The sequence below is a fragment of the Monocercomonoides exilis genome, assembly GCF_001643675.1.
Source record: "Monocercomonoides exilis strain PA203 chromosome Unknown scaffold9-1957334, whole genome shotgun sequence".
NCBI classification, from domain to species: domain Eukaryota; phylum Preaxostyla; order Oxymonadida; family Polymastigidae; genus Monocercomonoides; species Monocercomonoides exilis.
Window position 1 is genome coordinate 12640 of NW_027150554.1, and position 111666 is coordinate 124305.

Below are 111666 nucleotides of genomic sequence, written 5' to 3' on the forward strand. Positions count from 1 at the left end.
GACAGACGATTTGACAGAAGAATGTGTGTTTCCGGTGTGCGAATGTTTATGAGATAGAAACAGACAAATGAAACAGAACAGGCATGGTCATAGAAATAATCATTATCATTGACATCAATACAGAAATCATCATCATCATCACATTTTTCTTCATCTTCCTCTTCATCCGAACAGTCAGAAGTGAATTCATCACAAGAAAGAGCAGAAAAAGCAGAAATTGATGAAATCATTGAACACTTCAAAAGAAAACATGCGCCGCGTCTGCTACTTCCTATGTTCGTTCCTCCACAAGAAGTAACCCTACAGAATCCGTCTTATGTGTCACGAAGACAAAGACAGAGAAAAAGCAATCAAAATTCTATACAAACATTTTTGACTTATTCGACTGCTGGCAAAAGTACAGTAACAGGAACATCTCCTTCTTCATTGCCGAATAAATCTTTTCTTTCTCTTCCTCAGTCATCTCCTTCACCCTCTCCTTCATCTTCATCTTCCTCATCTTCATCTTCATCTTCTTCATCTTCTCCAGCAGTAACTGACCTCTCTATCCATCCAAAACCACCTCATCGCTCTGAAATTGCTATGGCGCGATGCATAAGAGCAACGCATCCTCTCTTCCTCAGATGCTATTTCAACCGCTGTGCACAAGTGGCTGCTGCTTCTGGTGCTTCGCGTTCTTCTTCCTCCTCTTCTTCTGTCAACCAATCAGAGCCAATTTCATTCAGAATCCATTCTTCTGCTTATTCCTCCATTCCACCTGCCATTTCAGCCACTTCTTCATTCAATTCCCCCACCTCCTCCATCACAAAGACACAAACTTCAACCTCTTCTTCTTCCTCTTCTTCTTTCTCTTCTTATTCTTATTCTTCTTCGTTGCTGCGCTTTTCTTGAAACAGATTTCCGACAGGCAAAGAGCAGCAGATTAGGAGGATGAAGCAATCGTTCGGAAGTGGAAGGAAAAGGCAACACTTTTTTCTCGCACAAGATGTGTTTGAAGCGCTGCAGCTGTTTGCAGAGTTTCGGATGGTGGAGCGGTATTCGGAGAATCTGGAGAAAAGGATGAGAGAAAGAGAAAGAGAGAGAGAGCGAAGGAAAGAAAGAGAGGAGCAAGGAACGAGAGAAGAGAGGAGAGAATAATTAGAGAACTGATTAAGATGAGGAAGGCATTGAAATCTACAAATGATGAAAATAACAATGATGATGAAAAAGAAAATAAAGTGAAAGCAGAAGAAAATGAGAATTTATCATTGATTAGAAGAGATTCTTTGAATGAAACCAAGAAAAATGAAGAAAGTGAATGCTTTTCCGACAGCTCCATCATCAGTGATGAAGAAGAGCGAAGAGAGAAGAGACACAAACAGAGAGAGAAACAGAGGTTGATGCGAAGGTATTACTAGGTGCTTGAGCTTCAACGTGTTTCTGTTGTGAATGAAGTGCTTTTGATGGTCAGGCCAAACCTGCTGCTTTCTCCTGCACCGATTAACGAGTCGATAAAAAGACCAGGAATTACTGTGAACGCTGTAAAAAATGAGGGGGATGGCGAAAAGTATGAGAAAGAAGAGAAAGAATGGAATAATTCTTTGAATGAAAATGGAAACAAGGAAGAATTTGAAGGAGATGAAGATGGAAAAGATGAGGAAAAGAAGTGATTTTGGAGGATTTAATGAACAACCCCAAAGCAGTATTTTCAAAAGCAAATATAATCAAACAGAAGCAGAAAAGAATGAAAACACGAAAGAATCAATTCAAAACGGTAAAAAAAGACGAAACGCGTTCAGATGAGCCAAAGCCAGAGCCTCTTTCATCGCTAGCTCAGCAAAAACAGCAGCAACAGAACATAACAACAATTTCCCCCACCTTCATCTTCTCCTTCTCCTCAACATATACAATCCTCTTCAGAACGAGGCACCTTTGGAACAATACACTTTACGCGAGGGAAGCGAATGGACGGTGGATGAAGAGGATTCGGAGGGAGAGCTTTGATTGCGTACAGCCAAGAGATGGAGATGGGGAGAGGGGCTGTTGGTACACCTACAACTCCGCTGTCACCTGCTGTTGGAGGAGGAGGAATTGGAGGAGGAGGAGGATGGGTGACGTTGAGTGTGATGGGAATGAAGGATTTGAACAAAGAAGTGACAAGGGCGATGCAAGATGAGCTTCAGAATGAGAAAGGGAAAGTGGACGATGAAGAGGCGAAGATCATGTTCAGTTCATTGGAATCTAATGATCAGAGAGAAAAACTGCTTCGGCTGATGAAACAACAGGAAATACAGAAGAAGAAAAAGGAGAAAAAAGAAAAGCGGGAGCGCAGGAAAATTGAGAAAGAAGAAAAAGACAAGAATCTGTTTAGCAGCATCCAAGGAATACTGCAACCTTAAATTGAGATAGGCACACCAATTAACCAGAAGGAGAACAAAATGGCAAGCGAGGCGCAACAAGAGTCAAAAGAAACCCAGACGCCGGTTTTGACAAGAGAGCTGAAATTGGACTGCATGCTGAATGATTTAGCTAATTCTGACCTGGAAGATTTGAGCGATGAACTGGATTTGCCTTGCCGCTATGCGCGAATCAAAAGCGAGGAAAACGGTCAATTTGTGTGGAAGATGCGGAAGGTTACTGTGTATGATGTACTTGATGCGAGGCAGATGAGAACGCGGTTGGATCTGATGAGGCTCTGAAGAGCGGGCTGAGGCAGAGCAGGGCGGAGTTGAGAAGAGGAAGGGGGATGAAGTGGAGGGGCTTGTGGCCATACAAAGAGGAAACAGAAATTACACACAGAAAGGAAAGAAAAGGAACAGGGAAAGGATCGCTTCTGCTGTTTCAGAAGGAGAAATGGACAAGAACATTCAGTCAGAGCAGCGTGCCTGGAAGAAGAGATGCACTGTCGAAGCTGTTTTCTTTGCTGTCGTTATCAAAATTTGAGTCTTTCTTCACGTTGAAGAAGAATTCAATGGCAATGGATCTGATGCAGAAATAACCTGCCCTCAATTCGGTTGCGCCTTTTGATTCAGCTGCTGATCTTGCTGTAAATACAAACATTGCTCTTCATCCTCTTTCTCATTGCGCCTCTTCACTTGTCGATTCATCCTTTTTAATGAACATCCAACTTCAATCTTCTCCTTCTCTCAGAACATCTTTATCTCCTTCACTGCAGTCCCAAGCTAAACTTCCATCTTCTACTAGTCTTGCTGATCCTGGCTCTCTTTCTCTACTCTCACGTCCTGCTCTATTTTCGTCTCCTTCTCTTTCATTCAGCTCCCGTCAAATTCATCATCAGGCCTCATCTTTTATTTTCTTTTCCGAAACGCAAAAGGATTATATATTCTATAACGAAATATCAGCTGAAATTATATGTCAATGGAAGTGATTCAATATCAAACCAAGAATAGCCGATCATTGGGTGCACAATCTTTAAAGATCGAATCTGACATTTTTCATTTGGAAGTTGAAAGAATTCTCAGAAAACAGAAAGATCAAGGCAGAAGACAATATTTGGAATTAATGATTATATGGATGATCTTCGAGAGATCGCATTATAACATGCACCTTCAGTGAGCAATTGAAGATGAAACAGAGAAAGAAAGCAATTTTGAAGAAAAGGCATATTTGAAGGATAATTCTATGAGATGAGAGCTTCGAAAGCCAACAGGCAAGTTGGAATCAGTGAAACAAAAGAAACAGATATTTTTGAAGAGCTTGTTGATATGCTTGAAGAAATGCATGTTGAAGAGAAAAAATAGTGATTCCTTAGGAAACAAGTGGAATTTGCATTTGATGAAAAGGAGAAAATAGAAGAGGAAATATCGAAGAAATATTTATATTTGAGCTGACGTTAAGTATTTTGGTAAAATTAAGTGATATGTTCTTCAGTTGAAGAAGCGATGAAGTCTCATGTATTTTTCTATGACATGGAAAATGGCGAAAATGAGAAAATGAAGGAAAGGAAAGAACGTAAGAAAAAGTTTATCATTTCCAGTGATTATGGTGTCAACTGCGCTGAAAGTGAGAGGTTGAGTTGGAACAAATGTTGAGGAAAGGAGGGTGAGGGAGGCGTCTTGGAGGAGGGAATGAAGCCGTTGAGGGCAAACTCGATGGATGCGCATGGGGTCTGTTGGGGTCTGCCACAGGCATCAGCATCGACATAACTTCCACCATTTGCAACGACTTTATTCTGGTCGATGAGGGGGAGCAAGCTATTGAACTCAGCTTTTCTAATTATCCACGATTTCGTTGAACGGTTGATGAAGCAATTGAACCGAATTAAAGGAAAGGACATTTGTTAGCTGTTCAAAGACGAAAAGAAAAAAGAGAAATAACTATTATTAGTAAATTGGTTTCAATAATTTTGTTTTCTTATCGTTTTTTCGTTCTTATTTTAAATTTTTTCTTTTCAATGTTTTGTTTTTTCAGTTTAGAAATATCTATTTTCCTTTTAAAGATTGATTTTTCTTTTTTTTTTTGAAACTTGATCAAAAAACTCTTTTTAATGAAAAAAAGGTATGTTTTTTTGTTCTTATAAATTTTACAAATATATATGACAGAAATAAATGCTAAATACTTGCAAAAAAACAAATTAACTCTTTGATCAATAAATACCACTATAGATTTATTTTTTCAATTTTTGATCTTTTTTTATGATATCAAAAAAAATCACCCATATGACCTGACTTTAATTTGTGTACCATGTCTTTTGAAAGTTTCATTAAAGAAAGGTGAAGGCGTGGAAATTCAATTGGAAGTGGAAGTGGCTTTACTGGCTTTGAGCAATATTTTTTTAAGTGTATGTTAATTTTTATTTCATTTTTGAAGTTATTGATTTTTTCCGATTTTTATTAGGAAGTGCCAAAAGAACTGTATTTGAATGAAATCAAAGAGATAATCCAATATCATCAAGAGCATCACAACCTCACTCGACTTGCCTATCAATCTTCTTGGAATTTTTTGATTTTCAGATTGGTCAATGATGAAAGCTTGGATGAAGTGATTGTGAATGAACTGCATTTCGCAAGAGAAGCATCAAGAGAATTGGAAGAATTGTCGAAATGTGTGGATTGGAAGAGAAAAGAAGAAGAAATGTGCAAATAAGAAGCGAATGGAGTGCAAGTTATTAAGGGATGGATGAAAACATTGGTGTGCTTCTATGAAAACTGTCTGTTGTGGAATGAAGAATATGTTGGACTTTTAAGCAGCATTGTTCGGATATATCGAACAGCGAAGGATAAATTCAGAGAAATTAGCTGCTGGTGTGTTTTTTCCTTGAGAAATGCAGCGAGTGACGGAGCTGTACCAGTTGATGACTTGCTGAAAAGTGGAGCAGTTGATGCTGTTTTGGAGAAGATTCTGCAACAAACATTAAATAAAGATTTTATGCGTGATTATTTGGATTTCTTTTTGAAGATTTCAGAAAGACAAAAAGACGAGGAGAAAGACAAACTGAAGGAAGCGAAAAGAAAAGAGTTGAAAAGAAAGATATTTGAAGAGCTTGAAGAAGAAGGATACGAGGATATCATCACAAGTTTTCATGGAACTTTTTGTTTTCTGAGCAGAATACACTATCTTTTTTTGTCGTTGGATGTTTCAGTTTATTTTGTAAACGTTTAGCCAAATTCTTTTCATTTGGCTTTGTTTCTCTAATTTTCAATTTTTCTTTTTTTTTTTCATCATTTCACTGACGCCAAAGATTATACAAAATGAAAGGCTTTCTTTCAAATTATTAATTTTGCAAGCATAATTTTGTTATCAAACAAATAAATAAAGCAAAAAATCATCAATTTGTTGGGAAATCTTTCATAAAGAACCAAATAAAAATTGTTTCTTTTCAAAAATTCTCGTTCAGAATAATGTTTTGTGGGTAAGATGTAACATATTGGGTCCCGATTTTTATTGTGAAATAAAACCAATATTTCACCAAATTTGACACACGAAAATATTATCATTTTCCTTATGATGTTTTTGGTTTTGGAAAATTGTGATTTTTATAGAAAAATCCTATCAGTTAATTATTTGTAAATCATAATCACTCAATTGGTGTGACAAATCTTTTCAAAAATTTTTATGGATAATGAAAAGAAAACTTCAAAGATGACGAAATATCTACAGATTCTGTTAATAACGACAATTTTTTTTGTGGATTTTTTGATAAAAGGATAATTTAGAAGAAAATCCGTTGGTTTTTGTATAAAATATTTTATGTTTTTATAAATATTTGTAAATACTGGTTTAATTTTTGGTAACGAAACTGAAATTCACAACTTATTTGTTAATCGTTGAAACTTAATTACACATTTATTAATCGAATTTTCAACAATGAAGTATTTTTTTTAATAATTCAAGATGATTTCTATGAAAATTTTCGGACCCAATAAGTTACACTTTACCGTTTTGTGTGTGATTATTAAAGTGAATATCACGCGAAGACATCAAATAAAAATCAGATTTTTTTATCTTGTTCAATTTTGATGAAATGAAGAAATAAAAAAGAGAATTAAATTGATTTTCATTTCTCTCTTTTCTTTTTTGGAAATCTTCATCTAATCATTTGTTTGCTCGAATTTTTCATTAAAAAATCGTTATTCACTTATTCATTCATCTGCTTCTAAGCCTCTTCTCTTCTCTTTTGAAATGTCTCTAGCAGCTCCAGTGTCTTTCATGATATTTCCACATTCAAGCTGATCTTAGTAAAGCTGAAGAAGAGAAATTTAAAATCTTTTTTTAAAAGGAGTTATAGACACAAACGCAAACGGAAAGAAAATAATGATTTTTTGTATGTATGGTAGAGAATGAAAAGATTGAAGAAAATAGAAGTTGAAAAAGAAGAAATTATGTGATAATTGATTGAAGAAGAAAGAGGAAGAAGAAGAAGAGGAAGAAGAAAAGGAAGAGGAAGAAGGAGGAGAATGAGGAGAAGGAGGAAGCGGATTCTTCGATTCCAACGTTTTCTTCGAAGTTTCTGGTATTTTCAAATTTTTGTTTTTGATAAGCGAAATGTGAATGAGAAGTGTGGCCGATGGATAACTTCATGGGATGCTCAAAATTAAGAAAAGCTGAGAAGATATATAAATTAAAACGTATAAATAATATTGAAGCCAATAAGAAACATGAGAACCAGAAAACAGAAAATGATGAATTTTGAAATTGAATAAATATCGATTTTAATAAGAAAAACAAAAAGAATAAAAAAATAATGAAAAAAAAAACATTTCAATAATATTCACTTTTTCTTCTCCCTTTAATTTTTTATCCCCTTCCATCTTCATCCACACCTTGAAGCATCAACGGAACATCCTTCCTTCAGCCTAGTTGGAATCACATTCGACGACAAAACCAAAACGGCATCAGAAACTCTTCTTTCACCTCTTTTTGGATCGATTTCAATGTTTCTGTTGAAAGAGCTGCTAAAACACAAACAGCATTTCTTCAGTTGGTTTTGTATCTTCCTTTGTTCTTTTGACAAGTTAAATTGCAACTCGCTCGCAAAATGTGTCAAGTCAAAAACAAAAAATTCCAAACGAGTTCAGAGTCTTTTCAGACTGATTATTTCTCCGATAGCTTTCTTGATAAGCGATTTTTTTCCTCTGAATACTCGTTTTATTGCTTCAGAAGTCTTAATGCGAAGAAAGTCGAAGGCAGAAAAGTCGAAACAGAAGAGCAATGAGACAAAAGAATGGGAAATGGAGGAATGATTTTGAGAAGAGAGAAAGGAGAAGAAGCAGTGCGCGAAGGGATATATGTGCTTAACTGCAGGAGAGAAAGAGAGGGCTAAGTCGGCTGTTACAAATGCTCTGGAGGCGGAATTGAAGGTTTTGAGTTCATTTTGTTCAAAATAATAAAAGGAAAAATGAAAATAATTAATTTTAAATAATAATAAAAAACATGTAAATTGGAAGTATTAATGAAAAGAAATTATTGTGATTGAAAATAAATGCATAAATAATACATAAAGCCACATATAAACCATTAACAAACCTTGTACGCAAGTGTGCCTTCTTGAACAGCTTTCCTTCCCTCCACCGTCCTTCACAACACGTCTCTTTCTTCCTCTTCTCCTCCTCCTTCTGCCCTTTCAGCAACCTCTTCGCCTTCTCCCTCTTCCACTCTCTCATCACATCCACCAGCTCCATCTGGTTCACCAGCACAAATGCTGCTTCTGTTTCGACTTCTCTTTCTTTCCTAAATCAGCCTGTTAAAATGTACAAGTTCATTCGCATAGCCCAACTGCTCTTGTATTTCCCAGCTGTACTGTGAACAGAACCAGCCGCCAAAGACAGCCGACCACCCGTTCCTTGTACATTAGTAGCGTTTGTCTGTCACTTACTGCTTTTCTCGTGTTTCTCAGGCAAAGCATAAGTTTTTTCATGAAAGACAAAACGCATTCGAGTTCGGTTGATATAATTTCGCGTTGTTTGGTGGAAAATGAATCGTCAATTCGAAATTCTTCTTCTTATTCTTATTCTTATTCATCACCTTCTTCACCTTCTTCACCTTTTTCTTCTTCCTCTTCCTCTTCTTCACTCTCCTTCCTCCATTTCCTTCACCTCCTTCTTTTCCCTCCACAACAGCTCCGTTTGCATCAGTTCTGTTGCCTGCGCCAGTGCCCAACCCGCTGCCAAGCCCTGCATCTATCGCATTCCCTGTTCCAACCAAAGCCCCAGCTCTAGTCAAGACTTCCTTCCTTTGTTTGTTTCTCGGCTTCTTCTTTCCACAAGAATGATCTTCTTCGCACAGCACATCGCCCACGTGGAAGCCCTTCCGCCGGCAGAGTGATTGGAGCAGGTGGGGAGCCCTTGCAGAGTGCAAGGGAATACTCGCACTGCTTATGTTGGATGTACGGCGCACAGAGAAAGGCAAAGACACAATGGGCGAAGGCTTTGGCTACACGAAGGCATGTCATATTCTTCGGTGAAAGGGAGGAGGTGTGAAGTGGCGGAAGCGTTGTGTGAAGATTAAGATGGAAATTCTGCGGAACGATGTTGTGAGGAAGTCGTAGATGAATGAGGTTTCAAAGAATGGAGCTTCAGTACAAGATGTGTTGCATCATCCATTACAGCTGAGGATGGCAATCGGAAAGATATCGAATCACGCTCGGCTTCTTCATGAATAGAATTTTCATGCATAAGGCCCAATCTCTTGGAGAAGCACTCGCTTTAAGGAAATTTTCACTTTACACCTTTATTTACGTTTCAATGAGAAAAATGTGCCAATGATAATGGTTCAGAGCCAATGGCTTAAACTACATTTAAAACTCCTCTTTCAAGCATTCCATCAACTTGCCTTTAAACGTATTCTTCTTTGGCGCATCTTTAGGCATCTGTATGTCATTTTTTAATGAAGAAGAACCAAAATATTCAGAAAAATGCTAATACCAGTTTGATTATCGAGCAAGAGGTTTGCTTATTTGTAAATGCATCTAAATGAGAAAAGTCGTCCTCCTTAAACGATTCAATGAATGATTCAATTATTTCTTGAAACAGCTTGACAGCAATTCGAATATCCAATACTTTATCTGTGAAATTGGTAAATCCGTCATTTTTTCAAAAATTCAAATTACCATTGTTCTGTAGATTTCTTAAATTCATTGTCACAATTATCACTGCTGCAAAATTGTATTATCAATGAACAGGTTGAATATTATTCGAAATTTGCAAATTTCACCTAAAATATGAAGATTACAATTCTATAAAACCCTTTAGAAATATTTTCAACTCATGTCGCTGTGGCTACTGTTATAATTAGCAAGGAGAAGCTCCATACACCTCAAACTTCTCTTTTTTATCTAAAAAACTTATGATCAATAAATAATAATATTTGAGGTTTTTTTCCTTAACATTGTCAGAATACTAAGGCTTGGTTAGAATATTATAAAATCTTGTTGTTTATCATATTATATATTGTTCATAAGTCACATGAGTATGACAAATTGCAAAAATGGTTTAAAGAGGAATAAAAAAAAACATTTTTTGATCAATATAGTCATTTTCGAATTTTCATTAAAAAAGTAACTTATTTGTATAAAAAAGCCGAGAAAAAAAGAAATATATTTTTGAATATTATTAATAAAAAAAATAACAATAATAATAAAATTTAAGGTTTGTATTCATACACCATTTATTATTTATATTTGGTAAACTAATTATTCGAAAGTGTTTAACCAATCATTTAAAATTGTAAAACTTTTTATTCGAAATTGGAAAACTTCTTATTCAAAATCAATAAATTTAAGTATTTTTAAAAAAACTATTTGTGAAAAAATGATTTTTTGCTGAGTATCGGAAAGTGAAAATAATATTAAATTTTTTCATTATCAATAAAAAGGATAAAAAAATAGAACCTCTAAAATTATTATTTGTGAATAAACATGGAAATTTCTGATTTTTCAGAAAAAAATCGTCATCCATGAAATCGAATAATTTTCAAATAAATAAATCTCACATTATTTGATTACACATCATTCAATCAAAATACATTATTTATTTACATAAATATTCAGAAGATCAATAAAAACAATAGAAGAATTCCGAATATGCATTTATGGATTGATTCACTAATAAAACATTCTTGTTTCCAGTTTGTAAAATTGATGCAAATAATTTTGTTTATTGAATAATTCATTTACTTACAATGTGAGATTTATTTATTTGAAAATTATTCGATTTCATGGATGACGATTTTTTTCTGAAAAATCAGAAATTTCCATGTTTATTCACAAATAATAATTTTAGAGGTTCTATTTTTTTATCCTTTTTATTGATAATGAAAAAATTTAATATTATTTTCACTTTCCGATACTCAGCAAAAAATCATTTTTTCACAAATAGTTTTTTTAAAAATACTCAAATTTATTGATTTTGAATAAGAAGTTTTCTAATTTCGAATTAAAAGTTTAACAATTTTGAATGATAAATGATAAATTTAATTGTCTTATCTTTTGCTCCGAAATCTTCATAAGATTCAACATTGCAATTTTCGTTGAAAATATTTTCTATGTCTGTAATTTCATCAATTTCTTCTGTAATTTCTTCTTCTTCTACTTTTAAAGAAACAGGAACAATATCCTTTTCAAAGCACAGATTTTTTTTTACTGCATGAACGTCAAATCAAACGTTGATTTCACAAAAATTGTGAAAGATATACATGCGTTAATCTGATCCTTGTGCTAAATAAAGGGAAAGTGCATAGCAAATGTTGTTATTATCCTTCAATTGTGTTTGTTTATGCACCAGTTTCTGGGTTTCGGAAATGTCTTTTTTCACACACATTGATGTTTATATCCAAGTGTTTCCAGTCAAGAATAATCGCGCTATTGATCGGATATAATTAATATTCCAGCTTTGATGTCTTATTTGATAATTGGAATTAAAGTATCCTTTTTTCCGTTTGGAGCGACAACCATAAACCATTTTTTTTCTCTCCACCTCCCTCTGATATTTCCACACTTCAAAAAATCCACACTTGCTTTTTCTTTCTTCCTATCCTGTTCTCCCGTTTTTTCCAGATTGCTTCATCAATTTCAACTGTTGTTCACTCGCCTCCAATCACTTGCTGTCTTTCGTTCCACATTTATGAGCAAGCGCACCGAATCACACTTCCCCAGTATCCGACTGTGTCTATTTAAACAAAAAGAAGCAAAGAAATTGTTTTGTTTTGAATACCTAGCCAGTAATATAAACAATTCAGAAAAGTCATTCTTAGTCCAATCTTTATTCTGCTAAAAGATGTTCCTGAAAGAATGCTTTTTTTGATCTTGTATTTTGGACAAGTGTAATAGTGATAATTCTTATCATGATAAATTCGTTGATAACATTTGGAAATTGGGTTCATTGAAAGGTTCATGCAATCATTTCTCTTTTGAAAAATTTCTGCAAACTATTTTCATCCGAAAAGAGTTTTTTTTTTAGGAAAAAAATATTTCTCTCTTCAAAAAAATTTCGATCGAGAACAATGAGATCAACAAAAAATTCGTTGCTTTTATTTGGTTTTTGTGAAATTTTTATTGTGTTTAGTTATTAATTTGAAATTTTATATTCAATAAAAGAATTTCTAAGGGTTTAATTTTTTTGAATGTTCTTTTATGCTATTGATAAACTTATCGAAATATAATTATTAAAATGTTTTTTGGCTGGGATGATATAAACGGATCATACCAAAAAAGAAGGAAAGATAGATAGATTGATAGAAAAAAGATAAAGAAAAAAAGAAAAACATAAAAACAAAAAGATCGAAAAAGAACGATTTTTGAGTTCAAAAATTGAATGAGTTTCATTTTATAAAACATTAACATAAAAATCTGAAATATTCAATGATATTTTAAAATAATATCGTCTGTTAAGAAAATTCAGTGTTTCATGAAGGCTTGTGATGACATCTTCATACCCCTCTTCTTCCATCTTTTCGAATATCTCTATTTTTGTTTACTTTCTTCCCTTTTCATCAGCTTCACCATCTGTTTTTTCTTTCAATCTTACTGAAATGGCCAAAAAGAAACTCAAACAATCCCAAGAAACTTCACCTTCCAAAGTTGATTGCTTCATTTCCTCCAAAACAACTCCAATGTTTCCACATTTCAACAAAGTGCAAACCCTTGCATGTTTCATTTGTGATTCAATTCTTAATGAATCGAAGCATTCATTGCAAATTTCTTTGTAATTATCTCTTGACGCTCGAAATAATTGAACGACTCTGCCGACAAGGCCAGCAAATACTTCATTTCTTAAATTGCACGATAATATGTTTTCTTCCATCACAAAGAACCATCTCTTAATAATTAGCACTTCTTTCATTTCTTTTTCTCCATTTTTCTCTTCTTTTTTCAACCAATTAACATATTTTGAAAGTTCATCCAATTCCTTTGTTGCCTCTCTTATAAAATGCAGCCCATTCATAATTAAGCTTATCAAACTTTCGTCACACAAATGTCGATCAATCAAAAACTGCCAAGCAGATTGATAGGAAAGGCGAGTGAGGTTTCGATGCTCTTGATGATATTGGATTATATCTTTGATCTCATTTAGGAAAAGTTCTTGTTCGACAAACTAATAAGAAATAAGAAAAATATCAATAAATGAAGCAAAAACAATTTAATAAATTTATCAATTTAAAAATCACACATTCCACTTGGAAATATTACTCAATGCCAAAAGTGCCTTTTTCACTTCCTTTTGGGCTTCATCGCTTTCTTCTTAATTCGATGCAACTTTCAGAAGGCAGGACACACAAACCGAAAGCAAATGGGATGTGAAGTTGCCGCTCAGAGAAAGATAGCATTCGCAAAGATCAACAAGAAGCTTATCATCCTTTTCTTCTTTTTTCTTTTCTTTCTCAAAAATCATCTCTTTTAATCTTCCTCTGAATTAAGAGAGATAAAAGCCAATACCACATTCATTTCTCAGCACAATGCGGTATCCCGCATGCTTCAGCAGCACGAGAGCGTTATCCATCGATAGTTTCTTTTCTTCAATCTTTTGGTGTATTTTATTGACAGTTCTTCTGTAAACACAGATGTGAATTTTTCTTCATCCATCTCTTCCATCAATGCATTCATTTCAAGAATTTTTTCTCTGTTCACCTTCATCGAAATGCTCCAGCTCAGAAAACAATGCTTCAAAATTACAAAGAAAGAAAGAAATTCAATAAATATGAATTCAACTGTAACAACGATTGCAAACCAGTGAAATTTTCGGTGACGCTCATTTCCTTCGACTTTTTGCAAAATGCATCATTCGGAAGACATCAACATTCTTATCAATCCAAATGAAAAGAATAATCGAGACAGAGAAACAATGACAAATATTAAATTTTCAAAACTATCTGGAAAATGTCTTTCCTCATACCATTCTTTTTGTGCAAGTACTTTTGGCAAGGTATTGCAGAGAAAAAGAACACTTTATCCTTGTTGGTTTGTTGTTATGTATTCTTTGATCTGACACTTATCTTTGAACACGAATGGAAATTTTTTTTAAACAAGATGAGAGTTTGTTTTTTAATATATCTTTTGGAATGTGGGATATAATTTTGTGTGGTGGAACGAGACAGCGACGGCTGGGAATTGATTTTGGAATTGAGAGAGATGATCTTAAAAAAAACATCTTGGAAGGAAATTCAAAATCCAAAAAAAAACATTTGAAAAATTTGATGTTTGCATTTTTTATAGTTATTGTTCGTTGAGAAGATATTTTTATTCATCACTTCTCAGAGTGCAAGAATCTGATTAATTATATAAATGGCCATTCCTTTGCTTTTCTGAGGAGAATATCAGAAGAGTGCTGGATGCCGAGAGACAATCAGTAGATGGGAATTGCATATTTTTTGTATTCAATTGGAACAGGAGAAGAAAACAAATTCGATTTCAAAGCATTTTGATGAGAATGAAACTAAGAATGTCTTCAATTGAACAGCTTTTGGAAAGAAAAAAATGCAAAATATTTATTTCCTGCGGAAAAAAATGAATGACAACATCGAAAGCAGAATATTTACGTGGGAATAAAGGATGATGGAGAAAGAAGCACTGTGAAATAATGGAAAAGGAGATTGGCAGCATCTGTGATTGACAATCCTCTGCATTTGCGACAGAAAGGACAGGCGTGAACTTTTGACGGAATTTTTATAATCAATGCAATACTTATAACTGTTATATTTATTTTTACTTAAATATTTTTTCCATTCCAGACATCATTTTTTTATGTTGAGCTTCATTCCCAAGGACAATGCATTTTAAGCAACATTTTTGCGGATTATGTGGTTTCTTCTCCTTCTCCTTCGTTTTCTTCATTGACTACATTTTTTTAATTTGGCTGATGATAAGAACGTCTTCGTATTTGAAAATTTGTTGTTTGAATAGCCATCAAATGCTCGAACTGCTACATGAATAGATCGTCTATCTGTTGTTGCTATTGGCTTTTATTTCTTCGATTGGATTGACTGACTTGCGTTCATTTTCAACAAGAAAGAAGTTCTTCTTATTTTCAATCACACGCAAATCAGACCCCTCCACTTTTAGCTCGCCTTTTGGAAAGAAATCCGACTTTCCCGCCTTCGTAGCCATCCTTGGCATTCACTTCAACTTTCAAAGTGGACATACACAATTGCAAATTCTAACAATGAGTTTATTCATCTGCTCCTTCTCCATTCAGCAGCCTTTGAAGAGTTCATCTGGTTCGTTTCATATCATTTTGTGACAAATATCACACTCCCCTTCTTCTTCTTTTTCCTCCTCCTCCTCTTCTTCTTTGTCTCCTTCTTCTTCTTCTTCTTCCTCATTTTCTTTCTCTTCTTCTTCATCATCATCTTCATCATCTTCTTCTTCTCTGTTGTGCCAGAGAGTGAATGGTGCTTGTCATTCACTTGTCTTCTGCCACACCAACATACATTTCCCAACACATTTGCCATCTTCAAAAGGTTATTCATTCATCACACACACACACACACACACACACACACACACACACACACACACACACACACACACACACACACACACACACACATTAAAAAAAAAAAATAAATAAATATATAAATAAAATATATATAAAAAATAAATAAATAAATAAATAAAAATAAAAAAATAAAAAATCAGCTTTTATTGTGTTTTGTGAGCCATGCGATTGATGAGATGCTCGGCATCGAGGAAGAAGAAGATGATGATGAGAAAAGCAACTGTTGGAGGCTGAGAAGCCATTTGGTTTGTTCGACAAAGGGCAACTTCAATCTCAGCAAGGCCGAGTCATTGTTTGGTCTCTATCAGCCAGGCGGAGCAGAAGAGTCTTTTGTTTGAACATGGATAAAGATCAAAAGGAAGTGGCACTTATTTTTTATTAATATTTAGGAAAGAAAGAAGAAGACTTGCTGTTGGAGAAGAATGACTGAAATGGAGCAAAAGAGAAGAAGGAATGAGACATTTATTGTTGGATGGATGGTTCACTCGACCTTCAGGCGAATGGGATGCAGAATCGATTTTGTAAGGTGAAACAACAGATTGGAGAATATCATCTGTCTTTGTCTACGGCAATGGTGCAAATGGAGATATTTTATGGAGGAAAAGAAAAAGTGTCATTGTTGTTGTCGAAGGGAGAAATAAAAACAGCTCAACAATTTCAGCTGATGCCAAGGAGCACCAAACCGGCTGAGAAGACAAAAAGATGAAAAAAGCGAATAAGAATTGCATGTTCAGCTGAATTGACAGGAAAACGTTGTGAAAATACATCGATCGAAGATTATTCATGCATCAACATTATTTCATCTGATAGCGCGCCAGTCGCAACAGAAATGTTTCAATGGCCAATGACTGTTTCATTCAACGCACAAAATGTTTTTTCTGATAGCGCTATTAATTTTGGTGATTCTCGTTTTGCTGAATATTCTGCTGGAAATACAGCTGACTTCTTCTCATATGGCTCAACTTCACCACAAGCCACTCCGACAGAGAGAGGAATTTTATTCACTATTTCTATTCATCATCTTCTTCATCTTTTGTTGCCAACAACCATTTTTCGGTGATTTTTATCTTCATCTTCTTCCTTTTTTGGGATAGTGATTAAGTGAAAATTGAGCGAATCTGATTAAAATCCATTCTTTTTGAGCATTGCTCGAATAGATATCCATTTTAGAAATTCTTTTTTGGAAAACATTTCTGACATTCACATTAACACAGATGAATGAAACATGGAGAAGATGGTTAAAGATTAAAAAAGTTACACAGAGAAGACAAGAAAGTCAGTCCAACCGAAAAGAGAGACAAGTCACTTTCACAGAAATGGATTTGGCACTTTCTTTTCATTGAGTATTTTTTTGGAGAATTATTATCAAGTTCTGACAGAACAACTATTTGATTCGGAATTCAATTTGTGGGACATTTGAAGCAGAAGGCAGGTATTGAATATCCAATGGCATTTGTATCTTCATGATTTTCTTCATCTTCATTGACAATTCAATAAACTCTCTCAATCACTGATTTATTCTTCAACATTTCATCCATCTTTCGATGGAACAGTTGATTTCTCATTCATTGTCCATCTCTCTTGAAGCTAATCTCTTTCGATCAAAATCATCATTTTTCATCTTCATCACCATTTTCCAAAAACACATTTTGTTTCATATTCTTCACAACAAACTATCAACAAACATGAAACGTTCAACATCTGATTTTTCTTCGTTCTTCTTGTTCTTCTATCATCATCATAAAAAAAAAAGCATGAGAGTTTTAAACAGAATTTCTTCATTTTCTTCTTTTTCTTCTGCATTTTGAGTGTCTATGAAAACAGAAAAATTGGAGAATGGAAGAGAAAAGGCAAAGGAAGACGTTCAATCGAACATATCAACCATTTACATCAAAGCTGTGAATTCATTCGCTATGTCTTTTCAATTCATTCTCAACAAGCCAATAAGAAAGGTTTGACATTTGAAGGTATACATTGCATTTGTATTGGGTTTGAGAAAAAAGGGGATTTGGAAGAATGGATTTTTGGAACATTTCATGAATTGAAGAAAAATGGAGAAGAAAAGAAGAGAGAAAGGAAAAGAACAATTTTGAACAGAGAATGAGAGAGATCAGTCAAGGAAACTGAATAAGGATGGAAAATGTTTGATGAATGAAGAAATATTTATTTACGCGACAACATAGCAGCCGAAGGGGAAATGCAATTGGAGCAGAACTTTTGGATGATTTTGTGAGAAAAGAATGTGAGTGAGGCATCCTCTTCTTCTCCATCAATAAGAAAAAGCAGAAGAAAACAGAATGATGAAAGAAAAAGGAAGAGAAAGAGATAGAATTTGAGTGAAATTATGAAGAATTGTATTTTGAGATGAAATGAATGAAACGAGTGTTATTATTCAAGAAGAAGAGATTAAAGGAATCAAGAGAAAAGCGAAGGAAGACAAAAGAAAAGAAAAAGAATAAAGAAATATGAAAGACTGAACAAAAATGAGAAGAATGTGAAGAGCAATTAATTCTGATTGACTTGTTCTTTCATTCCCATTCTGAAATGGAGCATTGGATTGGATTCTTTTTCAGCCATATTACATATAGAACTCATGAAGTTGAAATCTGTATTCTTCAACAAGCATTTCTTCATTAATGCTTTTGCATTCTTCTCAAGAATTGTCATTTTATTTCTTCTTCTTCTCTTTTCGAGTTGATTGAATTTGCAGAGAGAAAGAGAAAAAGCAGAGTTATCCAGAATTTTCAAGAGGAATTGTATGTGAAGTTAAATTTTCTTTATTCAAATAAAAGAATCTTTTTGAAGAAAATGTTATGAAAATCTTTGTTTAATGAAGATTCTTGATGAAAATAATTGAAAAGATAAGAATGGAATTTTTGCTTTTTCTTTTCTATTTTTTTTTTTAATAAAAAAGGAAACAAAAGCAATAATAAAAATTTTTCAATCTATTTTTTGTAATTTTGCGAAATGATGATAATTGAAAAAGACAGTTTTTTGAGTGAAAAAATAAAATGAATTGAATTAAGTTAAACATTGACAAAATATTCAGAAATATCCATCGATAACTCATTGCAACCATTTTTGCATAGAAAAGAAAATATTCCATGAAAGCTTGCAATGATATCTTCGTATCCTTCTTCTTCCATCTTTTCATATATCTCCATTTTTGTTACTTTTCTTTTCGCTTCTTCCATTTCATCCTTCTTCTTGGCTTTCATTTGTCTTGAAAAAATCAAAAAGATATACAAAAAATTACTTATAATGTTATCTTTCAAAGTTGGTCGATTCATTTCATCTATAAATGGATTAATGGCACTTTCCTTCACAAAAGCATCAATTTCCATGTTTCTCTTTTCTGCTGCATATTTAAGTGAAAAGAGGCATCCATTGCGAATTTCTTCATATCTGCACCTTGATGAGCGAAACACCTGAACAATGCTGCCGATGAGTCCAGCAAGTTCTTCGTTCCACAATCTGAATATTTGAAGGTAATAAGCAGTATTATTGAGCCATCTCCTGATAATTATCAATTCTATTCTTCCATTTACTTCTTCTTTTCTCTTCCAATCCACACATTTCGACAACTCTTCCAATTCTCTTGATGCTTCTCTTGCGAAATGCAGTTCATTCACTATGACTTCATAGCTTTTGTTTCTGATAAATCTTTTTATCAAAAACATCCAAGCAGATTGATAGGCAAGCTTTGTAAGATTCTGATATTCCTGATGATACAGGATAATTTCTTTGATTTCATTCAAATATAGTTCTTGTTCGATAAACTTATTAAAAACGGAAAAAATAAATAATATCAATAAGAAAAAAGTTTTCATACATTAAATCCTAAAGATGCCAAAGCCAACAACGCAATTTCCGCTTCTTTTTGAGTCTCCTTGTTTTCCTCTTTATTCAACGCAACTTTTAGGAGACAAGGCATACAAATCGATAATGATTCATGTGGGAAATCATAGCTCAGAGAAATATAGCATTCGCAAAGATCAATAATAAGCTTTTCTTTTTTTTCTTCTTTTTCCTTCTTCTCTTCTTTGACAATCATCTTCTCAAATCTTTTGTTCAGCGAAGACGAATCAAAACATGGATTCCACACGTTTTTCAGCGCTTTGCAATATCCAGCATGTTTCAGCAGCAAAATTGCATTTTCCATTGACATTTTCTTTTCTTTAACCATTGTGTGAATTTCATCAAACAGTTCTGTCTTGAAAACGGATTTCCATTCTACTTTATTCATTCCATCAATTATTTCATTCATTTCTTCAATTTTCTGTTTCTGCACAATTTCACCGCAGCGCTCAAGCTCAGAAAACAAATCTTTAATCAATTTATTAATTACCGAAAGCGCTGAACATTCAAAAAATTGAAAAAATTCACAAACTTAAAAACTTTCCTCCAAAGGATAGCTCCTGAACATCATCATTGGATTTGTCTTCATCACACACATCCATTCTGTCTATTATGGTGAAGATCAATTTGCTGCAAAATTTCAAATTAAAAACAAAAACAAAACAACAAACAATGTTGATGATTGACAAAATCAAAATACAATTGTCAAACTCAATTTCTTTGCTTTATTGGGTAAAAAAATCTATGTTAATAAATAAATCACAAAGAAGCCAACAGTATTGGCAGTATTTTGCCAAATACGAAAGAGTTTAATTTCTATCTGATCGAACCAACAATAATTTATTCCAAGAATCTGGATTGAATTTTGAATGAATAGTTGAACGAATTGAAAAATATCCAACATGTTTGGAATTGAATATCAAAATAACTTCCGTTTATCTATTTTGAGCCGCATGAAGAAGATACAATAAAGCATTTTAAAGAACTTTTCAAAGAAGAGGCAAAAAAGCGACAGTTTGACACTTAATTTAATGCATTCCAACACAACTGCAAACTTCAATTTGAACAAAAGCATTTTAATTTTAAACGTTTGTTCAAGTCAAAGCAATAAGGATAATTTTATAATTAGTTCGTTTCTTGAGTGGGCTAGTAAAGCTGAATGAAAATTGATGGAGGGATTCAAGCTTTCATCAATTCACATTTTTTGATGCCAGGGCGAACGATAGTTGGAAACATTAGGAACCGTGTCAAGACAACAATGGACAACATTGTTAATTGAGCATTGAAAGAGATTTTTCCAAAAGATTTTGAGGTTCTGCGAAGATGAAAGAATTCGAGATGGTGAAGGAAGATTAATGCAATATGCGGAACCAAGCTCATGCGGAATTTTGAGTACGTTTAAATCTATTAAAAACTTCATGGTGTTACCACTTGACGTGTATTTTTCTGCAAAGACACTTGTTACCTTTTTTTGGAAAATACATCATTTTGGGTTGATTTGATGGTTATTGTTGATTCACCGATTTCGGCGTGGACTTCGAAGCAAAGGCGGAAACAATACGTACGATGCCGAAATGAGTCCTACAAGATAGTACAGACTACGATTGAGGTGTTTGATGAAATTGGGGTACGTTATCCAATTTATGAATTATTTATTCATTTTTTTCATTTTCTATTTTTTATATTCTGATTTATTTTGCAAATTTATAAATAATTTTCACTCAAAAACTGATTCTTCCTATAGATTATCACCAATTCATCTGAAGCAGCATTCAATCGCTTTGTGAATGGGCTCACATTCATCTTGTTTGTTTCATTGAGCTTCTGACAACATCTGCCTTTTGAAAGTGTTTGTCTTGTTTCCTTCCATCTGAATCAATGAATCATTCAGAAAACAACTGGAAGGATTCCAAATTGAAGGAAAGTGACGATAAAGAGAGGCAAATCCTGCTGATGCATGCGGGGTGGGGAAAAGGAGAAGAGGGAAGAGAAGAGAGAAGAGAAGAGAGAGAAGAAGAGGAGATAAGAGATATCAGGTTGTTAAGAGAGGGAGCGGAGAAGATTGAAAGAACAGATAACGAAAAAGAAGAAAGAAGAAAGAACAAAAAGGAAGAAAAAAGATGAATCATTGTCATCTCCAACTGTTTCATCAACTTCTCCTTCTCCTTCTCCTTCTCCTTCTCCTTCTCCTTCCTCTTCTTCTTCTTCCTCCTCCTCCTCTTCTTCTCTGTTGAACCAGAAAGTGAATGGTGCTTGTCATTCACTTGTCTTCTGCCACGCCAACAAACATTTCCTAACACATTTACCATCTTCAAAAGCACATTCATTCATCACATACACACACACACACTCACCTGTTACTGCGACAGATGCAAATGAATGCATGCATGAAGCCATTTGAAATTCGAATGAAATAATAAAAAAGAAATGAGTTGGTTAAAAGAAATGCCTGAATGCTATTCTTCGAGTATTTCTGAGAGTTTTGGTGCAAAAGCAAAAGAGCAGAAAGTTTAAGACTCAACATTATTACACAGGTTTGTTGTTTTTCACAACATGGCTTTTCATTTTCATTCACTTATAATTTGAACGAACATCAAAAGAAATTAAAATATGAACAATTAATAATGGTAAGAGGGTACATAGCGACCGGTATAAGAATTGTGTTAAAAAAGAACTATTGACCTTGAAAAACATATTTACGGATGTTAAATTCTCAAATAGGAGAAACATTCGATAAAAAGCTGAAATTTTTTAGTATTTATAAAGCAGGAGTTATTAAAAATTAATGATAAAAACCCTAAGATATATTAGAGAGATTATTTTTATTAGGTTTTTATTAGAAATAAAGATTATCCACTTGTCAATGTGTTTATTAGGGTTATGTTAACGTTAACTTTTAATTTAATCAACTGATTAGGGTTTTTTTTATTTCTAGTGGGGAAGTTTTTTTAATAAACATTCCTGTTGGATTTATAAAATAGGTTTTCTCAGCTTTGAATCACTGTTATACGAAAATTACTCTCGAAATATCATAATTGCATTAATTGATAATCGTTTGAATAAATAAAAACTTGAAAATCGATTTTTTTTTCAGGTCGTTATCTGCCCACTTACCATTTCATTTCCAATATTTTCGCATCCTATGATATTCAATCCAGAATAACAAATATTATGTAAATTCTTGAATATTATTATTATATCTCAAGATCCAAAAAGCACAATTTATCGAAAATGAGGATTTTCATGATTGCAGTGTTGAGCATGATAGGATTGCAAGGTGCACAGGAGAGCGGAGAGCAGCAGCAAGAGGAAGAGATAGATGTTGTGACTTTTGGGTCAAACATCAAACTGCAACACATCAATTCGCGCCATCGGCTGCATTCTCACGAGGTGCCATACGGTATGTTAGCTTATATATTGCGGAAGTAGTCTGTGCTTGCGTACGATACGTGCATTTTCTCTTTTTCTTTTTGATGATGGTTTTTTGCGATTCGTTTAATATTTGATTTTTATTTGGAATGTGCTTGAGTTTGGAGGATTCACTTCATTTGTTTTGTTTTTACTTTTTTTCTATCTTTGTGATGCTTGCGTGCTTTTGTGAATGGACTGTTTTGTGGATGGAAAATTGTTCGATTTACATAATAATAATTGATTTTTATGCACACATGTCAATGAAATGTGTTGTCATGTACTGTTGCATGGACTCAACTTGTTGTTGTATTCTGTGTGGCATTCAGGACAGGGCAGCTTCCAGCAATCGGTGACGGCTTATCCGAAAGGAGATGATCCAAACTCGTTGTGGATCGTGAAAGGAGCTTTTGGGCGATCTGTAAAGAGGGGGTTTGAGCCATTGCTTGTTTTTCAATTTTCTTAATTTGCTTCATTTGAATTCTTATGTAGAACACCTGTTGAGTGCGGAGATATAATTCGATTGGAGCATGTGAAAACGGGAAAGAACCTTCACTCTCATAGCTTTAAGTCACCAGTATCTGCACAGCAAGAAGTGAGCTGTTTTGGAGAGAAAGGAGAAGGAGACGTCTGTGTGTCTATGAGCTTGTTATTTTTGTTGTTATAATTATTATTAAATTTTTTTTTTGAATTTTGTGTGGGTATTTGCATTCATTTTTTGTTGGCAGTGGACAATTGGAAGTTGATTTGCGAGCCAAACAGGCACGCTGGTGATGTGTGGAACAGGGGACTGCCAGTGATGCTACAGGTTTAACACTTTTCTTTTTGGTGTATATTTTGTCTCATTGATATCCTTTCTCTTTTTCTTTTATTGTGTTTGCAACTCCTTGGGAAAGCATGTTGAAACGAAGCGATATCTGTTTGCACACAAGGCAAATGTATTTCCATCACCACTTCAAGGGCAGATTGAGGTGACAGGTTTGGCTTCAGTTTTTTAATTGATATTTCCGTTAATTTCACCACTCTTTTTTTTTCTATTTTTCGTTTTTAATAATCTGATCGGTTATGCCCTCTAAAGCATTTGACAAGATGGATGATCCAGAAAACAAGTGGAAGACAGCTGAAGGAGTGTATTATCCACCTCCAAAGCCTGAATAAAAATATAGTGCAGTGGATTGGTTTTGTAAGATTGTATTATTTGTTTTTCTTTTGCTATTGTTGGTTGTCACAATGGCGCTGTTGCTTCATTTCATAGTCGAAACAATTTTTGCGTGAATTCTTTGTGATATGTTTTTACTCATCATCCCAAGAACAGCAAAAATGGTGCCTCAAAAATATAAGAGGAGAATTGGATGCGAAAGAAAGCAAATTGACAACTTAAATGACGAAAGGTTAATTGGTTGGAAAGAAAATAAAAAATGGAATTAATCATTAATGTTTGAAGAGAAAGATTGAAATGTTATAAAGAAGACAGTAGAATAGAAAAATGAGATGGGATCAAAGTCTGAACCTCTGAAATGTCCATTCATTTATTTTTCGTACAGACTTTGCTTTTCAATATGTTTATTCTTTTAACATTATCTTTATTATTATTATTTCGTGACAAAAATATCAGCTTTTCTTTGAGAATCTGTGAATCTCATCTTTTCCATCTTCCTCTCGCTTCCTCCAAATGGTTAACATCATCAGGTTGGTCCCAATGCAATGGCCAAATCTAGCTCAATAACTGGAACAAACGGAAAAAAAAAAAAACAGATATGAGAAAGCTTCAATAACATTTTTCCGTGCAGCTCTAACACTTTCAAAAAAGTTAAAAAAAATACAACAATTATTGTTGAATCAGTGTAAATTGTTTCTTTTCTGATGCAATCAATTATTTTTTTGAGTAAGATAATGCAACTAGCAAACAACACGATAATCGCCCACTCTGAAAACTATCTATCAGATGGAAGCGTCAAAACTGTAATTTCTAAAATCCATTCCATTCAGATTGTTTTATTTGCATTCTGCGCTTTTATCAACTGGCTCATGGAATTTCTAGTCTGAGCATCGATCTTTGAATCACAAATTATTATGCACTGTCTTCACTGAAGAAATTTCTTTATTAAAAATGTTAGGTGTAACTGCAACTTATTTCCCATGTAACAAAATTGAAGACCGCTTGCTTTAATAATACCCTCTGCTTCCATTTCAGCTTTTTCTAATAGTTATTCTTGTGATTTTTATCCTCTTTTTCTTGAACATTATCCATTCTTCACCTTATTTCTTTGCCATCTCCTCAATAACACTAGCACAATTTCATTAAAGCCAATCTCATGCGTAAAGCCGTGCAATGCCGCAAAAAATATGATAATCACACATTTTTTGTGACAAGAAATTCAATGAAGAAGTCGAATGGCTTCAAGGAATACGAGTTTTTGAAGATAAAGCTGACAATTAGAAAGAAGGAGAAGAAGAATGTATGAATGAATGTTTGTATGAAAGAAGCACAGATTTTCAGTTGGCTGGTTTATCACATGTTCCAATATAGCACTAAAAGCATTACAAAAGTGATTGCATTAGCCTTCAACGCTTCGCTTCTTGCCTTTGGATCCTCCTCTCATTAGATAAAAATGAAAATGAAGTCGCAGTTTCATTTGTGTTTGTATACAAATCCATTCAAATTGAAGCAGAAACATTCACTTTATAAGTCATATTAATAAATCTTAAAAAAAGAAGAGCATGACTTCTGAAAAAAAAGCAAGAATGAAGTTTTATGAATTCCTCTTTTCAACATTCATTTGTTCATGAAATGCATTTCTTTATTTGCTAAAAAGCGTAAACATTTACTCTAACTTCTTCAGTTGTAGCATCTTCATTATGCAAATTGTCATATCTTGTCAGCATTTGTTTGAAACTCGCAAAATAAAATTTAGAATTGATTTATTCTGCAAGCTTCACTCTTCTAATGAAAGAATGAAGTTGAGCTTATTGAACCGATATTGGATAATCTTCGCCTGCAAATAAGCATTTTACAACTGATGTTGTTCCCTCAATTTTGTAAAGATCGAAATCTCCTTTGATTTGATATTGGATCCTATTGAAAATACACTCAAAGCAAAACAAAGTATCATTTGCCTATCAAACAAGTCAATCAGGAACAGTCAGATTATCAAAATATCAGTTTATTTAATTATTATTTCGCTGCTTTTTATTTCTGTGCCTTCGAACTGTCAAATAATCAATAGTTGATTTTCAGCATGCTTCTGCCTTACGAGAAATCTACATGTATTTTAAACACTTCATTTGTCTTCCTGCTCCTCTCTGTCTGAAACTGACTGACACAACAATCTCTCTGAAAATTCAATGCGCTATTCATTTTGTGAAATAAAAAATCAACAGCTCAAATTGAAATCCAAAACTTCAGATTGAAGAAGGATCCGAAGTCGAATTTTGGTGCGAGCCACTGATTATGGTGTGCCTGTTCATATCTTTTGGTAAAATTCCCATTGAAAGCACACCAACAAGTGCATTTCCGTCGTGAGAATTTTGAGAAATAAGCCATTTCCAGATTAAGCAGAAGAGCAAAGATGAAAACTGTTGGCTTTACAAATCAATTTCCTTATCTGCAACAAAGTTAGTTCTCTTTCTCTTTAAACAAATCTGAAGAAAACATTGTTTTCATTCGATGATGATGTATTGTGTGACAATCTTCCTCGCCATTGCTCTGTTTCCATGATGCCGATGGAGCAGAGAAAGGTTGAAGGCCGCTTCGCGAAGAGGAGTTTTCTGAATATTCAGCGATAAATTGCATGTTGAAGTGGCAGCTGGAGACAAGTTCGATAAAAGCTGCTGTGAAGGCAAAATTAGTTGCTCATTTGAAGAGAAAGTAGGAGACATTTCAGCAGAATCAGATGTTGTCTGTTTGAGATGAAGAAGAGCGAAGTTCAAAGGCGTCGATGGTGCAAGTTCTTTCTGTGAATGCAGCTCAGAAAGAGACGAGGAAGGCGACTGAGATGGAGAAGATGAGTTTGGCAGTGCTGTTGCCTTTGAGGACAATTCATTCAGCGTGGCAGAAGCAGAAGACAGGAAAGAAAAGGAGTTTGGAGGAGTTAGCACTTTGGTATCAATATCAACCAATCGTTTTGCTGAAGATGAATTTGAAGAAGAGGAAGAGGAAGGCGGCAAAGGAGACGGAGATGGGGATAAAGACTGAGAAGGAGAAGGAAAAGAAGATGAAGAAGAAAAACAATGTGAAGAGCGAGGTTGCATTGATGATATATCTTGAATAGAGGAGTTCAGTGCCTGCATGTAGAAGTGGAGGCTGTATGTGTTCAGCCCGATATGTTGAAAGGCACGCCCAAGATTGTACTCGGCTTCTGCTTTGTTCTGAACAGATAAGAAAATTGACGTCAATGAAATAGAGATAAGAAAAAGAGAAAGAATATTAAAGGAAAAAAGAAACTAATTTTGACAATTAGACTAAATTATTGAAATTTCTCATAAAGTTTCTTCTTTTTTTCTCTTACAAATTTTACCATTTTCATCAACATTATCAACAACGCAACAGAAGTCATGCATTATTCCTTATTTCAGCACACCTCCCTCAGCTTCAAGTATCGGAGCATAAACACAAATGCCCTAAGAGCGCATTCTTGCTTGTCCTTCGTGTTCTTCGTGAGTACCCTCATCAAATAGCACAGCCCAATCATCAGACACAGAAACGGATCACTCAGCTCATCCACGTTGTATGCCTTGCTTTCTCCTTCTGCTCTGATTGCCTCTTCCTTCTTTGTCTTCCTCATCTTCCGCTTCTTCCTCTCCTCCAGTGATATCAGTGCAGCCACATAATGAGCAGTCGCCGATGCATATGCCCCGTGCGAAAAGGCATCGTTTCCAGTCAAAATCATCAAAATTGGGTGGAACGGATGGAGCGAAGATTGTCTCCGAATAAACTTCGTGTCTGCGCTGAAGTTGGTCCTGCAATGCATCCAGTGGAACAGCGTCAGAAGGAGGTTGTAGTCAAACGAGGACAAAACAGAAAATTCTTCAATCGTCTCTGGCCTGTACGGATGGATCATTTGCTGTGCAGATGCTGCGTCATCGTCTTTCTTCTTGCCTTCTTCATTCTCCTTTTCTCTTTCTCTTTCTCTTTCTTTCTCTTTCTCTTTTTCCTTCTCCTTCTCCTTCTCCTTCTCTCTGTGCATAATTCTTCCTTCTCTCCACTTTCTGTACAGAAGCAGCTGCCTCAGCAGGCGATGCACTGCCAGCGGCACATCAAACAGCACCGCCAGCATAATCGTCGTGCGACACAACAAATCTGACCACTTTGCTGTGAAGACTGTCTCATCCAGCGCAAAGAACAGCGAAAGAGCGCAGTCAGACTGGCCAATCACAAACAGGCTGACAATCGCCTCTTCACTCGCCACAAGCAAACTCTCCTCAAATTTTGTTGGGAAAAGATCGGTGAACGATGCTCGAGTAAGTTGAATAATCTCTTTCAGTGTCAGCTCTTCTTCATTTTCGCCTTCTCCATCTCCATCTCCTTCTTCTCCGCCTTCCTCTTCTACTTCATTCTTCTCCTCTTTCTCTTTCTTTTCCTCTTTTTCCTCATTCTCATCCTTTTCATTCTTTTCTTTTTCATTATCCTCCTCCTCATCATCTTCATCATCATCCTCTTCTTCTTCTCTCTTTAATTTCTCTTCTCCTTCATCTTCCTTTGCCTTTTTCTCTGTCCCTGTGCTTTCTTTGTCTTTCTTCCTTCTTTTACCTCTTCGTCTTCCCCAAAGTGGCTGCTTTGGTTTAATCCCATCTGTCGGCTTTACGCTCTCCTTCGCATACCATGGACGTTCTGAGGCTGTCTTCTTTTTTGACACCTTTGCCTCTTCTCCTTCTCCTTCACCTTCACCTTCACCTTCCGCTTTCTCCTTTTTCTCTTTCATTTTCCTTTCCTCCTCTTCTTTCTCCTTCTTTCTCCTCCTTCTTCTCTTTCCTGCCTCTCCATTAAACGCATCCATCAGCCTCCTGTTTGTCGCTTTGCCCACTCTTTTCTGCCGGCAGCGCTTGAGAAAGTGCCACAAAAGAGGATAAAGTGTCTCTGCACATTTTTTGTACTGCTGCGACGTGAAGAACAGATCTGCCTGCTCAAATGCAAGGCAAAGATGAGTCAGTGGCAGAGGCAGCGGGAAATACATCACATCTGGTGAAAAAATGGCTGCTTTGGCGTTTTCGTTGTCTGGATAGCTGATGAATGAGCTTGGAAGCTCATCAAATGAGCCACTTGAAGAGAGAAAGACAGAAGGCAGTGGAGGGATGATATCAAACGGAGTGAAGATGGAGTCTGAAGGCAACTGAGATGAATGAGAAATGTCCGAAGAGGAAGAAAAGGAAGAAGTTGGCAGAGGCGAAGATGGTGTTTGTTCTTTATCTTTTCCATCTTCCAAAATTTCTTTCTCTGTTGTTTCTGAAAATGAGGACTTTTCTGCGCTTTCTCCTAATCCGCTTTGAATCGGAGCCTCATTCTTTTTTGCTTCTTCAGAAGGCATTCCAACTGCATCTGCAGCATGCATAGAATTAGTTCCCTCAGCAGTTTCATTTCCTTTCTGTTGTTTTCCAACTTGAATGTGCTGAGCATCAAGCGGAGCATTTATGACTGCCAAGGCCTGTTCTGTTCGGCCGAGCGAGCGAAGGATCTTCGCCAGATCGATCTTCGCCTCTACATTTGACGCATCAGCAGCCACAAGCTCAATCCCAACTTCAGCTGCCTTTTCGAGCATTCCGCACTCCCGAAACGTGGACATCGCCATCTGAAGCACCGGAAGCGTGTGGAACTCGGGCAGCGCAAGGAGATGCCTCAGAATGGGAGCTGCGTCTGTGTGCAGTTGCTCTTCTGCCATTGCAGCACACACAAGCTGCAGAAGATCACCATACTCGTCAAGTGGCAACTGCATCAGCTTCGACACGCATGGTTTCCATTGCGATGTGCGATGGAGACGCACAAAGCACACTGCTTCCTTTGCCAGAAGATCAGCGGGAACTTGCAATATATACCCTTCATCCAGTAAATGTACCTGCTCCGACGAAGAAGTTGTTGATTGAGATTTGTTAGTTAATTTTTCAAGCAGCAAAAGCACGTCCCCCCAACGTTTTTGAGCAATATAAATATCGCACAGTATGTTGACAAAATGCAGGTTCTTTGGAAATGCGCTTAATCCATTTTCTATCGTGTTTGCCGCTAATTCATATTCCTTCATTTCAAAACATATTCTTGAAATTTCTCTGAAAGACATTATTGGCAAATCCTTTCTCTTTGTAAATGGTTTTATAGTTGTTGTGGCCTTGTTGAAATCCTTTTGACTCAAAAGAATCCTTGCACGAGCAATTGCAACATCAGTATTGGAGGGATCAACTTTAAGAACTCTCTGATAACAATAAGCTGCTTGATTGTTATTTCCCAGTTCAAGAGCAATTTCTGCTATGTGCAGCCACCATCCAACATTCGATGGTCGTAAATGAGCAGCAATTAGAAAAAATTCCATTGATTTCTCTTTTTCGCCAATCTTTCAAAAAAAGAATGAATGCAATTATTAAAATTTTTAAATATTACATGCATATAAGCAAAAACCTCTTCGTAAATTATTCCAAGAGTATTATAAGGTTCAGGCAAGGAAGGAGTTTGCTTGATAATTTCTAAGTAGAGATGGATAGCCTGCTCGAATTCGTGCGATATGTAAAACTCAACTGCCTTTCCAAGTAGCTTTGATAGAGAAACTGGAATTTTTTTTATTCCTGTTCTTTTCTCTCCCTCCATTGTCGCTAATTTTAAATATTAATATTGATCTTAAACATTATGATTCATTGAAGATCATAATTTCATATGTGTTGACAAAAACTAAAAATTTAAACTTATTTTTCAAGCCCTTAAAGTTTTATGAATATTAGAATATAAATTGTTATTTAAGAGTGATGCAACTAGAAATGATCAAAATATTACATAAAAAAATCTAACATTTTCGCCTTTAAATGAAACGAGGCAATTGAAAATAATTAAAATGAAAGAAAGAGTTGTTATATAACTAAAAATTAAATATAATTCCAAAAAATAAATGTTAAAAAAATTATAAAGATAAAAATGTTAAAACTTATAAGCAGTTTCATGGAGTTCGAGGTGGATGAAAAGGTACAACAAGATAATCGTCTTTCAGTCCAAATTCAGCAGAGCTAATTGTCTGTGGAATGAAAGGCTGATAAATCTTTCCGTCTTCAACAGGCTCCTTCTGCAAGTATTTTTCAACAAGCTCGCTCGTCTCCACCAGAAAAGAGAGAGAAGATGGGTGTGGAATGTTTGTCTGCGCCTGCAGCCTCCGGCAGAATGACAAGTGTCGCTTCAATTTCTCACTCAGTTCTCTGTCAAACACAGACACCGCTGCTGAAGACTCTGTCTTGGTGAATGCAGATGATGTCATCTTCTCATTCTCTCCTCTTCTTTCTTCTCCTTCTCTTTCTCCTTCTCCTTCATCTATCTCTTCATCCAACGCAGGCTGAGTGGCAGGGATGGACTCAGCAGAGCCAGCCAAGCATTCCCCTCTCCACTGCACCAGCAGCTGCACAAGGGTGTCTATTAAGCTGCTGGTGACACTCAGCACATTCAGCTCCCACCCCACTTCGTCTGGGTCGAATGCCATCTCCTTCCACACACTCGCCGAAAAGACAGGAATACGCAGCATCTGGGCAGGCAGCATCACGCCTTCCTCAGCAGATTGAGAAGAGGGAGAGGAAGAAGAAGAAGAAGAAGTAGAGAAAGAAGAAGCTGAATGAAAAGCTGATGTGTGAGTAGAACTTCTACCTATTCTGATGGCATTTTGGTGTGTTTTTGGGGGCGGAGGGAGCTGTGGTGAATTTGGCGGAGAGAAAAAGGAGGATTCGTCGAAGGAGGAAGGCAGAGAAGGCGATGTGCATTCAGATTGGGCTGAGTGGAAGGCAGCTTTTGTGGCGCGGGTGTTTGAGAGATAAGAAGGAATTGGATAGGCTTTGAGGGGGCGAGGGTGGTGGGTGGATTGCTGCTGGAGAGCATATGACACAGAAGAGGAAGAGGAGGAAGAGGAGGGGGAAGAAGAAGAGGAAGAAGAAGGAGAAGTGGATGAGGATAAGGAGGAAGAAGAGGAAGAGGAGGAGGAAGTTGAAGATGAAGGAGGAAGAAATTGTTCAATCGATGAGAATGATACAAATCTTGAAGAAGAAGAAGAAAATGAAGAAGAAGATGATGATGATGATGATGAAGGAAGTTTGTTTGAAGCAGAAAGATTTTCTACAGCTTTGTAGTTTAATTCATTCTTTTGTCCTTCTCTTTCACTCAGCATGTCTTCCTCTGTTTTCATGTCCCAATTAAACAACTTCGCAAAAAATCGCTTGAACATCGAATTTTTCTGTGAAGCAGACACTTTTTTCTCATCATTTTCTGAATGACTTGCATTTCTGTGCTTCGAAGACGGCAGCAGCGACACGTCAATCTCAAAGTGATTTCTCTTCTTTTTGTCGCTTTGGCTGGCTGAAGATGTTGTTTTGACTGGAATCCGCTTTCTCTTTTGAGATGGGCGTGTTACTGCGTCTTCTTTCTCCTCTTTTTGGTTGTTGACTGAGCATTCCAACTGCATAGCATCTTCCTTTGCAGCAGAAAGTTCACTGCCAACAACTCCATTTTCTGGATCAATATCACTTTTGATATCTTCTTCTTCTCCTTTTCCTTCTTCTTTCATGTCCATCATATCTTCAACATCTTCTTTCTCCCCCTCTTCCTCCTCTTCTTCAAAGTATTCATCGTCCTCTTCTTCGCTTTCTGCTTCTTCATCATCTTCAACATATGACTCGTCTTCTGTTGATTCACTATTTTCTTCATTCAACTCGTCTTCATCCATCTGTTTGCTTTGCGTATTTGACACTGTTTGCTCGTTATCCTCTTCATTCTCCATTTCTTTCTCTCCATCATTTTCCTTTTCATTGCTGTTTTTCGCCTCATTTTCCATATCCGCCTCGGCAGTCTCTTCATTTGCCTTGTTTTTCTCCGCTCTTCTTCTATTGTAATGCCTCTTCATCTTTCCTCCTCCTTTGATTCGCATAATCTCATTCTCTTTCTTCGCTTCCTGATTCGATCTTGTTCGCTTCTGCTTCGGAGGAATCCCATCTTCTGAAGCGATTGGAGGCAGCATCTCCGCATACTTCGCAGGAGACACCGTGCTCTTCCCTTCTGTTTCATTAGAAAGATCAATAAAGTCCATTGAGCTTAGCCTGTTGATCGGAGGCGGTGAGTGAAACAGAGCAAGAGGCGTTTTTTGTGGGGTCAGAAATGATTGAGGTGTTCTTGGAACAGCAGCCATCGGAAATTTTCCCATTTTTCGAGGGGTCATTGATTGAACTTTTATTTCTTTTTGCTTTGCTTGTGATAGCATTAGTTCATCTTTGACAGCGTTTGTATGTGAAAGAGAACGTTGAATTGTGGTCGATTGAAGTTGAAAGATGTATGAAAATATCACATCCAGCATTTGCAAAACAATCGAAATTGCTTCAACTGTTGGAAGTCGTTGCAATAATGTATATAATCTGACTGAAGTTCCAGAAATACTTGGAGTATCTTTAACTTCTTCTAAAGAATCGTTTTCAACTTTAAGAAATGTAGGTATCTTGTAGAAAATTCCATTCGGAAGGCAAATCTGTCCAATGCATTCGCAAATTTCTTCAAATGATTTTTTTAAAAGACGAGAGAAGAAACTTCTCACTCCCGTTGAAAGAATAATTTCGTAAGTATCGTCGCGTTGAAGATAAGCAACTCGATGTTTGGGAACCCAATACTTCTTGTTGTTGTAATCAAAATTAATTAAAGATAAGCGAAGGCCTTTTGGCCATCCATCGGGAATTATTGGTGGTTTAACAACTTCAAAAACAGTTCCACGAAGATTTGAAGTGAACGGATCAATTGCTGGCACTCTCATATAAACTCTTCGTGGCTGTATCGATTGGGTTTCACTCATAACTTCGCTTTAAATACGAAATACAGTAAAAAAGAAAAAAAGAATTATATGATCTTCCTATAATTATTTATGGATTTTTTTGTTGTTGAAAGTGATGAATAATGAAGAAGAAAAATTTGGTACCGATAGTATGAATAGTTTAAAATTATTTTCTCAAGCTATTTCAATATCTCTTCATTCAGGAGAATTAACTGGATTTTCTTCTTTTGTCACACCAATGATGTGCTCAACACGTGTAAATCTTTCTGATTCCAGCCCTTTAGCAGGTGGGAAAAATTGTGGTGAACAAAGAGAAAATGATGCAGAATCTCCTATTGAAATATTTTCTTCAAGGGAAGATATTGATCAAGCATCTTTATTAAATGTTTCTTTACCATATTCTTTCTCAAGCGAAGCAATGCCAATGTTGACAAAAACTTTCGTAAAGATAACGGAGCATGATGAACTTTTGAGTGAGCATTCAACGACTGATTTGATTTCCAGTAACGTTGGAGATGATGAATTCAAAAAAGATGATGATTCTGAAGACGAAGAAAGCGAGCTTGTAACTGAAGGAGATGACGAAAAGCTTTCGGATTATGATTATTACGATGAAGTATTTGAAGAAGACTCTCAGCACGAATGTGGAACATTTACAGAGCAGGAGGAAATTCTTGGGCAGCAGTTAGTTGCATCTTCAAGTTTTGTTCCTTGTGATCCATTAATTGCAACATATCGTTCACAGAAACTTTACACAAATGAATGCGATCATTTTAATAATTCTGCACCTGATTTTGACGAATTAGAATCAAGAAGCGAAGAACAAAAATTAGAAAATGATGAGATACAAAAGGACGAAATAGAAGAAGCAAAGACACCAAAAACATTGGAAAATAATGCGTTTTCTGATTTTGTTGAAGTTGAGCCATTGGATCGTTCTCAAATAGAAATTGAAGCGCCTTCTGCCATTATTGAATCCCGAGAGAATGTTGTGAAAAATGATGAATCTCATCCAAAAAAGAATTTAAAATCCCCAAAGAGTCCAAAGAAACCACGTCAATCTGAAGCCTCTCAGCCGAATATTGAAATTGCTTCAAGTACATTAATTGCTTCAGCTGCTTCAAATGACTCAAGTGCTTCAGGTTCATCAACAAAGCATATTTCATCTCAAAACTCTTCTTCTTCTTCGGCAGCAGCAGCTTCAAATACATCCAGTTTGAGTGCGTTTGAGCGGCGACAGCAAAAGATCCTGGAGCTCCGGAAGCAGCGCGAGCAGGAGCGTGCAGCTGCGCAGAAGGCAGAGCAGAGCAGCTGGGACAACCGCCCTCTTCTGCCGCACGAAAAGCCAGCTCCGATGCGAAAGCTGCCGCCAGCGCCGAAGAGAGAGTATGAGGCAGTCAGTGTGGTGAACACACATCTGGACGGGGATGTAGCATTCCGAGTGAAGCAGTTGGAAGAGAGAGAGAGGGAAAAGGCGAGGGAAAGGAGCAGAGCACGCAAAATGGAGAAAGAGAAGGAGAAAGCGATGGAGAAGGGGAAAGACAAGCAAAAACCAAAATATAAGATAAAAATTGATGTAGTCCACAATTCATCTGCCGATCTTGATAATCCTGTTCAGCCCGAAAAGGAGCAGAAGAGCGAAACATTAATACTCACTGTGAGAAAGAAGAAGAAGAAGAAGAAAAGCGCAACAGCTGACAAGCAGCCCAGCCATCGTCCTCATCACGATTCAATCGATCACCCTGGTGTCTTTCTGAAGCACATCAAAAAGCAGAAGATTCAGCCACCGGCTATGCTAGCTGACTGCCCCGCGCTTCAGCACCGCCCGCCTCGGAAGGGGCCAGTCAGGCTGAATCTTCCTTGGCTGCTGACTCCGCCTTCGTCTGCGTATTCGCAGCACACTTCAACTGGTACATCATCTGGTTCTTCGTCATCATCATCTTCTTCTTCGTCTTCTTCGTCTTCGTCTTCGTCCTCTCCTTCTTCAGCCTCTCCTGCTTCTTCTGCCTCTTCTATTTCTTCTACTTCTCCTTCTGCTTCCACTCCATCTGCTTCCACTTCATTGCCCGTTTCTTCCTCATCGCGTCTTCGTTCTCCTTCAAAGCAAACACCAGCAAAGTCACTTCAAAGAAAGGCATCTCCAAATTCATCCTCTTCTCCATTTTGCCATAAATCACCTGGTTCTTCATTTCACACGTCTCGCCTGCCTTCTGTTTGAGCAGATGATATTTCTTTTCTTTGTTTTGTATTAAAAACAAAAATAGAAAATTTTGTGGTTGTTATTAAGGCCATTAACTTAAGGGTGAAGCAATCCTACAAATATAATTTTTTGTGAAAGCATTTTTATGTTCAAATGCTTTATTGAAAGTTAATGTTCAAAAAACTGGATGTTTTTGCTTTATCAAGGTTCATGAAAATGTTTATGAAAAAAGAAGTTTATTTCATTTTGTTTCTATTTTTTTGTCAAAACGACAATGAATTGAAATTGTTCATTTATCATTTCCAACTTTGAACAATAATAAAACAAATTCAAAAAAGCTTTGATGCAAATCACAAATTGTTAATTTCTCAGATGTGAAAAATAGAGTGAAATGCGATACAATGAGTAAAAAACCCGGGACATGGTAAAAAACCCGGACTTTTTGAATATTGTAACTGCATTTTGTTTCATTCAAATATGTTCAATTGGCCGATATGTTTTATGTTTTATTCAGTAATTAATGAACATTTGGAGATTTTTTGAATTGAGAATTGTATTAAAAAACAATTTTTGAATTTTTTCAACGAATTCAAAGACGTTAATGTGAAATGGTATTTCTTAAATTGTCAAAATTGTTGATGTGGGACAAAATATTTCTCTTCATGCATTTTCATTGAAAAATTATGCACTTTTCATTGACTTTTTTGTATCAAAAAACACAATAAAAATGGATCCATTTTTTAACATTCGTGAAATGTTGGAAATTTTTATGTTTTGATTTCAATAATTCCTTTTTGCGGATATGAAAATCAAAAATTTTTTGAAATCTGACAAAGTTTAAAAATGTTATAAAAAAAACAATTATTTCATGCTTTGTACATAAAAAGCTTGAATGTCCGTATTTTCCCCCATGTGATATTATTTAAAAAAAATGAAAGTTGCTATCTACGCAACTTAAGTTTCTTCCTATCCAATGCTCAGTGAATTTCATCCTTTGTCTTTTCTAAATTCAGTTAACTGGAAATGAAGAATTGAAGAAATTATCACAAAAAAAAAAAAAATCAATACAAGACAAACAATGAATTCAAAGTCAAATATTTAAAAGTTTGGCAAAAAATTGGATTTGATTTTCAACAAAAAGAATTTCTAAACAAACTTAATAATATTTCCATCTATTCGTTATCATCATGCTGTATTTTATATTTTTTGCTTTCAAATTGAGTTGTATCTTCTGCGCTTTCCTTATGCTAACTTTTCCATTCATCTTTTTCGTAATCTTCGTCATCTTCATATAAAAAGTCGCTGTCAATTTTTTTCTTTCTTGTTCTGATGATTCTTTTGGTAAAATTGCTTCTATCAGAATTGGTACGGTGATCTTTGTCATTGAATAAATTATCTTCTGTTTGTGTGCATCCATCAATGCTGTGTTTTTCATCGATTTTGATATCCATTTTACACTTTCTTGATGATTTGATTTTCCGTTTTGGTGTGAAAGAATCAAATAGTTCCTTTTTTGCTTCATCTGAAGAAGTTATGGAAGAAGATTTTGACGGTGATCAACTTATTATTGATAGAACTTGAGAAGCTGCTAGTGGCCAGATTCCTGAATTCAGAAAAGCAGTTTTAATTACTGATGGAGTGGTCGCTGCAGCGATGGCCTCTGGTAAGACCTCAGCAAGTGCCTTTCTATATAAAGAAGATGAATCATCGATTGGAACTTTGAAATCATTGTGTAATGTTCTTTTCAATCTGGCAAATATCACATTGTCACAGGGCTGGAGGAGATGGGTCATGTTAGGGGGAAATGTTTTTATGAAAATTCCGTTATTTTCAGTTTCCATAATGACTTCTGAACATGTATGGGAAGAATGGTTATCAAGAAGAAGGAGAGCCTTTTTCGAAGATGTCGATTGGATTTTTTGATGAATGAGAGGAATCCAATTTTGAAGCATGATGATTTTATAGATTTCAGTGGTAATCCATCCTGAAGGTGCAGCAATATAGTTAATATCGAAAAATTTTTAATTAGAAAATTCTTCTGGTATTTTCTTCTTTGGAAAAAGCAAAAAATGAGGAAGATGAGAACCATCTGAGCACACGCAAATACATAAAGTCGCGTTTGAAGATTTTCGAGGCTCAGGAGGAGAAGGAGGGATTTGGTCCTTCAAACAGATGACCAACTTTGCAGAACTTTCTCCAATTTGTACAGAAGATTCATCGAAATTAAAAATATTTGTCACTTCGATATTGTTTCCTTCTACGATTTCTTTCACTTCTTCAAACCAGCTAATCACACTTTCAGGGCTCTGTGACCGAATTTTTGCAATTTCAAGCGGTCTTGCCAGGGCTGCCTTTAATATGGAGCTTCTTTGAACTAAATAATAAGATAATTTCGGATGGAGTTTCTCGTTTTCTTCTTCATTTGTTGATTCCGTATTTAAAATGTTAATTGCCTAAAAAAACATAGATAAAATAACTAACATATCAAAAAAACGAAAACCATTTCCTGTATGTGCTTCATTCGAACTACAACTCCTTCTGATAATAAAGACAAAACCTGATTCTCAATTTTTTCCAGTTTTTCAGAATTTATAAGAGATGGTCTTCCTTCTTTTCCAACATCTCTGTTTTCCTTTTCAGCTGTTTTGCTTCTGTACCAATCCTGCCTTGTTATTGCTTTCGCTTTGACTTCGACGTTCACTGTCAATGGATATGTTTTCTTGATTTCAAAAATTTTTCGAGATCTGGAATGAATTGTCCGATATTCTCTTGTTGCAGCTATCCGAAGAAGCTCTTCCGAAGTAATTGATTTCTTTTCCTTTTCAAAAAAGGGAATGATCACAATGAGCAAAATGGTTAAAATATTGTTTGAAAGTCAAATAAAACAAACCAACCGAAAACAGTTAAAAATACGGTTTGATAATTTCATTTCACTTTCAATTAGCTTTATTTCATCTTTAATTTTCAACTACAAATAAGAAATGTCGAATAATCATCTTATCTGATGAACAACAGTTGAAGGGAAGATATTCATTGAAACAATTTGAAAAGCATTAACTTTCCAACTTATAATGTTATATCAGAGCATTTTTTGTTTGAGCAAGCAAATGTTTTAATGAAAGAAAAAAGTTCTTTTTTTTTAAAGTCCGGGTTTTTTACCATGTCCCGGGTTTTTTACTCATTGTAAAAGAAATTTTTTGATGAGCAAGAAAATGAAATGAATTTCTTTAAGCATTCACAAAATAATCATAAATATTCAAAGATAAACCAGCATTATATCTTTTGTAAAGAAATGAAACTATATCGTGAAAGCCAACTATAACGTCTTCGTATCCTTCTTCTTCCATCCTTTCAAATATCTTTCTTTTCAACTCTTTTCGTTTTGTTTCGTCCGTTTCTCCATCCGTCTTTTCTTTCAGTCTTTCTGAAATATTCAAAAAGAAATTCAAACTTTCCCCTATAAAATAATCATCCAAAGTTGATTGCTTCATTTCCTCCAAAAAAAGATCAACAGCACCTTCCTTCACAAAAGCATCAATTTCCATATTTCTCTTTTCTGCTGCTCTTCTTAATGAATAGAGGCATCCATTGCAAATTTCTTTGTGATTGTCCCTCGATGAGCGAAATACTCGAACCATGCTCCCGAAAACCCCAACAAGTTCTCTGTTCCACAATTTGCACAAAGAAAAGAAATAATCAATAATATCGAACCATCTCCAGATAACAAGTGCTTCTTCCGTTTCTTTTCTTCTTTCTTCTTTTCCTTTCCCATCCAAATATTTTGTCGGATATTCCAGTTCATTTATTGCCTCTTTGATAAAATGCAGCTTATTCACTATCAAATCTTCCAAGCCTTTATTGTTGCGTAATCTGTTAACCAAAAACCGCCAAGCAGACTGATAGGCTAGTCGTGTCAAATTGTGATGTTCCTGGTGATGTTGGATAATTTCTTTGATTTCATTCAAATACAGCTCATTTTTCACACTCTTGGAAATTAGGAAAAAACCAAAAATATCAAAAAGGAAATAGAAATATTCACACATTATGCGACTCAATGCAACTCAAAGCCAGTAATGCCATTTCCGCTTCTTTTTGAGTTTCTTCATTTTCCTCCTTTGACAATGCGACTTTCAAAAGACAGCGCACACTTATTTCAGTCACTGTTTCTGGAAGGTCCATATATTCGTATTTTAATGAAAGATAACATTCACAAAGATCTGCCAGTCGCTTTTCGTTCTTTCCTTCATCATTCTCTTCATCAATCATCTCTTTAATTCCTCCTCTCAGCGAAGATTCTTCAAAGCTATAAATCGATACATACTTCAGTACATTGTTGAATCCAACATGCTTCAATAGCAAAATCATACTCTCTGAATGTGATTTCTTTTCTTCAAACATTCTGCATATTTTGTCAAACAGTTCTTTTGTGAAAACAGATTTAAATTCTTCCTCATTCATTCCATCAATCACCCCCTTCATTTCTTCTATTTTCTGTCTTTGTTCTTCCTCGTCGCAATCTCCAAGTTCGTCAAACAATTCTTCAATAAAAAACAAAGAAAAGTGCAATAAGCAAAAATTCACGTGCAATAACAATTGCAAACTATTGAACGTTTTTGTGTTGACTGTCTCCTGCATTTTTTTAAAAAAATTAAATGTTCATGAAACAATAATATTTCAGCCATTCATATTGAATTCGCATTTGATCGAATAGAAGAAACAGTTGAAAAATAAAAACAAAACAATCTAATAAAGTATGTGTGCTCATACTGTTTTTTCTTTTGTTGACATTCCGGCCAAGCGAATATGGAGAAAAACAACGCTTTTTCGATTTTTCTTTATTTGTTATGGATTGAATGATCAAATTGATTTCTTTGAACGAGATTATCCATTGGAAAGATGAGAGATTGGCAAAAGAATCTTTCCTGCAGAATAAATTGTATTATTTTGCATGCTAACGTCAATCACTTAAAAAACATTGCGAACGATGAAATTCATTCTGTTTATTTTTGGAAATGGAAAGACAAACGAAATGCGAAAATTTAAATTTTGAATGAAAATACCAGCATGTGTGTATTTTGTATTTATCTATATAATGTGAAGATATTTCTATCCGTATCCTTTCCAACGTGCAGGAATCAGACTTGTTGTTGAAATTGACAATCTTATCTTTGCAGAGCATGACTTTGAGAACGGACCCGATATTTTCGCTGCGATTGGAGATGAAAAGAATTTATAAAAAGACACTTTACCCTCGTCTTTGGACTATGTCGTCAAAGCATTGTCTGCTGGAGCAGAGAATGAGGTTGTGATGTTGGGAATATTTTCTGTAATAATATATTCGACATATGATATCTCGATAAGAACTTCTTCTTCTTCTTCATCGCCTTCGTCTAAGCTATCATTGTTTTCATATGTCACTCCTCGGCAAATGAAATTATATGTATTTTTTCCTTCTTGGTCATTATCTTCTTCGTGTTCTTCTTCTTCTTCTTCTTCTTTTTCTTCTTCTTCTTTGGTGATATCATCATTAGGCATTTGGTTCATTTGTGTTTTTTGAGGAATGTCACATGCATCTTTGCCTGAACTGCTATTGGCAACGATCACCTTCTGGGCGACGATTGGAAGCCAGTTGTTGTTTGTGACATTCTCTGCTGTGTGAATGTTCCACAATCTTTTTGTTGGAGTTGTCAAACCACAATTCATGAATGGAAACTTGGGGATAACATTGAAACAAATGAAGCTGGAGAAAACCAACTTTTTTCTTTCGAAATCAAACATTTACCAATAAATAGTTGTAATTGTTTGTTGCCCACCTGTTAAGTTTATTTTCTGAAAAAGTTACGTTTCATAAAATAAATCGAAAAGATATAATTATTATTTTTGTTTTCTTTTTAATGGGCAATGCGAGCTTTCTTTTTATCAGCAAAGTGAAGATCTTTTTAATGCGTTTTCTGTGTTGCTCTGAATCGAGAATCCATTGCTCACCTGTTTATTTCAAAAAAGAAAGAAAGAAACATCATTCAACATTTGTGAATCGATTTTTTGATTCACTGTTTATTGGAGAAGTTGAAAAATTATCAACTCACAGAAAAAGACGAGTTGGATAGTGAGGCAAAAAAGAATGACAAATAAGGGGAAGAGAGGCAAAGAAATGAACATGAAGGACAGTCACAGTTGAATGAGTCCTTTATTTGAGAAATCTTTCTCAAAGATTTTTGGAAGTTTGATTGATGTGATAAAACATGTCACTGAGATTGTTTTGTTCAAATGAATTGTTAGTGGAGAATATCCTGAATAGCTTTTCTGGTCCAATCCAAAAGGAATCCAAACTTCTCTATGAAACCATTTTCATTTGTTCTTTGAATCTTTCCATCCTTTTTAAGCAATCTTTCAACATAAGTCATTCAACAACAATGCGGGAAGTTTTTCTTTGAATTGCAACTTTTCTTTCTTTAATGGAACGTTATTTTTCTATGCAGGGCAAAGGCATGAGCAACTGTGAATGAGATTTCTGTTATTGAAGAGGAGAAAGGAGATGATCTTTTTTTGAGAACTAATTTTCAAAAAGTGAATTTGAAGATTGTTGATGTTCAATATTTTTGGTTGTGATAAAAGAAATGTCAAATACATTATGTGAGAAACATTGTTACTTTTTGAAAACAACAGAGGAAACTGAACGAGAAACAAATAATCTCTGAGTGAGTCAAATTCTTGTTTGAGCATCCACATCAAAGAAGAAGTGGATCTTGTTGGGAAATGAGGATTTCTGATTTTCTGATCCAATTTCAAAGTTTCGGCTTTTGAAAAAAAACTCATCCCTAACAAAAGAAATACAATTTGGTGTTTTCGATTGCTTTGTTTTCTATCTTTTCAATCCAATTGGCAAGCTCAATAATACAACAGGTGATGAATATATAATGCGAAATGAATGAATGAATGAAGGAATGAATGAATGAATGAAAGATAATTAAGTCACTGGAGAAGAGGATTGATCGACTTGTAAAAACAAATGAAGATCACTTTCTTTCAAAAGGAATCAAGATCGCTTGTAAAGAAGCATTTTCCAATGCTCCTGGCTTGTTCTTCTCGTCTCAAAGACAGAAGATGAACGAAAAGCATGCTCAACCAAAAATCAAATGGGAGTTATAAAATGGAATGAATGAATGAATGAATGAATGAAATAATAAAACAATTGATCAGCAGATGTGTGGAAGCAAAGCTCCACAAGATTCTGCTTTGATCCTTCTCCAGAAAAAATGGTGTTGCAAAAGAACATATAATCAAAACATTTCAAAAAACGCAAATGGCACAAACAACAACAACATAAAAGTGAAATCGAACAAAAAGTGAAGAAAACGGAAAATTCAAAGAAATTGACTATTTATAAAAAATTAATAAATGCAAAAACAAAAATATACAAATGTGAAGAACAACAAAAATAATAAAATCTCTTCTCAGCTTTACAACTCGTCTTTGCTTCTGTTCTTTTCACCCATCACTTTTTCGTCTTTTCACTCACGATCGTTGAAGAAGGGCGACTGTCCCTTGTTTGCCTGCCCTTCTCTTCTGACTCTTCTGACTCTTCTGATTCTTCGCAGCACATCGCATCTGTCATCGTCATCACCATCGCCTCAGCCGGGAACTTCCCAAAAAATGTTCGTTTCAGCTCCATCAGTGCGGGTCGCCCCTCAGCCTTTGCCGAAAGACAGCTCTGCATCACCCCAAACAAACCTGATTCCTCTGCCAGCTCCAGCTTCGGCCTCTCCCCATTCACAATCTTCTCCCCTGCAATCACCGCCTCATACTCCCCAAACGGAACATGAAGCGTCAAACACTCCCACAGCATCATCCCAATCGAGAATGCCACTGATTCCTTTGTCGCTCCCATCTTCTTGTTCATTTGCAGCTCTGGAGCCTTCCACCTCAAACACTCCTTTCTGAATCCTTCATCCTCCTCAAACGCTGACGAAGGTGGAGGCGAGTCTGTGAATCTCTCGCTCATCAACGAAATATTTGACGAAGAAGAAACAATACTCAATGAAGAGATTGAAGACGAATCTGAACTGTCATCAGAAGAACACTCTGAGTGCATCACAATGCAGATCACCATGTGCTCAGAGAATAATACAATGTGAGGACTCAAATTTTCCAAAGATGAAAGTGGATTTTCCATTTCATCAAATGAGTGCAGTGCTCCATTCACCACCCAGAACAAGACCTGTGCAGCTGTCATCTCCCTCTCTTGCAAACTCCCAATGGCCATCTCTTTCTTCTCGTTCCTTCCATGCAACAACATGAACAATGAATCCCTCAGATCCACAATCAATTTCTCATGAGGCGATGAACAGGCCATTGCATCCACCAAGTTTGACATCGATGAAGTAGTTGGACACAAATCCTCCCCTCGAACAAATGTTGAATCTGAATCAGTTGAACAAGTGGTTGAAGTGGATGAGATGGATGGAGATGGGGTTCTCTTTCTTGTCTCTTCTTTCTCATCAACCTTTTCCAGCATCCACTCTGGAATCTTGTCTGAATCTCTTCCAAGGATGTATTCAGTCGATCCACTCTCAGAGAGAAGATGCTCCGATGATTCTGAATGTTGCATATTCGTATCATAAACTCTTTTCTTTATCCTCTCTTCATTCTTCTTCTCTGCCTCCCTCTCTGCTCTCCTCCACTGCTCCTCTGGTGACATCTCCATCGTCACCATCTCAAATACCTTCGGATCCTTTTTGATATTATCATCAACAATCTCTTGCAATTCTTCATTTCTTTCCTTCACTTTCCTCCATCGAACAGCCAGAATAACAACAATTACAAGCAGAATCACAACAATAACAATGCAAACAATCAACAACCAATAAGTTTTCCCTTCTTTTCCTCCTTCAACCACTTTTTCATCTCCTGTTTTTGTTTCACTTTTGTTCTTCAGAATCTGTGGAGAAGTCTCTGTTAGTTGCTTCCCAAACAAAATCATCACAGACACCTCTGTTTCATCTGAAGCCAATGAAATATTTTCTGAGGGAATTCTTCCAATCACTTCATTTTCTGATATGAAACTATCTTCCTCAAATGAATATGTCTCCACCAACTCCACATCCCCTGTTTCAAACGCAAGTCTGAATGACAAATCACATGGCACAAAAAGTGATCCCTTGAATTTGATAAAAAAGTTGCTACCATTCTCATTCACAGAAACTTCTTCCAGTTTTGGAATGAAGAAAGGCGATGACCTTTCTCCTGCTATTCCACCAACGGTGCATCCGTCGTTAAGGATCCAAAGAGAAGTATTCTTCTCTTGTCCATCTCCTCCTTTCAAGCTGGTGATGGTCAATGAAGAAAAATCTGAGCAAACAATGTTTCTTCTCACTGATGGATATTTTTCTATGAATGGATTATTATTGAAGAATTCTCCTTTCTCAATTGTCACATTACCAGAAGATATGGATAATCCGCCTAATGAAGAATTCGAAATTGTTATGTATTTCATCACTAACGAAGAATTTGATGAATGAACAAGCGATCCATTCCATTGACAGATATCTGTTATTGCGTTCATATTCTCAGTTTCACTTTCATTCATAAGCACTCCTTCAATCTCACACATGTGCATCGAAACATCCTTCATATCATACGCCTCAACAACACTTCCTTTGTCAGACAGAGAATTGCAATTTATGCAAGAACAGTTTGAAAACTCGAAATGGGCAAAGGTTGATGAAGCTGAGAGAACAGATGCTCCTTTTGAATTCCTTGAACAGTTGTTGAATGAGGAGATTCCAATAGACACTGTTCCTGAAGTGGATCCTTGAATCGCAATGATGCAACCTTCAGATAAATTCACTCCATCTGCATCAATTCCATTTAACACAACTTCTTTGCATTGTCCAATCTCAAACACATTTGAAATTGCTTCAACTTTTTCCAGTCTCACATTCATCAATGAAATCTCATCTCCACAAAACAGAAACAATGATTTCTTGAACAAAAGGAATGATATCGAGCAATTGTCAACATGAAGAATTCCATTTTCGATGCTCAGCAATGTTGAGTTTAGAATAACAGCTTCAATGTTTTCTGATTGGCCAATCGAAGAAAAACCAACAAATGAAAGAGAGAGCTGACCATTTGTTTCATGGATAATAGAATTGCCTGAATACGAAAATGACTGCCCAATGTTGAATCTCACACTTTCAATCCGAACATTCTCTGATGTTGTGATAAGATTTCCCACGTTGCCAGCAATTGTTGAATTCAAATGCACCAAAGCAGTTGAAGGAGATTGAAGTGAGCGTATGATCACATCATGAGCATCACATATTCCAACAATTTCAGTTTCCTCTGATATCAACAGCTGTGAGTACAGAGATGGAATGATGTGCTGCACTCCAACACCCAATGACTCACAAGGAAAACGAAACTCTCCGCATTGCTTGCTGTCTTCCGAGTTTTCATCAGCAGAAGACACAAATATCGTCTCGCTCTGGTATTTCACCACTCTCAGCAGAAGATCTTCTTCCCCCACAAAAGAGTCTGTTGTGCAGCCCCATATCGCAAGCTCCTTCACAAATGGCGCTCTGAAATCCAGCAAGAATTTCTCTTCAACAATTTGTGTTTCAATTGAGTGGCATCTCACATATGCATCTCTCCCTCTGAATGCAGAGTTGTCTTTGAATGTGATATTTGACAGTACAAAATTCAGAGACTTCTCAGCTGTCGAGGTGCATTCCAGAAACATCCACCCACCTCTTCCCGTACTTGAACAGAAGCACTCAGAAATCGTGCAAAATGAGCAATCAAAGCTTCCTCCCTCATTCAGCACACAGAACATCCCTCCTCCTTTTCCACACCTCGTTCCACCACACTTCTTCATCGTTGTGTTTCGCATTACCATTTTTAAAGGGTCATCATTGGCATTTCGAATGATTGGTATATCATCGGTTGTGTTCTGGGTGACTTCTTCGAAAATACTCCATTCAATAACAATATCTTGCTCCACTTCATTTTTATCTCTTCTTGAACTCTTTGATATCCTCAATCCACTTGCGCCTCCCAGATCGATTTGTTTCATCGTCAAATTTTTCACATTCAAAATCGTTGTTGACAAAACAGAAATAACATCCTTTGAAAAGCAAAGTAACTGCAATGTTACAAATTCCAATTGAACTGTTCCTCCATCTGCCTTTATTAGCCCATAATTCATTATTTCTTCATTATTTTCTTCATTTTTTGAGAACGAGCAGTTTTTCAGAGTCAACAATCCCTCTCTTGAGCCAACATGCATCAAATAACTGACTCCACTTGTGAATGAAGATGGAATCACAAAGTTAATAAATTCAAAATTTGTAATTCCTAAAATCTTCATTGCTGCATCTTCTGCTCCTTCAAGCGAAAACTGACATCCCAAAGAGCATTCTCCTGTGTAATCTGATTTTATTGATATATCGCTGAGTTTAACCCTTTTCTTTAAAACTCCTTTTCCAATGATGTTAATGATCCTTTCATTTCCTTCAGGCAATCGACCCAAACAATAATCAATTGAAAGACAAGGATAATCTGAAAACCCACATGCACCCATATCTTTTCCTTTGTCTCCAATAAATACCTGTGCACCAAGCAAAAGCCAAAAATAGATCAATGGAACAGCATTCGTTGAATCACTCCCATCAAAGCCTCTCATAGAATTTAAGGAAATATCTGCCAGATGCTCAGACACAAATGGAAGAGAGGTGTTTGTGATGCTCTTTGTCAAGTTCAATGATTCAACAAACAGGTCATTTCCATATTTTGCAACATTTGGCTTGTCTGCCTCAAAAGCAGGTGATGAGATCACAAACGAAGAAAAGCTATCGATCAACTCCAGTGCCATCCCTCCTCCAAATCCAGTCTTTCCTTCTCCAGCTGGTGCTGTGCATCCTGCGAATGTGCATGAAACAATATCCAAATGCGTATTTCCTTTCAACTGGGCATTGATTGCCCCTCCTCTGCTTTCATCATCCATCACAGAACATCCATCAAAAACACATTCTTCGATATTAATTTTTGTATTTGTATTTTCGTTGTTACCATTATCGATGCTCACACAGCTTCCACTTCCAGCTGCTCTTTCGATTTCTGTGAAATTGCTGTTCGTCATGTTCAACCATTTGGTGTTCATCAACTCGCTATTTATTTCACTTCCAGGCAAAGAGATCAGCGGATTTTCGATCAAGGTGATTGATGAAGCTGAAAACGAATCAATAGCTAAGGATCCAGACTCAAAAGATAAGAATGGACATGCCAATTCTGATGATGGATTTTGAAGAGAAACAGAACAGTGAGACAGAGTCAACGAAGAAGACAAACAAGAAATAAAAGTGGAGTGTGATGAAAGAGAAGACGGAAGAGAGAAGATAAGTTTTGACAATGCTGTTTCAAAACTTGCTGTTATCATTGCGGAGTTTGATGTTTCACTTGAATTGGACACTGTCCAGCCACTTTGATCATCATTTCCTTTGATTTCGTGTTTCTGATCAGCAAAGGCTAATTCATCACTCATCAAAATCATTCCACTCACAGTCACTTTCTTTGGCCCTATTTGACGTTTGATGGAGTGCTTCAAAGTCAAACAAGGGAATTGAACAATTCCACAATGTGAGTGATCTGACGCATCAGAATTGCTCACAAAGATTTCTTCTGGGTTGAGGAGATAGATGCACAGAGGAATGGTCACACTGGCGTTTCCATTGTCGTATCCTCGCATTTTGTCAAGAGAATCCAATGAATCTGTCACGCAAGTGATTTTTTGTGATTTTGCAGTCACTTCAAGGTTTGGAGAAAGAACAAAGATATCTTTTCCCCACTTAGCAGTGTTTGTTCCAAAAGAAGAGGAAATCAGGAAATTTGGATTTTCATTCAATAATCGAAGAAGAATTCCTCCGCCAAGACCATTGGTTGTTGAACAAAAGCACCCATCAAAAGATCCACCATTCACTTTCACTTCATTTTCGCTCCCAACACACAGCATCATAGATCCCCCATTTTCTGAACTTGTGCTTCCGCATCCTTCAAAAGTGCAAGAATCCAGATCGATGTTAATCTTATCGTTGGAAAATGACATCACAGCTGCTCCGCTTGTTGTTCTTTCAATTCCATCAAAGGTGCATTCTGAAAGCATCAACGTCACTTCATTTGTTGAAGAAAGCGAAATCAGCGAAGTTGTTGAGATAGTCTTTGCCCAGTTCACATGTTCCATTTGCAACACCCCATTCTGAACATTTATCAGCTCTGTGGTGAATGCTGTTTCTGTTGAGTGTCCGCTTCCAACAGATATGTTCAGCCCTCTTATATGCATCTCTCCCGTTCCAGTGATCTCAAACATCCTCGAAGCTCGATTATTTGCATGTGCTGAGTCATGCACAAGAACAAAGTCTCTGACAATCAAGGTGCCTGTTGAGACAGAAAAAAGAAGCAAACTACCGGACTCTAGTTCTGTTTGAATTGTTGAACTCAAATCACTTTGGCCATAAACAGTAAAACTGTCTGCTCCACAATTAAAACTATTTGTTTCGATTATTGTTCCTGTGAGTATTTCGATATCAGTCACATATTCAGGAATTAGTTGGGTCAAACAATGGCTGATGGTGCTGCATGGATGAGACTCATTTATTCCGCACGAATATGTGTCAATGGCATTCGGCTGCGTTTCAGTCGAAGACACAAATCTGATTCTTCCGCCAATATTATGAAGCCATTCACTTTTGTCAACAAAAGAAGACGTATATACGCTAACTCTGTTTGTTGTTTGCCTTGTTGAATAGCAACTTGGATCAATGTTGTTTGCTGTTGAACTTTGAAGAAAAATATCATGACCATATTTTTCGCAGGTGTTATTGTGAAAAAAACAGAAGAAAAGCAAAATTCCATCATTATTTGTATTAATTAACACCCCGATAGCGCCTCCTCCACACATTGAATAACAATGACAAAATAGACAATTTGAGATAATAACTTGATCAGTGCAATCCCAATGTTCAATTGCTCCTCCCCAAGAATTTGAAGAGTTATATGCACAACATTTTATAAAAAATGAATTAATAATGCATTTCTTCTGCCTCTGAGTTTTCGTTGGACGCAGATCAATTGCCCCTCCGTCATTTCCTGAAGAACAATTTTGAAAAGAACAATCATCAACCATTGATTGCACATACACAAACTCTGCCATAATTCCTCCTCCTCCAAAGTCCGAGGCGACTTGTGCTGAGCATTGAGAAAATAATGAATGAAGAACAATGCATTCAGCGATTTTCAAAGCATATATTGCTCCACCTCTTGTTGAAGAAATACATCTCGTAAATGATGAATTTTCAACAGTGAGAATAGCATTTGCATTGTCATGAACATAAAGTGCACCTCCTTGTGGCGCTGTGCAATCAACCCATTCGCACAATGAAAACGATTGGCCTTCTGTTGTGTCCATTCGTTGTTTTCTTTCAAGAGCATTTGTTTCTCTTTTTCCGTAGAATGTGGTTGTGTTTTTGCAGACAAATTCTTGTGAAGAAAAAGATCCACTTGAAATTCCTCCTTCAAAAGCATTCACGCATGCATAAATGAGGCAATTCTCCATATAACTTCGAAAACATGAATGCTCCATGTAATAATCACTTTTCTTGCCAGATTTTGCAGACATGTTCCTGAAAGCGCAGTCATTGATCTGTTCGCTGTGGCTCTTCCCTGAAACAAGAAAATTGTCTGAGGATGATACAGCCAGATCCGAAATGATGGAATTTCTCAAAACCACTGAATTCGAGTCATCTGATGAAAATACGAGGCTGGATGAATAAACATTCTTTTGGGATAATATACTCATGTTTGTGAGGATGATTGACCCACTTTGCAAATAAAACGGAGATACTAATTTTTGGTGGGAAATGCAGGAATCCAGCATTCCCCTCGACTTTTCCGCTATAAGCATAAATTGTGAGGAAGAATGTTCAATCGCCACATTTTTCAGTTTTGCTGAAGAGTTGAATAATCTCAAAAATGAAACAATTGTTGTTGAAGTGACTTGTTGAAATCCTTTGGTTTCGCAAAATGTGTTCTTCGTTTCTTTATTTTTTGATTCTCTGTTTTCCAGAAAATGAACATCGTTTGAATTGCCTCCCTTAGAATAAACAGGGCCATTATGCAATTGAGAAATAAAGCGAGTATGTTGGCTTTCGAAAAAATATACTTGTGTGGCATCATGCAACATTAATTTCCCGGCAAAAAGCAAACATGTGAAAAGAAATAGATGCATGCTCATCGCTGGTTAATCAACTTTTCTGTTTGATAAAATTAAATAATACTTTTGATCGATAAAAATTGCATGCAAAATACGTTTTGTTGTTAAAAATATTTGATATATAATGAAATGCAGCGAAGCTTTGTTATAATCACAATTCATTATGCACGATTTTTAGTATTGAAACTGAGCTAGTTGGTAGATAACCCGGGTAAATTATTATTAATAGAAAACAGTTATTAAAAAAAGATATAATGAAATGTTTTATGTTATTAAATGAAAAAACTTAATCGAAAGTGAAAATTCTGCACTTCGAATAATCAATTAAGTGGGTTTTGCTGATGGAAGCTTTACAACCTTCAACAGGCGATGTTTCACTGAGGCTTTTCAATACAATTTCAGGATTTAAGGGCCAAATGCCAGAGTCTCTGAAGGATGCTACGATGGTTGAAGGCTTTAATGCTTCTGATAATGCTTCTTTGAGTTTTGTGACGAAGTTGGATCTGTTTGATGATGCATTGCTTCGCACAAAGTCTGTTTCAGTAGTGAAAATAATTTTCTTTATGTTTGCATTGACATATTTATCTAATGGCTGGACGATGTGCGAGGTGTGCGAAGGAGGAAACACAATATCGATCCTATTTTCCTTTGCCAGTTCCAAAACATCTTTGTTCGTGTGGGTTGTAACACCATCCATATGCAGGCATGCAGGAAAGTTAGATAATCCCATTTGTTTTCTTCTTCTATCAATTGAATCGACAACAACATATTTGAATAAGTCAAAAAATAAAGAAGAATCCATTCCTTTTTTCGTAGTGGTAGTGAAAACAAAGTTGTCGGAGTTGGCCTGTGCGTATTCCTGAGGAAGAAATGTCGAATGGCTGATCACAGAAGTCTTGCAATGCTCCCCGTCAGCAGAAATAAGTAAAAGCAAAGAAATTGATGGAGGAAGAAGTGCTTCTTGAGAAATTGGGATGGGACAATCCGGCAGAGTTATTGTCTTCGTTGATTCAGTTGTGTCTCTTTTGATATAAGTTTCATCCAGATTAAATATTAATTGTGGAATATATTTCTTCTTCTTATATAATTCTTCCAACTCTTTAAAAAAAGGACGTAAAATGAGCCTTGTCGAATGTTCGATTCTATTTATCGGAAGTTTTGTTGGCTTTTTTAATGAAGATCCTTTTATTCTGGAAAGAAAAGAATAACCCCACTTTTTGTTCACAGCCTTTTTATTGACGCTTTCGTTCTTTTTCGAAGAATAAATGAAAGAAGCCTATTTATAATATAAAAATAATTAAATAATTGAAATAATAACATTCAAACTACATTTGTACATTGCTTTGCAGTTGTTCCTTTGAGATGGTGTAAATCATTTTTTATTTGCATTGATATTCCATCGCGATACTTTTTTCTGATTTTCCAGGGTCTTCCATTTATTCCGACATCTCTCTGTTCATTTTTCGCCTTAACAGCTCTGTAGCATGCATTTTTCGAAATCAATCCTGCCTTGAATACATCTGATGCTCTGAAACCTTCTTTTTCAATTATTTTCAAAATTCTTAGCTGCCTTGTTGAATACTTTCTATATTTAGACGAAGAAAGAAAAGATATAAATCTGCGAAGGTTAAATATCTCTCGTTGTTTTTTCATAACAACACATAAAGGGTGTGATAATTAAGAAAATTTCCCGGGTTATCTACTTTTTCCCGGGTTATCAACCAACAAGCTTAACAATATTTTTGAATGACAGATTTCGTTTATATTGAACAACTTGATTGAACATGTTGATAAATTCAAATGAAAAAAAAAGTTTTAATTATTTATCAATTAAATGATGGTTATTTTATTACAAATAAAAAATTAATGCAAAAAGCTCTTCAAAAACTCAATATAGTAGATACAATGCAGATTAAATTGTGAAATTTAAATTAATGGAGGTTTTTTTAATAAACCTATGTTAATTTGAATAAAGACCACTTTATTCAAATTAAAGGCCAAAAATTAAAAATCCACAAGAGATTTTGAATTGGAAAAGATCATTCAAATTAATAATTATTGTGGGAAAGGAAAATTAAAAAAACAAAAAACACTAATTTAAACAAAGTGGAAATAGAAGAAAAATCAAACCTTTTTTATCGATTTCATTAATAAAAACTTGAAAATTCTACGGAAGCATGTTTACACGCTTAAATTAAATAAATGTTCAATAAATAATTTGTTAATAAAGTGAAAATGTTATTAGTTTTGAATTTTAAGTGAAGAATGATTCACTTTGAAGATAATTTTTATCGTTTTTGCATAAATAATATAAAGAAAAAAGCGATATTCTGAAAATTCTGATGAATAAATAAGTTTCATTTCGTGTTTTATTACACAGAAAACATTTTCATATTCTAATTGCACTTCGTTGTTAAAGCTGCAGAATTAAAGATCCACTTCCTTTTCCTTTTTCATTTTCCTAATATTCTTTCATTTTTTCACTCATTCTCTATTTTGTCGTTATCTCTTTATTTTGAATTGTTCTTTCTCTGAATTTTCTCTTTCTTATCACTTCACGCATCTTCTTTATTTTCGTTATCATTTATCTCTTCATTTTCATACAACATTCCCGTTAATTTTCTAATGCCAACTTCTTTGTAAAGAAGTACATTTTCTTCATTTCGCCTTTGCATCTGTTTTTTGAAGTATTCCACATTCTCTGTAATTTTTTCCTCCTTCATTTTCACGATCTCCATTAAACTTTCGCTCACACAGCAGGTGGAGAAGGCGGTGTTGCTCACCGGAAACGAGTTGGCAGAGGCAGATGAGGCGAATGAGATGCACCCTCCATTGGTGGCAGTCTGTTGGCGTTGTGGAGCTGAGTCGATGTTTATCATGGTGCAGTTGGCGAGGGAGAGGGAGAGGGCAGGGGAAGTGGCAGAGGAGAGGACACAGCTGGTGGGGGTGGCTGTGGAGGTGATATCGGTGATGCTGGAGGAGTTGAGGGTGAGGGGTGCTGTGAGGGAGGCGAGGTGGAAGATGCTCTGGCTGTTGAGGGGGAGACTGGTGATTGCTGTGTGGTTGAGGGCGAGGGAGCCAGCAGTGAGGAAGAAGAGGGGAGTTTTTATTGTTATGGAGGTTGTTCCTGTGATGGTGGTTGTGTTGAGGTTGAGGGAAGGGGAGTTACCGGAGAGGTGGAAGAGGATGGGGGTGATTTGGTTTGTGGAGTTGTGGGCGATGGCGAGGGCAGAGACTGTGAGGGAGCCCTGGGTCTGTTGGAAGAGGGCAGACGAGGCAGATGGATCTGGTGAAGAAAATGTTGATAATGATGAGGATGATGATAACGATGAAAATGATGATGTTGATTGCGATGATTGTGAATGTGAGTTTGATGGCTGAGGAATTCCACTGGAGGCTATAGTGGTTGCACTTGTGCCATTTCCAGTGATTATGGTATCAACCGCGCTGAAAGTGAGAGTTTGAGTTGGAACAAATGTTGAGGGGAGGAGGGTGAGAGAAGCGTCTTGGAGGAGGGAAATGAAGCCAGTGAGGGCATACTCGATGGTGGCACATGGGGTCTGTTGGGGTCTGCCACAGGCATCAGCATCAGTTCCACCATTTGCAACGATTTTGTTCTGGGCAACGAGGGGGAGCCAGCCATTATATTCAGCATTATCTGCTGTTCCTTGATTCCAGACTCTTTGTGTTGGTGTTGTAGAACCACAACTTTCAAATGGAGATTGAGTAATACTGCTGCCATTGAAGAACACATCATTTCCTCTGCCATTTGTTGTCACGTTACCATCAAAGAAGCAGAATGTGATGAATTTTATTCCATTCATCCAATTGAAGGTTGCATCCAAATAAATACCAGCTCCGCCGCGTGTAGATGAAGTTGACGTCAATTCATTATTTACAAATTGGCACTCATTAACATAAAATTGATTTGGCTTATTAGTTGGAGGATCATTGAATGTTAGAGAACCAGCAGAATCGCCACCTGAGTTTGAAATGCACTTGCATTTGGAAAACAAGAATTGAAAATTTAACTGATTATTATTTAGAGCAAAATACCAACCAGTTCCGCACCAACTTGTTATTGAACAACTTTCCACTCTGTTTTCTGAGAACATCCAAACAGAATTAGGTTGATTACAATAGAAATAAGCAGCTCATTTATGAGCAGCTGTACAGCTTGTGAAATTGGATTTCGTAATGTTACCATTAAATAAATGCAAGCTGTATAACGCTCCTCCTTCACCATTGGATGAACAATTGTCGAATGAACAAGAAGTGATTGTGAGATTTGCGTTTGCGCAAACTACACAAAGCGCACCTCCATAATCATTCCTTCCATTTGAATAATTCCATTCACACCATTCAAAGTGATAACCGTACTGTCCGAATGAAGCCAATCTTCCTGGTGTTTCTCGATGAGATTCTGTTCCTATATGAACAACAGGAGCATTTGGTGTAGAGCTTGTTTGGCGAAGAAAGGCGGTGTCAAAGGCAGAGAAAAAAATGTCGGAGCTGTAAAAAGAAGAGAAGATAGAACTGTTGATGATGGTTTGAGCGTGCTGGAATAGAAATCTGTTAATTCAGACGAGAGAAAATAAATAGATGGGATCGTCGAAATTTTATTTGCACTTTCGAGTAATACTGAGGATGGAGAGAGTTCAAAAAGTGGAGGACACATAGGAAAAGGGTTTATGGAATTCGAAACATGTAATTAAATTGTGTAATCTGCAAAATAAGAAGAAAAATATCGAAAAAGAAAATTTTGAAATAATATAAAATGTTCTTCATAAAAAATAAAATCTTGAAAAAAAAAATCATATATACCTTTTAACATTCAGTGTTTTATATATTTCTTATAAATGATTTTTAACATTGTTTTTCGACAAGGTGAAAAATGAAAAACAATTTTGTTTGAAAATTGCTGTTGCTTTTAACAAAAAAAGTTGTAATTACCTAATGAGGACTGATCAAAATAGAATAGAAGTTGATGCTTGTGCTGCAGTTTTAAAGAAACAGTTCACAATTGTGAAGAAAAAAACTAAAAGTTATAAAAAGCTTTTATGATTTGTATATTGGGAAAAATGTCTTTTTAATTGCAATAATCAATCAAACTTTCATTATAAAGCTCACGTTTCCGATTACAAAAGTTAGAACAGCATTTGAAACGAATTATCGAATTGTTCTTTTTATCGAAGAAGATTATTGAAAGATCAAATTTTTTTCTAAAAGAAAATCTAAATTAACTTCAGTATTTTATATAAATCTTTTCTGTTTATTATTTAATATTATTCTTTTTCAAGTTTTAAACATTCAATTCAAAATCGCATGTGTGTTTTAAAAATAAGCCAGTCAATTTAAATAAACAGGGGTATTTTTAAATAACCCCCACAATTTTAAATTTTTTTTTTCAATTTGAATTATGTGATCCAATCTGCATTGCATCTAGTTAGTGTTAATAATGGTGGACACTTTCAATAACTGTGGACAGTCGCATTATCTCAACAACTATTGATAGTTGCATTTCATCAACATACCCAATTATTCCCCCAATGGATACAAACTTATAAGTCATACAAAAATGAAACAACTTGCTCCCAAGAATCAAAAAGTTAACAGATTCCATTCTCGGAGAAACTCGTAGAAACTTATTTCTCCGAGTTTCTCCGAAAATAATAATTAATTATTACAAAATCCATTGCGTTGGATAAGTTATTAAAACAGTTCACATGAGTTTGTATTCAATGAGGGAATAATTGGGTTAATTATTAAAAAGCAACTGTCAACGGTTGTTGAGATAATGCAACTGTCCACAGTTATTGAAAGTGCCCACCATTATTAACACTGACTATTCATTTAAAATGAAAAAATTTCACTTCGATATAATCCCATCTTGCCAATTCGTATTCAAGGAAAATTTTCGAACCGATATTTGAAATGAAAAAAGAAGGAAAGAAAGAAAGAAAGAAAGAAAAAAAAAAAAGATTTCAAAAACAATCTCCCATATGATGGATTAATTGCTATTAATGATCAAAAAATGTGCAGTAATATTTGAGCTAAATATTCACATTAGTGACGTTTCAAAAAGAATGACATATAAATATTCAAGAAATTAAAAAAAAAAATTACAAAATGTTCAACAAATAAAAAAATAAAAACTCAATAGTCTATCATTTATAATTTTTCATAATTTGAAATCTGTCTTTTTTGTGATTTATCACTGATGATAATTTTCGTTAAATTATTGATTGAACGAAAATTTGAATATTCAACTCAAATTTCAAAAAAAGAAAACGTTTTTTAACTGCGAAATATTAATATTTTGATCCGTCTTGGACACAATAAACGAAACGCTTATGATGTTCAAGCAACAAAATTCAAAATGTCAAACAGTAAAATAAATATGAAAAATAAAATCTGCTCCATTTATAAATATGTAATAATGCATGAATAATAAGACATGCATCAACAGTTGCCTATCAATAAATTCAAAACTGAAATCAAAAAATCTGAATACGAGAAATTAATAATGTTTTCTATTTCGCACAAAGTTATGCAAATGCTTCAACAACACTATAACTACTTAAGAAGGGGTTTAAGTTGGTTAATGAGTGCTCTGGTATCCTTTGTAAACAGCCTGATGCCTTCGCTAAGCTTTGTTGTAGCCATTTCGTCTTCATTTAACATCCATCTGAACGATTTTTCATCGCAAGGTATTCTTTCAATGTCTTTTGTTGCTGCAATTTCCGGACTGAGCTTTCTTTGAATCTATTAAACGATTAAATAATTAGGAGTGAAAAAATATTAATATTGTCACACTTCTATGTTCTCTGAACCAAGTTTTTCAAGAAGCGCCGGAGAAACAGTGAGAAGATCGCATCCTGCCAGCTCGATGATTTCATAGATATTTCTGAATGATGCTCCCATGACAACGGTTTTGTAGCCAAACTTTTTGAAATAATTGTAAATAGTATGAACAGATACAACACCAGGATCTTCTTCCGGCTTTTCGACTTGCTTCCCTGTGGATTTTACAAACCAATCCAAAATTCGTCCAACAAATGGAGAAATCAAAGTCGCGCCCGCCTCAGCTGCTGCGACAGCTTGCGTCAAAGAGAAAATTAGAGTCATATTGCAATGAATGCCTTCTGCTTCAAGAACTTTGCAGGCTTGGCATCCTTCCCAGGTTGAAGCCAGTTTTATAAGAATTCTTTCTCTAGAAATTCCAGCATCTTCGTACATTTTAATTAATCGACGCGAACGATTAATCATTGCATCAGTATCAAAAGAAAGTTGCGCATCTACTTCAGTAGATACTCGGCCAGGAACGATCTTCAAAATTTCTAGTCCAAAGTTCACAGCCAGACGATCCATCAACCATTCAATCCTTTCTTTTTCATCAGTGTATTTTGATGCAAATGCAATTGCCTCCTCAACCAATGGCTTATATGCAGGAATTTGCGAGGCTACATAAATGAAGAAATGACAAACAAAATACATATACACATTTAAAAAATCAATAAAAAAGATAACAAACCTTTCATTATCAAACTTGGATTGGTTGTGCAATCCTGAGGTTTGAATTTTTCAATAAGTCCAAAATCTCCTGTATCTGCAACAATGGTTGTCAGAGTTCTTAATTGTTCGAGTGAATTTGACATTCTCCAATATATTGATCATAACCTTTATCAATAACTTAATATTTCTTTGAAACAAATCAACATAAAAAACACATTTCTTTCTTATAACTTAAAAAGCAAACACATCATATGTCTTGGGAAAAAAAAAGTCAAACAAAAGAGAAGATTGATATTTCATGTCTTGAGAGCTTTTTCCAATGATTCAACGGTTGAAATAATTAACTCCTTCATATTGTCAGAAAAAGGATATTTTTCAATATTTTTTTGTAATATTTGATGTACTGTAACAAACTTAACCTCTTGTTCTATTGCTTTCCAGTCGCACACCATCTCAACAACATCAAGAAGTGTCATTAGATTGACGTCCTCGTGACTTTCAGGATGATGCGCATTTCCACAAAGATGATGATTAACAGCTTCTTTGACTTGATCTTCTATTCCTTGAGGATAATCAAATGAAGCTCCTCTGTTTTTTTCTTTGTGATACCAAGATAGCCAAATGTAAGCATTTCGCTCTGGTTCTAACAGTTTTGAAGCATCGTGCAATTTTCCTCTTTCAATTAGAATTTCCTCTGAGAGGCCATGGAATCCGGCCATTAGTTTCATATTATCCTGAACAAGTTGGATATGATACTGAGTCCTATCCAAGAAAAAAGAAGTCATTTCAGAAGTTACACCTGATATTGACATGTATTCTTTATATGACTTTAAAATGAATTTTGAAAGACAAAAACTTGTTAATTGAAGAGCTTTTTTCCTGGAATATTACAAAATTAAAAACTAAATATGAAAATGAAATGTTAAGGGTTTAAAAAAAAAACAATTGAAAAAAAAAGTGAAATTTATTCGCAAATAGTAACAACTTGATAGCGTTTCCATTTTTCTCGATCTGAAGTTGGTAATTTAATGAACAAATTTTTATTGGTATGAGCTTGATTTGCTCTGGGTTCATGAAGGAGAGGGCAATAATAATAAATCTGTTCATTTGGTGTGTTATCAGTTGAATAATTTGTATCCTGGTTGAGCACAGAGGAAGAAGGGGTAAGTATAACTGATGGCAGAGGAGAAGTGAAGCGCATCGAAGAAAGCTCTTCCAATTTTCCAGTTTCTCGTTGGAGTTCTGTTCCAACAAGAGAAAGCCCTTCAATAATGATTGGCTTTTCTTTCTCAAATCCTTTTTTCTCCTCATTTTCCGCAGCTTCTCCAACCAAATTTCCTTCCAACCGAATCGACTTCAAGCTTTTCCCTGTGCATCGTGCAAAGTGGCGCGCAATCGAGTCAATCATCGCCTCCGGATTGAACAAGGCGCTGAGAACAAGCCGGAGCGGCTGATTAGCAACGACTGAACGCAGTGCTGTGTCCACAGCATAAACAGCTCTCTGCACACAAAGCAGGAAGCACTCAATGTTCTCCAGCTTCATCGCTGCCTTTGCCCTCTGCTTGTGAATGGGCAGCAGCTCCAGCCATCTTCCTGGAGTCTCATTCATCTGGAGCGAGCGGAGGAGTCTTGCTGCAGCTGCTGTCGAAGAGCGGCGATGAGGCGGCAGAGCAGCTGCCTCACTCGAAAGAGAGCGCAGAGAGGAGCGGATGTCATCAATTGCCCTGTTCCACTGCTTGGCCTCTTCGCGCAGACTGAGTAGAATCGGATCGTCGATGTCTGAGAAATCAAGGATCTTCGCATGCTCATGATACACACTCTCTTCTTCTTCTTCTTCTTCTCCGTATTCCTCATCTTCATTCTCATCATCATCGTCACCTTCATCTGATCCTTCGCTGTATGATTCATCGACACTTGCATAGTTTGCCTCACTTGGTGACATCTGCAGCTGCTGTCCAACCACTTTGTGACTGATGCGCTCAGGCAGCGCCTTCAGAATACGATCCACAATTTGATTCTTTTTTGCATCGAGTTGCTGTTCTGATTCATTTTTGGCTTCTTTTTCATCTGTTTCTTCTTTTGCACTGTTCTCTTTGCTCTCCACAGCACCTATCGCACTCCCACCCCCACTTCCTCTGCGTGTCCCATCCTCATTTTGCGTTGTCTCATCCGTCAGAACAATCGAGCTGCCGAGGATGTTTGACACATGCACCGCCATCCTTCCCAGCTGCTGTGTCCATCTCTCTGCTTCAGCCAGCGCAGCCGCCCGGCGCATTGAAAGAGGAAGCGGAATGAGTTCTGACAGCTGCTCCCCTCCGCCTTGCTGCACAAACGCCTCGATTGTTTCCAGGCTGCGGCACACGTCAGCACACTCTGAGGCATCTTTGCCCAACAGACAGGCAAAGTAGATGGGAGTGAGCAGATGTTCGTTGAAGAAGAAGTCGAAGATGGCATCGAGCGATGCCTTTGCCATTCGAGAAGAGAGATGTCCGCCGTAAATGTTCTGTGCGACTGACAAGCGGATTGCCTCAATAAGAGATGAAATGCTGTCTCTTTCGTCGTCTTCTTCCTCCACATCGTGCTGCTTCACGTTGTGTGTATATGCCACATACAGCTGCTCCATCAGCTTCATCGCAGCTGCAAAATCGCTTTCATTCCACGATGTCTTCCGCACAGTCGTCGGGTGCTGCAATGAAAGTGTCTGCTGAATGCGCTGCTTCTCCACACAGAACGAGTGGAACAGCACCAACGCTACACTCAGCCGCTGCCACACCTCGTCTTCGTCTTCGTCTCCTTCTGCACATTTCGAATGCTTCTTTGCCAGTGCAATTGTGTGGAGCAAACGTCCGCTGAGACTCGATGGGGGAGAGATGACGAGCTTGTAGCTGTCGTGTATTACCATCTGCGGAAGAGCACATGCATTGCGCTTTCGATCCACCTCAGCTGTGACAACCAGGCGGAACAGCGGATTCACCTGCCGCACAGCACGCACCCCGCTCACGAAGTCGATCAGAAGATGGCCACTGTTCGCAACCATCTGCTCAGCATCGCGCAGAAACACCCACGACGCGCTCTCCTTTGCCTTCGCAATGATCTGCTTCACATCACCCGGTTTCAGCTTCTTCAAAGAAATGCTCACAAACCGCTTCGACAGCTCTGTGGGGTCTTCGGTGTCGTTTGTGGTGAGCAGGTGCTGGAGAGGGTTGTATCCGTGTTCGTGGATGATCACAATGGGTGTGCGTGCATCGACTCTTTCAATCATCTTCACAAAGTTGTCTGTCTCCGGAAGCTTTAGAATCTCTGGCCCCAACTTTGCCTTCACAACTTGCGAGACCTGAGAGAGAAACACGTCTTCTTTCAGAATACGAACAAGCAGCAGTTTTAAGAGTGGAGTGAGCGAGTGCTGGAAGGGCTCTGGCATCTGTTCATCAACAAAAGCACTGCTCATCCACTTTGCCCACCCAGCAGCGGTGGCTTGGTTCGAAAGAGAGGCAGTCAGCCCCACGAATGGCTGTGTCTCCTGCGAAGGAAGGATGGTCGTGAAGACAGCACCACCAGCACCACCGCCAGCAGCAGAAGATGATTGAGCTGTGTGTGTCCGTGAAGAAGCTGCTGTTCCCCGCCGACTCCTCGAAACAGATCGGTTTCTCGACGCTGCACGCGACGCAACAGCCGCAAGAATCTCTTCGTCGTTTAGTCCTTTTTCAGTCTGCTTTGTTTCCAAAGGAGAGGGAGATCTGAACTCGTCCCTGGTTCCATCTAAAGACTGTTTCTTTTCGTTGCGAGAGAGTTGCAGAATGGTTGGTGCTTCCACATGTTTCAGTGACTCCAACTGCAGAAGTGCCTTGTGTTGTGCTTCTGTGAGTTCAAATGGTGGCTTGTTATCTTCTGGTTTGGACTCTTGTTCAGACTCTGAGTGAGTTTCAACTGATGCTTCAGAAGATTGCTGGGTGAATGGAGTAGAAGAGGAGGTGATGTGCAGAGGAGAAGATGGGGTGAATGTTTGTGAAATGTCAGTTTTCCTGCTATTTGTGCAATTTGCACTGTCTGCATTGAAGCATCGGATGATCAGATTAGCTTCTTCAGGTGAAATGTACCCATCAGAATAAGATGTGACCACAACTGCCATAAAAGCAAAGATGAGCCGATCAGTTTCAAACAGACTGCGCGCAATGCGAATACACACGCTCTTCATGACAGCGTCGAGAAGAGTGCTCAGCTGCTGCTTGGAGAGAGAGAAGAGGCTGTGCAAACGCACACACGGGATTGGGGTGGTGTGTTGAGAGGTGTAATATTCAGAGGATGAAGTGTCGAGAGAAATAGGAAGTGGAGATGGAGAAGAAGAAGCAGCAGAAGCAGAAGCAGAAGGAGATGTTGAAGGAGAAGTTGATGAAGTGTTCAGATGTTGTGTGATTGTGCTTTGTTGGCTGCTCGCTCCATTTTCTTTCCCATTCGACTGCTCAAACAGTTCGCTTCCATCTGCTGCTTCTGCCTTCATCCACTGCTCCACGCCCCTCAACACCATTCCTCTCATCGATGGAATCGAAAACTGATACAGCGAGCACACATTCCTCATTTCATTGGCTGCAAAGAACAGCTGGGCCGCTCGTCTGGCCACAGGACGCAGCTCTTCTCTCGCCATTGTAAGTGCCACTGTCTGCTCAGCAATCATTTGTGTCTTCTCCTTCACAGCATGAGACTCATTCCGCATTGCTTCGACTGACAGAAGCGCTTCGTCTTTCTCAATGGCCTGTGAAGTGGAAGCAGACAGAGTGATCATCAGGGCACTCTCCTTCTTTTCACACTCAGCCACATTTTCAGCTGCTGCCTCCATCGCCTCGTCAAACCCAGAGGCAACACTCGGTACCATCTTCTTTGTGATGGCAGACAGAAACTCTTCTTCGATACCAGCAGGCGTGACAGTGAAGTTGATGACTGTGCAGTCGGCAAAGATGTCTGACTTGAACTTCGGCTGGCGCAGCTGCGTTGCCAAAATGAGAACAAAGTTCGGAGAAACAGGTACATTCGGATTCGACCCAATTCGCACTGTTGTTGCCCTGCCGCGTTTGAGTACGCGGACAAGCGAGTCTTCGAAGAGTGTCTCGCCAATGTGCTCGACAAGCAGCGGGAATCCGTTTGTGAGGCACTCTTCCATCACCTCGTCGAAGGAAGGGTCGCCCTGCTTGACCACTTTCATCTCTCTCTCTGCTGCCCACGTCTGCTTCAGAAACTCTGTAGCTGTTCTGTCTGGGTCAACTAGCACACACGTCTTCTGGCTACGCATCAGCAGGATGGCATTGGAGATTGTCACAGAGTCATTCAACAGGCCTGCACGGCACCAGTTGCGGATCTGTTTTGGTGTCGACAGGAGAGCATCGAGGTAGAATTCTTTCTCTTCTGAAAACGGAAGAGATTCCTTTTTGAAGGCCAGCTCCCATTCAGTGATGATCTCACGCCGCCACTCTCCAGAGAATGGGCCGAGATAAGCGAGATAACCAGAGGCAATCAGAGCATCTCCGTGGAGGCTGGCCATCTTCTTCCCCAGCTGGTTCAGCTTCTCCTTCCACTCCTCCTCTTCCTCCATCATCAGCTGCAGCAGACGCTCACACCGCTGAATTTTGGCATTGGTCTCGTCAACAGCAGCCGATGCATTCGTTTTGCGTGTGGATGAAGTGGAGAATTCTCCAAATGCAGCATCATGTTCTGCTTTCGCCTTGTTCAGCAGCTCTTCTTTTTCATCAGCCACTTTCTGCATCTCGCCAAGTACCTTCTCCATCTCCTTCAGCTTCTCTGTGTTTGGCTCTTCCTCCTTCAGCATCTGGCTGTAATCGTAGAGTGCATGCACCCACATACACAGCCCCTTTGCAGGGAGGCTGCTTGTACCGATAATGTCTGGCTGGAACTTTGGTGACTGAATGTACGTTTTGCTGAGCTGCTTCTGGATTGTCTCATCCAGCGTCGTCTTGTCGAAGTCCTCTATCCGTGCCACGATATCTGAGCCCAACAGCTTCTTTGCCGAGTCCCATGTCTGCTGCTCTCGGAATACCAGTGACACAGCCTGCATCACAAGTGTCACTGATTCAGGTGGGCGGACAAGCTGCTTCACTTCGTTGAAGTCTTCTCGCTGCAGCGTCTGCAGCAGCCCCAGTGCCTCGTTGTAGCGCTGCATCACAGCATCGAACTTTGCCTGTGTATTTTGTCTGAGCTGATTCACTTGCGAGGAGTATTCATTCACTTTCTTGTTTTCCTCGTTCAGCTCATTTTCTCTCTGTTGGATGAGCGCATTGTGTTTTGCCAAGATGTTCTCATGTTGTTTAACATCATCTTCACTCGATGCCAACTTTGACATCAGCAGCTTCAATTTCTCTGAAATCTGTCTTTTTGCAGAAAGAATTGTCTCTTTTACTTTCAGTGCATTGCTGACTGTACCAATCTCCTTCGACAGGTTCGTCTCCAACTCTTTCTCAACCGCCTCAAACGAATCCAACAGCAGCGAGAATGATGCCAGCGAGATGTACGACGCTGTGCCTGTCTGTGCTTCGCATTGTGCCGCCAGTCGCTCAGCCACTTTGTGCACATTCACGCAGCATTTGGTGAGGGTCTTCCGCTGGATTTCTTGGATGTTCCAGCGCGACGCCCGCTTCCAGGCAATCTGATACAAACTCTCTTCAGATGGCTCTGTGAACCAATCGAGTGTGCATCTCTTTAGCACACCTGGATAGGAAGAGAAGATGGAAGATAGAACAGTTGGGTCAGGACTTACACAGAATACAACGTGGAAATGCTTCTTGATGTTGTTGTAGAAGAAGCTGAGTACATCTTCTCTGTCCAGCTCAAACTCTGCCTCATCTTCTGACCCCAACGCAAGTTCATCTTCAGAAGGCGTCATCCACTTTCTCAAGCACTCCACCAATTTGTCTTCCTCTTCTTTCGTCCACAAGTCAGGCAACACTCCTTCAACGAGCAGCGTGTTGATCTCTTTCAGAATCCACTGATGGCTCTTCTTCTCAATGTGCTTGTCTGTAATGCACAGCACCACACCGCCTTCTTCCTTCCCTGCCTTCTCCTGCAGCCTCTTCATGTGCTCTCTAAATTGCTCCATTCCATATGATGATGATAGGCTGGGTGTATCAAACGTATCTCCATTCATCCACGCTGCCAGACGAGCAAGCGACGTTCGGCCTGTTCTTGTGCGGCTGACCAAAAGTGAATGCTGAAGAGGAAGGTGCAACAGACGAGATAAGCGAGTGAGATGGCAGATGGCATCCCAAAAGAACTCAATCTGAATTGGACGCAGCATCTGCCCAGTTGATTGCAAATAATCCTTCTCTTCCGTCTCTTTCTTCTCTTTTTCCTTCTTTTTCTTTTTCTTTTCTTGTTCAACACTTTGCTTGCTGGCAAGCTCGTTGTACTTCTCAAGATTGGCATAAAGAATCTTTTCGAGTGCGTCTGCATCTCCAAAATTGCGATACTCTTTCTTCTGTTTCAAACGATTTTTCAACGCTTTTGCGACCTTTTCTTCTTCATTTTCGGATTCTTCGCTTTCTTCATTGTTCGCCTTTGGTTCTTCATAGTTAGCAAACAGAAGCTTGCTTGGCGCGTCCAACTCTCTCGATATCTGCCCTGAAAGAGATTCCGAAAATGAACCCAGCGACTCCTTCGCCACACTCGACAACTGTTCATCAAACACATTCTGATCAGCTTCAGTGACAAGACGGTCGCGATAGACACGACATGCCTCGTGGAGAAACAGTTTGGACAGAGTGAAAGGAGATGAAGAGCAAGACGGACTGATTGACTTGGAGGCAAAATACGATTGTGATTGGAAGGAGAGAAGAGAAAGCGAGTCGAGAATGATAGGAACGCTGAAGTGAACGATGCTTCGTGTCAGTTTCAGCAAGTCGTGGAGATTGAACTGATAGTGCTGAGTGAGTGAAGATGTCTGTTGGAAGTGTGCATTCATCTTCTGATTGAGAGAGACAATTGCATCTGCAAGATGTGCAGTGAATGACTGTATCGATGCAGACATCGGCTGATTGGGATGCGAAAAGGCAGAGTTGATCATAGAAGACACAATCTTCGTCTGCGATGGAAGAGATAGAGGTGGAAGAGAGACGATGTGGAAGCGATGTGCTAGCCTTCCCAAACACGCTTGTGACAGAGAATAGCGAGACTGCGACTGAGATGAGTCAGAAAGAGTGGACATGTTTGGAGGCAGAGAGCAGTTGAGCAAGACGGATGTGTCCGTTATGCTCACAGCTTCCTTTGAGTCTGTGCTGAACAGTTCGTTCTGCTCAACCAGCTGTCGAATGAGTGAAAGCGGCTGATTGGCAACAGAACTTTGTGGTGCTGTTCGCTTTTCGTGTTCATACAGCATCGTGTCTGCATCATCAATGAGTAGAACAGCCTGCTTGCCTATGGCTGGTCCGAAGATTGTGCTGCTTCGATGCGACATCTTCTGTGTGATCTGCTTTTTGATGTCGGCAGAGGTTGCCTGACGCGACAGACTGATGTGCATCGTCTCGTTCAGTTCGTTTGGCAGATCGCTGTTTGTGTCTGTCGCATTAGAGCGGAGTGTGGAGCGACTCATAGTTCCGAAGAGGTGTGTGAGTGAGACAGCCCTCTTCAGCGTCTCAGTCTTCCCGCTTCCTCCGTCACCTACAACAAGCACATTTCTATGAGCATTCAGCAGTGTGTTGACAACCAGTGCAGCCGAGACTGACTCTTCTGTCCACACAAATTGCTCCTCCACTGCGAGTGTCTGCCGCTCCTTCTCTCTTTCTCTCTTCAGCACACTCGGTGCATGCACCGACCATCTGTCCCACGAAGGCGTCTGTGTTGTGTCATTTACAACCACATCAAACACTGAGCATCCACGTGGGAACGTGATGTCCATAATAAACGCAACCATCGCTTCGCTGCTCGCGTTGGTTTGGCTGCGCAAAACAGACGAAGAAGGAGCACGACTCAGCGATGCTGCAGGCTTCGGGTTGTATTGTTCAGCAGACATCGACGAAGCAGCTGCAGCAGCATCCATCGAGATGAGGCTAATAAGATAGTCATTAAAGCGCTTCTTGCTTTGAGCATCTAGACACGCACCGAATGTCCAGATGAGAGCGAATAAGCAATGCTTAGCTGCCAAAGATGAGGGATAGCTTTCGAACGGAAATTGAACAGGTATTGCTGTGTGTGATATTGAAATTGGGAGTGGCAAATGCCAACTGGGAATTGGCTGCACTTCAACTGGATTAAGCATTGATTGAAGAATGATGTCAACATGTTCCTTTCTTCGCTCAATCGACAGTTTTTCCATTGAACGCGATGCTGATGGTGTGTTTGGTGTGCCTGGTTGCGTGGGCATGGCTGAGCGATCTGCGGAAACAGCAGAGCTAAGTTGCGAGGCAGAAGCTTTTGAAGGCACTCTCCCTGTTTTTAGAGAGGCAGATGAGATTTTAGCAGATGTCTGTTGAGCAGATAATGGAATGGAGTCTGAATGGAGTGCGGAATATCCATCAGAATGATCAAATTTCCCGCTCAGCCTGCTCTTTCGGAGCAGTCTGGAAGCTGCTGATTCCTTTGCGATATTTGTGAAGAGTGTGAAGAAGTTGAGGAGAAGAGAAGGGACTGTCACAGAAGCTATTGGGCGCAGTGGAAGTGTTTGTGAAGACTCACTCATTTGCGATGAGAGATCGTTTGCTGGCTGTGTTGAACTCTCTTTTCTCGGAAATTCTTTTGGAGTGTCTGCATGTGACTTGAAGAAACTGATGACAGGATTGACGAGAAAACGAAGAGCACTCTCAATGCATGTTGTGAGTGTTGGAAATGCAGCCAGAAACTGCTTCTTCCACAGTGTGCACATATCGTCGATGTTGAACAGCTCATCCTCCAACACAACTGAAGCACATCTCGCAAGCAGCGATGGTGATGCCTCTTTCAGAGAGGCAGTCTCAAAGAGGATGGTCACACACTCTGGAATAAGTAGGAGCTCTCCTGAAGGAAGGCAGAGTGAATGGTCAGAGTCCAAACACGAGGCGAGTGTAGAGACAAGAGGATGTGATAGAACTCCATCAATCACAATGATGTGATGTGCAGGATACATCACCTTTGCTGCCTCTTCTGCAGTGAGAAGAGATTCTTCTGCGATTATGCTTTTTATCAGCTGTGGAATGACTCCATCTTTCCATTTGCTTGTCTGTGAATCGAATGTGCCAATAAGCATATCCATATCATCTGCCATCGAATGAAGAATATGCAGCTTCATCTGTCCGTAATCACTTGTCACTGGCTCAATTTCTCCTTCTTCCTCATTTTTGACTTCACTTTGTTCAGCTTCAGCGGAATTATCGGATTGGATTTCGCTATCTTTCTGTTGCTCTTCCTGTTTGCTTTCATTCACTTCATGATTCTTGTAGTTTGTTTCAGCTTGTTTTTCTTGAGTTTTCTCTTTCTCTCCTTCTTTCATTTGCAACTCATACTTCACTCTTCTCTCGTGCACATCATTCACTGCATTGCAAATAGCCTTCAAAAGAGTTGTCTTTCCGATTCCAGCGCTGCCAGCTAGTATCACACCCTTCCTAACATCCTCGTCATTCCCATTTCCAACTCTCCCACCACACCAAAGCGCATCAACAAGCTTTGCAGCTGAGCGGAAAAAGGCGGAAGATGGAGCAACAGATTGAACAGATAAAACGCTGACGAGAGACGAATAGAGTTGACGGTATTGAGAAAGGAAAGAGACAACCAGTGGGTCCTTTTCCATGTGGAGTTGAGCCAAAGTCACTTCAGAAGGAGTCTGCATTCCAGACGGCATGGCAGATGTTCCCTCTGATGTGAACGATTCGATTTCAAACATCTCCTTCAGAAACACTTTGAACTTTTTGAAGTCCGCTTCTGCAAGCTTTGACTGAAACACCTCAGAAAGTGCATTCATCAGCAACAGTTCTTCTTCCTTCTGTGTGACTGATCCGCTTTCCTCCTTCTGCTTCTTCAGCACTCCAGCACGAGAAATGCATGTCTTGAATGTGCGGAGGGAGAGATGGCATTGTGCCAGACGAGAGAGATTCGTCTGGCAGAGTGTCATCAGCCGCGCCAGACGAGATGCCAAATCGAGTGTGTGCTGTTCCGATGAATTCAGCCCAGCCACAACAAGAAACGAGTTCAGAATGGGGAGCGAATCAGGCGTTGTCATCGTCACTGGACGAAGCAGCGTGGAGAATGCTGCCACGGATGGAGCAGTCGAATCGAACAACACTTTGTGTCTTGGATTGTTTGTTTCTGTGGTAACCACAAAGAAGGCAGACTGTTTGTGGAGTGGATTCTGCGCGCCATTGAAATCAAACACTGGCTTTGCAGACTGAATGGAGTGCTGAATGGACAGCAAAAGTTCGCTGACGAGTGCAAGTGTCTTCTCCTCCGCAAACTCCTTCAGCCCTTCCACACACACCATGCGCCCAATCTGTGCCAGCCCAGACAGCCGAGACATGATCAGCTGTGCATTCTGCTCGCCTGCATTGATCCTCATCAGCGCAAAAGAGCGGCCGAGGAAGTTTGAAAATTCGCGTATTGTTTCAGTTTTCCCCACACCATCCACCCCGCACACATCGGAAATGGCATTCAGAAAGAGCGCAGACGAAAGTGATGCAAACACCCGTGCTGTGTGAGGTGTGATGCACAGGTGCTGAAAGGCGCCGAGGTAGTTGCAGCCGTATTCGAATCTATTCAGCCCCTGCTGCACCACACAGCGCTCGCTTTCTGAGTCGTAGAAGTATTGGATGAACTGGCTAAAGGTGTGCCTAAGAATCCACTCTTTCTCCGGAGAGGATGGCTGGGACATCTGCAGCTGTTCTTCTTCGCTAAGCGATTCTCCATTTGATGACAACACATTTTGTGACAAATGCCTCTCCTTCGCTTCAATCAGACTGCTCACAACATCTCGTGAATACAACTTCAGCAGAATCTGATTGTCAAAATTCAATCTTTGAAGAGGCTGAAGTGATGCTGATGATGCTGTTTCTGTTGGAAGCTTTTGCGTAGCAGATGTTTGGTGTTTCTCAAAATCATCTTCGTCTTTGTTTGAAATGCCTCTTCTCAGAATTTCAGACAACTTCTTTAAATCTTCATCGACTGTTGCTTTCTCCTTTTCGAGTGCCGATGAATCGCCTTTGAAAAGTCTGTCGAGTGCAGATGAAACAGAATGTGAGTTGAGAATCTGCGATGTCACAGACACGACTTGCAGAGGGAAACTGGCTGTCCAATCAAAATTGGACGATGCTGCAGCAGAAGCTGCAGCTAAACCGAGGGATTTTTGGATGAGTCTGTTGATTGTGCTGTGAGTTCTGCTGTCAAACAGCTTCATCCACTGCTCAATCGCTCCTCTCACCAAAACAGGCTCTGCCAATCGCATCTCCTCTCCCCCAACACCTTCAACGCCTTCAATCACATCTGGCTGTGCTGCCTCTTCCGCTGCCCCATTTGTACCATCGCCACGTGCAATCCTTCCTGCCCCTTCTTCCGTTGGTGTGCGCTGTGCAGATCGCATCACACGCCTTTTGGCTTCGTTTGATACAGACAGCGTCAATCGGCGAATTGGCTCATACATTTTGCTGATGAGTGGCTGAACGAAAGACGGATTGACTGGAAATGTAGCTGTGTTGCAGAGCAGCTCAATGAGTTCAGCGTCTGTCAAAAGGAAGAAGCGCGGGAAGGCTCTTCGCTTCTCTGCCAGCCAGCCGTCCAGCGACGCTCTTATCTCCTCAGAAAGAGCAGTCACCTTCTCCATTTCTTGAATGGCATCGGGAATTTGAGAGCATCTGAGACACGCCACAGTTGCCTGCACAGCTGTCATCACTTTCTTCCAACACTTGTCCATCTCTACAAAACGAGGCAGTAGTTGTTTTAGAGGAAGATTGTTCTGTACAAATGAATCGTTAGCGGCTGCAATGGCAGACGAAAGAGAAGAAGAAGGAGACAGCGGAGGTGCTATTTGATTGGCAGATTTGTTAGCAGATGAAGCTGAAGAAGCTGATGATGCAGACGAAGAAGAAGAAGAGAAAGCAGAATCAGCCATAAAAGGAGCAAAGAGCTGTGATAAGAGAAGCCACTCCTTCTGACAGACAGCTGCATGCGATATGAACTCATTCATCTGCCCCAGTGTTTCATTCCACATGACAGCCTCTTTCAGAATCGGCGACACAAATGGAGAGGCGATGATGACCTGAAGTTGTATCAGATCTTCCTCAGCGTCTGCTTTCAGCTTCAGAAGCTGCGTTTGATTGAGCATCAGCAGCACATGCGGTTTGTGTGCTGCGCCTGTCTTCGACAAGATGGCTGGATCGGATGAAGAATCTGGACGCTTCCCTTTCTTTTCCTGATTATTACTATTACCATTACCATGTTGCATTGACTGTTGTTGTTGCTGCTGCTGTTGTTGAGAAGAAGTGATTGAGATGCTGTTGTTTTGTGGAGCAGCCATCTCAAAGCACGCTGCCCTCCACTTCGCTTTGATTGACTCCAACTTGACTGAAATCTCATATTCTCCTTTTGCAACAGCTGAGATTTCGAAGATTTGCTGTCTGAACTGTGTCACATTCATCGACAGGAACTGCGCCAGGTTGACTGTCGCTGTCCATGTCCTCCCAAACAGCTCGAACACCATCCGCCAATGACGCGGCTGCATCGCTGGCACACACACTGCACGCAACAGAGGCAGATAGGGAAGAAACTCATCAATCGTGTCTATCAGCTTCTTCAGCACAGAATCGTGCTCGTTTTCTCCTGGCAGGTCTACTTTCTCCTGTGCAGCTGCCTTTCTGGCGTCGCTGTTGATGCGCTGTGCTTCTTCTGTCACTTCAGCTGCATTCAGCTCAGCCAGCTGTGTCATCTTCCATTCAGTCATTGCCAACTGCAGAGCACTCTGCGACTGCCAAACGAGACGGCGCTGCTGATGTCTGAAGACACACCGAGACACATTCGGAAACTTCAGCTCGTCAATGCCGAGTGTCTGCTGATACCCTTCCAGCACACTCTTCCTCTCTTTGTACTGCTCCACAATAGACCCAATCACATCCAGCCGCTGTAGCGCTGCCTTTGGCTCTGTCGACTCGTCCACCAAGATGCCCTGGTTGAGGTCGGAGTGTGTCTGCAGCGTGTCTGTCTCCAGCTTCTGCACTTCCTTGTTCAGTGCATTGATCATCCTTGCCCGCTGCGCCTCGCTCTGCTCTTCGCTTCGGGTGAGCGTCTGTTGGAACTCTACCAGCAGCTCGTGGATGGAGCTGTGCAGCTGCTGCTCCTCCAGCGAAAAGGATGTGTTGTGAGCATCACACAAACGGCGCATCTCGTCTGTCGAGGCAATTTCAGAGACCAAAAAAGCAGATGTGTCTTTGATGGCACGCAGCTGAAGGAGATAACTGCAATATTCACTGAGATGGTGGGGAAGAGTGTTCAATGTTTCAATGCTCTTTTTCAGCTGCTCCTCCACCGCCTTCGCCTTCTCGTTGAACAGATTGTGCAGATGTGCCTTGATCTGTATGCCTGTCTCTGTTGCCACCGGGAGCAAGTCCTGTTTGAGCGCCCGTGCGTCCATGTTGAGGATGCCACACACAACACTCACGTTGATTCTGCTGATGTCTGCCAGCCACTGGTCAACCATGTTCAGATGCTCAGCAATCATCTGCACATCCTTCGTCTCTGCACAGTAGGCGTCGGTGTCCCACTTCAGAGAATGGATGAAGATCTGGCTGAGTGGATAGAACCTCTGCAGATGCTGCTCAGCCCTTGCGTATGACTCCTCTATCACTCTGTGTATCTCCTCCTTCGCCTTCACAAAGTGCGCATTTGCTGCCAGCATCTGCCGCAGATCGAGTCCAACTGGCGCCTCCTTCGGCAAAAGCGAGCGATGCTGCCCAATTCCCAACGGCCTGTCGGCGCTGCACAGAACAGAAATGCCCTCGCTGATGGTGGCATCGACAATGCGGTGGACGAGAGCACAGTCAGGATTCATCGCCAGATCAGCTTCTGCTGGCTTGCCTGAAGGTGTCAGATGAGGCTGGGGGAAGAAGCGGCTGGAAAAGGAAGGTGCGTTGGACGAGGGAGGGAGAGAAGAAGGAGAGGGAGAGCGGTTGTTAAGTCCTCTTTTAAGAGGAGATGAGGTGGTGGATAAAGTGGAAGAGAAAGGAGAAGAGGCAGGAAGAGGGTATATGGATGTGTTGGACAATGCGTATGTGTTATTCAGCGTGGGAAGAGCAGAAGATGACGCAGAGGTTGAGAAAGAAGAAGGTTGTGCATTCAAGGTGGATTGCAATTGGCCATTGTTTCCATTCACATTAGAGTTATATTCATTTTCATTATTGTCTTTGCCCTTTTGTTCATCGCCCTCATCTTCTTCTTCCTCATCATCTTCTTCTTCTTCGCTTTCTTCGTTAACCGCATTTGGATTATCGTTGTTTTCACCATTCATGTTTTCTTCCTCTTCTTCTTCTTTGTTGACATTGTTTTCTTTCTCTCTTTCATTCATTCCATTCTCATTCTCGTTCTCTTCATCATCCTTCGCTCCTTTTATTGCAAGTGCCTTTGGCTTTCTCATCTTCAGCATTTCATTCGTCTTCTCTTTCTTCTTCCCTTTCCTCTTCTTCTTCGCTTCCTTCTGCACAAACCGGAACTGAACAGTAAACAGAGCCTTCTTCGCATTCAGAAACATTGTGAATGTCTTCGCCTCTTCCACAACTGACTGCACCATCGTGTCAAACAGATTCTCCACACACAAATAGTCCAGCACCACCACAAACCTCCCCAACATCCTCTCTTCCTCTCTCGCAATCTGAATCGACCTCTGCTTCGCTTCTTTCTCCTTCTTCTGCTGCGCCATCGACTTCCCCACCTGCGTTGCTGTGATCATCATTGCCAGTGCATAATCAGCTGCCTCTTCTTCCTTCGCCTCTCTTTGCTCTGCCTGCGTCGCTCGTGTCATCACATCCACCACCACCTGCGCTGATGCCTGGACCATTCCCAACGACGCTCTCTGCACCGCCGCCTTCGTCTTCTCTCTTTGCGCTGCCTGCCCTTCAATAAACTCCCCCATCTCCATCGCCCCCTTCCTCTCTGCGTCTATCAGCACTGGCGGATGCAGTGTGACCTCAAAATACAACTTGCACAGCGCAGAAAGAGCAGCACAGAAGCAGCGGTGGGCAGCAAACAGGCTGCGAGTGACAGCTCTTTTGTGGTTGCAGTAGATTTTGTAGCGGATTTCTCTGCGCCACACAGAAAAGCTCTTGCCCAGGTGATACATGCGGAAGAAGGGGATCTTTTGCAGCGAATGGAATATCATCGCCTCTCTCACAAAGTCAGACACAGAAATAGCTTCCGTCTCGCTGCTGTCGGCTGCTTTGTTTTTGTCGGCTTTCCTCAAAAAGAAGAGCGGGTTGTTCTTTTGCCTCTGCTTCTCCTCTTCGTTCTCCTGCTCTTCTGCATGTGCCAACACATTGTCCAATTCGCTGTCTGATTGCTGCTCTCCTTCTTCTCCTTCTTCCTCCTCTCCCTCTTTCTGCTGCTGCTGTTGTTGTTGTTGAGGCTTCTTTTGCTGCTGAGCAAGAATCCTGTTCCTCTTCTTCTTCTCTCTCATTTGGTGCCTCCACTTCATCCTCTCGCTTTCTGAGGGCATCACATGCACCACGCCAGACACAGAGAAGATGTAATGCTCTGGCTCCACTGCCTCCTTCGGTACAACAACCAGATCGTATGGATCGTATGCAAAGCGTGGAACATCAACTGCATTTGGATCGCGTTTGGGGGGATGGCGGATGTTCATGTAGACAAACTTGACTGGATCGTCTTTACCGCAGCCAGCAAAGTATGCGAGCACATCATTCACCGTCTGCAGCGTCTTGGCAGCCTGCGCATCGGGTGTGGGGGCTTTGCGGATGGGAGAGCGAGGAGAAGATGTGGAAAGAGGAGGGAGGCGTCTTCCATCCATTCGAGATGTCAGGGGCGATGAAGTGTTTGATGTGAGTGCAGTTGGAGACGCAGCTGAAGATGATGCTGTTGCATCCTGTTTTTGTGTCTGTAATCTTCCGCCAGTTGGCAGAAGAGGAGTCAGACTGCTTTCCGAATGCCTTCGAGTGTCACTGGCTGAAAGCGACTGAATTGTTCTCTGTGTTTTCAGCTGAGAGGAAATCAGGTCGGTTTGGTTGCCTCGCTTCATCGACGCTGAATGTGGCGTCGGCCTCGAACGCTCAGTGACGGCACCACTTTTGGAGAATTTGTATTCTTTTGAAGCGCCTCTGTTAGTTTCTGTGAGACTGCCATCGCTTCCTTCTTCGCCCAGCAATCTCAATCCGCCAACACCCCTTCCGCCAGAGTGGCCAAAGTGGGTCACTCCTTCTTTTCCCATCACGTTCCATTTGCCTCCCTTTGGAGCAGACATCTCTGACCTTCGCAATGGCAAGGCATACGACTCAAGTTCGCGCTCGTCAAACGTAAGCAACTGAGCAAGAGATTCGCTTTGTAGTGTTCGAATTGTTGGAGTAGGTGCCTGCAGAGAAGAGGATGTGGAGAGTGATGGAAGACGAGCTGGAACCTTATCTTTTGCCTTCATTGGTTGTCTGTTGGACCAATTCGATATTGCAACAGACTTTCGGTTAGATGATTGAATTGGGCTATCAGTTTGACTTTTTGCTATTGACTTTGGAAGAGGTGTAAGTGCTTGTGAAGAGGTATGTGAAGTGACAGTTGTTGGTGCAAAAACTGAAGGAAATGTCTGAATAAGCAAAGATGCGAGGTTGAGTGATTTAAGCTGTGGAGTCGTTGTCACTAGTGTATATGATTGCTGCAGCAGTTCGTTTAACTGAAGTTGGAGCAGAATCATGTTTTTTATAGTTCAGAAAATAAATGACACAAAAAATGAAACAGAAACCTCTTGTGAGACTCTTGACGAAAATGTTCCACTTGGAATTTTTGTTAAAGAATTTCTAAAAGCTGCCCATCCATCATATGTGTTCATTCGAACAACATCTTTAAGAGATGGAATTAGCTGTTTTTCAAGTTTTTGGGCTTGCTGTTGTATTTAAAGATTAAAAAAATTAATAAATTTTAAGATGAAGGAGAAAATGGTGCTTTTAATTCATATAAAAGGTCAAACAAATTGTTGCTCCATTACAAATAGCAATTTTTGAGCAAAATTATATTTGTAACTGCTTTGAGAACAAATGAATATGGTAATTTCTGATCAAATTTTTTTTTCGGAAATTTTTGAAATGAAAACAAAAATAGAATAAGTTGCTTAAATACATTCTAAATTGTACCATTTTTATTAGTAAATGCTTGTGTCAACGCATTAAGAAATCCTTCTTGCTGTTGATGAAAATGAGTCTTGGCTGAGTCAATCAGTTTCAAAACAGTAACTTCTAATTCATCAATGCGCCGCTTTGTCTTTTGTTGTTGAGCCAGCTGTTCCTCCAAACTTCCATCTGATCCTTTTTGATTCTGCTCTTCCTTTTCAATCTGGCTCAAGAAGAATGCCAAGAGCATCCTGACAGAAGAGTCATACATATTCCACATGTTCTTCAGTGCCTTGTCTGCTAATTCAATCATTGGCTGCAGGGGAAGAGAAGAAAAATCAGAGGAAAGCAGAGAAAGAGACTGCAGAAGAGCGTCAGTTGATGACATGAATGAGGCAGCAAGAGAAGAAGGAGAGAGAGAGTCCAATGGAAGAGGAGCAGAAGATGAAGAAGATGAAGAGGATGAAGCGGATGAAATGGCTGTGGCATTGTCAGTGGATTGAAGCATGTGAGGAAACAAAATGTTGACAAATGAAAGAAAAGAAGAAGATGAAGAAGATGATGATGAAGGTTGATTTGTTGCTGTTGTTGTTTCTGAAGTGGAAGATGATTGAACAAAAGAAGAAGAAGAAGAAGAAGAAGAAGAATTACTTATTTCATTTTGTTTTGAACATTCTTCTTGTTTCTTCTTCTGCTGCTGCCGCTGTTGCATAGTCTCAGATGGCGTGTCTTGTATTGGAAGACTGCTGTCCAAAAGGCGCGTGGTGTTTTCTGCATTGATTTTTGAGAGGAGCTCTTCGAATGTCTTGTTGAGGACACCTGGAGAGACACCCGAGAGAACAAGATCGTCTGCCAAAGAGGCACAAAACCTGTCTTCTTTGTGTGCGGAAAGAGGGCTGTTCTGAATGAGAGGAGGAGGAAAAGGAAGATGATGAGGAGGAGGATTATGTTGAGTGTGTTGAATGGATAGAGAATGTTGAGTGGATTGAGAAGGAGAAGGAGAATGAGAATGAGAAGGAGAAAGAGAAGGAGAAAGAGAATGCTGATGCTGATGTTGATAAGGTTTCTGATTGTGTTGCGAAGAGAGGGCGAAAGAAGGAGGAGATTGGGTGGATTGGATGAGTGGATATGAGAGAGAAGAGAAAGGAGCAGAGGAAATGGGCACTTTGGAGAATGACAGTGCAGGTGGAGAAGAAGGAGAGGAAGGAGATGAGGGGGAAGAGGGGGAAGAGGGGGAATGAGAAGAAGGAAGAGAAGGAGAAGAAGGAAGAGAAAGGGAGAGTGCAATTGAAGGAGAAGCAGGAGATGAAGGTGCAGAAGAGGTGGAAGAGGCAGAAGGAGAGAGATGAGAGGAAGGAGAAATTGCTGTGTGTGTGTTTGTGTTTGGCAGAGGAGAAAGCAAAGAGACAGACGGAAGAGAAGAAGAGGCATCATTTGAAGTGTGTTCACTCACATGTTGACTGCCAAACTGACCTTGTTGTTGTGCTTGCATCGTATTCTTCTCTTTCATTTGCTGTTTGTGATGCATCTGTTTTGTGTCTCCTTCTTTATGCTCTGAAAATGCTGAAGAAGAAGAAGAGGAAGAAGAAGAAGAAGAATTCATCATTCCATTCCCTCCCTTCTCATTCGCATTCGCATTCTCAGCCGCATTCTTCTCCTTCTGCCGCATCGTGTTCAGTGCCAGCTGCTCCTTCAGAATGGCCAGCAGCGACGAGCGAGCTTCCTGATGAGACAGATGCGACTCTCTCAGGCTGCCCATCATCGAGCGGAGGAGGAGAGACAGGTGAGGCGGAAGAGACTTCTGCCCCACAGCCACTTGGAGTGCAGGCGAGGCGCACTCAACTGAAGGGCTGGGGGGTGTGGTGGATGTGGTGGATGTGGAAGATGAGGTTGAGAGGAGGCTGGGGCTGATGGAAGAGAGAGAAGAGAGAGAAGAGAGAGAGGAAAGAGGAAGAGTGCTTGTGGATGGCTGGGATGTGTTGTGTTGTGTCTGAGTGGGAACATCCCAGTCAAACACTTCATCTTCGTCCAATTCAGAAACTGTCACATCATCTTCTTCGTCATCATCTTCATCTTCATCATCACTTTCTTCGCCTTCTTCGCTTTCTTCAGCACCCTCATCTTTTTGCTCTTCTTCAGACATCCCTGTTTCTTTTCCAGTTGTTGAATTATTTGCTTCATCTTCTTTTTCACTTCTCTTCTTCTTCTTCTTCTTCTTCTTCCCCTTCTTTTGGAAGAACGGGTGGTGCAGCAGCTGCTTTGCAGACGGGCGTTTCGAGGCGTCGAGTGTCAAACAGAGCGAAATCAGCTTCTTCACTTTGCCGTCTTTGACTGCGTTCAGCAGGCGCGGGGGCTCTCCAGAAGTGACCTTCCTGTAAAGCGAGCCAAAGTTCTCGCACTCTTCGTACGGATACTCCAGCGTCATCATCTGCAGCATCGTCAGCCCAAACGAGTAGACGTCAGATTTCGTGCTTGACTTCCCTTGCATCGTCTCTGGCGACACAAACTGCGGCGTCCCTGAAATCGTGTGCCGAATATTCTTTTGCATCGCAGGCGACAGCCCAAGGTCCCCCAGCTTCACTTTTCCGGATGGCCCATCAATCCAGATATTATCACATTTCACATCATGATGGATGACAGGATGAGATGGAGCCTTTTCATGTAAATAGTGCAGCGCAGATAAAATTTGCCTGCACCATCTCGAGATGACGGGCATTCTGGGAATCCCATGTTCCTGTATATACCTAACCATTCAGTTTAAAGAAAGCACATAAAATCTTTTCTCTTTAACAAACTCTTTCAATGTGCCAGAACTCATAAGTTCACGAATCATAATTAATTGTCTTTGCTTCGGTACAAACCAATAATGATGAAAACCTAATAAGTGTGGATGCCCAAGAGCTGCAATGATATCCATCTTTTAAGTATAAAAAATTAATATATTAATTTTTTAAAAGTATTGGAAAACTTCTGTGATTAATTCTTGCTGAACGTTTGGAGTCCAACATTTTAAGGTTATTTCATTCCATGATACAGCTCTTCCGCTTTCACTATCATAGGCAACATATACGTCTTTAAAAGAGCCACTACCTAAAAACACATTTGAGTGCTTGATTCGAAGTTTAAAAAAAAGAATGCAAATTTCAAATTTTCATAATGAAACTAAATGAAATGGAATACCTTTAGGTACCTTCCTGAAGGATCAGTTTCTTCGTATTCTGGAAAATCATCCATTTATAAAAATCATTATTAAATTATATATGATACAAATTTTTGTGTTATTTCTTCATCAATAATTTCGTAATTATTTATATTGTTGTTGGGCTCGGTTTTTCTTCATTTTAAAAGATCTTTAATACCAAAATATTTAAGTCGATAATTGCACCGCATGTTTTTGTGCTTATTGGCTTTGTTCTTTTGTTGCAAAGCCGAAAATCTTACTATAATGTATTATTTTTAATATTATTTTTTGATTGCGTTTTATGTCACTTTTTTCTTTCACCTTCAAAAAATGAAATATTTAATGAACAAATATTTTTTAAGAGCATGGAATAATTCCACTTATTTAAAAAATTCCACAATTTCGTTTATTTCATCAATGATTGTACATGATATTGGTGATTTATATCCTTTTAAGTGTTTTGATAGTAAACTTATTTTGAGTGATATTGCAATCAAAATGAAGGCCATTAATTCTTCTTTGATATCAATATCATGCAGCGAGGCTTTTTTAACGAACATCACTACAGTTAATTGCCAGAATTCGTGGAAAATACCCTCTTTTATTTCTTGCAATTCAGAAAAATCTAAAGTGATTGCAAATGAGATGGATATTTGCAATAACTTAATTCAGTCACCTTTATTTGTGAACTCAAAAAGTGTGTCGTTACATGTTCAATCATGCAATTTTTGCAACATAACTTCGAGGAACTTCAAGGAAATCTTTGCTAATAGCGATGATGAAATTGGTTGTAAAGCAGTTGCAACAATTCTGCACACAACTTTCAATTGTATTAACTGTGCGCATGATCGAGTGATGTATCAAACAATGAATTTTTTTAGCTGCATTAAAAATTTTAACAATTCTGCCAAAAACAGTATTAAAGATAAACAATTTTTTGAAAGGATTTGTTATGAAACAACTGAATCGTTTGATAGTTGTCTATTTGAATATTGCGGAGTTAGTTTCGATGCAGAAGAAACAAATGGAGGTGCGTTATATTTTCTTGGTTCATCAACCACAACGCTTACAATTAAAGACTGCTCTCTGCTTGAATGCAACTGCACAGGCAGTGGAGGTGCGATTTTCGCGAAGGGTGCAGGGAGCGTTAGCGTCAGTGGAACACTTTTTCATTATTGTTCAGCTGAAGAAGCTGGTGGTGGAGTATCTTTTTATAATGTGTCAAGCATGCAATTGTATAATTGCAATTTTACAAATTCATATTGTCACAAGAAGAATGGCGGAGGCGCTAGCTGCGTTTTGTGTGGATATGCTGAAATAACATGTACCACTTTCAATAGCTGCGTTTCAAATTTGAATTGTGGAGGAGGGGTGGCACTTGAAAGTACGATTGACAATGTGAATGTGTATGATTGCTTGTTCCTGAAATGCGAGTCGTATGGAAAAGGTGGTGGTGGTCTTTTGCTGAGGATACAGGAGAATGATAGTGATTCCCCTCATCTCCTCAGAGACTTGCCATTCTTGTCGCTTGCTCTGTGCTCGTTTGCATTCAACAGTGCCAAAAGAGGAAATGACATTTTAGTTGATTGTGGAAGCTACTCCTCTTCAAGTGCTGTCTTGGCATGGTTTTCGAAGCCATATGTGGCCGGATGCTTTTCAATGTCTGAAGACAATCGTGTGGATGTGGAGGGGCAAAGTTATGATGATTTACTTATTGTGGAAATATTAGTTGATGCAAAGTCAAATTACACAACGGACTGTGGATACAGAGGCATCCCTTGCAAATCATTGAGGGACGTGGTAAAAATGAACAAGGTGAATGCAAGTACACGTATTGCAATGCAAAAGGGGGTTTATAAGGAAAATAGTTTTGTATTGAACAATTCAGATTATGTGATTTATCAAGATGTTGATAATTCTAACTCAGATAAGGATCCTTATTCAGTGGAAATTTTATCCGGCAATGTTAGCACGATAAGGTTTATCGACTTGATAAATACGAACTTTACTGCCTTCTATGTTTGTATTGAAACAACCACTCAAAGTTCGGTTGGCAATCGGTATCCGGTTGCAATTACTGCAATCAGCAAGAGCAGAGTTGGACTATATTCGGTTGTTTTGAGATGCTTCAAATACTTTTTCTCAGAGTCTTTTGATGATTCAGATCTCCATCTTATCTATGTGTATGACTCAGTTCTGTATATGAATGATACTTACGTCTACGGATGCGGGTATGGTGCTTTGGACAATGCTGCAGCTTCAACGATGATGATGAAGAATTCACTGAACGACAACAGCATAGGAAACTTATGCGACTGGAACAATTCGTTGGTTAAACTTGAGGATAGCATAAGCACTATTGAAAACTGTTGCATTGGAAACAGCACTCCGGGCGGGTTGTATCAGAGCGGAGGGTCTGTTACGATAACAAACTTATCTTTCATTAACATTGGTGTCAAAGACGAGAACTTTTATAGCTTCAAAAAGAGCATGATGTGCGTAAATAACGGAAGTGTGGTTCTTAACAATGTTTCATCGCTACCAGAAGAAGAATCAAAATGGATAAATTTGTTGGGATGCAATTTGACGGGGGATGAATTCGACAAAATTTTAAATGGACAGACAGAAACCGAGCTTTTTTTCAAGCCATATTTGATTGATGTGCTTGTAGATCATCAGTTACCCGGTTCTTCAACTTGGTTTACTCTTTCAGGGGTTAATCTGTACCCATGCAACATATTTGCTAATTATGAAATCAGAATGTTTCTTCAGAATGATGAAAGCTCTCTTGAAGGGGAACAAGAGGAGTTAATGGTGTCAGGCATTCAACGTATATATAAAGTTGAGTCGCAAACAAAGGCATTGTTTGATGTTAACCTTGCAAGTTATAACTACACGTCCTTAAACGTATCAGTGAAATTGACATATCCATGCTTTTCCTACTACTCTCACAGCACGCCCTCTGTTTGGCACCTCTTCAACTTCACCACGCCGCCAATTCCAGACACACCTGTTTCGCCTGAGCCAAACGAAGAAAGGAAATCAAGTACGGGTGTGGAGGAGCAGAATAAGTTTGTTTTGATTATTGTGTGTGCATGTATGGGGCCATCGGTGCTTGCCGTGGTTATGTCTGTAGTGATTATACTGATACGAAGGAGGAAGAAGAAAAGCAGTGTGCCTCGCCAAAGCCACCCAGTCAACGAAGATTCGCTGGACAACAACAACTACGAAATGGCTGAGTACAACGAGGCAGAAGGGCTGATCAACGGAATGGAACAGGCAATCAGTTCAGAACCAGACAACAGCGAATACACACAGTACCCTCGTTCAACCTCTTGAACGGGGCTTTATTTGGAATTGATGCACTGTTTTCTGTTTGACGTGATCAGGAAATGGAATTATTTTTAATTTTATTTCTTTTTCTTTTTCAAAAACAAAATTACAAACGAAACTGTTCATATTGACAGGTTGAACAGTCGATAGTGCTGAAGGAATTTTACAAATTATTTTATGTTTCGTTTCGAAGATTACATTTTATTGTTTTGCTTGGTTTATCAGATATCCATTATGCATTCTTTTTTGTTTATGTTGAAAATTTTCTGCTGATAAGACATATTTGCTTGCTTTTCATGGAGGTTGTTGTGTTTGCATTTTTCAGTTGAATGGCGAAAACAAGCAAGAAATGCAAAGAATTTTGTGAACTTTTCATTTTTGTATGATTTCTTCCATCGTAAATATAACCAGAGTAAATAAAGAATATTTCAAAATTAAAGAAAGAAAGAAAGAACGCATTGAAAAAATGAATTGGTATGTATTTTTTTAGAAATAATTTGAATTGAATATTCATTTCTCTATCAAAACTTTGCATCAAAGCAAAGGATGTGAAAATGAAGCTTATAATTGAATAATAATCACATAAATAGAAATGTATATAAATAAGACAGATATCAGATACAACAGCACAAGCAGACAGCCAAGCTAACTGAAAAAAGAATACATAAGCAAGAAATGCATTCAGATGGATAATCATTTCTTTCTCGCTGAACGAGGCTGAGGCTGAGAAGAAGTTGAGCCCACTGTTCTGTGTGGAACAGACGAATGAGAAGAAGAAGAAGAGGCTGATGAAGGTGATGGTGTTGATGATGACGAAGAAGAAGAGTTTGAAGCTGATGTCGATGCAGAGGAAGAGGTAGAAGAGGAAGAAGGTGATGAGGAAGAGGAGGAAATGGATGAAGAAGGAGAAGAAGAAGACCTGGATGATGCTTGATGAGATGCAGATGCTCCGCTTGAGCCATAAAGCTGTCCGGCTGAATTAGCTGCAGAAGAGGATGAGGCAGATGAAGAAGATGACGAGGAAGAAGAGGAGGAGGAGTTAGTGACGTGGTGTGAGTGAAGTGAAGAAGGCGATGGAGAGGGCGAAGACGAGGCAGTTGGCGATGTCAGCGGAGAAGTGCCCGGCAGCCCCGACGACAGCGTCGCGGTGCCCAAAGAACCAGAATTCGGCCTCCTTCCTGTCTGCCCACCATCCTCTCCGCTGCTCCCTTCAGCCACCGCCAGCAGCGCTGTCAGCTGCTTGTACCGCTGGTACAGCTTCCGCAGCGGCTCCTTCTCAATCTTGTCCGGCTGCCGCCCCACGACACTCGCAAAGATCTTGTCGAACCGCTTCAGCTCTGCCTTCACCAGCGTCTTCTCTGCACGCAAGAGGGCTGCATCGTTCTGATACAAATGGTAATCCTCACTTCTCCCTGCCGCTGCCCGCGCAGCCGCCAGCCGCTGTTCAATCGGCTCGAGCGGCTTCGCCAGGAACATCCGCATCTCGTTCCTCCGTCCTTTTAGTTGTTTTCTTGTTCGGTAGCTTCTGAACACTGCCTGTATAAGAGTTGCTGCGTGATTACGGAGTTCATTCCTTATTTGCTTGTAGCGCTCGACTTTATCAATGATAGGCCCTCGCTCGGTTCTTCGAGGCGGATGCCCGTTTTTCTTCGCAAATTCTTGATCAAATGCTTTGATATCAAAAATTAAAGTTTTGGCAGTTGCAATCATTTTCTGTAGAGCAACATATTTTGAAGATGGTGCTCTTTTTGTTGATTTTGTCTTAGTTTGGCTTCCACCCGGAGTTGAAGATGAAGATGCTGAATGCTAACGAAATAATGAAAGAGAAATTTAATATATATAAATGAATTGCAAGTGATGTCAAATATTTTTTTCAAACATGAGGATGTGATCCATTTGATCCAGAAGTGTGCGACCTAACCGGCTGAGCTTCTGAATTTCCATAGTCCATTTGTGGAGTGGATGTTAAAGAAATTGTGGTGCCCACTAAAAAAACATAAATTTTGACAGCTTTAAAAATTTAAATAAAATCATTCAAACGAGATGGAGGAAAGGAAGAAAATAGCGTTGAAGTTATTGTCGTCCTTAAAACTTCATCGAGATGATAGCCCATTAATTGACATGATGTTGAGGCGGAGTTTGTAGCTCTTTAATTCATTTAAAAAGTTAAAATGTATAATTCCAATAAAAAAGTTTAAATTAAAAATATCAAATTGCAAACATGTCGCATGAGGAAATATAACTTCGGCAATCAGATGGTTTTCGAAGAGACGTCATCAAATTTATCTGAGAAGCCAAGTTCCAGAAATGATACTTTCCTCAATTTTCAGTATACAAAATGTGGGTACCAAAAAATTTTCGTCGTTTCAATTGCATATTAGCAAAATGAAAAAAACATTTTTTAAACGTTTTTATGTTATTGTTTAGCAAATATGAAATATGAATAATAATAATCTTTTTGAATCAATACAGTCACAATAATAATTGATCGTTATCTGAAAAACAGTAAAAATCTTTTAAATGAAGCTTCAAATGTGCTGTTGAAAATGCTTCATATTGAAATGGATAAGTTTTACTGTTTTTGTCATCTTTAAAATGGAATATTTTTCGATAAAGACATTTCCGGAAAGATATTCTTGTTGTGCTGAATTCATTTTTGACTGATTTATTTGGAACTATATATCCATTTCTTCATTTAAAATCTTCGTTTTTCAAAAGAAGCACCCATGTTTTCAATGAAACTGGCATTTTCAATGTGAAAAATAAGAAGTATGTCCACTCATGATGTTATTATTAACACGAAGAAAAAAATGCAAAAAGAAGCAGAGAGAAAAGAAAGCAAGAACAAAAGACACTCGCCTTTCGGGTATTCCATTTTAAAATGGAATAAAATAAACAAAAATCAACCAAACAACAAATGTGAATTTAAAAAATAAAAATATGAACAATTGCTCGCTCTTTCAAAGTTGAAGTGTTTTATTCACTGGCTCCGCTTAGCGTGCGGAAGAGGGCCGTCAAAGTGCCACTCCTTCTGCTTCTTCTGGCTCTTCTCGAGGAGGCTGTAGTCTTTGCCTGGGTATTTGTCTCTGTTGGCAAGATAGCTGCTGTCGTCCCAGTCAATCTCAATGTGCTCCGCATTCCACGTCCCTCCATTGCGAGTGGACGCCCTCAAAACATCATACGGACTATATAACAGATAATATCATTCAAAGCAATTCAAAGCAATTCAATCAAATAAATATAAATAAATAAAATTAATATAATTATAATAATAATAATTATGACAATAAAGTACATACATCCAATAGTATCCGCAGTTGTCTTCGTCGTTCTTCAGCCTCTCAGCCTGCTCTGGAATTGGCTGCATTGCCTCGCCCACCAGCAGCGGCGGTACCTGGTTGACCACAAACTTCCCGCTCGTCTTGTTGTCTGCCTTCAAAATGCTCACAAACGAGGCAGTGGCAAGCCCGTTCTCGTCGTATGTGATCTCATCCAAAAAGTATCTGTACTTCTGCGAGTCGCAGCCGTATCTTTCGGCGTCGTTGCACTGGAACTCTGTCGGCTGCCGCATCACATCAACAATCTCGTTGATGTACTTGCTGTTCAGACACATGTCCACCGGCCCTGCTGCTTCATTCGTCATGTTCGCTGCCCGCTCTTCTTCAAAGTTCTTCCTCAGCCTCTGAACAACCCTCTGCGCAACTCTGTTTTTGATGCTCTTCGTCGGCCCCGACGCGATCGACGTGCAGCTGAGCCAGTTGTCTGGGTTGTGCGCATTGGCACACACCATCCGCTCGTTCCACAGAGAAGTCTCGCCCATCCAGTAGGCAATCGAGTGCGACCCACGCCCGCCCCGCGTCTGTCCTTTGGACGGGTTCCACGGGTAGATCTGGTCGTGCCAGCTGTTCTTGATCACAAACCCTCCTTTCTCTCCGTTCTTCGTCTTCCAGTTGTCGTTGTATGCCACAATCTGCATGCCATGCCCGCCAGCCATCTCAAAGTGGGTGTTCAGGAACCACTCCCCATCCATCGTGTAGCCAGGCTGCGCCATCGGGATGCATTTGTCGTCGTCTTGCACTTTTGTGATCGACGGGGGGCACGCCACACGCTCGTCAAACGCCTTGCAGAGTGGCGAATAAGCGCCTTCATCGTCGGCTCCATTCGCACTGCAGGGGACAAAATACTTGTTGTCCCACACAAGAACAGACAACCCCAAAGCAACATTTTTCTCACGCAACAAATCTTTCGTCTCATCCACATCGTACTTCGTAATAAGCTCGGTGACATCAAACTTAATTGGGTTCTTATTTTTCTGGATCTCCTCCTCAAGCTTGGGGCATTTCCATTCATCAGCATCTGTTGGTAGATATGGACACAATTCCGATGGGAATAATTTGTCATATAAATCTGTCAGATAATAAATCTGTTTTTTAATTTTTTTTTAAAAAAAAAAGATTAACGTGAATGAAGTTTTGAAAATAATTTGTTTATAAAATGCAAACCCATGCAATCTCTCCGTCGCTTGTTGAATTTATAACAGGTCCATTGTTGAGTCCTTTGCATATCTTCATTGTTGCGTCGTTCTTTTGGCATTCTTTAATAATGCTAATTGCGTACGCCTGAATCGAGAATGGCACATACTCATCTGGCTTCAAAAATTTTTTCTCGATCCCATTTTTCCTGTATGAATGCTGCATAACTCCAACCATAGCGTGCGCCCTATCATTCACAAAAAAAAATAATCCACAGAATTTATTTTTAAATATTAACTTTAAATAATTTCGCAAACCAGCAGGTTCCTCTATTTTCTTGATACGTCAATGGAGGAGAATAAGGAACAGCATATTTGTGAGGTGCCTTTTTTGATGTTAAATTAGGAGTATATGATGGATTTGGTGCTGGAACTTTATCAGTTGACAACGCAGCTGCAGAAAGAGCAACTGCAACAATAGACAAAATAGCAAGGATAATAAGACCAACAAGGATTATAATATTTTGAATGGAAAATTTAAGCGGCTTCATATTTGATACTATTGCGTCGATAATGAAAAAAATATCTTTGAAAGTCAAATAACGAAAAAATGAACAAACAATACTACTCAACTTATGGTTAATGCTTGATCTTGTTGTTCAAATGAAACACACTTGAGTGATTGCATAAATCGATATTTTTATATTGAATTTTTCTGTATATTTCGAAAACAAGTTCGTTTGAAATGGTGAAACCTTCAATTAAAGAAACAACAAAAAAAAGATTTTCCTTTGAATATTACTTAGTATTTGAAAGGAGATTTCATGAGATGATTGGACATGAAAGAAAAGTTGAAAAAAAAAGAACATAAACTAGAAATGATATTGGAAAAATAAACCTTGTTAAAAAGAAAGATATCGCTTTCAATCAAAATGAGCTTTTTAATTCTACCACGTAAAAGAACTTCTTTTTTTTGTTAAGCAAAATCTTCAAAAGTTAACTCAAAATCGATTCTCCGGATATTTGTTTTTTCTGCAGTTGAAGACAATTTCTTCCTTAAATTTCTTTAAACTGTTCGCTTAATTATTTTTTTTTTTCTTGTTTCAAAAGTGCCTTTGTAAAAACAAATTATAATTGACTATTCCAACAATAACATAAATAACATCAAATTTTAATAAATAGGTTTTATTAATTTCATTTTGGTTTTAAAATTGGTCAGAATATAAAGCGATGTGAAATTTCAAATGTTGGAAAAACTTTTGTAAATTATTCAAACAAATATAAAAATACTGAAAACTTTCTTAAAAGAAATTAGATAATGAAGAAATAAAACATCATAGAATGAATAATGAAAAGAACGCCAAAAAAAAAAAAAAAAAATAAATAAATAAAAATAAAAATAAAAAATAAAAAACACCAAATAATGTAGAATCCAAAAAAAGTAAGGCTTGTGTCATGTATAATACGCTTCTTTCAAAAGCGTCAATGGGCGCTATAAAAAAAACAGAATTAAAAACAAAGCCCGTCGCAAATTGGATTCTTTACAAATGATAAAAATTTGTAACTGATCTTGCACATTAAAAACTAGCAATAATATCAGAAATAAGATATCTTGCAATATGCCAATTAGTGCTTATTTCAATAATCTTTTCCTGATCATACTTTAATTATAAAAGAGCTGTTCAAAAAAAAAAAAAATACATTATGATTTAAAACAAAATAATGCAAAATAAATGTCTTAAACAATGCAATAAAAATCAATCTGAAAAAATCATTTTCATTGTGTGTAAGTCCTATGGAAATTAATCATGTGCTTCTTAATCTCCTCAAACAAATACACGAAAAAAACGGAAATGAACAAAATCCATTTCTGTCTCTCTCTTATTATTGCCCGCTTCCGGAAAAAACATAAGTACTTAATTCCAAAAGGAACAACTTAAGTTTGCAAAAAACAGGCTTTGTTATCCTTTCAAAAAAAATAAAAATTCATTCGACAATTCGCATCTCCATCACACACCAAATTAATTTCCGCTATGAATAAATATGAAATGGATCTTCAAAACAATGAACAATCAAAATGAAAATATTCGGTGCCTTTAAAGAATTATCTCAAAAAATAACGCTGATAATCATTTAAAGTTCTTTTTTAATAAAAAAAAAAAATGATCATTAATCCATTAACCGGAAAGATAAAGATCTATTTTTGTTTTTAAACTATAAATCAAATGGAATTTTTGATATGTTTATTACACTTGTTGGAAAAAATGCTCATTGGAAAATAAAAAAATGCAACACTACATGAAGCAAATTTATGTTAAAAAATAATTGTTTCACATTCTTCAAAAAAATTCTGATGATCACCAAAAAAAAAAATCAATATTTGATTTTCAAATGATGTTTATTTTTCAATAACAAACAAAATTGAAAAATTATGTACATTTCCTTTTCTTCAATAACAGAATACTTTAACATGATCACATCCATACTATTTTCTGTGATCCGAAAGAAAACCCCTTATTGCCGATAAGTTAATTATTTTTATCTTATTCTTGATATTTCCAATGTTTGGATTGTTTCTCGTTTCTATTTTTGCAATGAGTTCTGCTGAAGAATTCTTTGGGGAACTTGATGATTATTTCGAAACCGAAGAAGCAGTTGATTATGATTCATTTGAAGCATATGAAGCTGCTCAGTGGTGCGAAATTTGCCAAGAAGTTGCTGCTTTTGCTGAACAAATGCTGAAAAATCATGGAGGAGAAGCATTGAAAAAATTGATCTTGGACAAATTGTGCAGCAAAATGAAAGGAATCAAAGGAGAGATTTGTGAAGCTGCAACAAACAAAGTTATCGACTTTGGATTTGAACTGGTCGAAAAATATCTTAATCCCGAATATATTTGCCGTAAAGTCAAACTTTGCTAATTATTTTTTGACTTTGAGTAGTTCAGTTTTTATATTTTTTTATATTAATCTCAATTATATCTTTTTTAGCTGTGACTTTTCTTTGAAAAAGTTTTCTTTTATTCACGTGAACGTTCAACAAAATTCGAGATTAATTTGAAAACAACTTGAATAGTCAAATAGATTTTTAAAAATCAGTTGGATAATTTCTATCATAAATTATTTAAAAAATGATAGTTCGTTTAAAACACAAAGAATGAAAAGTTGTCCATGAGTTGAAGTGGATTTTTCTTGTTAAAAACATTTTATTGATCATGTTTCAAATATTTGTTATATTTGATGTTATTCTGTAAACTGTATTGATAAAAAGCAAACTGTACTTGCTTTGAAATATAGAATGCCAAAAATAACTTGTTTGTTTTCGCATTTTTTATGAAAAACACCAATTGTTGAGCACAATCGAACACAAATATTATAATCTTGTTTTTCTTTTATTCAAAATAGGCTTTGTTGAGTATGTTATTAAGAATTATTAAATTCTTTTTCAGAATCAAAACAATGTTATTTTTAAAAGCCAAGATACATGCATAGGATGCGGTGCTTGTGCTGGAACGGCTCCAAATTTTTTTGAAATTGAAGATATTGGTAAAAGTCACTTTAAAGGTATTATTTATTATAATCATTGCAATTTTGTTTGTTTCATATTTTTCATAAATAGTTGGAGATAAAGATCAGACTGTGGAAGTTAAAGATAGTGATTTAATTGACATTCGTGCTGCTGTTTGAATTTTTCAATTTTTATTTATTGATAGTTTAAAACTCTCTTTATAATGTTAAAAATAGGCTGAAGGATGTCCTGTTAATGCCATTCATCTTTCAGAATAATCTTAAGATATTTTTGTTTAAAAGATCATCCGATGAGAAAATGATCAAACGCCAAGTCAATGAATTTTTATTTTCAAATTTAAGAAGTTTTTTTTTTGGAAAAGCATTCAAATAATAAGTAATTTTTTTTTCATAATTAATTGAAAGTCAACTGAAAGTTGACGGAGACCCTCTTGTTTGTTTGAAATAAAGTGATTAAAAGATGAAACGATAAAATTCTCAATTACGTAAGAATAAAAATTCAAATAAAAATATTACTAAAATCACTCATAACCCTCAATATTTAACCATGACAAGAAGAAAATCAAATAACAATGTGAAATCAATAATAAATAATCATTTAATCTTCAAAAACAACTTTACATAATCATTACAATTGTTATTGGCAAACAAAAGGCACAGTGGAATTGCAAACATTTCATTCCTGAAGATCTTTTGAATATTCAAGTCCATTTCCGTCAGATGCCTCTATTTCCGAAGCCTCTTCAGCTGCCTTTGCCTTCTCGTCGTCTTGGGGGGAGCGCCAGCAGGGGAATTTCCACACAAAGTTGTATGTCATCACCCCCACTGTCATCACAACGAACCCACCCAGCTGCATATACGACCAGTTGGACCACGGCTCGCCTCCAGAGGTCTCTCTGTCTTTCTCCTTTGAGGCATAGTAAAGGATGATTGAAGTGATCCACACAAGCATTGTTCGCATGGGCTCCAAAACATTTCTTGTAAGAGCAGATGTGACTTCAGTGCTGGGGTCAAATAAATAATAAATAATCAAAGAAAAATAATAATAATAATAATAATAATAAAGAACGGTAGAAATATCGGGTGAAAAAAAAAATTAATTTTTATATTTTCATTGCTCCAATATTCAGTTTCTATTATTATTATATTTCTTTCCTTTTCTTTTCTTTTCTCAAAGCATACATAAACATCCCAAATATGTTGAAGAGCAAAATAGAGCACACAAATGCAAGTGCAAAGACGATAATCACAGGAGAGTTTGCCATCATAACAAATGTGTCTGCGATATCCTCCTGCAACCCATCACCTGGTGTTGTCCTCACAAAATATACAATCGGCATGCACAGGAAAGTGCATGTGCAAAAGCCCCAGAATCCTTCCCATGCGACAATTGCCATTGGCGGAGTTGTTGAGTCATGAAGCAGTTGCTCCTCCACAATTGTCTGAAATGCTTGGATTGCCTGAGCCAATACAACCAAAATAACACCCACTATCAAACGACCAAATGTAACACCTTTTGCTCCTCCAGACAAAAGAGCTGTTGCACCAAGGATAATAAGTGCTGTAAACACAAGACACATTCCTAACCACTGCTGAGGATATAACTTTCTTTTTCTGTAAAATATGGTAAGAATAGCTGTGAAAATAATAATAGATCCACGAAGCATTTGCCATATGGATACATTGATCACAACAAGAGCTGCATTCATCATCACTGTGGCAACTGTATCACAAATAGAAGGAACAAATACTTTCAACCAAGTCTCAAATTATTGAAAAATTTTTTTAATTATAGCTTTATTATAAATTTTATAACAACAATTATACCCAATCGCGCTTCTTTTCTTTTGCAATTAAAGGTTCAGATTCATATTCATCAATTCGCTCAGACTTTTTTTTGCCTATCATAAAAATGAGAATGAAAAACAATAATAATGAAAGAATAGCATACGCAGAACATATAATTTTCGAAAAGATTCAGGAACAAAAACTGTCATCATTCCTAAGAACTACAATAATCAAAAAAAAATGAAATTTTGAAGAAAAGATGTAAAAAGAATGTTAACCATTGCCCAGTTTTGAAACCTATTACAAAATTGTTCAACACAAATTTAAATGAATCAAAGAAATGAGATATATAAAATAAATATAAATAAAAACCATGGCTTTTCAAAAGTAGTTTCTATTCCATAAAAATTTGAAGCGGTTTGACTGTAAAGAATCTTTGAAAGAATAGAATTTCCTGCTCCAAAAATCAAAAAGCCGCATATGCACAGCATTTTTTTCGCAAATAACGACTGTACCATGGATAAAATCGTGTATCGAACAAAATTGATCTGATCTAAACCTAACTGCGAAAAAAGTTGATCGAATTTTTAACTTTATTTTTATTCAATTAAACTTTCTATTAAAATGAAATATTCTTAAAACAGAATTTTCTTCCTTTTATTGTTCATTCGATAATCAAAAGCAAAAAAAGTTTGATTTATTTTGAAAATATATGGCTGTTCCTTTTTGAAATCATTCTTTCGATCAAGATCAGTTAACAGTATTAACCTCAACAGGGAAACAAATATCAATTAGCTTTTGAATGAATACTTAAATTGAAAGAATTCATAAGTGTTTTGAGCTTTTTTTTTTCTGTTTCATTTTTAAGCTTTGAAAAACAGTCTTTTCACCAAAATAACTCAATTGTTTTCTTTTTTGTGAAATGATAAAAAAAGAGAAAATTGAAAATAAAGAGTGGAAAGAGCAGAAGATATAGGTGCCTAAAAATCTTAAAGTTAATCATCCATCCTGCATTATTATCAAGCCACATGCTATTTATAAGATAAATAATAACAATTTTTTAGGTTTGAAGAAAATTTATAAAGTGTATCAATAAAAAATCATGGAAAAAAGAAACCCAAAATATTAACGAAAAAATAATTATTTTGAAAAATCACGGATATCCAAATGTGTGATTATTTTTGATATCATAACTTTTTTCGGGGTGTTGATTTTTCAAAGGTTGTTTGTCATTGAATAAAGATTTTGAATTCAAATATAAAAACGATCACAACTGTTTTAAAAAATAAATGTTTCAATTTTAGAGCAAAAATTTTTGTATAAAAAATTATGATTTCAAAAATAATCACCCACATCTCCAAAATCTTCTTTAAATGTTTTTCCATTGAAAAGTAGATATTACGTCCTGTTTCTGTGTATTTGACGGTAATAATTTAATTTTTCCTTTTCATATCAAATTTATTAAATGGAACAAAACATTGAAAAGCTTGAAAATAAATTGGAATACTAAATTGTTTATTTCATTTTTCCTTCATAATTTTCTAATTTGATGTGTTACTTATATGCAACACATGAATAAATGTGAATTAGATTTTAATTACAAAATATAACAAAACAATGAAAAAATATAGGTACCCCTATTTTCTGCATTTTCCTAAAGAGTTACAAAATACAATGAATTTTCTCAAACATTAACAAAATAATCAGAAATTTTCAACGATGGTGCATGATAATGTCGTATGTTATAAATATTTAATGTTTCATAAAAGCTGGTGATAGTATCTTCGTATCCTTCTTCTTCCAGCTTTTCGAATATCTCCATTTTTGTTGATTTTCTTTTCACTTGTTCCTTTTCATCATTATCCTCTTCTTTCAATCGATTTGAAGCAATCGCAAAGAATTGCAAGCATTTATATACAATTACGTCATTCAATGTTCTCCACTGCATCTCTTCCAAAACGTCATCAATAGTACCACTTTTCAACAAGTCTTTGACTTTCACAACTCTATTTTCTGCTGCTTTTTTTAAGGAACAAATGCACCAATCGCTAATAACGCTGTGATTATCCTTCGCTGCTCGATATATCTGTACAATGCTGCTTAAAATCTCGATAAATTCTTCATTCCTCAATCGACAACAGAGAAAATAAATCGCGATTGTTTCAATTCATCTCATCAATGCAAATTCTTCTTTCGCTTCTTCTCCTTCTCCTTCTCCTTTAATCCTCTTCTTTCACAAATTCCTCAAATTTTTGTTTAACATCATCATCATCATCATCATCAACTGCTCATATTAAACTTTTCAATTTCAACAAAGTTTGGCCAAGCTTGTTTCTATTAAGTTCATCTTTGCACTAAAAATTATAATTAAAGCAAGCATTCTGGTCTGATGGTGTGGTATTTTCTCTTGTTCTTTCATTTTTTGTTCCATCTTCATTCCATTTCGACAAGAAAGACAGCATACTTCTCTTATTAATTGGCTTCCTGTCTCTTTCAGAAGATGAATGGATTGGAAGTGAAGGGCAATGAAACAAAAAATTTGTTGAACAACAAAAAAAGATTTCTGTGTCAAAGAGAAAGAAGAAAGAGAAAGAAAGAGGGAGAGAGAACTCAATTTTGATTGACTTGCTTAATTAGAGAATTTGATAAAAAAGAAAATGAAAATAAAAATAAAAAAAAAATTATTCAAATATGGGTCATTCTTTTTGAAAGCATATTTTTTCATCCAAAAATTTCGGTCCAAAAATTTCTCTTGAATACAAGAAAATGAACACTGAAAAGTGCACAGACATTTTCAAGACATATTCATCTTTATTTCAGATCATACATTTATATTAAAAACAGTTGTTATAATTTTATCATCTGAATACAAAAACACTTCCAATTGACAAACAATCTTTTTAATATCAATTCCCCGAAAAAAGATATGATTTCAAAAATAATGACCCATATTTTTTTTTAATCATTTAGTGAAATGAATAAAAATGAAAAAGACAGTTTTTGATTCAAAAAGTTAAATGAAAAGAATTTGGTTAACCACTCACAAAATAATCAGAAATATTCAAAGAAAATGAATTATAATATTTTTCGTTTTGAATAGAAATTTCATCACAAAGGCTTTCAACGATATCTTCAAATCCTTCTTCTTCCATCCTTTCAAATATCTTTCTTTTCTTATCTTTTCTTTCCTCTTCTTTCTTTTCATCTTCCTCCTTTTCTTTCAATCTTTTTGAAATATTCAAAAAGAAATTCAAACAATTCCACATAATCTCATCTTCCAAAGTTGATTGCTTCACTTCCTCCAAAAAGAGACCAATAGCTCCACTTTTCAAAAAAGCACCAATTTCCACCGCTGTGTTTTCCGCAGTTCTTCCAAATGTTATGAGGCAATCATCGCGAAAGTCTGGGTAATTATCCTTTGCTGCTCGAAATAATTTCACGATGCTCCCTAAAAGCCCAACAAGTTCTTCGTTCCACAATTCGCACATGGGTAAGTAATCATAAATTGCATAGAGCCATCTCCACATTAAAAGCACTTCTTTCGCTTCTTTTCCTCCATTTTCCTTTGTATTTCTCTTCGAATCAACGCATTTTATTAGATCTTCAAGTTCTCTTGCTGCTTCTCTTCCAAAATGCAGCTCATTAGCAATAGTATCTTCCAAGAATCCATTGGCGTAAAATCTATATATAAAAAATTGCCAAGCAGACTGATAGGCAAGACTTGTAAGATTTCTATGTTTCTGCTGATGTTCGATGATTTCTTTGAGTTCATTCAAATACAGTTCTTTTGGCACTTCCTAATAAAAATCGGATAAAATCAATAACTTCAAAAATGAAATAGAAATAAACATACATAAAATTCAATATTGCCCAAAGCCAGCAAAGCTATTTCCACTTCTTTCTGAGTCACCTCGTTTTCCTCCTTCTTCAATGCAACTTTCAGAAGACAGGACATGCAAATTGAAAGTAATTCCGAAGAGATTTCATAGGAAAGTAAAAGATGGCATTCACAAAGATCAGTCAGAAGCTTTTCATTCCTTTCTTCTTTTTTCTTTTCTTCTTCAATTATCATCTTTTCAATTCTTTTGTTCAATGAAGAATTTCTAAAATAATAATCATGCATGTCTTTCAGGGCTGTGCTAAACCCTACATGCTTCAAAAGCAAAATTGCATTTTCTATTGATATTTTCTTTTCTTCAATTATTTTGTTGATTTTGTCGAATATTTTTTCTGAGTAAATTGAATGAAATTCTTCTTCATTCATTCCATCAATTATTTCATTCATTTCTTCAATTTTCTGTTTCTGCTCTTCTTCAGTGAATTGTTCCAACTGCGAAAGTTTCTCTAAAAAAAGTGAAAAAATCAAAAGAGAAAAAATATTCATTCATTTTTTAAACCAACAATTTCTTATAAAACGTTGCAAACCAAGAAATATTTGTATTTTTGAATGTGACTGTGAAATCGTAAAGTTTTTTCAAATCAGTAAAGAAATTCATTTTCGAAATATTCGTTGAACATTCGCAAAAAAAAAGTTAAAAACACAAAATCATAGATATTTAAACAATACAGGATTCCAAACCTCTTTTGTCATAAATGATTTTTGCTTCAAAGCAAGTAAATCAATGAAACAAAATAATCTCCTTTTTGTGCAAATAAATAAGGGAGACCATCCTATAATTTTATAAGTGAAGAATTTTTTGCTAAAATTTTTTCTGCAGCCAGAGCATGTTTGAGTGCTTGGACACAAGTCCACGAATGCAACCATGCGAGATATGGCACCGCAGAAGGGCAATAATTTTGTTAACAGATGGAGGAGCGAGTGGCTGTTTTCCAATATTGTTTGCGAAAAGTGAATTGGTGGGTAAAATTGCATGAAACTTGAACTTAGCTGTATATTGCAAATCATATGACGCAATATCGGCTGTGATATTTTGAATGAAAAATAACTCAAGAAAAATGCAGAAAAAGCGAGTTGAATTTCAGAAAGATCGAATTGAACAGCTTGTTCATTTCGAGTGAAATGTGTTTCACTTGGCATATCTTTTGCTCAGGACTTGCTTTATATGGTTTTTGGGTGGAAGATTTTCTTTGTGGAAAAGGAAAGGGAATTGAGGGGTTGGACAATAGAGGAAGCGAGCAGAATGAAGCACTCAGCAGGCCTTAACAACAATCTCATTTGCATTTTGCACTAAGCATGCTGGTATGCTATCAGCAAAGGCATGACGTTGAATTGGGCTTTGAAAAGGAGTTCATTTCTTGTTTATTTGAAGAATGTGTGTTTTCATCTGATATCATTACCAGCTTCGCAATGGATTCTCTACTTTCGATGATGTTCTTTGGAAGCCATTTGTTGCCCAGTTGTCTGATTTTTTTCATGTGGTGAAAGGAACTTTTGGAGAGCAAAAAAGCCAGCTGGGCCGATAATTACCAATCCATTGGAGATGGGAAAATATTTCAAGACCAAAAAGATGGTTTGACTTTTTTTGTTTTGTTCATTTTTCTTTTAAGATGTTCTTTGAATGATTACAGATTGGTTACGAACAAGAATGACTGGAAAAGAAGCCATTTTTACCTTTTTGAAAAGAGCCAGGAGTTTTGAGATTATTCTTGTTTGCATCGTATTCAACGATGGCGTTCATTCCTTCTGCCATCTATTTTGCATGTTGCATAGCCTGACAATGCTTAACATGAGTTTGCAAGAAAGAGAAAAGCAGTTTGTTTGGCTTATTTGTGAGAGTGTTCGGCAGAAGCGACTCTTTTGTCAGAGCACATGAGCTGGATGGGCATTCGCATTCAAAAAATAAACAACTTCTCATGTAATTCAACAGTCATCTTCTTCGATTGACTCTTCGCGTTCATTGCCTTCATTTCTGATGTCGTTATTCTCCTTCTCCTTCTCCTTCTCCATATCAATGGAACCACCCTCTCTCCCTGACTCCTCATTCATCCCCAAACCATTTTTCGACATTTACACCTGTTCGTCATCTTTTCTACTCCATCTGAAGCTATTCATAAAGACCTATTACCTGCTGCTTCTTCTTCTGCTCTCCTGAAATCTCCTACTGAATGCCATCGTCTGGTGAAGTTCAAAACACTTCACTTTCTGTAAATTACTGTTTGTCTGCCTCAGCTTCTGCCCCGGCCTTCGCAAACCTCAGCCCACTCATCCCAAGCGCCTCCACAACCAACGGCACCGTGGCTTTTTCCAGCTTCCCCTGGTTCTCTTTGATTCTCTCCACAAACTCTCTGTGCGCTGTCAGATACCCGCCTTTCTCATCGTTCTCATCGCCTCCCTCTCTCCTTCCATCTTCTTCTCCCTTTTCTTCTCCCTTTTCTTCTCCCTTTTCTTCTCCCTCTTTGCCTCCCCCTTTTCCTTCCTCTGCCTCTTCCTGCTCCTCCAGAACTGCCAGCGCAATCGCTACTGGTGACAGAACCGCATCCTCCTCCTCAGCCCCACTACCGACAGCCCCTTTTCCACAATCTCCCCCACTTCACACACCGAAACCCCTCGCCCCATCACTTCATCGTCCAGCTTCACCACCTCGCGCCTCGACTGCGGAGATCGCGAAGCCAACAGCAATGTAATAAACAGATCGCATTCACATCTGCAGCGCAAAGATCCGCTTGCTCCCCGACTTCGTTCACACCACCGCTGCAAGCGACGGAAGCTGCGCCACCAGCGGAACCAAAAGCATCACCAAAAGTACCACGTCGTAGGCACACACAACACCCCCATTCCGCACAGCCAGCTGCATCGCGCCATATCCCTCGAAGCGTCTGCAGCGCTCTCAGAAACAGTTTCTTGTGCTTGCATTTTCTTCAGCTGCCTTTTGATGCCTTCTATATCTGCCACCTATGTGTATGACGCAGTCACCGCCGAGGCAATCGAAGGATCAATTGCAGACTCCGATGAAGATGATAATAATTTATCATCTCCTGCCGCCTTTTTTTCTTCGCTTCTCCGCCTCCGGAATGGCGAAGTTGATAAAGAATACCAAAGATGCTGAGCAAAGAGACAACTGCCGAGCTGCGCCAGCCACAAGAAGCTTTTTCAGATACACCGCCACTTCTGCCTGCAGCTCTGCATGTGATAAAACACAGCAACCACATTCGGATCACGAAGGCAAATCAATCGCGAAAGATCGACACCATAAAGCGATATAAAGCAATTAGTTATTCTTGTATTATTTGTTGAACGTGCATTGAAGTTCGGAGCGGAAGAAGAAGAAGAAGAAGATGATGATGATGAAATTGAATGCAAATCCTTCAAATGGTCATCATCGATGCAAACAGAATTAGCAACAGCTGTGGCTGCAAGTCGTGTCTTTTCAGCAGATTTAACGACTTCAAAAGTTGAATGATATGAGAGACCGATAATATGATGGAATAGAAAGATGCTGCTGATGAAACATTTTGATAGAATCAGATGAATTTTGAGTGAAATGGTGGGCGTTTTCACTGATGATTGTGCGGCTTTTATGGGGAAAATGGAGGATTGAAAAGTCCATTGATTTGAATTTGAATTCACATTTATTATCCATTGTGACAAGACATGGCAACGAAGCCTTGCGAAGAGATTCCGATTGACTGAATGAAGATTGCGTTTGCGCAAAAGGATTTCTGGGACAATGAATCAAAATACCCTTCAGGTCTCTTCATTCTTTGAAAACAGTAGCTGAATTCTCTGATGCATAAATTCAGGTATTTTTGCTTATTGAAAATGATGTTGTTTGCTCACTTTCATCCAGATTCAGCTCATGAGCACAGCTGACTTTGATGCATTTCCATTCCAATTATCATGCAATTGAATCCAAATTGCTATTATGTGTTAAAAGGGCTCAATGAACAATTGAGAAAAAAGCTCTCGCCAATTATTGTTGTAATTCCTCCATTTGTTGAACCCTGTATTTTTTGATGTTGGAGATGGCCTTTATAAATTTTCCTTGTGGACTCATTTTGCAATGAAATATGTTTTCCATGTCCTCCTTCCGTTTGTGTGCATTTTGCTTTGAATCGTCGATTCTTTTTGATTTTTTGCTTTTTCAGTTCTTTCTTCTTCAACAATCCTGAAAGTCATCACGAATGAAAACAGAAAATAGAAAAATAAGATAAAAAACAGAACCATTCATGCGCACACACATTTACATTCTCTGACCTTTTTTAATTTTATTCACTTTGTTAAAAAAAAAAAAGAATTCTTTTCTCTTCAAGAAGTGCATTTGCCTGTTTTGCTTTTTCTCCACAGCAAAACTCCTTTTTGGCATTTGATGTTTCCTAGACAACAAAATTGGAGGAAATCCAACTCACAGAACAAAATGTCTCGAATTCCGAGATCCATTGAAGAATCATTATTTTCGATGGTTTGATCAAACAGAAACAAAACAATTTGCATTTCTGACCTTCTCCAGCCAAGATCATTTGCATCGGTGAATATTCATTTTTTTACACTAATTTTTTTAAAGTCGGGAAATTGTTTTTGTGGTTGCGACATTTTCGTTTTGCAAGATAATCAAACATGTTTGCATTTATCGATTTCTTTGTTAATTGCACATCATCTGCTCGAAATCTACATTTTTTTCACGCTACAAGAATGACGTTGTGCATCGATGATAAGCATATCGATGAGATTCGAAAGATTCCCACAAGAGAAAAATTTTTGAGTTTGTTCAATTTTTCTATTTTTTGTAAGAGGATTCAGCAGACTTTGCTTTCTTTTTATTCTGAAGAGTTGCTTGACGATCTCGAAAATTGCGATGAAGATGAACAAAAACAGAAACAGAAAATTGAAGAAATGAATGGGCAAGTTGAAGAGATAGAAAAAGAAGAATTCAATTCTATTTTCACAATAGAACTGTTCAATAAAATAGATAAAATGATTGAAGAAAAGAAAATAACAATGAAAAACACTTTGTTGCTGTTGAAGCGCATTGGATATTGCACAGTTTTGAAAAATATAATTAATAGACGCATTGAATTTTCTTTGCTGAAATCAAGATTAGATGAAATGATCATTGAAGAAGAAGAGAAAAAAGAAGAAAAGGACGAAAGGTTTTCGACTGACCTTTGCGAATGCTATCTTTTGCTAAACAGCATATTTTCAAATAAATTACGTTCAATTTGTGTGCATTGCCTTCTGAAAGCTGCATTGAAGAAAGAGGAAAACGAGGAAGTTCAAACAGAAGTAGAAATGGCTTTGCTGACTTTGAGCGAAATGGGATATTGTGTATGAGAATTTCTGTTTCATTTTTGAAGTTATTGATTTTATCCGATTTTTATTAGGAAGTGCCAAAAGAACTGTATTTGAATGAACTCAAAGAAATCATCGAACATCAGCAGAAACATAGAAATCTAACAAAACTTGCCTATCAGTCTGCTTGGCAATTTTTGATAAATAGATTTTGCACCAATAAATTTTTGGAAGATACAATTGCGAATGAACTGCATTTTGGAAGAGAAGCAGCAAGAGAATTAGAAGAGCTCACAAGAAATGTGGATTGGAAGAGAAAAGAAGTGGAACGAGGAAAAGAAACTAAAGAAGAATTTGCATTGATCAGATGGCTTCGAATGTTTTATGTTTATTTTTACAGATGCAAATTGAAGAATGAAGAAATTACGATACTTATTGGAGGCATTGTTCAGGTTGATCGAGCAGCAAAAGAGAATAATGAAGAAATTAGCAATCAATGCATTTATTCCTTGATGAATGCAGCAGGAAATAGAGGTGTGAGAGTTGAAGACTTATTAAAAGGAGGAGCTGTTGATGTTGTTTTGGAGAGCATGCAGCGACCAACGTTGAATAAAGTCATGACAAATGAATGCTGCCACTTTTTTATGAGTGTTTCATATCGATTGGAAGAAGAGGACGAATATGAAAAGGAAGAAGAGGAAAGAAAAGAGTTGAACAGGAAGGTTTTTGAAAAGATGGAGGAAGAAGGATACGAAGATACCATCACCAGCTTTTATGAGACTTTAGAGTTTTTAAGAAGAAATTATAATCATTTCTTTTTGAAAAAAGTTTCTGATTATTTTGTAAATGTTTGAGAAAATGAAACTCACTTTGTTAACAAATATTTTTATTTATTTTTGATTTGATTGATTAATGACCCAACAAAACTTTAACCGTTTTTTGTTAAAAAAACAATAATATTTTTTTCTGTGTTATCTGTTTTTGGCTGTTCAGTTCATGTTTGAAGAAAAGAGATTCTTCACATTTTGATTTTCACTGTGCTTGTTTTTTCTTTTTTGATTATTCCTTTTATCCGCAAACGGATATTTGCAGCCTTTTCAGTTGATAATTTTTGTTGGATTGCGTGATAAATTATCATCTTAGATGAGAATGTTTGAGAAAAAGAGAGTCATATTTATTTTTTAACTCAAAAATTGATTCTTTTGTATTTGTATTTGTAACTCCAAAATTATACATATTACTTTTTATTCATTTCACAGAATGTCCCCAAAATCAGACATTTGAAGTTTATGTATAAAAATACTTGTATTATTTGTCCTCTCATTCAAAATGAAATGGAGCAACAACAAAAGAAAAAAAGAAGGAAAATAAAACTCAGCTGCTCTTATTTTGAGAAGATCATTTCAATGAAAGTGATTTTAGAAAAAAACGAGGAAATGTTTAAATGGAAAAGGAAGAATTGCAAATAACAACTGAGAGAATGAAGAGAATTATCAGAAGGTATTCTGTTCTGGTAAAAACAAGTGAAAAAATTGAAAGAGCTTTTGCGACTGATTGGAAGAGCGATCAAACAGGTGAATAAAAGAGAGAAAGAATTCATGTTTGATTAACTTTTTCAGATAAAGTTTTTGTGAATGATATCATAATGATTCTTCTCCTCCATCAATTTGATTGATGCATGATTATGCAATTTCAACATTTTCGACTGGTTTCTTTAGCAAGCATTTCTTTCTTCATTTCTTTAATATTCTTCTCCTTCGCCTTCTCTTGTTCGTAGTAAATATTATCAAAAAGAGAATAAGCAAAGGTGAGCAGAGACTTCATGAGGCAATAACTGAACAATTGAACACATTGGAATAAAAATGAATCTTCTTGAAGAAGATGGAGGGCAATTATCCATTTAATGAAAATTCTTGATGGAACAAATAGAAAAGAAATTCTATTTTCCTTTTCCTTTTTTTTTTTTTTTTTTTTTTTTTTTTTTTTTTTTTTTTTTTTTTTTTTTTAAGGAGGAAAGAAAAATATTATTTATAACACTTCAATTCTTGTTTTCCTCCCATTTTGTGAAATGCATTAAAAAGAAAAGAAAATTTGGCTGATCCTTTTTGAAATCTTTCAATTGTTCGTGTTCAGATCAAAAATTTAATCTCAATGGGATTTTGAAAAATTGAACAAAACTGTTAATACACGTTATTTATGATGTTGTAATTGCAGAAACAAAATATTAACATAAATCTTATTGAGATAAAATTTTTGATCAAAACTCGAACGAAAATATGATATGGGATAAAATTTTTTCATTTATGAAAAATTCAAAGATTTGTTCCAAACATTTTCTGCAATCGAATGACAATTATTCTAACATTATCGTGCAATATTTCATATTGAAATATAAAAAATCGAAAAAAATCTTTGAAAGAACTGTGTGGAACAAAATTCATAAAACAAAAAATTTTGTCCCATATCAAAAAGGATCAGCCACATGTATTACAGTCTGGCCCAAAAAAATGTTGATCTGTCCGTTTTTAATGTCGATCATACCATGCTTTTTAAATAAATAATGAACCATATTTTACATAAATTGAATGGATAGCAAATAAGAAAGTATGACTATACGTGGAAAATGGAGTTATTGCTATTTTTTTTTCCAATATATAATCAATAATGTTTGATGTTTATTACACAATAGTTCATTAACAAATTTAGCTATTAATTGGTTAAATATTCTTTCATTATCATTCTCACTCGAATAAGGTTTTATAAGAGAATATTCTAGTTAAAATCTTTGTGTATCAATTTTCTTATTAATTATTACTTATTGAATCATATTTATAAAATGTGTTGTCCATTTAAAACAAATTGAATAAGTATCTCTTATTCATATGTTTATTTTATGCACTGAATGGTTATTAAACTGTTTTATTCATGCTTTTCACTTCAAAATCTCAAAATAAAATTGAATATCGATTAATGACGGTTGTTCTTATTTCTTTATTCTTTATTTTCATTAAATTTTTATGGAGAAAATGAGCAAATATCGCATTGATCATGCTTTGGAATCAAGAAAATATGAATTTTCATTTCTCGTTAATCGAAAGTATCAACACATATGTTTATAACTTTTTTATTCAGTCTCTAGACACATTAAAATTTACAAAAAATTAAAAAACTTTCATTGTGATGTAAAATCAAAGTTTTGAAAGCAAAATTATAAGTACATAATCTTTCTTTAAACATATAAATCATCTCTTTCAATAATAAATGCAATAATTAAGGAAAATCAAAAGTTGTAGTTATAATGATGTTTTCAACACATGGAAAGCATGCGAAGGATATATACTACAATCAAATGAAAGAACAAATTAGCTTATTTGAAGAATGCACTAAATTGAAGTTTTTTTAAAAACATGAACCATGCTAAAACATGGAAAATTTGAGAACAACAAACCGACTGTTTCTGTTGAATTAACTTTCCGTTTCGCATGCGATAGTTTTTTGACTTAGAACCAATCATGAGGTGATCTTCAATATGTTTCATAATTTAATCTTCACGAAATATGAAAGATGCAAAACCAAAAAGAAAATGCATTAAAATGGTAAATTGAAATTGAATGATTATTACGTGGATACCATTTCTATTTTGTTTATTTTCGAGTCATTTACTCAAAGAGCTCTTAAACAAAATATGACATTAACAAAACATATCAATCATACTCATATCATTCAATTTTGGGAGTCCTTTTTGGATATTGTTGATGGTATGATCGACATTAAAAACGGACAGATCAACATTTTTTTGGGACAGACTGTAAAAAAAATAAACCCATTTTTATTATTGTCATGTGGAAAACCCGCACATTTGCATTTACTCGCACACTTGGGTTAAGATGATAGTTTGTGCAGTTTTCATTTGAAAATTGAATTTCATTCTTAATTTCAAATCATTTCTTGATAAAAAAATTGTTTTTGAAAAACATTTCACGTTGGGTCAGCTTTGATCTTTTTGATTATGCTTCCCTCCTTCCACTACTCTCATTTGTTTTTATTTTGTATTTTCAAACAGCTGAAATAAAGAAAACAAAAAAGGGAATGAAAATATCTATTTTTATGTTGTTCAATATGAAATTTTCGTGAAATGGATAATAGATAGATAGATATCAAAAAGTGAGGACCGAGTGAAAAAGAATATCAAAAAAATAATATTATTACGTTCAGCGCATTTTTTCCCCAAAAGCGCAATGTGAAATCTGCGGAATAAAAAAGATAACTGACATAAAAAAAAATTGTTCAATTAACAAGGAGTATTGAATATTCAAATAAAATGAAACTAATAAGAAGAAATAAAGAAAAAATACATACAAAATGATTGTTTTGAATTGAATTTCTTCTAAATAGGAAGAATGAATTGTTTTCGTTAAAATGGAATATTTCATAACGGATTATGGTTTCAATCCCAGAAAATTTATATTTTAAATCTAATTTGATCATTCTTTTCGGCATAAGTGTAACAAAAAACCTTCTCCAATTTCATGATTTTATTCATGATAATAAGTGGGAATGAATAACATAAAAAAACAACACTTTTGGGTGGAGCAGTTTATTGTGATATCAACAAAAATTTCATAAATAAATTTTTTGTGATCTGTCCCATAATTAAAGTTTTATTTCAATCTTATTTGCTTAATACTTTGATGCCTGTGAATTGAAAGTTTATCTTTCGATATGATAACACAATACTAAAATACTTCACAAATAAGGTGTGAAATTTGAAAATTATCGTTGTTTAAGAACGTTATTTTTTTGTTTTAAAAATGTAATTTTGGAGGAGTTTTCTTGTTCATTCAACAAATGTTCGGTATAAGATCATTCCGGAGCGTTATATTGCAAAAGTTTGTTAAAAATTGTAATCACAAAATCCAATTTCACAAGCTGTTCAGCTGCTCATGGAGGAGCAGTTCACGCAAGGAATCCACAATCAAATTCTGTTTGGGTATTATAAGAAAACAGAGTGGAAAATTGCTAAATAACAAGTTGGTATGGAACTTGTTGGGAAATAGTGCTTGACGAAATGCCATCAGATGCAAAATTCTTATTCAATAATTGCTCCTGCATTGCAAATACTGGTGGCGATGCTGCTAGCTCTCTTACATTTTATTATTCTCCAAGCAATAAACCAATTCAATTTTCAATCAATGATTACCAGTTCATTAATAACAATCTGATTGCCTCTGTAAAATATGGAGGTGCAGCGATGTGTTTTTATCCTCCATATCCTTGGATGAGCGGAAATAAATTCATCACATTCTGCTTTTTCGATGGCAACACTGCCAAAAACGGCAGAGGAAACGATGTGTTCTTCAGTAGCAGCAGCATCACCCAATCTCCATTCCAGCAATGCGGTTCAACAACGCCAGCAAAAAGAGTCTGGAATAATGGACAAGCTGATAATACCGTGTACAACAGTTGGCTTCCAATCATCAACCAGAACAAAATTGTCTCAAATGGTGGAAGTGATGTCGGTGCCTGTGGCAAAACACAGCAAAGCCCATGTGCCACTGTTGAGTATGCTCTCGGATGCATTGCTCCCTTCAGCGATGCCTCCCTCTCTCTTCTCGTCTCCACTTTCACTCCCACAAAGACTCTCACATTTCGTGCTCCAAATACAAAAATCACTGGAAATGGAACAATTGCTCCATCGTTTGAATCTTCATACGATGTTCATAAACATAATTTATGCACATCATCATTTCTTATTCTCAAACTTTGACTCTTCCAACTCTTCCACATCCTTCCTCTTCTCCATCTTTTTCTTCTTCTCCTTCTCCTTCTCCTCCTTCTCCTTCTCATTCTTCTTCTTCTTCTACTTTTTCTTCTTCTTCTTCTTCTTCTTCAATATAGACGGCAGCGGAGGCAGCATCTGCGCAGTTTCAGCAGCGTATTCTGCATCTTCTTCTTCTTCTTCCTCTTCTTCCTCTCCTCCGCTCTCATTCAGATCTTTAATACTCCTTCTTTGACTTCTTCGTGATTTTCTGTTTCCTCCTATAATTTCTCTCCTCTCCTCCAATACTCACTCCTCTGAGTACTGAATCTGTCATCTCCATCGAAGACCATTCCTTCAGAGCGAAATTCGTCCTTCGCGCAGGTTCTGCCTGCTTGACGAAGCCATGTGCCTGTGAGTCATTGACTTCAACATAAGAAAGAAATCCCTCCCACCCAATCAACTCTTCAAGCGCGCTTCAGAAGCTCCTTGTGAAGCTCCGACTTTGCAAGGTAAGTCAACGAAAGGAGTGTCCTTTACAGAATCTCAAACTTTCACGACTCTTCAAGACTTGTCCGCGCTTGCCTCGTCACTTCCTAACTTCTTCGCAACAATGAAATCGACAGAGCATTCTTAATGCCTCGTTAACGACTTGATGCTCCTTCCTAACTCGCACTTTCAGCATTGTCTCTTCTGAACAGCTATTTCATTCAGACAAACATATTCAAGTTCGCTTCATGTTTATGTTCACCACATTTCATTAAACAAAAATAGTTTTATTTTATAGTATCATCTGTTCTTTCAGAAAAAGAGATTAATAAGGAGACAAAAAAGTTGAAGCAAAAGAAAGGAAATAATAAGTATTCTGTTAGAAAAAATTAAAAAATGAAAAAGATGGACGAAATGAAATAATTAATGATGTGGCCAGTTTTTATATTATCATTTATGGAAATGTGTCAATAGGTGTTTGAAACTTCTAATTTTTTGTCATTTTCTTGAGGTAAAAAAAGGAAAATGTTTTTTCATCGCAATAAAAAAATAAAAATTGAATCAATTTTTTCTGTTGGGATATATTTCATATTCACAAATTTTCAAAAGTTTTTCATTTTAAACATTTAACTTTATGCAACATGAAAAAGAATCATCTTGACCTAACTTTCTTATGAAAATTCCTTAATTATTTATCACTTAATGTAACGATCATATAAGAAAAAAATGAGCTGATAATCGTATTTACAATGTTGATATATAAATGTTTAATCAAATGGAACAAAAATAATTGATTTTATTTCTTAAATAATCTTTCTTACTAAAAAAAATCGACTCCAAATAAACATGGTTTTTCACTTTTGAAAAATCGAAAGACAACTTTAATATGTAATACAACAACTTCCAAAGCATTCAAAAAATCAAATTTTACAAATATTATTTTAATGAATAAAAGGAAGTTACCATTTAGGTGAATTGAAAAAAAAAATCGAATAATACTAAATAACAGAGAAAAAGTGCAATTTTCAAACCTCATTTGTGAAGTATTTTAGTATTGTGTTATCATATCGAAAGATAAACTTTCAATTCACAGGCATGAAAGTTTTAAGCAAAAAAGATAAAAATTAAAATTTAATTATGGGTCAGATCACGAAAAATTATTTTCGATTTTTAATGTTGAAATCTCAAAAACTGCTCCACCAAAAACTGTTGTTTTTTTATGTTATTCACTCCCACTTATTATCATGAATAAAATCATGAAATTGGAGGAGGTATTTTGTTACACTTATGCCTTCTTTTCATATTCGAAAGGTTTTATTGGGGGCTCTTCTCTCCACGATGATTGTTCGACCGCACAAATATTTTCCATTGTTGTTAAACATTTCCAAAAGAGTGAAATGTGTGACATTATTCTTTGAGAAAAATAGTTTTTCATTTGAATTTTCAGAACACAAACAGTTAATTGGATAAAGCGAGAAATCCAACAATCAGGAGATCGAATATGCAATACACAAAATTGAAAATAAGATCTGAGAACGAAGCAATGATTGTTCAGAATTGGTTTAGCATTAACAGAAAAAAAAACTTGCACAAATTAGTGGTTTGTTATCTTTACCAGTTGTTATCACAAAATAATATCGGTTGACACTCAATTGAGAATCGAAAGTGTGATTAATGATTCATCATTTCTCAAAAAATAAAAACACAAAATTTTTCGAATTTTTCTTTCTAAATAAAGTGTGTGTTATTTTGTGTTATCTAATGAATACACTTGTGCAAACTGTATTTGATTCAAATTCGAATAATTCGCTCATGAAAACGATAAACTTCTGTCAAATCACTGTTGTTTGTTATCCTATTTTCTTTTTATTGGAAGTGAATCATTTGTATTCAAGAAATACAGTGCTTATTTTGTTTCATTTTCATTGTTCATCTTCTTCATTTATCTGTTTCAGAGTCTCATTTTCATTATGTTGGTGAAGATAATAATTTGGAGAAGCTTATGACAGATTCAAAAATTGAACTGAAATAATTCCTATGAGCCAACTCAGACAACTAAATTGATTTGCATTTACTGAATTGTCTGGAAATGAATAAAGAAAGTTTCGGAAACCAAATAACATCATTATGCTATATCTTGTCATTCAGAAGTTTAATAAATATAACTCACAGGGTTTCATGATATCAGGCTATTATCTGTTTGATAACCAACGAATTCAATCGTTTTATGAATTTCCACATCAAGATCATTGTTCGACGTATTTGGTAATAATTTTATTGCCTCAAATAAAAAGATCATTCTTTTTGTAGCCGATGTTAATAAACAGTTGTGTGCGATAATCTCCAATAATTTTTTTTAGATTATCATTCATCTACGAATTATATTTTTAATATAGTGTTTAATTCTTTTTTTCTTCTTCTTCCGACAAATTTCTTGGTCTAATATTTTTTCTTGCTAATTCTTTTTTTGATTTCGACCATTGTGCCCAATGAATACAACAATAACTGTATCGCTGTTTATCTATTTATGTTAATCTTTTCTTTTATCATTTCTACCATCTGTAAAAAATCAAAAATCAAAAATCAAAAATTAAAAAAAAAAAAAAAAAAAAAAAAAAAAAAAAAAAAAAAAAAAAAAAAAAGAGAGAGAGAGAGAGAGAGATGAAAAGTCTTTTTCGTTATTAGAAGAAACAAGTATGGGATGAACAACCATTGCAATGCAAAATAACTCATTTAAATCGATATTTCTTGCTTGAAATCAAAAATTAACATTATTTCTTTAGAAGAATGATTTTATAAAAGCAGTTTCTTCATAATCAATAAAGGAATATGGGTTTTTATGTAAACACCAATCAATTGTTTAAAAGCAAGAAAAAAAAATATAGGAAAAAAGAAGAAAAATTCAAATAATTTCATATTTTGTTGAAATTTAAACATGAAAATGTTTTCAGACTTTGAACGAATTATATCAAAAATTTGAAAATTTGAAGTTTTTCAATTTTGAAAA

General features: G+C 37.1%; 26 protein-coding genes across 26 annotated transcripts; 11 read left to right on the top strand and 15 right to left on the bottom strand.

The window, feature by feature from the left end:
- Positions 1-273: 273 nt before the first annotated feature.
- Positions 274-891, top strand: MONOS_13956c2 (uncharacterized protein; the record flags this gene model as incomplete). The annotated part of the gene is made up of 1 exon (XM_067866710.1): positions 274-891. One exon carries the CDS (start codon positions 274-276, stop codon positions 889-891), a length of 618 nt encoding a protein of 205 aa, XP_067732237.1.
- A 1109-nt stretch (positions 892-2000) lies between these two features.
- Positions 2001-2378, top strand: MONOS_17174 (uncharacterized protein; the record flags this gene model as incomplete). The annotated part of the gene is made up of 1 exon (XM_067870069.1): positions 2001-2378. The coding sequence occupies one exon, from the start codon at positions 2001-2003 to the stop codon at positions 2376-2378; it is 378 nt and encodes a 125-aa protein (XP_067732238.1).
- A 39-nt stretch (positions 2379-2417) lies between these two features.
- On the top strand, positions 2418-2678 carry MONOS_17175 (uncharacterized protein; the record flags this gene model as incomplete). The annotated part of the gene is made up of 1 exon (XM_067870070.1): positions 2418-2678. One exon carries the CDS (start codon positions 2418-2420, stop codon positions 2676-2678), a length of 261 nt encoding a protein of 86 aa, XP_067732239.1.
- A 4355-nt stretch (positions 2679-7033) lies between these two features.
- MONOS_3046 (uncharacterized protein) lies at positions 7034-9113 on the bottom strand (the record flags this gene model as incomplete). The annotated part of the gene is made up of 5 exons (XM_067873017.1): positions 7034-7043; positions 7263-7394; positions 7966-8169; positions 8369-8871; positions 9021-9113. The coding sequence occupies 5 exons, from the start codon at positions 9111-9113 to the stop codon at positions 7034-7036; spliced, it is 942 nt and encodes a 313-aa protein (XP_067732240.1).
- Positions 9114-19254: 10141 nt separating this feature from the next.
- Positions 19255-19888, bottom strand: MONOS_17176 (uncharacterized protein; the record flags this gene model as incomplete). The annotated part of the gene is made up of 2 exons (XM_067870071.1): positions 19255-19754; positions 19819-19888. 2 exons carry the CDS (start codon positions 19886-19888, stop codon positions 19255-19257), a joined length of 570 nt encoding a protein of 189 aa, XP_067732241.1.
- A 2250-nt stretch (positions 19889-22138) lies between these two features.
- Positions 22139-23990, top strand: MONOS_3047 (putative stromal cell derived factor 2). The gene is made up of 6 exons (XM_067873018.1): positions 22139-22686; positions 23024-23126; positions 23187-23326; positions 23423-23502; positions 23591-23672; positions 23773-23990. The coding sequence occupies exons 1-6, from the start codon at positions 22518-22520 to the stop codon at positions 23850-23852; spliced, it is 654 nt and encodes a 217-aa protein (XP_067732242.1). The 5' UTR covers positions 22139-22517; the 3' UTR covers positions 23853-23990.
- A 1464-nt stretch (positions 23991-25454) lies between these two features.
- MONOS_3048 (putative General transcription factor 3C polypeptide 3) lies at positions 25455-30483 on the bottom strand (the record flags this gene model as incomplete). Its single annotated transcript, XM_067873019.1, has 3 exons — positions 25455-27062; positions 27275-30232; positions 30298-30483. 3 exons carry the CDS (start codon positions 30481-30483, stop codon positions 26355-26357), a joined length of 3852 nt encoding a protein of 1283 aa, XP_067732243.1. The 3' UTR covers positions 25455-26354.
- A 127-nt stretch (positions 30484-30610) lies between these two features.
- On the bottom strand, positions 30611-33747 carry MONOS_3049 (uncharacterized protein). Its single transcript, XM_067873020.1, has one exon. It carries the CDS (start codon positions 33695-33697, stop codon positions 30827-30829), a length of 2871 nt encoding a protein of 956 aa, XP_067732244.1. The 5' UTR covers positions 33698-33747; the 3' UTR covers positions 30611-30826.
- Positions 33748-33758: 11 nt separating this feature from the next.
- MONOS_3050 (uncharacterized protein) lies at positions 33759-36226 on the top strand. Its single transcript, XM_067873022.1, has 2 exons — positions 33759-33825; positions 33880-36226. Exons 1-2 carry the CDS (start codon positions 33792-33794, stop codon positions 35892-35894), a joined length of 2049 nt encoding a protein of 682 aa, XP_067732245.1. The 5' UTR covers positions 33759-33791; the 3' UTR covers positions 35895-36226.
- Positions 36227-39911: 3685 nt separating this feature from the next.
- MONOS_3051 (uncharacterized protein) lies at positions 39912-40511 on the bottom strand (the record flags this gene model as incomplete). The annotated part of the gene is made up of 3 exons (XM_067873023.1): positions 39912-40179; positions 40294-40414; positions 40478-40511. 3 exons carry the CDS (start codon positions 40509-40511, stop codon positions 39912-39914), a joined length of 423 nt encoding a protein of 140 aa, XP_067732246.1.
- A 627-nt stretch (positions 40512-41138) lies between these two features.
- MONOS_3052 (uncharacterized protein) lies at positions 41139-41579 on the bottom strand (the record flags this gene model as incomplete). Its single annotated transcript, XM_067873024.1, has 1 exon — positions 41139-41579. One exon carries the CDS (start codon positions 41577-41579, stop codon positions 41139-41141), a length of 441 nt encoding a protein of 146 aa, XP_067732247.1.
- A 1792-nt stretch (positions 41580-43371) lies between these two features.
- On the bottom strand, positions 43372-50484 carry MONOS_3053fu3054 (uncharacterized protein; the record flags this gene model as incomplete). Its single annotated transcript, XM_067873025.1, has 2 exons — positions 43372-49708; positions 50069-50484. 2 exons carry the CDS (start codon positions 50482-50484, stop codon positions 43372-43374), a joined length of 6753 nt encoding a protein of 2250 aa, XP_067732248.1.
- Positions 50485-53961: 3477 nt separating this feature from the next.
- On the top strand, positions 53962-54522 carry MONOS_3055 (uncharacterized protein; the record flags this gene model as incomplete). The annotated part of the gene is made up of 1 exon (XM_067873026.1): positions 53962-54522. One exon carries the CDS (start codon positions 53962-53964, stop codon positions 54520-54522), a length of 561 nt encoding a protein of 186 aa, XP_067732249.1.
- Positions 54523-57434: 2912 nt separating this feature from the next.
- On the bottom strand, positions 57435-58818 carry MONOS_16826 (transaldolase). Its single transcript, XM_067869699.1, has 3 exons — positions 58676-58818; positions 57958-58604; positions 57435-57906 (listed from the first exon to the last, which is right to left on the bottom strand). Exons 1-3 carry the CDS (start codon positions 58797-58799, stop codon positions 57718-57720), a joined length of 960 nt encoding a protein of 319 aa, XP_067732250.1. The 5' UTR covers positions 58800-58818; the 3' UTR covers positions 57435-57717.
- Positions 58819-59620: 802 nt separating this feature from the next.
- MONOS_3056 (dynein haevy chain, unidentified) lies at positions 59621-76801 on the bottom strand (the record flags this gene model as incomplete). The annotated part of the gene is made up of 4 exons (XM_067873027.1): positions 59621-62778; positions 62821-76492; positions 76562-76702; positions 76787-76801. 4 exons carry the CDS (start codon positions 76799-76801, stop codon positions 59621-59623), a joined length of 16986 nt encoding a protein of 5661 aa, XP_067732251.1.
- Positions 76802-76863: 62 nt separating this feature from the next.
- MONOS_3057 (putative Serine/threonine-protein kinase WNK1) lies at positions 76864-80159 on the bottom strand (the record flags this gene model as incomplete). The annotated part of the gene is made up of 4 exons (XM_067873028.1): positions 76864-79669; positions 79721-79842; positions 79894-80034; positions 80106-80159. The coding sequence occupies 4 exons, from the start codon at positions 80157-80159 to the stop codon at positions 76939-76941; spliced, it is 3048 nt and encodes a 1015-aa protein (XP_067732252.1). The 3' UTR covers positions 76864-76938.
- Positions 80160-80285: 126 nt separating this feature from the next.
- MONOS_3058 (uncharacterized protein) lies at positions 80286-83798 on the top strand. The gene has a single exon (XM_067873029.1). It carries the CDS (start codon positions 80437-80439, stop codon positions 83443-83445), a length of 3009 nt encoding a protein of 1002 aa, XP_067732253.1. The 5' UTR covers positions 80286-80436; the 3' UTR covers positions 83446-83798.
- On the bottom strand, positions 83799-85777 carry MONOS_3059 (uncharacterized protein). Its single transcript, XM_067873030.1, has 4 exons — positions 85661-85777; positions 85480-85586; positions 85319-85425; positions 83799-85245 (listed from the first exon to the last, which is right to left on the bottom strand). Exons 1-4 carry the CDS (start codon positions 85714-85716, stop codon positions 84133-84135), a joined length of 1383 nt encoding a protein of 460 aa, XP_067732254.1. The 5' UTR covers positions 85717-85777; the 3' UTR covers positions 83799-84132.
- Positions 85778-86212: 435 nt separating this feature from the next.
- On the bottom strand, positions 86213-88547 carry MONOS_3060 (putative papain family cysteine protease domain containing protein). Its single transcript, XM_067873032.1, has 5 exons — positions 88531-88547; positions 88229-88469; positions 87942-88158; positions 86739-87862; positions 86213-86624 (listed from the first exon to the last, which is right to left on the bottom strand). Exons 2-5 carry the CDS (start codon positions 88459-88461, stop codon positions 86420-86422), a joined length of 1779 nt encoding a protein of 592 aa, XP_067732255.1. The 5' UTR covers positions 88462-88469; positions 88531-88547; the 3' UTR covers positions 86213-86419.
- Positions 88548-90398: 1851 nt separating this feature from the next.
- On the top strand, positions 90399-91016 carry MONOS_3061 (putative pore-forming protein precursor). Its single transcript, XM_067873033.1, has one exon. The coding sequence runs from the start codon at positions 90472-90474 to the stop codon at positions 90829-90831; it is 360 nt and encodes a 119-aa protein (XP_067732256.1). The 5' UTR covers positions 90399-90471; the 3' UTR covers positions 90832-91016.
- A 191-nt stretch (positions 91017-91207) lies between these two features.
- Positions 91208-91695, top strand: MONOS_16812 (putative [4Fe-4S]ferredoxin; the record flags this gene model as incomplete). The annotated part of the gene is made up of 5 exons (XM_067869685.1): positions 91208-91223; positions 91315-91324; positions 91385-91473; positions 91529-91590; positions 91654-91695. The coding sequence occupies 5 exons, from the start codon at positions 91208-91210 to the stop codon at positions 91693-91695; spliced, it is 219 nt and encodes a 72-aa protein (XP_067732257.1).
- Positions 91696-91817: 122 nt separating this feature from the next.
- On the bottom strand, positions 91818-93788 carry MONOS_3062 (putative Solute carrier family 35 member F6). The gene is made up of 6 exons (XM_067873034.1): positions 93598-93788; positions 93504-93522; positions 93389-93446; positions 93265-93338; positions 92620-93200; positions 91818-92441 (listed from the first exon to the last, which is right to left on the bottom strand). Exons 1-6 carry the CDS (start codon positions 93741-93743, stop codon positions 92114-92116), a joined length of 1206 nt encoding a protein of 401 aa, XP_067732258.1. The 5' UTR covers positions 93744-93788; the 3' UTR covers positions 91818-92113.
- A 2367-nt stretch (positions 93789-96155) lies between these two features.
- MONOS_3063 (uncharacterized protein) lies at positions 96156-97395 on the bottom strand. The gene is made up of 2 exons (XM_067873035.1): positions 97079-97395; positions 96156-97022 (listed from the first exon to the last, which is right to left on the bottom strand). The coding sequence occupies exons 1-2, from the start codon at positions 97346-97348 to the stop codon at positions 96258-96260; spliced, it is 1035 nt and encodes a 344-aa protein (XP_067732259.1). The 5' UTR covers positions 97349-97395; the 3' UTR covers positions 96156-96257.
- Positions 97396-99335: 1940 nt separating this feature from the next.
- Positions 99336-100039, bottom strand: MONOS_3064 (uncharacterized protein; the record flags this gene model as incomplete). Its single annotated transcript, XM_067873036.1, has 2 exons — positions 99336-99714; positions 99951-100039. The coding sequence occupies 2 exons, from the start codon at positions 100037-100039 to the stop codon at positions 99336-99338; spliced, it is 468 nt and encodes a 155-aa protein (XP_067732260.1).
- Positions 100040-102229: 2190 nt separating this feature from the next.
- MONOS_3065 (uncharacterized protein) lies at positions 102230-103266 on the top strand (the record flags this gene model as incomplete). Its single annotated transcript, XM_067873037.1, has 2 exons — positions 102230-102448; positions 102505-103266. 2 exons carry the CDS (start codon positions 102230-102232, stop codon positions 103264-103266), a joined length of 981 nt encoding a protein of 326 aa, XP_067732261.1.
- Positions 103267-107219: 3953 nt separating this feature from the next.
- MONOS_3066 (uncharacterized protein) lies at positions 107220-108228 on the top strand. Its single transcript, XM_067873038.1, has one exon. It carries the CDS (start codon positions 107481-107483, stop codon positions 108177-108179), a length of 699 nt encoding a protein of 232 aa, XP_067732262.1. The 5' UTR covers positions 107220-107480; the 3' UTR covers positions 108180-108228.
- Positions 108229-111666: the final 3438 nt, after the last annotated feature.

Bases quoted from the DNA above. Each gene is read 5' to 3' on its own strand.
- MONOS_3047 (XM_067873018.1), top strand. From the start codon at position 22,518: ATGAGGATTTTCATGATTGCAGTGTTGAGCATGATAGGATTGCAAGGT. The intron at 23,327-23,422 runs GTGTGTCTATGA...TTTTGTTGGCAG, and splicing joins GAAAGGAGAAGGAGACGTCT to TGGACAATTGGAAGTTGATT. The intron at 23,673-23,772 runs GTTTGGCTTCAG...TGCCCTCTAAAG, and splicing joins AGGGCAGATTGAGGTGACAG to CATTTGACAAGATGGATGAT.
- MONOS_3049 (XM_067873020.1), bottom strand. From the start codon at position 33,697: ATGAGTGAAACCCAATCGATACAGCCACGAAGAGTTTATATGAGAGTG.
- MONOS_3050 (XM_067873022.1), top strand. From the start codon at position 33,792: ATGAATAATGAAGAAGAAAAATTTGGTACCGATA. The intron at 33,826-33,879 runs GTATGAATAGTT...CTCTTCATTCAG, and splicing joins AGAAAAATTTGGTACCGATA to GAGAATTAACTGGATTTTCT.
- MONOS_16826 (XM_067869699.1), bottom strand. From the start codon at position 58,799: ATGTCAAATTCACTCGAACAATTAAGAACTCTGACAACCATTGTTGCA. The intron at 58,605-58,675 runs GTTTGTTATCTT...TCATTTATGTAG, and splicing joins TCCAAGTTTGATAATGAAAG to CCTCGCAAATTCCTGCATAT. The intron at 57,907-57,957 runs GTGTGACAATAT...ATCGTTTAATAG, and splicing joins TTGGTTCAGAGAACATAGAA to ATTCAAAGAAAGCTCAGTCC.
- MONOS_3058 (XM_067873029.1), top strand. From the start codon at position 80,437: ATGAAATATTTAATGAACAAATATTTTTTAAGAGCATGGAATAATTCC.
- MONOS_3059 (XM_067873030.1), bottom strand. From the start codon at position 85,716: ATGACGTCTCTTCGAAAACCATCTGATTGCCGAAGTTATATTTCCTCA. The intron at 85,587-85,660 runs GTTTGCAATTTG...AATGAATTAAAG, and splicing joins TATATTTCCTCATGCGACAT to AGCTACAAACTCCGCCTCAA. The intron at 85,246-85,318 runs GTTTGAAAAAAA...TTATTTCGTTAG, and splicing joins CAAATGGATCACATCCTCAT to CATTCAGCATCTTCATCTTC.
- MONOS_3060 (XM_067873032.1), bottom strand. From the start codon at position 88,461: ATGAAGCCGCTTAAATTTTCCATTCAAAATATTATAATCCTTGTTGGT. The intron at 87,863-87,941 runs GTTTGCATTTTA...ATTAAAAAACAG, and splicing joins GCGACGGAGAGATTGCATGG to ATTTATTATCTGACAGATTT. The intron at 86,625-86,738 runs GTATGTACTTTA...TCTGTTATATAG, and splicing joins AACTGCGGATACTATTGGAT to TCCGTATGATGTTTTGAGGG.
- MONOS_3061 (XM_067873033.1), top strand. From the start codon at position 90,472: ATGTTTGGATTGTTTCTCGTTTCTATTTTTGCAATGAGTTCTGCTGAA.
- MONOS_3062 (XM_067873034.1), bottom strand. From the start codon at position 93,743: ATGGTACAGTCGTTATTTGCGAAAAAAATGCTGTGCATATGCGGCTTT. The intron at 93,201-93,264 runs GTATAATTGTTG...CAATAATTTGAG, and splicing joins AAGAAAAGAAGCGCGATTGG to ACTTGGTTGAAAGTATTTGT. The intron at 92,442-92,619 runs GTATGCTTTGAG...ATTTGACCCCAG, and splicing joins AACATATTTGGGATGTTTAT to CACTGAAGTCACATCTGCTC.
- MONOS_3063 (XM_067873035.1), bottom strand. From the start codon at position 97,348: ATGCATGATTATTATTTTAGAAATTCTTCATTGAACAAAAGAATTGAA. The intron at 97,023-97,078 runs GTATGTTTATTT...GATTTTTATTAG, and splicing joins TGGGCAATATTGAATTTTAT to GAAGTGCCAAAAGAACTGTA.
- MONOS_3066 (XM_067873038.1), top strand. From the start codon at position 107,481: ATGCCATCAGATGCAAAATTCTTATTCAATAATTGCTCCTGCATTGCA.